The sequence below is a fragment of the Notolabrus celidotus genome, chromosome 14, assembly GCF_009762535.1.
Source record: "Notolabrus celidotus isolate fNotCel1 chromosome 14, fNotCel1.pri, whole genome shotgun sequence".
Lineage (NCBI taxonomy): Eukaryota > Metazoa > Chordata > Actinopteri > Labriformes > Labridae > Notolabrus > Notolabrus celidotus.
In genome coordinates this window covers 26,368,462-26,482,092 of record NC_048285.1, presented here as the reverse complement: position 1 = coordinate 26,482,092, position 113,631 = coordinate 26,368,462, and the positions used below count along the sequence as shown (strand labels likewise).

The following is a 113,631-nucleotide window of genomic DNA, read 5'->3' as shown; positions in this document are numbered from 1 at the left end:
ACCAGCTCGACCTGCTTCACATTACGAGGCCATCTGTTTGTGTTTCAGGCTTCACTCGGATTTGTAGGGTGGCCCTGAAGGGCAATACACAACAACATTTCAGAAAACACGACGACATTTCAGAAAAAAACAACCTCATTTCACAAAACACAACTTTTCAGTGAACACAACAACATGTCAGAAAATGGAAAGGGCAGGGACAACACTTCTTGTTTCTGATTGGACAGAACCCGACAGCTCGACATCATTTCCTGTTTCTATTAATACTACTCAGCTGAGTGTCCTCACAAATTTTATACTGAATTGGAAAGAATGAAAGAGGAGATGGAAATAGTTAAGGAATATTTCGACGAAGGATAAACATGTACTGTAGCCTTTTTTCTGTTGCTTAGCGCCGCTCGAGTGGCTGCTTGTTGCAGCAGCTCTCTCTTCGTTGTTCTTTTTTCCAACTATTTTTTCATATCTGTTTAGTTATCTTTGTATTTGGAGCCTGTCATGACTTTAATGACTCATTTGTTCGCCATGGACTCCAAACTGACTACGTTTGCAGTGGTGTTTCTGCTATTTTTGTTCCTGTGTGTGTCCGGAGATCTAGTGTGTAGCCTTGGTAACATTGTTTACATACCAGATCAGCTGTTAGCAGCCCGTAGCATGCCGATGCTAAACGATGCTAGGCCCCGATGTTCCCTGCGAGCTGAGGAGAAGGAGGCAAGGATGACGTGCTGGTACTGAGCATAGACTGTAAATAAAAATGGACAGCGTTGCTCCGCCTCTTCCCGTTGTACGGTTCTGAAGCCAAAAAATCCTGCTCCTGGGCGCCGCCATTGTGCAGCCAGAGCCTGTGAAGCCACTGTAACAAGCTCCGCCCTACAGCGTAGCGTCACAAGACGCTGTGTGTCCTTTGAAGTTTCCCTCAACGGCGGCTGTGAATCAAAGGAAACCCGGAAGTAAAACCCCGTTTTTTAAACTCTAATAACTAACGAAAAAGGAACTTTTCAGAAAAAAGAGGCCTTGAACACAAAATAGTCAAATACTAACTACAAATCACCACAGCATACGGATGTGAGAAACATTCGTACGACGTGTATTTTTTTTTTAAAGCTTGACTGCTCCCCCATTTTTTGACCTATACTGCAGCCAGCCACCAGGGGGCAGACACACTGCTGAAAGCCTCACCACCAGGGCCGTGTCCGGCACGCTTGAGGTGCAAGCTAAGAAAAGATGACATCGACCTGTCTTTCCCCCTACCATTATGAGGAATGTAAGATCTATCTAGGATAAGGTGGACAAGCTAACCCAGCATCAGAGTAGCATCATGCTAACAGAGCTAACACCGGTCACGAACGCCACATTTGAAGGATTTCACCTGCTGTGGGCGGACAGGATACAGGAGAGCAAGACTGAACTAACTGGTGAAGAAGGCCAGTTCAGTCCTGGACCCTGTGGAGGTGGTGGCTGAAAGGAGAATTATGGCCAAGCTGTCGTCCTTGATGAACATTTCTTTTCTATATATATTCTTGTTGAAATTCTTGTAAGGTACACCTTTTTGTTTGCTGTTGTAACTCCATGAATTTCCCCGTTGTGGGACAAATAAAGGAGTATCTTATCTTATCTTATCTTATCTTATCTTATCTTATCTTATCTTATCTTATCTTATCGTATCTTATCTTATACTCCTTTGGTGTAGCCTACACATTAGGACATCCTCAGATCTTGGAGTCAGGTGTCAGACCTCAGATGATTTTGTAATGTTGTTGTGCTTTCTGAAACCTTGTTGTGTTTTGCCCTCCAGAGCCACCGTAGATTTGATTTGTTTTGCCTTGCCTCTTTTTTACTTTCATCTTAATTCACCGTGATTACATTACTGCATTTAATTCATGCTTCACTGTTAATTCATTTTCAACAGGCATTGTTTGGTAGGCTCCCTGCAGAAGCATTTTGTGCATCGCAGCCCATGGCTTAATTCCACTCTGCCTTGATGATTTGTTGCAGTTATTGTGTGCAGCCGATTGTGGAGGAGACAGGCGATGACACAGGAATCCCATAAATTATGTATGAGGTGTTTCTTCTTTGACGACGCAGATATATTCTTCACTGTTCGTTGAGCAATTCATTTACAATTTAGGGTTGAAAAAGCTCGGATTTGTCTGCTTTTAAGTTGACTAACTGCTTTGCAATAACATGAAATTTCTGACCCATTTCTTTGAAGCGATTGTTGCAAAAACCAAAACATGATGACGCTGGATAGCATAATTCCCAGGTGCATTGTGATTGCCCTGTAATAAATGATCCAACCCATAATTTGTTTGACAGAAACACAATTAAGATGAGTTAAGCATAGTTTTACATATGTTATCCTTTTGATTGTTGAGAAGAATCTTTGTTTATGCCAAGTCAAGATTTCTTTTGTTCTGTGAAGAAGAGCTAACAAAACAACATGGGATCTTGTCTGAGAAATACTAATTTGAAATGGAGATGATGTAACTGCTTTCATGTTGTATTATTAAGGCTGACAACTAATCAGAGTTTATATGGCAACATGTTGTAATTATGCCAATTTAGACCAGAGATTCAGCAGTCTGTCAGTCTGATGAGCCAACACATTATGACATGAATAAAGTGGAGAGCTCTGTGGTTGTAGAGTATAATGACTCACAGAAGTGCGCTGCTGTGCTGATGACGAAGTGTTTCCCATCACTGATTCTAAATCGGAAATTTCGTGTAGAGACCTAGGAGAACCACGATGCCCACAGCTGATTCTATCAAAACAAAAGTCTGTTTTCCTGTTTCAGTATACTGAAAGTATACTCTATACAGCAGAGGAAACAAGCATAAATATTTCAGTGTACAGTATGACTGAAAACTATCCAAACTTGTATTCTTGTGGTGCATCTAAAATGTCTCAAAGCACATTGTCTTATGTGGTGCGTGACCACCATCCAAAACGATTCTGAAGATACTTTTATTGTTAGCCATGCAGTAACACTAGACACTCCTTCCAGTTTCAAAAGACTTCACCTCATGACTGATAACTCCTTACCTCACACTTCCTGCTTTCTAATAATATTAGGATGTATTTTGGTACCTTTATGGTGTCAAGTTCTTATATAAAGGTGAGCTACTCCATCACATGGATGATCCAGAGGGTAGTATCAATTTAACTGTAAAAAATGTGGTCATGGGCTTTCTTTAGATTCTTTAAATTCAAATTTCTGTGAAAGAGTTTGCATGTTGTGTTGATTCTGGTGACTCCTCTGGATAAAATTGTTAGTGTTATTCTGGGATGTAGACTGCGTTTCCCATAAGCACCATCACGACCGGCTCTTGCCACAGTGTGCATTTGTTGTGGAAGCAAATTAATGAAATACAGATCTTCTTTTTAATACTACATTTCTTTGTTCAAGACAACTTTTTGCAGAGTGACCAGGCAATGTATTAATTTGTAGCTCCAAAAAAATAACTAACATACAACATAGTAACGCTGAAACTTTGTGAACACTGCTTTATGAGGGTTTGTTAGCTTAACTGACCAGATGAATCAGTTTAATGTTAACCACCACAGCCTTGTTCTCGTGGTGTGTGCTCCAGTGTCTCAATACATGTCCCAAAACTGCAAATATACACACAGTTAAACTATTTTCGACCTCAAAGAGCTGTAAAACATTCATACGCTGGCATAAACATGAAATCCTCTTCATAGATATTTTGCTCTTTTACCGAGCAAAGCCCTGATTGTAGAGTTTCACCAACAAAAACAATACTTCAACAGGAAATGATCCTCTTTTAACTAATCCTGCTCCAGTCTCAGCCACGAGTACAAAACATTATGTAAAGAGAAAATTATATAAGACAGAATAAGCTTCTCTTGCTTGCTAACTTATTTCTCACTGCCAAATTTTACCAGCAGAGTTCTAAACAGAGACACTTCAGGTTGAGTGCAGAATATTCACTTACTATGTAGGTTCTGAAGAGACAACAGTTTGACTGTGAGACTGTGACACAGTTCCATAAAAACTGAATCCAGAGGGTTAAATCAATCAAATATCTGTTTATTTGTTTGTTTGTTTGTTTGTTTGTTTGTTTGTTTTTTGAGAAATCTACTTTGATTAAAAAGAAGATATTACTTTACTCTGTCATGATTAGAGAAAGAGTAGGATACATAGTAACGTCACATATTATGTAAAGCTTGAAACGAGCACAACCTAATCCTCTCCTGGTGGTCATAAGGACAGTCAAGTGTTGGTACAATATCTGACAAACAAAACCTGACTTGGTTAAGGTTTAGTGAAGTATGAAAAATACACGTTTCTGCCTTCTACATACTTGAATATCTAAGCTTAAGGCAAAACATCTCAAACTAAATAATAAAAGTTTTTTTTTTAATGAAATCTTTAGCCTCAGTTTAAAACAGCTCCAAGAGAAACTGCTGAATTGTTTTAATTGTTAAGTTTGAGAACTTACCATGTTGATTTTACCTTATTAATGACTGATTTTCTTTAGCTTGATATCTCTATGGGAATCTGGCTCAGTGTTAGGCAACACCATAAGGGGGAACAGATTGATTGACTGAATGCAAACAGAGTCCAGCTCCCGTCTTCTTCGTGAATCAGCATGCTGAGAAACAGGGGTAAGTATACCGCTGTTATAAGAACAGCCGCAGGCAGTTTAGAGAAAAACACTGATAATATATTGAAATCTTAAAGGTTTCTCCATATAACCATCAGCCAGCTATAGCTTCTCCTGTGGAGTATACAGGTGCTGAGGGAGAAACATGATGAAGTATCCAGAGTAAAAGTGGCCTCATAGTGGCACATAAACATACTTCCAAGACAGGTTTGGTCTGATAAACCAACACTAAAGTCCAAATGTTGTAACTGAGGAACTCAGCACTCAACACCTGCTTTAACAGATATCTCTGCCTTCCAGCATTATCCATCTAAGGGACATAAATCTGGGACTATGAAAACACGCGCTGACAGGCATAAGTAAGAAGACCAGAAGAAGGCATGAGTCATTTTCATCCCTCCTCTTATTAAACTATCATATATTAAACTGTACAAGTTTTACTTTGGAAAATATTACATTTACTCTGCCAGTAAGATTTATTCAGTACTGACAACAAAAACAAATGTTGAAATATTTTGTGCAAGCAAGCAATCATAAAGCATATGGAAATACCATCAGGATCCTGATCATGTGGGCAACAAACTGTGAACATCAAATGTTTTTCATCGGCTCAGGTTGACAAAAGTAAAGATCAGTTTAAACTCAGATAGTTGGAGCGTGTAACACTTATTTGATGTCCTTATCAACTATCATTTGCATCATCCCTTTACATATGTAGACACAGATTTCCACTGTTAGTCAGCTCAAACCTTCTTGTTTGATGGACTATAACTTGACAGCTCCGACAGTTATTTCCCAGAAGAGTGCAAACTTTCCACCATCTTGAAAATGACTTACAGTTATAATCCGCCTTTAAATCTTGTTGTATTGTGTATTCTCAGCTTAATATATAACCTGCCATTGTTGACTTATTCTTACATTTGTGACTGATGACCCTCCAAACAGACTGGGCGATATAGATAATAAAAACAAACAGAAATGGACTGGTGCCAGACAATAGGATTAGTAACTTCTATAAATGTATTTAAAAGGTTCAGATGTCTGGCACCATTGGCCAGCACAATGATGAACATTTTCCACTCAACCACCTGATTAAGAACATGGAGAAATATCTAATCCCTGATGCTAATTAACCTTCTGACTTCACAGTACTCCGAAGCCTTAAAGGCACTTCCAGGCAATTAAGATTTAAACCTGCTAGCACACTGATAAACAGATTTCAGGCTCTTCGTTTGGACCCATTGCCTTTTAGGGTCTAGTTTTCAGTAATTATGCTTGAGCCCGTCGTTGAAAGCATGGCATACGGTAGAGCACGGCTGTGTTTTTGTTTCTCTGAGCCTCAGGGATTCCAACATGGTCCCAGGAGACATGAGCAGGACTGTGATGTGAGGTCTCAAAAGTGGACGGACATGCTTAACCTCATCAGTCACAGCACACTTTCTCTCATTTGCATAGGATACTTGGCTGTGAAAAAGTGGGATGCAAAAATAAAGTTGCAGCCAACAGAGCTACAATAATTTATGATGATCCGAGATGATGTTTATATCAAATACATACTCTCTACCGCTTTGAGGATTTATTACAGCGCACACGATGAATCGAGAACATATGGAAGTGCTTAGCTGCCAAGTGTTTTTTTTTCTAAGGTTCACTATCCTCACAGCTCCTCATGAGCAGTGGTATGATCCCAATATTGAATGGGGATGTTAGCACAAAGGTGTGATTAAAGTGCTTTCCTCGACTAAAGCTCTTAAATTGCCCTTGGTGTCACTATCATTTTTATTCAGTTCACACAAAAATCCAGCTTCAATATTTTAGCTGAAAAAAATCCATTTCACTTTCCACATTGAAACTTTCTGCAGAATCCTGGAAGCCTTTTTTCAGCAGAAATAGTCTCAGTTGTTTTGCAGTAATTTCTTTTTCCTGCTGGTACTGTGATACAGGAGCTCTGTTGGTTTTTTCCTAATCAAGAACTGAATTACACCTGGGACACATGAGTGCTACTAATTAGAAACCCTCTGTTATACAGAACAGGTAGAACTTCAGACCCTGAGGATCAGCACTAAAACAATTAACCTGTGAACTCACTCATCTAACTCTATTTCACTCAAACTTTCATCCTACAACTGTAAAGTACATAACAAAAGCTTTTCTGTATGCTGTAACCACCAATGTCACTGTTTCAATTTACTTGCCTACTCTACTTTAGTACACTTTTTGAGTATCTGTGCTTATTTTTTGGGAAAGATGACGTGTCTCCATCCGTGGTCATATCTGAAGCCCATGTTGGAGCTTTTCAAATGAGAAATGACAACATTGTTCTAAAAATTCATCATTGCCTACAAAAATTTGTCCAACCTGGGAAAGCATGTTGAGGTATATTTGTAGCCAAACATTTGTTTCATTCCAGATTAACTATTTAAACGTTGTTGTCTGCGCTTGTACTAAGTTGTTGTTCTTTTTATTGTTCCTATTATTTAAGAGCTGCAAATCTGGAAATGTGTAGTGTGTGAGTTTAAAAAAGGTTAATAATGTTTTATAAATACATTTCAGTACGACAACTCACGTTTACTTAAGATAAAGTTTATTGCAGCATACAGTATTGTGTTTGGCGTATGGGCTCCGAACCTCATTACTCAGCATAGATTATTTAAATGCAGACATTTAGGAGCAATGAGATAGGACTAACCCCCCTCGGAGCCCGCAGGTGGATGCCGGGGAGGAGGTGGGTACAAAGTTTGCACACAGCACTGAGCAGGACAGCAGGAGCACTTGCAAAGCAGAGGCAGAGACAGAGACGGGGAGACTTGCAGCTTAAATAGACCACCAAGTGAAGATGTTGAGAACAGCTGATAGGGAGGATGATGACGTGTCAGTATGACTGAGCGCAGCTCGAGTTGTCTGCCTGAACTAGCTTGCAGGCGGCGCTCCATAAAGTTGCAGGATGTGTCATGAGTTGCTCTAGTTTGGTTTTGTATTTTCTTTGTATTGATATCTGTCTTTTGTTTCCTGTTTCTCTTTGCCGATTTATCTTGTGTTTCATGTCTTGTGTTGTATTCCTTGTGTGTGTATTTTCACTTATGTTTCTAGTCAGGTCTAATGGGTTTCCTGTTATATTTGGTAGTTCCTGGGCTGTTTCCGAAACCACCTACTATTGTTGTGATTACATTTTTTTTATTTTTATTTTGTATGTCTTATTCTTATGCCTTGTACAAAGAGAGCACAGTTTACCTAAGTCAAATTCCTTGTGTGTTCAAGCATACCTGGCCAATAAAGCTGATTCTGATTCTGATTCTGATTCTATACTAGCAGTACGTACTGATTTGGCCAGAATTCAGTATGTAGTAAGTAGTAAGTGAACAAGAGCAAAATCTGCAGTATGCCAAAACTCCCCTGATGTCTACTGATTCAGGAAAATTTCACAGTATGCATCGGACCAGTCTGCCTTGCGTACATTTTCGTACAATGCACTGCGCTCGTTCCGATTTTTTCTTTTTCCTTCTTTCTTGATGGGAGGAAATCCGTTTTTGGGTGCTATGGAAAGTTATCAAATTACATACAAACCACTTCCTAACTTTTTAAATCTTAGGTGATGCTAAAGAAGCAGTTTCTCTATCAGCTTCGCCGTTGTTTACTTCCGCTTTCCGAAACCGGAAATCCAGTGACGTCTGACTCAGCAACACAGATCGAACAGAACAGCCATACTACATACTAAATTCAAAAGCAGTATGTAGTAGGAAATACCTACTGCCTACTACATTAGTAAGTAGCATGTAGCAGGCCGTTTCAGAAACAGCCTTAGTTTTACTTCATGCTCTCATGTTTCCCACCAGTTTGATTGCACCCTCATAAGTTTCACCTGTGTCTCGTTGTCACACCTGTGTCTGTTTGTTGCTTAATACCTCGTGATTCCTGTGATTCCTCCCTTGTGTTGTCAGCTCATTGTGAGTCTTCTGTCTTTCCTGTGATCACCTGTGTTTCTGGTGTGGATTGTTTGTTCTGTTGGATTTTGATTTAAGCACGTTTTGTTGATCTCCTGTTTTGTGGTTTATTAAAGGTTTTTATTTTAGTCTGCATTTTGGGTCCTCTGTCTTTTGTTTGAAAAGTAATTTGAACACTTCAGGATCTCTAAAAGTAAGTACTCTAGTACTTTAACTTGAGTAATAATGTGGGTGAGCAACTATCACTTTTACTTTTTGAGTATCTGTACTTTGACTTTAGTTGTGAATTTGTGTACTTTGTCCACCACTGGTGATTAATAATGACTGAAAATTGGTTCTCTTTAACATCTCCCCTGTTGATGTAAAAACAAACGGCTCATGTCATTCCTTGCAGCTGGCCAGCCGTGCCTGTGGTGTACGATTAATTGGATTTTTTACAGTTGTGCTTTTCGCCTGCACATCTCCTTTTTTCTCCTCATTGTGATCACAATTAGCAGCCCTTCATAGAATTTCAGCTAACACGTTGGCCCTTGATGGCAGAAAAGCCTGATATATAAGTGATGTATGAAAACTGAATGTTTCCTGAACAGGTGAACGCTTTTATACAGCACTTTTAATGACAATCATATAGCATTTTGTCTGAGTTGTAACTTTGCATTAGGTTGTGAAAATAGCGCCGGGTGTTAGTTTACCATATGGGGACTTTGGGAAGTTTTTATGACCACCATGCTGCTGCTGCTTATTTGTCAGTGGTCTCACAAACCCCTTTTAAAAGCCACAGTCATTTAAATTTACAGGATGAATAAATTAACACCACTGAACAACATAACAGGAGGAAATATTGTCCTTGAAACTTGGTTACCTTCTTAAATCAGTGCTTTGACTTTATGATCAAGGAGAAGACATGTGAAGGTAGCCGCTGAGAATAAATCTTAAATTTGTCAGAAGCTGGTCTGAAAGCCTTTTAGAGCCTTCTCTGACCAAATTCTTTTATTTTTTCGCTGTAAACCATTTTTGTCACATCTTACCAGACATAGACTGCATTCCCTCTGCACATTCGTTTTGCGGTTGGGTAGGGAGCTATGATCTTTTCCTGATAGCTGTTTACATGTGGGTGTTGCAGAGCAGCGTGAAAGAGCCTCTACAGTTTCCATTATACAATCATGCACCGCAAGCTTCATGCCCTCCATTTGTCTGTGAGGAGCCTGCTGACTTTAAAACCCAAAGTATACTGTGCTGAGTGTGTGGAGGATTTCTGATAAATGTAAACTATTTCTTCCCTGTTACAAGCTCTGTAAACCAATGAAACATTCAGATGATACAAACGCCCCCTCTGATGGTATTCACAACATCATAAGTCGAATATTTCTGAAAGCCCATGTTATACATTTTAATTATAGTTTTATTATTAAATATATTTAGTGAAAATGTTGGCTACACTGCAGCCTGTAAAAATCTGTATTACAAAAACAAGTGTATTATTACAAGTGTCTTTGACCGGGAAACTCAGAAACTGTGTAAAGAATAGGTATAGCTGACCACACAGTGACCTTTATCAAGTTAAGGTATTTATTGTCATGTCTTTCAAGCTTCTTTTATTTTACACCTTCATGTCTTGTCTTTCCTGTTTTATTTTGAAATCACTAACCCTTATCTCTGTTTCAGTTTTCAGTTGTGTTCCCATCTGGTCACACCTGCTCCCTGATTGTTTCTCCCCACCTGTTTTCCCATCACCCTCATTACCTCTTGTATTTAACCTCATGTTTCTCACTGTCTCGTTGCCAGTTTGTTATACCTTACAGTCTTCGTCCCAGCATTCTATCTTCATCAATAGCCTACATGACATAGTCTAGCCGGTTCTGATCTCCTACCTCGGCCTGATCTGACTGCCTTCCTGTGAAGACTGTGGCTGTTTCCGAAATCGCCTACTATACTAGCAGTACGTACTGATATGTCCAAAATTCAGTATGTAGTAAGTAGTATGTGAACAAGAGCAAAATCTGCAGTATGCCAAAACTCCCCGGATGTCTACTGATTCGGGAAAATATCTCAGTGTGCATCGGACCAGTCTTCCTCGCGTACTGTTTCCCATAATGCACAGCGCTCGTTCTGCTTTTTCTTTTTCCTCATTTTTTTACGGGAGGAAATCCGTTTTTGGGTGCTGTGAAAGTTATCAAATTACATATAAACCACTTCCTAACTTTTTAAATCATAAATGGATGCTAAATAAGCTTTTTATTTATCGGCTTCGCCGTTGTTTACTTCCGCTTTCCGAAACCGGAAATCCAGCGAAGTCTGGCTCAGCATGCTGCATGACAGATCGGACAGAACAGTCATACTACATACTAAATTCAAATGCAGTATGTAGTAGGCAATACCTACTGCCTACTACATTAGTAAGTAGTATGTAGCAGGCCGTTTCGGAAACAGCCTCTGACTGGTTTTTGATTAAACCCTTTGCCTTTTGGAACTGTGGTCTGGTGTGTTGCATTTGTGTCCGCCTTTCTGTGCTTAGGTTCATGACAATTTATTTACTCTTATAGTTATAATCTGTGGGTGGTCCCTCAACAGTGTATCAAAAAAACTTGTCATATACAAACTTTACCATTTCCATTATCTGTCATGTCATTATCATTATCATTGCATTGCTTCTGAACTTATGAAATTGCCCAGCCATGATCAACCATGTTCCAGTCATAAATAAACCTTCAGGTAATTCAAGTCCCTGGAACTTGCTGGCATCAAATTTAAAATGAGTATATTTCACTTTCAGCATTTGATAAGTTGTCTTTGCACTATTTCAATGAAATATAGTGTTTAAATGATTTTCTAACCATCAAAATCTGTATTTATCAACATTCTACACAGCATCGCAACTCTTTTGGATTAGGGTTGTACTATTGTGCTGATTCCTGGATGCCATTCTTCATCTGCCCTGGGTTTGGCCAGTCCAGTAGGAGGACTTTAGCTGTAAATCAGAGCTCAACCCAACGACAGTGTGGTGAGAGCAGTGGAGCCAAGTAGTTTGAACTGACTCCTCCAGCCAAGCGTCTGGAACGAGCCCAGCTACTGAGAGAGCTCTGAACACAAGCGGCCTACTTCAAGTGGAAAGTATTTTAGCCTACAGACCCATCTGCTTTCACTTTGATTCCCCACCTAAATAGATAGTGTCCACAGCGTGTGCACGATTATGTGTTTTAGACTGCTATTCACTTCAAAAATATTGATGTTATGGAGATTTTCTCTCATCATCATCATAAGCTTTTCACTATGCAGGGTCTGCTTGGATCTTGGAGTTACACACTCAGCATCTCATAAAAGTTATGGCTCATAATTGCAAAAGTTTTTTACTGCTCACAGGAAACTATTAAGTTTGAAACCTTAAACTCAGACAAGAATTTCATTGATATTCCCAGATATGCCTGCTTGTTCCTTTGAGTCCCTTACTTTATAATAGACTTTAGTGTTACCAGAACAATAACCCACATGAGGACTGCAGTTTAATCTCACACATTATGCCTCCACATATGGACCACATTTAACAGTTTAATTTCTGCATTAGTGTGTCTGCTCTGTTGGCTGGTGTCATTAATGCTCTCTGCATCCATATATTCAACAGCTAATTCTAATCCATTACTTATATTATTGCTGATGTAGTGCCCTTACAGCAAGGATTCTCTTGTCTCCTCTTAACGGTTAAATCTAAGCAAAGTAATGGAGATTGAAAATGTTTCCCTGGGCCTCTGTGGCAATTACTTATCGGACAATGTTGGCTTCAGCTCAGTTGCAAAGAAAAAGAGGTAACAGTTTAATAGGTCTTGAGAAATATTATGTAAGGTTTTTACGTGGGGCTGGGGTGGTTAGCTCTATCTGAGCCACACCAAGCCAAGAAGTGATAACACTAGATTCACTACAGTTTCTCAGTACAGGCTGCCACATAGACCTGTCAATATCCTGCATGCAGAGTCACAGGGTCATAAACTCCTCTTCATCAGAGTTATGTTTACATAGCAGAGTAGGTTCAAGTGGTGTGTCATCACAGTCAACAGATGACTCAAGAAAGTGTTCTCGTATACAAAGGATGAGAGGAACGGGTAGTGGTACAGCATGGTAAGCAATGCCTTTAGTCACACCCCCACATTGTAACAACAGGCTTTTTCATACTAGTGTTTTTTTTTCCATATTCTTAAGAACAGGTGGAGGACCTTGCTCTAGGTCCTTGTATTCAAACTCCAAGACAATGACACAGGCACAGCTTTTATGTACTCTCATGTATTTTTTTTGAATTTCAGATTTCGAAGGTATACTTAGACAAGAGTCATCAGTAACTATGGGCACACATTAAAGTCAATTCATGCATCCCTGGGATCTGAAAAGCAATTTGTGTTAAACTGGTTGTGCAACCAAAACAGATGCGTGGATAACTTATGAAGAAGTCTGACACTGACCATGAACTGGGCCCAAAGAATCATGTTTTAGCGTTCATCCTTGTAGTTACAACCACTTTTTTATTACCTTGTCCTTTCACATGAGAATGAACACCGTCAACTTAACAAGCCATAAACCTTCAGGCGTATAGTCACCAAGCTTTCAACATTCAACTATTCAAAAAAATGCAAAGAATTGTGCTGTGCCACGTTCTTGCTTTGGCAGGCACTAGCAAAAACTCACTCTGGTATAACAAGCCTGTATTAAACTGCTTTTCAATCTTTTATATAAGTGTACTGCTGGAGCTTTTGATTACAGTGGGGGAAGGATTGCTAATCTGCTCATCTAAAAAAAATGAAGACGTAGCACCACATTTCAAACTATCAACACAAGCAACCTTAGCTTTACAGGTGGCCTGTCAGATTTTGTGTTTGAAGACCATGTGGAATAGCTTTTACCAACATACAGTATCTACGATGAGTCAAGTTTGATTGTCATGATGTCTATTTGGCAAGGCTAGAAAGACTAGAAAGGAGTTCAATACTTTGGCACTGTTCCACCCAAGACCCAGATGCTGACAGAGATGAAAGGCATATGTAAAACACAGTAACAGATACATAAATAATAGAATGAAATGTTGTGTTCATTAATCATAAAGCATTTGATGACTGTACTTGTTATCTTCTTTCTGGGTTATATTTAACAGCTTATTCTTTATAATTGATTGTCTTTTCCTTGCACTGTTTGGCTGTTTTCCAATCTCTTGCAGAACAAGCTCTTTCAGTTGGCACACTGAAGTGCAAGTACTGCAGGAATGCCATCATCCCATCAGCACTGTGATGCAGATTATTTATTTTCTCCTGCTTCTATTTTCCTCCTGTCTTCCTCTATTTTGTTTAGCTTTGTATCTCAACTTTTTTAATATGGAGGATGCTGAATTGGAAAATTCTCAACCCACCAGCCACTTCAATGAGTTTACTGAGATTTGAATTGTGGACAAAAAACGATTGCAGAAAAACTGTGCTTCCCTTAATAGCTGTGATGGCATGTTTCATTGAAGCAAAGAAGTAAATAATTGTGTCTGGAAAGTGAAGGTCATGCACACTCGGTCCAAACAGGGTTTTGAAACGGCAGAGTTGGAGTTGCACTTTCTAAAGCTGTTATGATCCTCAGTGAACCTCTTGAATTATGATGCAGAGAAAGCGGTCTGATTTGCAAGTCTAGTTTCAACTTCAAAGTGTGTCCTTTAGTATTCACCGAGTGGGAGGTGAATCATGGTCCTTCCCTTAAAGCCCATGGAAAAAATATTAATAGGCTAATTTTCCCCTCACCAAGGTTTTGACCATTCCCAAGGGTAGCTGCCTCTTTAGGACACCAATTCTATCTAATGCCTCATCTGAAACTTTTAATTGAATCTGAATAAACCACATGGCCCCTAATGCTTCCAAAGAGCATCAAAATGTACCCGGGAGACTCACTCTTTAGAAACTAACCGCAGTTGTCTCACTGACATTGTCAGTCAAGTTGAACAGATGTTTGGAAAAACTTTTGCAGAAATTTGGACGTAAAGCTGAATCCCTCAAAGATACCACAAGAGACAATCTGACAGTGTTTTCCTTCCAAATGTCATTTCTTTGAACATGATGCTGTCAGGTTTTTACTGTGTGAGTGTTCTCAGGCTTTATTGCTTACTATGCATGCTTACACATTTTTATGTCATATGAGCATCACATGAACTTAATGCCTCTTCCACAACAACACCAGGATTATAACTAGCTGGTGTGCTTCTGGGTAACTCAGTAGGAGCACTTTGGTGTTTGGTGAATTGCTTAAGGACAAACAGAGTCACTGCTGATGATCAATGGATGATCTCTTCCATGACTCATGCTTAAGACACAATAAAAACAAAACTTTTATAGAGATGAGTAATAAATATAAATATTGATGTAAGTATATGATGTTATTTGAAGCCAGAAACAGATTTTATGTTCATGCAAAAAGTGCTGTTTAGTTAGATGGCCAAACAAACATTAGGCATATTCAAGTGCCTGCAAATTAAGAAATAACACAGATGAATGTAACTTTAACACATCATTTCTCCTTATTCTACAGTTATTAGTATAAATGAGCACACAGACATTGAGTGTATTTTATTATGGAGCTATAATTAACTCATTTAACAAACACAATTTAGCAGTGATTAACCTACTTCACTTACTGTGCCAGAATCAGCTACTTTTTAAAAAAGTAGAATCTTTCTAAGTATATCAGGCTTTGAATTCCTGATTTCAAACAGATTTGGACTTGAAACGATTCAGCACACCACTCAGGATCTACTGTTAAAGTCATAAAAAACGCAGAGGCTTGGCAAAACTTGGACTTAAGCTGTTGGTGCAGTGCAGATATAGGACCTGCAGTGGGGCCATTAACCCACACAGGCACATCTGTGGAGCAGCTTGTACCTTAATGACCGACAGAGTTAGTATTTAGTGTGTAGGGCTTTGGAAAGGGTACCAGGTTGTAGGGACTCCGAGCTTGGAGCCAATGGTGTCAGAGGGTGAAAACAGATCTTAATCAACACACATCGCTCACCTCCTCATCTACTTTATCACAGCTGGCCTGTTGCAGTGATTTAGAGGGCAAAATGCCTGCAGGTGTTGTTCCACTCAGTGCATGCCAGAGGAATTATGTCCCATGTGATCAGGAAGTGAAAGAATAACAGAGGTCAAAAGTACTACTGTGCAGGACAAGCTTTGCAACCTGTGCCTATATGTGTGATATGTGCTGTAGAAATGTGTTAGAATAACTTCAATAAAACTTGAGCCGATAGCCTTTACAAAAGCATGATACGATCATGAAAACCACATGTTTTGTGAGTAAAAACTCTTGGTTCCTGTAAATTTACAATCAAAGCTCTGATGGTTCTGTCTGCATTTTTATGAGCCCTTTCAATCTGAAAGTGAGGAATGAGGAAGTCATGTATTTAAAGAGACACAAGGGGCTTTCAAGGTACGCTGCCCCCAGCAAACCTAAGTGCTATCTCTTTCACACACACCAAACACATCGTACTAGCTTCCCTGTCCACTGACTCTCTGTCACTTATTGGAATGAAGTGAAGAGCAGCAACTGAATGTTTTCATTGTCTCACATTTTCTGTAATCTTTAGGACTGTGATATTGGCCATGCTATTTTAAAACTAGACTTTATTCAAAACCTGAAATCTGTTATTTTTACACTTTGATATAAATTATTCTCACAACGTGCAACAAAGTGTTTGCAATTATCTTTCTCCTACCATGCATTCTACTACATCCCCTTTTGACTGAGCAGAGGAATCTGTCTGAGCTATCTGTACAGTGTTTTTCAAGTGGAGACGATGAAAGATTCTGTTTGATTTTGAGCTGTAAAAGAGAAAAGAGAGGCAGCTCTGCAAAGCAAAGGCATCAGTAATTTCATCTGACTCACAGGCAATAGGCCTGCTATTGGCCTCTTGTTTCAGATGGAGTATCTGTGCGTAAACACTGTGAAAAAAAATCCCCCTTGTTGTGTAAAACAACATCTTTTGAACTATGCTGAAATGGGAAGTATTGGAAAATGATTTGGATGATGCAGTTTTTAGTGTTTTATGATGCTTTGACTTTTGTGTAAATTCATCTTTTTAATGGCAGGGCTCCCTTCCCCACCTACAATACCCTATCAGGACAAGCTCACTCTGACACTAATGTTCCTGCATCCAGGCTTAGAACTGCCTTAGACAACTGTGATTAGTATACGGAAATACTCACAACTCCAAGCAGTTTAGCTCGGTGTGAAACTATAATGGGCTCAGCCAGACCTTGCAGTGTCACTGGCATAGTGCTAAAACACAGTGAGGAGATAATGTTACACGACCAGACTTATCTCTCTTTATACCCACATACTCTGTCTTTAGTTTTATGATCAAAACACAAGGACACATTTCTACTTTTCTTCACCTTTTCCCCAGAAGGAAAAATATCTCATAATAGAACTGTCCTTCCTGTACATTGTTATGCTGCCTTGTATCTACTGAAAACCACAACCTTGATATAGTACAATGCCGGATTAGCATTTTTTCATGTAATTTACCATTTAACACATAATGCTTATTGATTTATGTTTACAGCATATTACCATATAAGTTCATTGGATAGGAACTGTAGATTTTAACAGTCACCATGTTGAGATGCTTGCAAGAAACAAAGTTCCTCATTCATCCAACAATTTGTTTATGTTTATTTATGAATTGTAATGACTTCAAAACACTCAGTTTCCTCATGCTGCCATAGAGGGTTTTCTTTTGGCAGCAGACATTGCTGTTAACACTCAACTGTATGACTGGGGAACAATGGTATGCAGCAGTTTGAACAACACTGAAGAGAAGAGGAAGAGTTTGGTTGAAACCAAGTGTTTTGTCTCATAAGCTGCTGAGAAACTTTTGAATGATGGCTATGTCTCAGGAAATCATGGTTGAACAGTACTTCAAATCTGCTGAAATCTGGATGACTCTGTTTGTCAGTGAAGGCCACAGAAATCGTGGACATAGTTTTGCATTTGTTGGCTTTTGTAAATCAAGTTTGAGTTCTGTCAAGAAGTCGGTCATGGCTCAAAGTCAAGACTTCATTCACATAGTTTGATTTCAATAGATGCTTCCAGTCATCAAAACAAGTCAACATATCGACTTCTTAAAAAGGTTGATATGAGTGAGTTAAATCAAACTTCTGTTTAAAGTTTTATTTCAGACTGATTTCAGACCTCTTCATATGGTAGTCCTAATTCATGGTTTGAGAAGTTGCAGGAAACTATAATGAACGCGATTGCAAAATTGGAGACCTGCAAAACAGAAAATTGCATGACAAAGTGAGTAAACAGTACACAGAGACTAAACAGCTGCCCTTTCGTGCATTTCCTGACCACAGCCTCTGTGTGCCTACAAAAGGTAGCGTTCATGAAAACAAAATTAACAACTTTAACACATCAGTGAAAACGCCAACAAGCCCTTGTGGGATTTACGATTCTTAAATTGCCCCCTCGGTTTATTTGCGGCCTCTGACTTGTCGTGTCTCTGATTATGCAGGTGAAGTTAATTAGAAACATCACAGCAATCGTAAAGCCTGTGTATTCTGGGGCCACTGTTCTCACGCCACATAACCAAGGCGTTGTTGTTACTGCCACAGCGAAAACTTTGTAAAGAGAAAAAAGTCTGCTTTGAAAATGAAATAAATAACTTTGTTTTTGTGTTTCTTTTCATGTGTTAGGATATTACTTTCCACAGTTGTGCAGGACTTGATTTAAATATAAATATAATATTTCTAGACAGCTCTGTTTACTCTTAAAGGAGAGCCTTCAAAAATGGAACAAAGCAACACTTTGTCACCAGAGATTCATTTGAAGACACGTCTGTCAATCAAAACAATGTCTCATGTCATTAGGATTTTAATTTCTCCCTCTTGATCATTCTCTTCTCCACACAGAATCCCATCTACACTATCTCTGTTATTTAATCCCTTGTAGAATAAACTCATAATTGCTCTTATGAATATTTATTCTTCTTTATTGTTTGTTTTCTTCTCCAACTTTCTACTATTGACATGTACAACTTCTGAGGATCCATTATGATGATGAATGGCTGTTTCACTGAGAGTGCATTGATTGAACCACCAACTGGGAAAAAAAGGTTGACAGACTGTTTGAGCAGCCGGCACATTAAAGACACTATAACAATTACTTCCATATGCTCTCTAATGTAAAAACGGAGTGCTGTTTGTAATTCCCATGAAGTTAGGATGCAGGCAGCACTACTTCTTCTTCTTGTTTTTCTGGATCCCTCCATCTCACTCCTGTTCTCTTGTTTGCTGCTGCAGAGCACAAGGGACTGTGTGAGGATGAATTTCCCCTCCCAACATCTGGAAGCGTGCTTAATGATCATTAAAAACTCGATGAACTATTCACTAAAATGACAGGGGGAGTGTTACTATGTGGTTGAGGTCTCACGCTCCCCTCAAATGCATACGCTGGCTTTGTGACATGCAGCACAGTCTCAGAGGAGACCTCGCCTGAGACCTTTAAAATTTAATTTGGTCTTGTTCTAAATTTATAGGCGACACTAAATTTACATTCTCCTGTGTGAGAATTTCTTTAAATTTCTATCCAAGGGCGAGTGCAGGGAAGCTTGACAACTGGTGTAAACCCCTCGCAGCTGTGCTTGTTAAAACAAAAGGTTATGAAGCTAAATCTGTGATGTTTAACACATTAACAAGAGAGACTTAGTGATTAAACTTGTCTTTAATAAGCCTCAAGCACTTAATCGCAGCTTACAATCTCATACAGTTCTTCCAAGTAACTGCTGCATTATGTCTTATCTGACTCCCACTCCAAAATACAAAACAACTGTATTTAAAATTCAAACCTCAGTCAGAGCAGGCTGTTTTTGGCCCATGAATAATGTGGAGGTCAAAGGTACCGGGGCTAAAGGATGTTGAGTTAGTGACTCTCTTTAATTGGTAAGTCAAAACATACCCTTTTAATTATTCACTCACCAAACTGGAACTAAAGTGGCTGGAAGACCATGGAAATATGCAGCTTTGAGTTACACCTTTAAATTTTTGTGACCTCAGTACATACCCCCTGTCATAATGCATTAATAGGTTATAACAAATGAATAGAATATATGGTACCAACTGCATATTTGTTTATTTGCTTCATCTCTGTAGCTTGTGTGAGAGGTTGGAAACGTTATTATGCAAGGCTTTTTAACATTTTTGCAGATCAAAAAGGATTTACAAGAATGACTTGTGTCCCCTCCAAATATCTCACCATGAAAAAATGTGAGATAACTGAAAGGTACCTAGACTGTAGCCAACATCACCCAAAAATAGATTTTACTACACACAAATGTTGTCAACAGATGGACACATTCAGATCAGGTAAGCTCTAGCTCCATCAATTTATATGCAATCCATTGAGGTTAAAGTCCATGACAAATTACACTTTTGTTCCACTAATGTGTGCTCTGCCCACTAAAATAAAGCTCCCACAATGGGACACTTCATGCATGCATTTCTTTTACAGCCCACTGATGCATTTTCAGGTCACACTTTCATTTCGATGTTACAGATTATCAAGGTTTGCCAAATGGCTCAGTCACTACACTCTGTTTTAATTTCCACAAGGTATTTCATCATATGTAGATGTAGATAAGAAGATATATTGGGAATTAGAAGTCTGACAATGTTTGCTGACACCAAAACACATTCTAATATTTATTCATATGGTGCAACACCTTGTCCAAGGTAGTATTAAAGAATTTTGGCAGGGGGATCAAGAGCAAGCACATTTCTTGCCAGTCCAATAACCTTTGACATGTTGATTTGTGGATTAAGGAGGAAACATGATTAATATCTTAATTATTTTGTTGACTTTGATCTTTGGGATGCAGTAATAAAATCTAGTCATGTGCACAGGCTGAAAAGAGGAAGGAGAAGGATTATATGGAAGGTGAACTAAAAGGAGGTTTTCTCATCGTGAAGTTAAGGTGTTTGGAAAATATGTCAGTTGCGGGCAATCAGCAAATCAATGGAAAATGAATTAGTTTGCTTCAGGAACACATTGTGTGTGGATGTAAGGGCGGGTTCTCCTGTTCAAAGCGTGAGTAATTACTGAAACAATTTTTACATTTTGTGAACATGTGCGTTTTCTTGATTGAAACAAATGAGGCAAATAATTGGAGGAGTGGTGAGCACTTTACTAGGATGATATCTATCTCAAGGTGCATCACAGTACAAAACAAACGACTGCATACTTTCATTTCAAGAGCTGGCCTACTACAATTTTATGGGCAGGACACAGTAGCTTTCTTTCAATTGAATAATACTTCAAATGTGAGGAACAGGTCAGCAGGGGGCGTCGTAGTGGGGGGATAAGTGGGACTGAATACCTAGGGCCCAAGTGGGGAAGGGGGCCCTTCATGGGCCTGAAATAAAATGTGTTTTCTACCACGCTTTTCTTTTCTTTTGTCATAACTGTAGTAAGATAACTATAATTGTCTGTCTGAATAAATAAACAAACATTCAGGATTCCTTTCTGGAAAAAAGGGGAGTCTCTGTTTACGTTTGGACCGCAGCTGTCTGTCAGCAGCAGGCAGCTCCTGGGGTGCTGCGGAACAGACCGTGAGCCTTGATCAGTAAATGTGGATGCGGGATTAAAAAGTTTATAACGCATAGGCTATTAGTGTGATTTAAACAGCTGTCTATGCATAAAAATGCTTGTCATTGTCATTTTTTCATAGCATCCAGTGGGGCTGAATCTGATTGAAAGCAAACTGTAGGTTTTTAGAGTTTTATCATACTTCATGAGGTTAGATTATACCAAATTATGCCCCCTTGTTGTTATTCAGCAAGTCACTTGGCTTCAAAAAGTCTTGTTTATAGAGGTGGACAGTCTGAAGTTCAATATTGTGGAGACCTGCTTTTTATGAATGCTCCTGATCAGTTTTTAAAGAAATTAGATACTGTGTATCACTGTGCTTTGCGTTTTATTACCGGTTGCAGCTATCATCTACATCACTGTTCCTTATACGCTGTCGCACACTGTCCATCTTTGTCCGGTCGTAGACTCTCTCACTGGCTGATTTTTATTTATAAATCTATTCTCGGACTTCTCCCTACCTATTTATGTGTACACAAGTGTATAAACTGCAGCCGATATGGCCTGCGCTCTCAGGACATCATACAGTTCCAGGTCCCCAGAGTCAGAACTGAACTGGGCAAAAAGGCTTTTAAATTTTCAGCCCCGTTTACCTGGAATGATGTGCAGAAGGACTTGAAACTGACACATCTTGTAACTCTGGGGGAATTCAAGTCACTCATAAAAGACAGAGAAACATGCTCCATTGGATCTTGTGATTGCACTGTGTAATCATGTAACCATGTGAAAATGTGATCGTATTCTATATGTGTTGTTTTGTGTGCTTGTGTGTTGTAACCTATTTTGTGCGGCTGTCTTGGCCAGGTCACTCTTGAAAAAGAGGTTTTAAATCTCAATGAGTCTCTTACCTGGTTAAATAAAGAAAGAAAGAAGATTGTGCAGTTACATTTGGAGAAATTGTAAAAAAAAATAATAATAATATTGATATGTAGCTTAGATTTGAGTCAGTTAAAGGGGCTGTGAGGAACTTTTGTTTTGTATCGATTCTGGCGCCCCCTTGTGGACAAAGTGATACCTCTTATCTCTTGTCCTATACATGCAAAAGTAGTGTTTTCAACAAAAACCTCATCCTGTTGTCCTTTAACATTCAACTTTATCAGGGAATGAGATTATTTTCCATGAAAACAGTCAAATAAAGGCTTTTTCTGAAGCGAGTCCATCATCTGGTCTGACACCTACCCTCTCAGGGCAGTTTCAGGCACTCACAATGACAACAGAGAAGGTGTTAGTGTTGTTGCTGATGGTCTTGTTTGCTATTGAAGATCATAAAGAGGCATCAGTATCATTTCCAGTCTATTTCTCAGACAGTTCAAAACTCCTCACAGGGCCTTTAACCACGATAGTTTTAAGCACATATTTTTGTTTAATGCAAATAAACCAGTATTATATCAGTAATGTTACATTTTGTAAGGTTGGCTGTTGTGATGGGGCCCACTGAGATATCTTTTCAGGGGGGCCCAGAAGTCCTGGTGACGCCCCTGCAGGTCAGTGCCTCAGAGGAGAATTCAAAGAGGAGTTTTTGTTTTAGTGAAACTGTTGTTCAGCTTGTTTACTCACCAGCAGGCTATTACTGACATCTTCGGGATCAGGTTGGAACTACAGTGAAGGGATAACGCTACGTCAGCACTGCACGACGTGGAAGATGGAGAGGGGGAGGAGGTTTGACGGTGATGCTACGTTAGAGCAGTATCCTTCAAAATAAGAGCATACAGTCAAATTAAACACTTCCAGCCTTTCATTTTAGTAAGTAACACACTCAAAGAAGTGTTAACTCACTAATTTGTTGAGTGTGCTTTGCTTTTATAGTCGTATCATGTGAGTTAAAATATAATAAAAGTAATACAAACTTTTATTTTGAAGTGATACTACTAAACCTCTTCGCTTGCCTGGATCTTAGGCTGCTTGGATGCAGGGATTTTCTGGACCTTAAATGGAAGCAGACAGATAACGTGAGCTTTGTAGGGTAAATAATTATGGATGTTGCATTGAATGATAAGTGAAGACAGCCGTGCATTCCCATTGAACACATATTAAAGTCGGTTTCTGTGTAAACGACAGGGTTTTCTCCCTCGGACGACTGGACTTGGCTCCAATATCAAGTTGCTACAGTGTTGAGGAAGCTAGCTGTCAAGTAGTAGCCCAGCATCAGTGTAAGCAGGCTGTTATTTTTGCTCGTTTTTATTACACTGTATACATGAGCTCATCTTTAAGTGTCACTGTTTGGTGCTGTGTTGCAGAGATTTCATTATGGCTGACAATATCATGAGCAAGGCTGCAACCATGGAGATCCCCATTAACAGCAATGGAGACACAGGGACTCTACCAGAGGATGACAGCCTGGAGCAGGTATATCACATTTCATCTCATCTCACTCACGATTGAATCTGCTTTAGTGTTTTTGTGTTCAGTTTGAGGTTATCTTTTTTTTTTCTCACAAGACAGTGTAGTTTAGAGCTCAGGCTGCTCGTAAGGCCAATTGTTACCTAATCATGCACAGGCCTGCAGCTCTGTACAGTAGCTGTGTTCAGTGTGTGAAGAGCATGGAGAGGAGGGGATTCTAACTTTAATCTGGAGAGGATGCTTTCACTGTATGAGCTTTTTGCATGGCCAAAAGGGAAAAAACATCATACCTGATGCTGTCATTTTACATAAAGCAGCCTAACATGGTTGAGAAAGTTGCAGCATAAGCAGTCCTACATGAATGATATACTATTTCTGAGGAAGTTATCCTGAATAGTCATCATATTGAAAGATTGAAGTGGATATATTGGTTGTGTCTCTCTGCAGGTTAACTTGAATTGTTCAGTTTCAGTTGACATCATTATAAAACAACTGAGGGTTTCTTACTTTTGACAAAAATCCAATAGTGTTTAATAGTGCTCCTATTTTAATATATAACAAATTGTAAACCTATTCAAGTCAAAAAGTAGTGTCAGATTTGTATTCTTCAAGTATATTTTTATCCTGCCCCTTTATATTACACTGTTCTTTGTTTTTACGGATGACAAAACACATGGTAACATTTCGTGCTTGCAGATTTTTTATTTTACTAATATTGTTTTTGACCCATCAGGATCTGCAGCAGGTGATGGTGTCAGGACCCAACCTGAATGAAACCAGCATCGTGTCAGGAGGTTATGGAGGACCTGCAGGGGGCATCATTCCCACCAGCAGCATCAAAGGTACTGCCTAAAAAACTGGATACCAGCTTTTACAGGTTTTATTTATGTTGTTCAGACTCATTGCTGTCCAAAGATATAAATCTAAAGGTGCATTAAGTAAGAGTTACTGTTCAGTAGCTTTAAATTGTACTAATAACTGTCTATTAGTTAAACAGGGTTGTAGGACAAATCAGATGACCCTGCGTTTTCTGTGCCAACTGCTGACATCTCTGGGATCACACAGAACCCTGAAGCTTGTTCCATGCTTTTTTTGTTTTAGCAACCTCCTCCACACACAAAACAAACAAACACACACTTATAAAAACACAATTATTCTGTCTATTGTCAGTTGCAGGCTCCCATGACTTGTTATGGCATTATGTAAAAGTGGTGGATACTCAATGCCCTTTCAAGAGGTCAAACTGAGAACTCCTGGTTCATGTTACAAACATCCATATCCCATAGGGCCTGCAGTTCGCTTCAACCCTGAGTATCTGGACAGAAGACGAGCCCCTGCACCTGGACCAGGTGGCTGTGTAATCTGACAAGCCTCATTTTGTGTTCTGAGTTAACCTTTTATATGTTGTTCTGTTCCGGCCCCTTATAAGAGGTTTTTGGTGTTGCTTGACTGAGGGAGATGAAGAAAAACTTGCTTGTAACCTCCTCAGCTAACGGCTTAACAACTAGAAAGACTTTGGAAGCTTTTAAAACTAGTGATGCACTGAACTGATAATACGGGGCTGTCACTTGAAATGTTGTCCTCTAATAAGAATGTCTTATTTTCTACTGAAAAATGCACTTTGGATGACTATTTGTTGTTGCTTGGAACGCTCATCCCATGAAGTCCATTTTCATCTTTTTTATAAATCCTCTTTCCTGCATGGGAAACCTGCATGACAGATTGTTATCTTATTGCACATCCTCCACCTTGGACCCTAACACCTTTCTTCAACTTTACATCATCTACTGTTCGACTGCATATGTTGTCAAACGTTTTTCCCACATATTTCAGTTGTTGTCTTCATCTCATCCTCACTCCTCATCATCACCATGCTCATTTCAGACATTCGCATGAAATCCAGGGGTGTTAGTTTGCCTCACAGCCAGTCTGCAGCCACCCGGCTTACACAACAGACAGACCAGCGTCCAGGTATCACTATGCTCATTACCATGTTCATGTTGTCCTCAACCCATCATTATGAGCTGTGTCATTTCTGTAAACCTCTGCTTTGTTAACTTTTATGGGAAAACATGCATTAGAGTCTACATTTTTCTTATTTTTTCTGATAGGATCATCAAACCATAACGCAAGTAACTCCACTGAAGAAGTTTCTCGTGGTGTGGCAGTGGAGAAATTGGACAGTGTAAAGAAATGGGGCATAAACACATACAAGGTAATGTGTCGAGATTCTTTGATTACAACGTTTCTAAAAGCTGAAACTACTTAAAAGGCGGTTTTATTCATCCAACTGGGATTTGATTCATGGTTTACTTTGGGGTTGTTTTATTCTAATCTCTGTCAATTTCCATTCTATAGTGTACCAAGCAGATGTTCTCTGAAAAGTTTGGGCGAGGGTCTCGAACTGTAGACCTGGAGCTGGAGACTCAGATTGACTTGTTAAGAGATACCAAGAGCAAGTATGAAAACATCCTGAGACTGGCCACTGCACTCATCAGTCATTTTCAGAGTATGGTGCAGACTCAACAGGCTCTGGGAGACACCTTTACTGACCTCAGCCAGAAGTCCCCTGAACTGCAGGTACTGCTCTTTAAAAGTTTGTGGAAATGGGACATGACATGTAAATTAAGTTAGCAGTTAACTGTATCTGTGTCTTTGCAGGATGAGTTTGGATACAATGCAGAAACACAAAAGCTGTTGTGTAAGAACGGCGAGGCACTGCTGGGTGCTATCAGCTTTTTCGTGTCCAGTGTCGACACCTTGGTCAACAAAACAATGGAGGATACTCTGATGACCATAGCGCATTATGAAAACGCAAGGTGACAAACCCTCACACCCCCTTAGGAGTGCAGAGATAAACCAGTTTGGGTGATCAGAGCCAGTAATATCTTAACTGTGTGTGTGCCTACAGACTTGAGTTTGATGCCTATCGGTCTGATATGGAGGAGCTGAGTTTGGGCCCAAGGGATGCAGCTGCCATGGTCCGCATTGAGATGGCCCAGCATGACTATCAGATTCACAGAGACAAGTATGAAAGGCTGCGCAGTGATGTCACCATTAAAATCAAATTTCTGGAGGAAAACAAGGTTTGTATATATTTTTTAAAGCAGATTATTTGTGAATAGGTTCCCTTCAGGATCCTGTTGGGTATTGTTATGTGTCAACCACTGGTAAGGCTTCAAACTGCATATCATTGACTAAGATTACTATCATGATTAGTGTCATTTTAAGAACCTTCTCATGCCTGTTCCTAAAAAGCCTGTCTGACACAAAACATCTAAGTTACAGTGTGATGTGCAAGCTGCTTTGAAATCTCCTGCAGACACTTTATCTCCCTTTTTTCCCCTTTAGGTAAAGGTGATGCACAAGCAGCTGCTTCTCTTCCACAACGCTATCTCAGCTTACTTTGCTGGCAACCAGCAGCAGTTGGAACAAACTCTCATACAGTTTAACGTTAAGTTAAAGCCCCCAGGATCAGACAAGCCATCCTGGCTGGAGGAGCAGTGAAGATGTGCAGGGTTCAGCTGTTTGAGAGAAGCAGAGACATGCCGGTCAGTGACAAACTTGACATTGTGGTTTGATGGACAATAATTAAATACATAAAGGAGTATACTGTATGACAGTAGCTGCCAGCGATGAAGAAAAACACGAGTTATCTCTTTCAAAATGTTTTTCGTATCACTCATGACATACCGTAGATGGAACGACATTTTTAGTTGTTACAGAATTTATTGTAAAGTCACAAATGTACCTTTTTGTTATTTTCTTATTTAGGTTGCGCAATCATTTATATATCACTTCTTATTTATGTAAAGTACAGTCTTCTACTTCTGTAGAACCCCTTTGGCAGTTTTGCACATTCATTATTTTGTTGTGTTTTTTAATGTTGCCTAAAGTGTCATCTGTAGTATTTACTGAGTACATCACATGAGAGTAATTCTAAAAGATTAGATTATCAGATTATCAAGTTATAATAATGTCAAACATGTCATGAAATATCCTCAGAAATTTGATTAGTTTTTTTTTGAGTATGCATGACTGAACCAGTTCCTCTAAATGTAGTTTTACAGATTGAATCAAAGACATCCAGATTTATCATAGTTTTTAAAGTTATCTTGTTTCAAACTCAGCTGTGTGGAGCATCTGCCTGTATGACCAGGTTATGGTTTACAGACATCAAAGGGGAAAAGGTTTATAGTGAATTTGGGTTTTCTCTAAACTTGATTGCAATCCTAATCTTTGGGTACCTTTTAGATATGTTGATAATCCAGCACAGTCACAAGTGTGTGTCTTATTTACTTCAGAGTTTACACTTTGAAATAAGCCGCTAAAAGGAATATTACACTCACATTCATGTGTTGATCCATAGTATGGATGCTTTGGTGAAACATTCAATCATTTCTGAATAAAATCATAAATCAAAATGCAGCACATAGCCAGTGTTTACATGACTTTGTTTCTATATGAGGGGCAACTGAAAGAAGCCTGTGAGACTGATTCTTGAAGTCTCTTTTTACTAAACTCTGAAGTCAGATAAAAGTATGAACACATGCCATACCACTTGCAGTCTGTGTTATGGAAGTCGAAGTAACTCCTCGAGGACAGAATGTAAGAGTTATTTTTTTTCTGATTTTGTTTTATTTATTTACCAATCTGTGTCCATTTCTGATTAGTCAGCTGATTTGTCTTTGTCTTTTACATTTCCAATAAAGTCTGCTGGATGTTTGTTTCACCTGACTGTGCAGTGCCACAGATTTGATTTGATATTGAATGTCCTCCCGATTGTGTACAGAAAACTCACGATATATTGCAAATGTATGCCACAAGTAATTATGTACATGAAAATACAATGATATATCTCTAAAATGCTTCTCATGACTTATCTTGTTTGTAATAATAATGAATGTATCATTGAAAGTATATAAACTGTCAATGATGCATTCATTAGAAGTTCTGCAGATCGAAGAAAAGTTTAAACATTTCAGTTAGGACCCAGCATTAAGTTCTTATTTGCTCTGCATGGAGTTAAATTTGGTGTGATTGCTCTATTGTAGGGCCTCCCTGCAGGCCTGCAGTGAAAGGAGCAGCAGCCAAAACCCTACATAACAGAGCAAACATCAATGACAACAGAAAAACATGAAGGAGTCAGACAAAACATAAAAAGAAGGAGCTGGGGCAGAAGAGGAAAAGCTTGCAGAGGAAGTATGGGCAGATCTAGAGGTAGCAAATTTGATCGACCACCCCACTTTGATATTGATAGATTTCTTATTTTTTGTAAGAAGCCTACTTGGAAAATATAAAACACATTAAAATCAAATGTGCAGTTTTCAAGACTGGAAAGGGGTTAAAGGTTAAATTACCTCCCAAGTTATGGCTGAATTGATCGACCCAAGCAGTAACCTCTGGTCTTGAGAAATGAAGCCGTCTGTTCAGTTCACACCATAGACTGTATGTCTATGGTTCACACACCTTATGTCAGTACTGACTGAATGCTAGTTGTGCCAGCTTTCAGCAAAATCTGGGCCAAATGTCTGCTGTAATACAAGTTCAAGCACCTCTTGTTGGGTTGAAAGTTAAAATAATTTGACATATGTCTTTTATAGACTACTGGTGTCAGGATAAGGTATAAGAGACGCTGAGTAAGGCCCAACTAGTTGAGCCTGATGTTTTATTCACAGAGGCTTAAATAAACCGGACATGTTCTTTGTGTACAGTAGGTGTGTGCAGCTGGTAAAACGTAGCAACATGACAATACAACAGCATTAAAATAACATCAATAACATAATCATATGATGACTCCCTTTTCGGGCATACCTCCCAACAAACCAGACTCTGTGTAAACAGGACTCTCACATCCAAAGGAGAATGTCAGATTAAAACACACAAATTGATCCCGCAAACACAGACATTTTCTCTTCAATTGTTAACACCTGGGATTCAGACTTATCTTTGAATTACTCACAACTCATACAGGTCCAACTTTGTGTGACTATCTATAGAGGTGAATTCAGTCTTTACTGTCATACCTTGCAGTTCTATTTGTTTTCTGTAATCTCTGATTAAGATACAGTTACAGTAACTTTGAATATGTTTGCCTTGACGGCCTTATAAATAATGTTTGAGTCTTAAAATGTCTTCAAGTTTTTGAAGGATGACTCTTTTTTTACAACTTGCAGGGGAAAACAAATCTTCAAACTGTAAATCTTATCTTTTTAAATTTGTCAGCCTTGCAAAGGTTATTTACCATGCTAGCTGATTTTATTAAATAAAAGTCACACTGAGGTCATTTGATAGGAAAATCAGATTTACTCAGTAACAAGAGCTTTAGGCTTTTGTTTAATTGGGCACATTTTTCCTTTTGAAGGAGCAGTGAATCTTATTCCAAATCTGGAGTTCATCTTAGTCTTTGAAGTAGAAACAAGTGATTTGCATACAAATGCATTTAGCATATTAAATCTATCATCTTTGGAGCTTATCATATTAAAGGACAGAGCTGAGAGGCTGGCTGCTAATCGACTCTCAGGCCACTGACACCAACAGCTCAGCTTACACACTGTGTGAAAAGTTAACAAGCTTAATGTTTAACTAAAGTAATCTGTTGTCCAAAGTTTTATTCTCTTCAGATTATTTTATTGGAGCCAACCCAACAATACAACAAGTCTCCGGAACTCCATAAACTGACTGACCATTTTACGCACAGACTAACGCAAGCCTCTTATTTTTTGTAGATTTCTAAAGCTCATAATAAAAACAGAGCTTTTAAAAACAATCGATGATTTCCCTTTATCAGTCACGCTGGAGGCGTCTGGACATCCAGTGGACTGCTCTCATAAGTTCATGACAGCTGGACAGAAAACACAGCGAGACCACAAACTCCAGCCAACAGGTCCCACATAACTTCCCACAGATCATGCGACTCTGAAGGTGTGGACTTCATGGACAGAAGTCAGTTACCTGGGCGTGTCGTCGTGTTCATGCAGGGTGTTTCGACACTCTCTTCCTGTCTTATCCAGGTTGTTGTCAGTCTTTTCTTTGGATGGTGGAGTTACAACGAGACGACGGAGGGAAAAGTCATAGAACAAGGAAAAAGACGGATCATTTCTCAGTATTTGTGCGCAAAATAAAGGTATGTTGTCCTTCTTGTTTTCCTTTAAGATATTACTATTGGTACTTTTAAGTAAAGAGCATTGTAACATACGGAGTGTTTTATGGTTTAAAGATTGATGTGGAAGGAAAAAACCTTTGTCCAGCCTTGTTTGCGTCATTTTAGACCTTACTCTCCTACATAGTCATAAAATGACTCCCTAATTCACTAATTGATCCTGCCAAGTAGATAGTTTCATTTTCTAGAAACAATCAGTCATCTGGGCAGAGTTAAATATGCTCAATACTTTTTATACAGCTACCTCCTCATTTAGCTATAAATCCTATCACACATTTTAAATACTTTGATTAATTTAGATCCATTTGTATTCATTACACCAAAGTACAGTGGTTTACACTACAATAGTGATTAATGCAGGGTTCTGTGGGGGGAGTGAATGCTTCATCTTCTGTTAAACACTGTTGTTTACAGTCATAATGAACATGTGATTCATTTATCTCCACCCTGCTCTGTTTTTTTTTTTTAGTCTGAATAAATCATCCCAGCTGACAACACTGTGGACGGTCCCTCCATCACAACAACTGCAGCACTCTCCAACTAAAACAGAAGCATCCTCACTTCAATTCTTTGTGGGCTTTGGAGCAGCCTGTATGGCTGACTGAGACCATGACAACATCCCTAACCCACTGACAGCCTTTCCTTAGAAGATGCAACCAGAAGGTCCTCCTGCTCCACCACCGCCACCCCCTCCTCCACCACCGCCTCCACCACCGCCACCACCTCCACCTCCGCCACCTCCTCCTGGTATCCCTCCTCCTCCTCCTCCCCCAGGCGCCCCTCCATCCCTCCATGGCTCAAGCCTCTTTGGAAAGGGGGGGCATAGGAGCTCCAAGATGCGTAACTTTAACTGGGAGACCCTCCCCAAACACAGCGTGCTAGGAAAGCATAACATCTGGACAGCAGATAAGACCGATGGGGAATACGAGCTGGACACAGTTCGAATGGAGGAACTGTTCAGCCACAAGCAGGGCAAGCAACAAGTCAAAGCCTTGAACCGCCAGAGTCTGAAAGGCATGCCTAATGCTGGCTCAGGAGGGGAAATGGTGAGTACAACCAGCCTAAGGACACGGGTGCTCAATCAGAGTTCCACACTAGCCCTAAGGCTTTGTTGCAATCCTATGCTGACATAGTTGGTGTATTTTGTTGCGTAATGAGGAGCAGAGTCACGTTCTTTCAAACTGTATTGGTTCTGTTTTTCTTGTGATGCTATTGAGGCTCAAACAATGTCCCCTGTGACCAAAACAAAAAATGGGATGTATGATGAGGGGTTGGATGAGGATCTCTTTCAAATGGCTCATTCACCACACGCCATTCACCACAATCCATCCAGTTTTAGGGAAATGGGACTCTCTATTGAAGAAGCTGTCTTTTTGTGTAGCCTATCCCTGTAGGAGAAGAAAAACAGTCAATTTGTTTTTTCATTGTATAACAAAAATAGTAATTATAGGTATAACGTAATGTGTCTCTTAGAAACTCTGTGTTTTGATCAGTCATTCAATACAAGGGTGGAGTCTCTCTTCCTCTGATCTGTTTGCTCAAGGAAGGTGTAATTGTGTTCTCATGCAGCTCTATTTTGTATTGCAGCTTACTGTTCTTACTTCATAATCCAAAGTCAGCTCATTGTATGAATAACCTGCACTGTTGTCTTAGATTTAGAAGAAGGCCTTAACAGAAACAAGGACGTTCTTTTTCTGCATGTCTATTTACAACTATCACTGTTATTGTTGTTTCTGTGACATAAGTAGGTTAAAGTCTGTTACAAAACTTTTTATTTGACCTCTGTCCCGTTTTCCAAAAGAGACACTGAGAAAAAAAATATCACTGATGCAAAATAAGGTATCTTTTCCCTGATTGTTCAATACAATCAACTCAAGGAATTCTCAACCTTTGTTCTGTTTGGAGAGCTTTAACATGGCAGACTCTGTTCAGGCCAATAGTGAAATTATCTTAGAAGCTGACAAGCTGATTATATCCTGGTCTGTCTCTGTGTGCTCTCCCAGGTTTCCATCCTCAACTCCAAGAGGAGCATGAACATAGGAATTTTCCTGAAGCAATTCAAGCGGTGAGTCAGTGTCAGTATTCCTCTGGTGTGATTATTTTTTTTGCTCAATAATCTGGCTGTGCCCTGACGTAAAACAGCACAGGGTGATGCAGACAGATTAATGTGCACCATGACTGCCTCTTGCTCACAAAAATTGAACAGCCAACATGTCCCAGCAGGTCCGATGTACACTGTTCTACAGCTCCAACAGGTTACCTCACTGTGGCAACCAGATGAATATTTGTTGCGAGCTATTGTAAATGTGTTGCCTCAGGCTTTCTGGCATTTGTGACAGATCTAACAGGAAATAGAAGAAATACAGACAGCTGTTAAAGATGGCCTCCAACTGAGAAAATTTTCAAAACAATGTCTAATCAGTAGATATTCCATCATTCTGAAGTCCTTGTGCAGTGTTTTTCTGTTGATTGACAACAGAAATGCTGCCATTTCGCAACACTGTGTGAGCAGGTAGAGGCTTGTTTGTGTCGGCAGCCGAACTTTCCAAAGATGCAAAAGTGTTTTGTGAAAATTGACATATGGCAATTCTGGAAGAAAAAACATTTGAACAATTTAGATCTGAAACATATCTGTCTCTCCGCTTTCCTCCACAGGCCTGTGCAAGACATGATCGAAGACATTAAATCAGGAAGTAGTCTCAGTTTTGGATTTGGAAAGCTGAAGGAGCTGCGCAAGCTGCTGCCAGATGAAGGGGAGGTACTTTGACAGCTGCTTTTATACTGTTTAATGAATGCAATGTGTTCTGTTAATCTCACAGTATTGTTGCTTATACACCTCCCTTATAATTCTCTTTGAAAATCGCAGGTGAAGCAGCTGGTTGGTTTTAAAGGTGACACCTCAGCTCTCCCTGAAGCAGATCTGTTCATGCATATGCTAGTCAAGGTATCCAGGTGAGCTACCCCAATGTCATTCAATATATTGCAAGTGTTACATTTCAGTGGAAGTTGGCTTACAGTGGAAATCTTGTGTCTGTTAGTTATGAAGAGCGTCTTAGCAGCTTGGTGCTCAAAGAGGAACTTGTCCCTCTCATGAATGAAATGAAAGGGTTCATTAGCACTTTGACAGCTGCAGGAACAGGTATGGTTTATTTTCTCTTGATAAACAATACATACAGATTTTAACCATATAAGTGTTTTTGATCAATTCAAACTGTGATGTTTTTCCTCCATCAGAACTGTTGGAGTCTGATCATTTACATTCTGTGATTCGCCTGGTCCTGAAGACTGGAAATTATATGAATGCTGTGAGTATATACCACATTCGGTGATAGTGGACTCTTGAATGCATCTCCTTGTTTTTGCATGTCTCTTAGTCTCATTTGGTTTATTTCATCACAGGGTGGTTATGCAGGGAGTGCAATTGGCTTCCGGATGGCCTCTCTGTTGAAGTTGGCAGACACCAAGGCAAACAAACCTGGAATGAATCTTATGCATTATGTTGTGATGGCAAGTAGCTTTGATTACTCTGGTCTGATTGCAATGGATAGTTTTTCTGAATCTTAAGTTTTGTTTGTGAGCTCCATTTTTTTTACACAACCTTTCATCTTAACCACAGCAAGCTCAGAAGGCAGACATGTCCCTGCTTACATTTCCAGAACAACTCCAACACATTGAAGCTGCAGCAAGGTAAACTATCTCATTTTAAAGATACTCAGTACTTCTTAATTCCATTTTGTATTTGCTGTATCATCAGAATTTTCACTTTTTTTGTCTTTTAGGCTAAATAAAGGGGAAATTGATGCAGAGTTTAAGAAGCAGGTACAAAAAGTACAAAAAGCCAAAGCAGATGTAAAGAAGCAGAAAGATTTAAAAGCACAGATGGAAGATTTTCTAAAGGTAAGAAGTCTGTTGCTGGTACATTAAGCCCAGTTTATGTGAATTTCATGCGTGAGTATATGTTCTGATGTTTTGATTTGGGCTCCATTTAGGAGGCTGAGCTCTGCTTGGCAGAAATAGAGATTGATCTTCAGGAACTGCAGTCTGTGAGTGACTCTGTGGCCGAATACTTCTGTGAAGATCCGAACAAGTTCAAACTGGAGGAGTGCTGCTCAGTCTTCGATTCCTTTTGTGAGAAGTTTAGGCGAGCCATGCAGGTAAGCATTTGCACTGGCATGCTCTTTTTAGGCGAGGTTAAAAACCCTCTTTGATCCACTAATTGCATGATTTTTTGCAGGAAAACAAGGCTAAGGAGGCGGCAGAGGCGCAGCGGAGACACAGAGACAGACTGCAGTGTGCTGCCAAGCGCAGGTCCATAGCTACCTGCTCAAGTAGAGACAAAGAAATGGAGGGAGTTGCATTAGAGTCAATGCTACAGACTTTGTTAACCAAACGTGTCACTCGAAGGAGAAGTGGAAGGCCCTCATCAACTCATGGAAGCCCCTCAAGAGGCAGCCCCATCAACGGGAGCCTATCAGAAATCACCTCTCAGGCTAACCTTCCAACTGAAGGTCAAAAGAAAGGAGGATTTTTAAGAGTGCAGGAGATGGGCAGGAAGGAGTGGAATTCAGCTGTTGAACTCACAGCGAAAACACCAAAAACAGCTCAGCCTATTGCTGAGGACAACAAGGAGAAAAGTGACAAGCCTTCTGAAGAGGAGATGGAAACCCCCAGAAAGGAGGGATCTAAGGATTTATCACTCCCGGCTAATGGGACAACCAACATTTCATCCAGGCCCAGAACTTTCTCAGCAACAACTGATGACGATGAGGAAGATCTCCAGGACAATAATGAGGAGGAAGCCCAAAAGTTACGTGAAGCATCTAGAAAAGTTCTGCGCTTTCAGAAAAGCCGTAGCAGTGTCTCATCTGGGGAATTTTCCTTAGAAAATCAGAAGTCTCCTGGTTCAGCTCCCAAACTGGTTCGTCAGCGTACCTTTGACGAGGAGACACAGAGGTATCCCGGAGATCCGACTGACGAGGATTTGGTTAGGTTTTTACTGAATCCTCAACCATCTTCTAAACGTAACCTCGGACGTCGTCACACTCTGCCTTCCAAAGTCCCTAAAACTGAAGAAAATGAAGACGATCTGTTGACGCTGCCTCTAATCAGAACTCCTAAATCTGCAAAAAGAGACAAAGAGTCACATGGGGGTGAAAATAATCATTCAAAACAAGTATTTGACTTTGCTAACCTTTCTAATGACTTTGAAAAATCTTGTGATGTGGACCAGAGTCCTCCATCCACAGCAAAGAATAGCTTGACAAATGTTTCTGTAGCCCATGTTCCGGATGAAGAGCATGGGGAAAAATCCCCTCAGGAAAAATCGGTGGAGCCCAAAGACAGCAATGTGCAGAAAAACAGTGAAAATATTCCCCCCAAGAGTCCATGGAGTAAGACTGACAACTCTGGGTTCTTTTATAACTTTTTAAAACGCCTTGGAGATATGAGCAAACCGCAGAACAACAAGGAAACTGTCCAGAAAGGCACAGATTCTAGTGTGTAGGCTTTGAAAACATTCAAAGCACATGTATATTCAGATTTACCAAAGCTCTAATTTACTGTTTTATTTATATTGCTTTTGCGAATTGTTATAATGGTTGTGAAGAGATGATGGTAAGTGTAAGGAAAGTGTGTGGAGGAAGTTGTTTTTGAGAAAGGTCTATATTGCATGTTACCACTAGATGGCAGAACATGACAGAGACGTGGTGAACTGATGTTTAAAGAAAGGTGTTGTTTATTTCCAGGCAATCTTTACACTGTTTAGTAAACAACAAACTCACTGTGGCACATTTTTTCACTATTTTTTTATCCACGTGGTTTAAAATTCCCTCAACATTGACACTGATCTTATCATTTTGATTAACGGGTAACTACTAACAGTGTGTTCTTTGTCTGGATTTAAATATACAACCTTGCAGAATGTATTGAGAAAGAAAGTGAATGTTGAAGGTGAGCAGAAGCCAGCATAGAGAAATCAAACCTAATGCAATGCAAGTTATGGATTGATTTTTATTTTTGATACTTTGATAAATGACTATTTGAGCGTGATATGCCTGAATTCAATACTGATATCCTTCTGTTAAGTGATGGATTTCTGTATTTTTTATGTCTTTGTTTTTTTCTTCTTCCTTTGTTGATGTAACACAATCATGTTGTGGACGCTTTCAGCCTCTTACTCAATCCAGCCATTGTTTTGGGCTTAAATGGGTCAGTGTTACAAAGACAGCCGGTATGTGGGCAGAGCTGAACCATAGACTCAAAGTGGCAAAGTGAAGGTTATTAACTTGAGAATAGATTACTGTGGTGCAAAACCCAACATCTACTGGCTTATTTGATGGAAAGAACGAGCTTCCCCTAAGTGTACACCTATACACACAGTTTGTGAAAGTACCAGGCAGCAACCCTGAATATTCATCAAGCCCCACACGGGTCACTGAGGCCACAACTTGTGCCAAAGAAGGGGCTCAAAATGTAAACTGACCTACAGGCACCTCTTGGCTGTTAAGAAGAGTTAGTGATTAGTTTTTAGGACTTTGTCCAGCTGACTGACTGAAGTTGAGAAGTGAGGAAATAAAAATGACCTTCTGTTCAGTTTTGAGTTTTTCTTTGATCTGACACTCCTTTAATCCCTTTGTTAGAAATAGGTTGTATGATTGAGATGAATGGTCATGACATTACATTGAAATAAATAGTATTCTGTATTCTTGCTAATTATATTAATCAATAGGCTGACATACAAGCATATATAATAATAATTATGATAACTTTATTTATATAGCACTTTTCAGGACAAATTACAAAGCACTTTACAAACAATTTCAAAAGCAGTAGGCAGTAATAAGGAACATATCATTATCCAACAGTAGTAATAAAACAGGGATCAAAGCAATAAACCATGAAATCAATAAAAAGCATTTCTAAAATAGTGAGTTTTTAAAAGTGACTTAAAAGATGACAGTGCTTCCCTGATATCATCCTGCAGGTCATTCCACAGCTTGTGGGCCCGGACAGAAAATGCTTGATCACCTTTTGTTTTTCTGTTTGAGCCTGGAATAGTTAGTAAAGACCTACCGGAGGATCTGAGGTTACATGATGGCTCGTAGGGAGTCAAGAGGTCAGCAATGTAGTCTGGAGCTGACCCCCTATACGAGCTTTAAAAGTCAACATCATCATTTTGAAATCAATTGTAAAATGGACTGGGAGCCAGTGAAGTGACTTTAAAATGGGTGTGATATGTTCTCTATATATGAACTTAGAAATACAACACAAACTGAGGTCTACTGGTTGAGCTTTCCACTGCGATGGTTGTTAGGAAAGATTTTAAAGCATGCTTGAAAATAACTGTGTCATGGCCATTTATTAGTCTGCTGGAAAACTGTTAAAGTCTCTCTCTTGAGGTCATCTCATGTTCATCTATCATGATAGTTATTTTGAACTACATAACATTAATACAGCAGTGATCTTTCCCATTTGTACTCCCTGTAGAGTTAATGCTTTTGGTCCTGGCCCTGTTCTAAACTGAAAATGCAGCATTAAGGACTGACTATATAAAGCTTTTGACTCAATGTTGGATTAATTATGTTGTAAAATCTTTGTTTAAAACCAGATATGCCAACAATATGTGATTAAATATTCAGAAAACTGGATCCTTGCGTCATCAGTGGGTATTCGCCTCGGCTGTGAGGGCTACCATACAGTGTGTGCTGTGTGACCTGCTCGCTGCTGCTTCTGCCAGACTGCAGCAGCCATCTTGACTTAACTACGATGGAAGCAGTCGCCATGGCAACTCCACATTGCAGAATAAAAACCCAGAGATGACTGTGTTTGCCTCTCACCCAAAAGCCCCACCCCCCATAACAAACTCCCCACCGCCTGCAGCACCTCAGCAGCCTCACACAGTGCATCCACGTTATATTACAGAGGCTCCTTCTCTTCAATCATCCCTGTCTCTGTTTATTCTCTCTCTCATTAGACTTTACCTTGAGCATCTATCAGCCCATCCCCCACTCTCCTACAAATACACCCACTGATAGGAATAATCTGCTGTTTTCTTGAACCACCCAATTTCTGTAAATCATTTCTCTCCAAGCTCCTTACATCTTTTACAGCCTTGTATCTAATATCTCAGCTGACTCATCAAGTGCCCCAACATTAACCCCTGTCCCACCACCTGACTTCACCCAATTAACAAAATCAATCACAGCTGAGCAGGAAGGACTCATTCTCCTGGCTTTAAAAACCCAACATAGTAATTAAAAACCCTCCTGTTTTTAGTATAAATTGCTAAAACCCAGGCTGCATGATGCCTCATTTTAAAAAATGTTACTACAAACTTTGCTTTGAAACTGTAAGCTATACTCCAGTTGATTTTATGACTGCCCACCTCTTTTATTCAGCATTTTTTTCCTTTTGTTTTCTTAAAGTGCATGATTCTCTCTATTCCACTAATTCAAAGCTTTAAGGAAATGAGCTGCATCTTTTGTCCTTTTAAGGGAACTGGGCGGTATTAAAGGTAGTCAAACCCCTTTGCACCAGACAGACCGTTTCCCTCAGTCAGTTCCTGAGATTTCACCTCATTTGCATTTTCCCTGCCCCCCTCCATGAGCTATTGGGTTCTCTTACTCCTCCCACCAGGCATCCAACCAATGCTACTTGTAGGCCACTCCTCTAATCTCCTCCTTTCCCTTCTCCTCTTCCTTACTGTCCCTTCTTCTCGCAGACAGACCCTGCCCTTTCCTTTCTGTCGCCTGCTCTTTGGATTGTGTTGTGGAGGACTGGGTCTCTGACAATGGGAAGCTTTCTCTCTCTCGGCCTGCTATGCTGACACTCCTCTCCCTCCTGTTGGGAATTCATGTGAGTACAATCTGCTCTTTCACTTCTCTTTATGGTGTCGTATTTCTGCTTTCTCATCCTGTCTATGCCATTTTGGGGGAATCCTAAATAATACAATGACTGGAATGGGAATAGATGAATTATTGATCTCACCATCTCATCAAGCATCTGTGCATCAGAGGTACTGTACTTATTAACAATGATGCCTCTGTGTCTCTGAATATTCTATTTTTGTATTCATCAGCCATGAAAAACAAGAAGCAAATGATTCCAGCTTCATTTAAGAGCAACTGTTGCACTAAAACTGTGCTGTGATTCTTTTATGCTTCCTCAGCCAGCCCACACACTTCTCCATTTTAGCTCCTAGGCGGGCCTGGCTGCCGGCTCTGTGGCAGGTGGGCATCTGTGCTGCAGTCTGAGGGCTGGGCTCTGTAATCAAGCATACATGCTCTTTTGTTTAGAGGATTAGTGATCTCTCACTGGTTTTCTGATCTGAATTTCTAATGGCTGTTTTGCTAGGAGGCAATGTGAGCCACATGTGAATCAGCGTGTTGTTTGCCATGTCATTCTGGGAGTCTGTGTTGCATTGTACTGCAGCAACAGCAGCCAATGCATCATTTTCATACCTCAGGCCTGGTAGATGTGAGTAGATGTTTTAGTGGTTCCTTATTGATCGACCCTTTGTTCTGAGGGATGGCTTATCTTTGTGTGGAGCTATGTACAAGTTCAATCTTTGATGGAGATGTTGGGCTGGTTTTGCTCTGTCGACTGTCTGCTCTGGGTCACTGGGAGGCTGCAGACACTCCTGGATGCTGAGCCTGAGGGCAGATACTTAGCAGTGGTTGCATGTCTCACAGTATCAGTCAGCATGTGTACATGGGCTTGGTGTCTCAGTTAAGGGTCTCATAGAAAGCTATATTCTGTGCTGGTACATTCTGAATTCTCATTTTGAATCTTTAGATTGCATTTTAGCAGTGAATAGATACAACCTTTGATACAGATATGTTGCTGTAATGAAGATGTATCCAGTTTATCAATATACTGTGCACCCATAAATAAGAGCAGTCTCTCATAGTGCTGAATAGAATGATTGATAGGATGATTAATCACTGAAAGTGCAGGTTATATCACACTCCCTTAAATGAGAGCAATCACAGCAACATTCACTTTGAACATTTTCCTCCTAAATGCGCCAAATGGTAAAAGCCAAAATATCTGATTCAATATCACTTCAGATCATTCATTTGTCTTGTCTTTAAAATTTAAGATTTAAGTGAAACAACACTTTCTGAAGTAATCTAAGAAAGTACATCAGATTTGTTTTCTAAATCACCCCAATGATCAGTTACTTTAAACCAAAAAGTATTTGATGCTGTATGGCTTCTCTTTAGATCAGTAACCATCTCCCAATAATGATGATGAAGGTTGATCAATAAGCTCATTCTAATGTATAAGGTGTAGCTTTTGATCAAAGCCAATCATCAGGCTGTGAAACGGCCCTCTCTGTAAATGGATTTCCCTGGACCACATGTTTAGGGTAATCAATTTTCATTAAAATCAGCATTTTCACTGGATAAGGCCCTTTTCTTTAAGCTCTGATTGTGAGGCATCATAAGCAATGTGATCACATCAGAGATGATCTCGTACAGTCTTAAATTAATATTACATGAAACTCTATCAACAATATTTCTAATTTCAAGAAAAAAGGCTTCATTTTCACAAGAGAGAGATGTTTAGGGTTTATAATTTATTAGGTCTGTAAACTTCAGCCCCTGAACATGAATACCATTTTATTTTTATTGAAGAACGTACCTCAAACATCTCAGAGTACTTCACAGTATTTAAAGACAAAAAAGATGACACAGTTCTTCCCTAGAAATAAAGTAACAGCCACCTTAAGAGGTTAAGAGGCCCAAAGATATATGTATAAATCCATGTTGTTTAAATGTTACTGTTCCTATGTATGTTTTGGGATTTTCTTCCTTAATATGAGTCCATCAAGACCATTCACTACTGAAATATTTAATCATACTAAACATGCTTCTTGATTTCATGCCACATTCCCATCCAGCTCATCATAACTTCTGAATACCTTGTAGAAATTGTGACTATCAATTATTTATACTACACACTGATCATTTTACTAAAACAGGACAACATGTATAAGACCTCAAGTGAACGTCTGAATCATCATATGAGACGCTGCAGCCAGTGTGCAGCCCTGACTGCAGGTGAAGGAGGCTCTCTGGGGCCTGAGCTGGTGCACTGATCGACCTTTAATAAATCTGCAGTGCATGTTGTGTCTGCAGACACGCTGCCTGCATGCCGCATTGTCTCCTATACCAGCCTTTGTGAAAGTGGGCTCGCAGGGACAGACACAGATGTCCCCTGACTCGCTTTTTGTGTCAGTGTTGATTAAAAATTCTGCTGACTACTGTACTGTACACGATGTGGTCACTTTCTCCCCTCTCCTCTCATTAGCTGTCAGATCTTATCAGTCTGCAGACAGAGGCAGAAGAAAGGCAGCTGTAACAGTTGGTTAAAGTACATTATGCTTTTTGAAATATAGGGTGTTTTATAGTATGTTCACAGTTTCCTTGTGTTAGTTATGTGCATACTTGGTTGGCAAATTATGGTCAGGCAAGCATAACACATAAAACAAACTTAGAGCAGCGTTGTTGATCAGATGAGTTCCATAAAAACCACAGAATATGACATAGTGGGGGTTCATACATTCCTGTATGTATATGTCCTGTTGTAAATGGTTTCATACATTATATCCCCAGTTTTTCTTCAATTTTGTGAAACAATCCTCCCCTGCCATGACCGCTCTGACAGAAACTGATGCATTGAGACAGCTTCCTTCATGTGATGCAGCGAGGTGTAAGGGGAGCTTGTTAGTTTGAGGAGCACAGGATTATCATTTGTGTGAATAATGACTGATGAGTCACCCTTCTGTAGACAGGGGGCAGCCTCACTGGTCCCTACAACAGCAACTCAACACTTTCCAAACACAGAAATGCACTTTCAGTACATCAGCCTGGTTGTTTTAACAGGGCTCTGAAACAGTGCTCAGTTTGTTGGATGGATATAACTGAATCAAATTGGCCAATGAAATCAGTTGTTGGTGTGTGTGTCTGATTTAAGATTACATCAGGCCTGTAAACTGTTAATTGATTTACTACCAATAGGAAAGCACATTTCAGATTACTTGAATCTTTGAAAGTTTGTATCTCTGTTTCGCCCTCTATTTGAACTCAAACAATAATCCCTTCAATACAATCTACATGCTTCCTAAAAGTCCTGCTAAATCTGTCAGAAATGTTGGTTTCATCGAAACTGAGAACAATTTATTCTTTCTGCTCAGGCTGAGCGTACGCAGGAACAATTACTGATGACACATTCATGTGCAGGGACACAACAGATGTGGATGGAAACATAAACTACACTATATTTAGACACAATCTTGACAGAACATCATCGCGGGCCAACACTTCCTACTTCAGGTCACTGAGTCTTGGGCCACTGTTTACAAGTGCAGCAAGCAGCTGATGGCTCAGATCATCTTTTAGGGACTCTCTTTAGTCTGAAGTCTCTCTCACAGTCTGACTGATGTGATATACACTGCAGGTTGCCACAGTGAGGGACAGAAATACAAAGCACGTATTCCAGATAATGTTTGGAATAATTTAACACAGTCAGGTACAAAGAACAGTAAAAGGTGACTGTGAGAGACTTTCATGCAGTCTGTAGAAAATGAGTTTGTCTGTTAATCAAACAGGGAAAGAGGAGTGGAAGGGAAAATACTTTTTATGGCGCTTGGAGTGCAAACATCCTGGAATCCTGAGACGTGACAGCGAGCGAGGGAGTGATATTAACAATCTACAAATTACAGTTTGCTTAAAGAGCGCCGGACAGTTTTCCACTCAGGCAATCATTTCATTAGTCAGCTTCAGTGGAATCATATGACAGAGATTACACTTTGTTAATCATACAATAGACTTGTACATAGCAGTGGAATACAGTTCATTACTTCAACATGTTTTATGTATTTTTGCTGCATCAGTTCATGAGGAGTAAATGTCCTGAATAATGATTTCAAACCAAACCAAAATATTGAGGGAGGTTGTAGTTTTTCTTGAAGAGTTTTCAAGGTCTCAGCCTAACTTGTGCGGCTTAAAGCATCAAAAGATCTCATCTTTAGTATTGACAGTTCAGCCCTCAAAGAATGTATTTTAAAACACATAGTACATTTTCTCCAGGGAGCAACTATACTTGAAGCTTGAAAATCTACTTGAAAATGTTTTTTGCACATAAGAACTTCTAAAAGGACAACATTTCTGGGGTAGTCTGACTTACTGCAGAGGTCATAATTTGTAGGGTCATTCCACAGAGCGTTACGTAATAGCTCTCATAAATTATTAAAGACCTGTGGGTGAGAGAACTCGATCAGTCTGGCTTTTTGAGTTACTCTAAGTGGGACGTATTCTCTTCCACAAAAGATAACATCACTTATTCCATCCATTAGTCACGAAGCTAGAACATGTCTTTCTTTAGTTCATTCCACTTCACAAAGTAGTGAAATGTTCGATATGTGAACCCTGTCTTTCTGAGTACACAACAACAGCAACATCAACAAAAACAACAACAACAACATCTGAAACAATCAGCACTTTGTGGGAGAGTTAAAGACTGACTTATACCTGAACTCGTGATGAGTTCAGATCAATGTTTTCCCTCACTTTGAGGTCATACTGCTGAAATCCAGTTAAACCACTCAAACCAGAGAAGCCCATATTTAGCACATAAACAAGTCTGGAATTTGATCCTATGATCAAGTCCATAGACAAGCCTTTGCTCTCACAACTTTACATGAGGTAGTAGCTTTTGACCTGCAATAGTAAATAATAGGCAGAGTTGATATGCATTTATTTGGTGTAAGCTTCATCTCAGATTTTGTGAGACTGGGTGTGATGGTGTAATATTAGTCTGAGTCGCAGTGTCAGTAATCCAGATGGCAGACAGGGCCTGCAGGAGTGCCTTAAGCTACTTAAGTGTAATTCAGGGTGAGAGTGGAAAGAGATGCTTTGTGGGGTTTACGAACAACATTCACACCCGGTGGATTGTCCTCAGGTGACATGTTGCAGTGACACAGAGAGATACAGAACAGGAGGGAAAAAAACACAGATGAATGCTGACTTTGATAGCTGACCTCATCTGCATGAAGTGCTGATCATGCAGTTCCCGTGACAGAGCTTTGAAGAGGATCTCGTCACATGCTACTTCAAACATTACAGTGTGCTGCAGATCTAGGTCTTTGGTCTACACTCTGCTGTCACTGTAAGTGTATGTCTAATAATTCTATCAGAGCTATTTTTGTTACTTTACTCAACATACTTCTGCTTTTTTTAGCCTGAGGGTTTTGTTATTCACATATCTTGGAATATGTTGACTACAAAAGGCCCGCAAGCTGTATCTTTTAACAGTGTTTTTCATATTTGGGAGTGTAAGCAATCTGCAGAGACATGTACACTTCCATTCAGTATCCCCCAACCCCACATATCTTTGCTTGTAACAGGTAAAAAATACAAATGTGAATAGTACAGTATTTATCATTTAAATTAATGATGCTTAACAAGATGACATGAACTCCACAGTCTGTTATTAGTCACCCAGCTAGTCCCCTTCGATCAGTACATTCCTCAAGTGGGGAGAATATATAAAAGGTTTCCACATCTTTTTGTAAAAAATTCAGTTAACTTCAAAGTGTGTCTGTCATTTCTTTTCCAAATACATACTTAGAGATATTTCCAGGTCTTTCTGTTTTATCTCAGTAAAGCCCATGCAATTGTTTTGTTTGCAGAATGCACAAATTAATAGGGGAGAACGGGGTTCGTTGTCACACAGGTTGGTTGGCACATTTGTTATTTATCTCGCCACCAGAGGGCGCTGTCTCTCAAATTGGGGTATGGGCATTTCCAGAATTAGGATCAGAGCTCACCAACATAGTCTTCTCTGGAGTAAGATAGCTGAACTTAAGGTGAGAGGGCTTTTTGTGTTTTTCATGTCAAATTGTAAATATTCAGCTCCTTAGTATTTTTCTTCTAGCCTTTTAAACGATGGGTTTATAACAAAACAAGTGTTACCCTTACAAAGTGTGAGGGGAAAGCTATAGTTTAGATTTTTATTAGCTAGCTAGCTAGCTACTAGCAAGGTTGTTAGCCTTGATGCTAGCAAAGAAAATCCAGTTGGGGTTGGTCGTCACATTCTCTCTGGGGTTGGTTGTCACATGTAATGCCTAGTTGAGTCGGCCATTATTGTTCGGCCTATTTGTTTTGTTCTTTATGTTGTTATATAGGCTGGCCTAAGATGTGTTTCCTGTTCATGTTCCTTGCTCATTTTATGTTAAAATGCATTAAGCTATGTAGGCCTATCACTTGTCAGTGCAATTAAAACTTTCAAATTTAGTTCTGCCTTCTTGCCTCTTTTAAAATATTTTTCCCATTGAAATACCATTGTGACAACCAACCCCATAGTGTGTGACAACCAACCCTATAGTGTGTGACAACCAACCACATAGTGTGTGACAACCCTCTCCATGATGGGGTTGGTTGTCACAATGTGTCAGAGTGTCTGATAGTTAATTGCTTCTTTGTTATAATGAGTTTGAAAATGAGAGGGATACACATTTCAAGCCAACACCTTAAGCTTCAATTTAATGTAGGAATGACTATTGAAAGGTGTTTTCATCATGAGCAATCATCAAAACAGTAAAAAGTGTGACAACCAACCCAGTTCTCCCCTACATATCAATTCTTCCTTTATCCATGTGTAAGCTGTTTGTAGAGCATCTGCAGTGATTCAAGCCATTCAGCTGTTTTGGTCTTTTCTGTTTGTTTCTTAAATGTTTATTTTGCTCCTTTATTAAATAGCTTGTCACTAAGCACATGCACAACTACTTAGGGCTGCTGTCAGGCAGAGGCTGTTTTAAAAGAAAGATCCTCTGTCTGTGAGTGGGAGGAACTGAGTTGTTGGAGGCTGCTGGAGGAATGGACAGGCAGAGAGAGAGAGAGGGAAGGGAAGGGAAGGTGGGGGAGACTGTTGTAACCCTTAGCAGCCAGCCAGCCAGCCAGCCTAGAGGGGCGGAGCTTGAAGGTTTGGTTTCCTCAAGCTTCCTCCTGATGTCACCGTTCAGCTGCTGCTGTAAGACCCTGTGCAAAAAGGAAAACAGTCCAAGGAGGGGAGGGCTTTTATGAGGAGACAAGAGAGGAGGGGGAGGTAGAGAGGCTGGTTGTGCGGACAGTGAAAGGGCCCAGCAGAGCTCCTTAGTCAGTAGGCCTTGTAATCACTTGGCAAGAAGCAACAATGAGGCTTGCGTGCCTGAGAAAATCCCCATCTGCAGGACGTCTGTTTGTGTGATCAGGCCTGCTGATGGTGCTGTGAGTGCGTTTTTGTGGTTGAGAGAGAAAGAGAGAGCAGGAGAGGAGGAGGAGAGGGAAAAGAGAGGACAATAGAAAGAAGGAGAAGAGATGCAGGGAAAGGGTAGAGATGTGGGGCGGTGAGCTGTGAGCTGGAATGTCATTGTTAGCTCGCTACTCTGTGTTTCAGGGGGACAGCTGCCTCTGCTCGCTCATGTGAGACAAGCAACCCAGTTCACTGTGAGGTTCCCCCTTCTCCCCACACACACACAGACAGACAGACAGACAGACAGACAGACAGACAGACAGACAGACAGACAGACAGACAGACAGACAGACAGGTGGTGCCTGAACTCAGCCAGCTGGGAGTCAAGGGAAGGAACTAGGAGGAATTTGGGGAGTGGCGTTTTAAAGCTTCCTCTTCCTCTCCTTACTCTCAAAGAAAAGAGGCCCTCAGCTATATTTGTCAGGCACTGTTCAGAGCTGAAAGGCAGAGTGGGAAGCTTTAGCTCTCAGTGCTACATCATGTGCAGGCTGGATAGTTAGCGTCATCCCAGGACAGACTGAGAGAGCAAGTTCTGTTCATGCAACCTCAAAGGAGAAATTACAAACCCTGTTGTTGGAGCGGTGAATGAAAGATGAGGCGAGGCTGAAGAGTTGTACAGTCATGAGGCTGTGGCTGTGACGCACAAGGAGGAGATGGGTGAGTTCACAGTGCTTTCTGAGGAAACATCTGTGTGCTTTCTTAGGATTAAGAAGACTTAGATGATGAATCGGAAGGAGGGAATAGTAAGATTTGCAGATATGCAAATAGTGAGTCTTCTGAGTTGAATGGAGCTTTTTTATATAAACTCTGCTCTGGTCTTTTTTTTATTTCCTGTGTTCTTTTAGTGTATGACAAGTATGATACATATGCTATTCTTATATCCATATCTGTAGTTGTATACTTAAGATTTTGATTGCTTGAATTGTTGAAAGCCAGAGAAAAAAAGGTAGGGTATCATGAGTAACTGTACATGGATGTATTAGAGATTACAGTTGGTGACGCACAGCTGGTTAGTCTAAAGCCTCCCAGTAATTACATTAATGATCAGGGTTGTTTCAATTAGTGCAGACTAACAGACTGTTAAAGCTATATAGTAAGTTCTAACACCCAAATGTTTTAGTTCAACATAATACGAGATTGGCATGCCATGGTGAAGTAGCCATACTTTTAAGGTGATGCAAGCTGCTGGTTGACCCTAAAGTCAGATTTGCTGATGTTTAGAATAAGGCCTCTTCTCTAATACTCTATACATTCACCAGATCCAGTCTCCATATTAGATAGATGTGATTAGCCTGATCTGAATCAGGTGTTCAGGCACACTGTTTGCACAGGAGGGGTACCTGACACATCTGTCAGAGCTGTACGAGATGGGCTCACAGGTTTGTCTGTTTATTAGGCAAACTGTTTTAAGACCAAGAAAAACTCAGCTGTTCTTTTAGGTTTGTTTTATTACTTTATTCTTTGAATTTCAATTGAGTAAGTGATGATGGCTGTGATAATTACAGTTAAGACTCAAAACTAATGCATATCATGTCCTTGTGATCTTGGTCTTTCAATTTGAATATAAAAGGACATAGTTTTGATTGTATTTCCTAGTTTTTACATTCTTGATCCAGAAAGTGTTTTTTGATGTATACACTGTAAATAATCCTTTCCAAGTGTGTATGTTTGATACAATGGGCAGCAGATGACGATAGTTTGGCATTTGTGCAATGTATTAAATCAAACATATGTCACTCAGCCAACTGGACTTTCTCTGATCTTTGTTTGAATGAAGTTTCTGAGCATTTATGATTATTGATTTAATGTTTCTTTTGCAAACTCCTGAGCACAGAGCCAGGCAGGACTTTGCTTACTGCTGTTACAAATGTACAATGTAAGAAAAGGAGCAAAGGCGGAGGAAAATATTCACATCTTGCCCCAGTGGTATCTCAGTTTGCCAACTTTACAACCACTGTTTATACAGAGAAGTACATTGCAATTTTCAAAAGTCCAAATTTACATGAAGATTTTGTATTGCTTTAGTTTGAAACAATGAATGACCCTTTTTTTTTTGCTGATTTTTACTGTTATTCATCCACTCAAAGCTTTTCATGCCAGGAATGACTCAAAAATATCAGTCCATGCGTTTTTACTGTAGTAATGCTTAAAATTCAGATGTTATGAAATCCAGAAGTTGAACCTGACTTCAAAATGCAATGAGGTTTTCAGAGGGATGTGCGTGACACCCATTGTTTGTGACAACAGGAGCATCCTATTAGAGGAAATGAAAACTACAAAAACCAAGTGGCTCATGATGAGCTCTACTATTGTTGTGTTTCAGTTCCCTGATGATGGGTATCAGCAGATCACCAGAGAAAATAATTTCAAACACAGGCCAAAAATATACTGCTTCTATTTCTGCTGAATCAAACATAAATGCTAATGTTCAATTACAAACATGCTAATCACTACAGGAGACCCATGGCTGAAATATTCACAACAATAGATGAAACTCTGAGTCCATCTAATCCTTCATGTCATTATGTACAAGATGACAGATGTACATGTTGGTTGCAGACTGAGATAATCTGGGCATGACCCAGTGATACAATTTCAAATTATAGAAACCTGAACACAAAGAGATGCACATTAAAGCTGATGCATTAAAGCTTTTTTGTAGAAGGAATACTTGAATGTGTTTTTAAATAGTACACTTCAAACACGACTGTAAATACAGACATGTTGGCTCCCAGACTGCATATTTGTCACAGCTGAGAGTTCTGCCCTGAGGAGTAAATCCCTCTTCCACAGCGTTAACTCAATTAGGATTTTCACTCATAAAGTCAAACGACCTCTGGCAATAAGGATATTTACAAAAAAAAAGCAGCTCAACCTACTGACACAGTTTCATAAAGGAAGGAGAGCATAAAATGCTCAGACATAGGACTATGACGAGGTTTTATGATGTTAACAGCATTATATGACTCATTCGTTCCCTGCCCATGTGGAGGGATGTTGCTAAGGCACACCCTCCCCTCCCTGTCTGAATATTCCTCATGGCTTTCTTGACCTTCCCTCTTCTTCTTTCATCCCGTGTGTGCAGGTTAAGTGGTCCTCGTGCCCAATTTGAATGTCCATCACCATGGCCAAGCGTGAGACAGGCAGCACCAGCCCTGTGGTCAGGCAGATAGACAAACAGTTCCTGGTCTGCAGCATCTGTTTAGACCATTATCACAACCCCAAGGTCCTGCCCTGCCTGCACACCTTCTGTGAGAAGTAAGTGCCCCAGTGCATCTATTGAACTTTGTTTTTTGTACTTCTAATGGGGAAGTCCAAAAAGCTTTTCAAGAGGCTGACAAAAAATGTATGAAAAGGACAGTTAAAGGTAGGAAAACAATGTGAAACAGGAAAATACAAGACAAAATGATGAACAGTAAACAAAAATAAATGTCTTAACTATTTCAAAGCAAGAATTACAATAATAATGTTTATTTGAGAAACTAGGCATACAAGAGAGGACATGTAGTACATCATATTTTTCTGTGTTCGCTCTGCCTGCTGTGCGTTGGTTAACAGGGAGCCATCAAAGTGGTGCAATGGCCCAATTTTACACCACTTACTCAAGCTGTTCTCTCATCACTGTGGCTTCTGTATGATGTTAAGCACCAACCACTCAGAGTTTACCCACAAGAAAAAAAAACAGACAGAATTTTGTTTGGGACAGTGTTGTTTTCCACAGCTGTGATGCTCCTGCTTAAATAATTGTGTTTAAACTGTTTGATGCACTCTGTTGTGCCCAATTAAACCTTTAAGGAACAGAATCTTATCTCAAGTTTGAGAAATGTTTTGCATTTATTTACACACCTTTTGATGGTTTCTGAGTCTTCAACTGTCCTACTATTCATTCCTCTCATGTCTTGTCTTTGTACAGATGTCTTCAGAACTACATCCCTCCCCAGTCCTTAACACTGTCCTGCCCAGTTTGCAGACAGACCTCTATTTTGCCAGAGAAGGGCGTGGCAGCCCTGCAGAACAACTTCTTTATCACAAACCTGATGGAGGTGTTACAACGAGACCCAGAGTGTAGCCGACCTGAGGCCTGTAATGTTCTTGAGTCGGCCAGTGCAGCTACGGCCTGCCAGCCTCTTTCCTGCCCCAACCACGAGGGCAAGGTAAGCTCAAAGAAAGAATCAAAGCGGTTATTTAGCTGGTCATATATATACACAGTGTTCCAAATTATTATGCAAGTTGCATTTTTTGTGAATATTTTTAAAACTATGTTAACAGTTGTTTTCAAATTTGTCAAGAAGTCAGACAGTGAATATATTTCTTCAACTGTGTGGTTAAAATGATGCTTTTCAAAGTACGTTGGCTGTATTTTTAAATAAATGTGGAATCTTCAGAAATGAGCTTGCCAAATTATTATGCAAGTTGGTGATAAGAGCATATAACTTTTGAAAATTAAAAACTAGGCAACGGTCTATTGATTGAAAATAATAATATTTACTACAACTGTATTTAAACTTCAACAAAAACAACAGTTTTCTTTACATTTGTGTACAAAATAAAACTGTTAAAGTCTTTAAAACATTGTTGTGTTTCTTAAATGTCCAATATAATCTCCTTTTCTTTCATTTAGGGTCAGAGGTCACTGGTAAACTGATTTAGTGAGGTTTCTGATGACTTCTCTGCTGACACTATGTGCTGCACCTTGTATGGCTTTCCAAAGATGCTCTTTTGAGCTGTATTTTTTGCCATCACTTTAAATTATCTTCTTTATTATTGACCACAAGTTCTCAGTCGGGTTGAGAAAACAAATTTGAAAATGACTGTTAACATCATTTTTAAAATATTCACAAAAATGCAACTTGCATAACAATTTGAAACACGGTGTATATCAACCACAAAGTCCTGTCATCACATTGAACTTATAAGTAAAATGACCCACTATAAAATGAGGTTTACCTGTACTTTGTTCCACTGCACCACCTGCAGGTGATGGAGTTTTACTGCGAGTCATGTGAAACAGCCATGTGTCTGGAGTGTACAGAAGGAGAACACAGGGAACATGTGACAGTTCCTCTGAGGGACGTGCTGGAACAGCACAAGTCAGCTCTTAAAAATCAGCTGGATGCTGTTCGTAACAGGTACTATTTTCAGAGATTCAGTCTGTAATGAATTGTATGATTCTGAAGATCTCTGGAGTATTAGAAATGTAAAGTGATATTTTGTGTTCATCGTCTTATCTTTCCTCTTGCAGATTACCTCAGCTGACAGGTGCCATTGAGCTTGTGAATGAGATCTCCAAACAGCTTACGGAGCGTAAAAATGGGGCAGTGACTGAAATCAGTAATACTTTTGACGAGCTAGAGAAAGCCTTACACCAACGCAAGACTGCTCTGATTACTGAGGTGGAAAACATCTGCAGCACCAAACAGAAGGTCAGATGTCTTTTCATTTCATGGAGGGGAAAACAAACTGCTGTAATATTCAGGTTTTATAAGGCATCACTGACTTCTTTTGATATTCTTAGGTGCTTCAAGCCCAGCTGAGTGCTCTGCTTCAGGGCAAAGAGAACATTCAGAGCAGCTGTAACTTCACAGAGCAGGCCCTGAGCCATGGCAGTGCCACCGAGGTCCTGTTGGTGCAGAAGCAGATGGGGGAGCGGGTTAGTGCTTTGGCGCGACACACCTTCCCTGAGCATCCCCATGAAAATGGACACCTGGAGTGCCAGGTAGAGACGGATGGGCTGAGGCGCTCCATACAGAACCTTGGAGTTCTGATCACCACAGGGGCTGTGGGTCACACTAGTGTTGCTACAGGCGAAGGCTTGAGACATGCACTCGTTGGCCAGCACACTACTGTCACAGTCACTACTAAAGATAAAGATGGAGAACTAGTTAAGACTGGTAATGCTGCTCTGAGGGCAGAGATTGTCTCTGCAGATGGAGCACGCACTGAAGCCGAGGTGGCGGACAACAAGAACGGCACCTATGAGGTTGGATACACAATCCGCTCAGAGGGAGAGTTCACCTTCTCTCTGCTGCTGTATGAGCAGCCTGTGAGGGGGAGTCCTTTCCGTTTGCGTGCAGTCAAGCCATCAGATGTCCTGCAGTCACCAGACGACGTGAAGAGAAGAGTGAAGTCTCCGAGCGGAGGAGGAGGTCATGTTCGACAGAAGGCCGTGCGCAGGCCCTCCAGTATGTACAGCACCACCAAGAAGAAGGAAAACCCCATCGAGGATGAGCTGATCTACAGAGTGGGTGGGTGAATAAATGGCTATCTCTGTTGTTAAGTATGGAAACAGATGATTGGTATAATGTTTTTCTCTAGAGCAAAACACACAAGGAAAGTACAGCTGATCTGGTTGGTACAATGTCTTAACTTATGCAAAGTACTGAAGGAGACTTGTGTCTTCAAACAGGAACAAGGGGGCGAGATAAAGGAGAATTTACAAACCTACAAGGCATCTCAACCTCCAGTAACGGACGCATCGTGGTGGCAGACAGCAACAACCAGTGTATACAGGTCAGTGTCTCATTCACCTGAGCTGCCATACAAGTGCAACTGTTTTTGTTCACGTGTAAAATAGATACATTTTCTCTTTTTTTCAGGTCTTCTCAAATGATGGCCAATTTAAGATGAGGTTTGGGGTCAGAGGTCGTTCACCAGGGCAGCTGCAGCGCCCCACAGGGGTCACAGTGGACATGAACGGTGATATAATTGTAGCCGACTACGACAACAGATGGATCAGTATCTTCTCCTCGGATGGAAAGTTTAAGGTAAGCGGTCCCATCCTGATGCAAGACATGTTTTTACTGCAACAGTTACAAACGCTCTACTGAATGAATAAACGGTCTCTCTGTTTCAGAGCAAAATAGGTGCTGGGAGACTAATGGGACCCAAAGGTGTGGCTGTGGATAAGAATGGACACATCATCACGGTTGACAATAAGGCCTGCTGTGTATTTATTTTCCAATCAAATGGGAAGCTGGTGACAAAGTTTGGAGCTAGAGGGACATCAGACAGACACTTTGCAGGTACTGTGGAAAACTAAATACAAGTACCCACCCTCATTTGCTGATGAAATGATTGGAGAAAGATACGACGCACACTGAGCGTCACTCATGCTTCAAGGCATGTGGTTGGGCCAGATTTACAGATTTGATTATGTTTCATTCTTCACAGGAATGTTGAACTGTTATTTTTTCAAGTGATCTGCATGTTTCTAGTAGGGATGCACCAATCCCACTTTTTAGGTCCAGATACCGATATCAATACCTGGGCTTTGGTATCTGCCGATCCGATCCTGGTATTGATTTAACAATCTCTATTCCTTAATGTGAGGATAGAATCATGTTTTGGCAACTTCAGGCTTTTCTGACTTTGTAAACCAAAATAAAGTAAACATTTTTAAACTGACAGTATCATCATTCAAGAGATTATAAATGTGTACCAGGAGTTTGGTGAGTTAATCTTCATAACCAACAGATATTACAATTCAACTGTAAACCTCAGCAGTGGATAAGAGGAATTAAATATTCTGTATTAAAAAAACTGCTTCAAATGAGAAAATAAAAAATATGTCAACGTAGTGTTTCCCACAGAAGTACAGTGAACCTGTGGCTGGGATTAAAATCATTGAATACATTGTTACTCTACCAAGCTTTGCCCTTACTGTTTCCCATCTCCGCGTCTGATACTGTGACAACATTGATCAGCAGCACATTTTATAGAGACGCTGATGACGTAGGAGACGCACATGGCTATTGTAAACCAGTGGCGGTTCTAGACCAGTTTTACTGGGGGGGGGCCAGGCTGGAGCCAAGGGTGTTGTCAGTGGGACACATTCAATCCTGACAAAAGAGACTGAGAAGGGCGAGGACCGGCTGAGAACAAACTGGCAAAACATCAGTGCATCACTATATACTAGTCATTTATACTACTGTGTACTATATCAAAATGCAGACTGACAGCAGCTGTTTGGCTGTTTACACTCAACATGAGTCCCTTAGCGCTCTAAGGGACTGGAACCAGGTGCCACACGCATGTGTTCCGCCTGTAACATTGGCGCTATACAGAAGCTTTTTTTATTGTATAATATTATTTTGGTGTGGAGGGAGGGCCACAGGGTGGTCCAGGTTCAGTTTTACAGGGGCACTGACCCCTGTTGGCCCCTCCCCAGAACCGCCACTGTTGTAAACAGAGAAAAGCATAGAATTGAGATGAATAGATCTGCCATATGGATTGGCACTATATATTGACACTTTGTCACCTATAAGCGATCTAGCTTTTTGAGTCCGATCTAGCCGATACCAGGATCGGATCAGTGCATCCCTAGTTTCTAGACACCTTTTGTTTCAGGGTTCAACTATTATGAGCATGTGTATTTACTTTTTTAATGATTGTTATCAGTGCACAGGTAATGATTCTTCTCTGTTGTATTTTAAGTTTGCATTAAAAAAAATGCAGCTGATCAGAGTTGCAAAGAGGCCAATATTCATATTGCACATTAATGCATGAGAAATGATTGTCTTTTTTGCTTTGCCTTTTGCACACATTTTTCATGGAACAACTAATGACTGTTAATAGGATTTATCTGCATTAATGAAATCCTTATTGATGCAGTTTTTGTTGTTGCACAAAGAGAATCTCACACGTTCTTTCAGTTTCATTTCTCACTTGAACCTTTTTCTTTTCTTTTAGAAAAAAGTGGTGCAAACATTGCACTGGAACAAAAGCTTAGTAAATCTGGCCCTGCTTTCAGTAAGTAATGAATCCCATGTGAATGTGAACTAAGAAAATTCATCTTTGCTCTTTTTTTTACATGTTGCACTGTGTCTCATGTGTTGTCCCTGTCACCTTCTGAGTCTCTCAGTGACCACTGTGTGTTTTTGTTGAAAGTCCCAAAATAGTGTGGAACTTCCTCTGGTATGTTGTAAAACAGCAGATGACTCATCTTCTCTCTCTTCCGCTCTCTGTCTCCCCTGTTGCTTCCAGGTCCTCACTTTGTGGCTGTTAATAACAAAAATGAAATCGTGGTAACAGACTTTCATAACCATTCAGTCAAGGTATGGCTTTGCAAGTATCTGTGTATATTCTTCATGATAGTCAAGCTGCATTGCAAGTATTGTGAATAACTGGGTCCCAGGAAAAACATTTATTGTTTTTAACCCTTGAAACTTTCAGTTAATGCATTTTAAAATCACCCAGTTCAAACAAAAAAGGCAGAATCAACCCAAAATGTAAATGTGAAAATATGACTTTGAGTAATAACTAACACAAAGCAAAAATAAACACGTTTGGTGTCTAACTTGGTGTATTGTTTTAGATTTAGATTCTCAACATGATTATCTGATCTCTCTAAAAGCAATGTCATTCTCTCCCTCCTCTTCCTGTCAGGTGTACAATGCTGATGGGGAGTTCCTGTTTAAATTCGGCTCCCATGGAGAGGGAAACGGACAGTTCAATGCTCCAACAGGCGTGGCTGTGGATTCCAATGGAAATATCATTGTGGCTGATTGGGGCAACAGCCGGATCCAGGTTGGTCTGAGTAAAGTACGTCTCATTTAATGTGGAGAGAAAGTTTGCAAATAGTAACTCACTGTTTTCCTCTGTGCTGTGTAACCAACCAGGTGTTTGACAGCTCAGGGTCCTTCCTGTCCTACATCAACACATCAGCAGACCCCCTTTATGGCCCCCAGGGCTTGGCCCTCACCTCTGACGGTCATGTGGCGGTGGCGGACTCTGGGAACCATTGCTTTAAGGTGTACCGCTACCTGCAGTAAAGACCTAAGATGGCCATTTTCCACCACTGAAAGCACTGACAACGACACAACTAATGTATTCCACAGGGTGCAAAGACCTTTACAACACAGCCTTTTGATGTGCATATCAGCTGATCTCCTGGATATAAATAAGTGTCTGATCCTGAGTTTACTCCTTATGATGTGTATTTAAAGGTGTTTTTAAAGTTGGGCAATGTAGCATCCTTGGCAAATGTAATGAACATAACACTTTGGACTGGTTTAACATCCTAATGTTGGAACTATTAAAGGCCGGGCAGGGTAGGAGATAGATTAAAGTATTCAATGAGCCATAACTTGTCCAAATGCATGAAGTTTTGTTTTATCTTAATGCCTAGCCAACAACACAGTGTACACACCGGTTGCTTTTCTCATGAACTAGTTAATGCTTACAGTGAAATGAACAGTGCTACGCTTCTTCAGCAATGAAATGTAAGATTTCTTATTTACTGGTATCTCACATAGAAATGTCATCACCATCTGTGCATTGATTTGCTGTATGTATTGTATATACAACATAAATGTATATTGTGTATATTAGATCACTGTATGTATGTGCTATGATTTTGAAACACAAAGCCTAATGGCTGTTTAGAGAGCAGCGTCAAATCAAGGACTCCAGGATTTAAAAAACTGTGTGTATGGCAGCTGTTAAGAAGTGTGCTTTTTAAACATACACAGCACATGCTTAGAAGAAGAGTGTCATATTTATTGCTAATGTAATCAGCACAATTTTGTTTTTTGTTAATATCTGTTGTTTTAAAGGGAGAAAAAAAACAAAATGAAAAAAAAAAACGCTAATTTATTTTATTTTATACACTAGCTTTTACACTAGCCTTTACAAATTATTTTTCTAAATTTATGTTGTTTATTTTCTTTAGAGCTTTATATACTTTATCCCTTTACCTGTAAGAGAAACTTCACTTTAAAGCAGAATTCCTTTTGTTCCCCCAAATTTTTTCTATAATACAGATCAGTGTTTGTGCACATGAGCAGCTCTTTTCCAAATCATCAAACAAGTCTTTGTTTTAATTTTAGATATAGTCATAAGAGAATGTTTCCTGTTCAGAATTAATGGCTGAATATTAAAGCTCATGATACGATGGTTTTGCCTTGAACAGTCATAGAGCTTTATTCATCAAAGTGTGAACAGTTACAAACCAGAAGAAAATACACACATCTCAGGAAATACATCCAAATTTAACCACCACATCCGTGTAACAATGTTAATTTCTCTTTCTTTTGGATGGTATACATTTTTTTTTGGGGAGACCTAAGGAGCAAATTTGATTCCAGATCATAAATAATTGGGTGGAAATGAATTCTGTTTTATAGTGCTGTTTTTGTTTTTTGGCTTTTACATAAGGAACAGCGACAAATTCTGTGATAATTTATTAGATGACATTTTCTAACAAACTCATCCACACTTAGGAATACACTTGCCCATGATACCGTTGTAATGTATTGCTAAAAGACAAAAATCAAAGTTTCTGCCTGCACTACATGAAGCCATGAAAACCTAGAACAAACCTGTACATGTGGAGCTGTTTCTGCTCTTGCCCCTCCCCCTAGTGTTCATTCTGTGTAATATCATAAGAAAACCTGGTGCCACAGCAGAAGAGAGACCAGTTGCATGAAGAAAGCAACTTCCTGGTCTGGAAATGATCACCCTCAGCACTGTGTTAAACATCTGAAAACCAACATTCACTCTGAATGAGCTACAGGATATGACCCAGGTTCACCAGTTCTTTAACCAGGAAGCTGTTCCTTCTCATGCACTTGATCTCTTGTTGACTTGTTGCCAAACAGGAGCCCACTGACTTCTTTATAGAGTCAGAGGCTCACCTTTATGACGTGTCTGATACATTTAATTGTATGCTGTTTGTGTCACACCAATACAAACTATATTGTTTTCTCTATGAATATGCACTGGTAATAAAAGCACATGGTTTACTGAGTTGTTGCACATGATTTAGTCAGTAAATGGTCCTACAAGGAAATTATCAACTCAGTGGAACAGTGGGCAATGTTAAAACTTACAGTATTCATAAGTTTAGGTTTGAAGATTTTTTAAAGAGAAGAGTAACTTCAGAATATGTTTTAGAAGTGAGGTCCGAACAGGTAGTGGTTGCATTTAGACTAAATAGTCATGATTCATAAAAAAGTCCTCACCAAAACATTATCATAGTGAAAGTTAAAAACACAAACAAACATGGCTGCTGTTATTACTCACAACTGTCATTCTAGCATTATCCAGTTGTACCAGTGACACGATATCGGGAGAAAAATTATAACACATATAATACTGTAACAGCTCTACTGTTTGTTAAACGTGTTCAGTGTAGATGTTCTTAATTCCTACAGTGTTGACGGTTAGTGAAGGCATCAGGAGAGGTGTAGAGTGTGTGAGCAGGAGAGAGGAGAGACAAGAGAAGTTCTTCATTCATTCAAACATTGATTGTTGTTTTGTTGGTTGTCGTGATCACGGCCGACAGTGACCGGTTATTAAAGATCAACGTGTTCACGAATCGGCTCGTCATCCCTACAGCGTACGGACGGACGCTACAATACATATGCATTTTCTGTAGGACTTAGTAAATGTCATTCATTCTTCTGCTTGTCAGAGCCCCTGTGGTGAGAGCTTTATAGACTCTGATCCGGACTACAGTCCTGAGCAAAGCACCTCATCGGGTCAGAGGGGACAGGCTCGAGGTCAAGCGAGAGGGGCAGTCAGTACAGTCAGGGGAAGCAGAGGCAGGAGACGGGGACGGGGAGTGAACGCCGGGGAAATGTACGCGCAGGAGGCGGGCAGAACGGCAGGACGGGATTTGAATGGTTTGAAATTTTGGCACCCAAAAAAGGCTGATTGGTTGGTGTTTTCCCAGGTTTACTCCGGCTGTAGATAGCAGCTTTTCTTCCTTCTTCTTTAAGACTACATTATGTATTGATTGCCATCAGGACATAAAGATCATTTTAACCAGTATAACAAAAAGTGTATCTAAATCTGATTACCAACCCCAGCTTTCAATAAAGGTTAAATAAAAAATAAAAAAAATAAATAAAAGAACTGAAAATGTTTTTAAAAGACACTCTGGAACACTGTTAAAGACATGCTTCAGATACATTTAGCATCAAAAAGAAGATGTTTTCTTGAAAAATTATTTATTGGCAGACCACGCTGTGCTTCTGGTCAATGTTACAAATAATTACAGCACATACTTTATGCATTTTTTCAACAATAACCATTCCCAAAACATCCAAATGGTATATTTATATGTAATACATATGTATATACATACATACATGTGCATAAAAAAAGCTCAGAATGCACTCAAAGAATTAGAGTGGAATAAAACAACCACAGTACGATGATACAGTGTCAAACCTAGATTAGCAAGCAAATTGTGCATTGAATACAAAAATCACACTTGGGGTAAACATTTCATGAAGGTATGATAACACAGGTTGCATAGAATTGTTTTCAGTTTCAACATAAAATAGCAAATGAACCTTATATTTATAAAGTAGTGACTATGAATATAGTGTCTATGTTGATATAAATGAGTATGAGGTAATCAGATTTTTATGGCAATCCAGTGTCTGGATCTGGAAAACAGTAACATATTGAATTCCTGTACGATGCTCATATGTGCACAATGAAATCACAATGACAAACAAGTAACAGTTTGTACAGTAGATCTTAAGAATGATAGGTTTAACACAACAGTAAAAAGGAAATGCCATGATTTACCTCAGCACTACATAACAAGCATTGAAAAATAAATAAATACACTTAAAACTAATGAATCAGGGGGACAGCAGTTCTGACAGTAAAAACAATGATTGAGGGTAAAGCATTTCATTCCCTTTGAGTGAAATCTCCTCAAATGTATTAGACATGGTAATATTTCAGGGTGTAGAAACAATCAGTACTTAGCCCTGTTGTTGGAGGGATCTGGAGTCCCTGCTATCTATACGCTACATTAGTCACCTCTTTGAAATCCAGTAGTTGAGCCAAAAATTAAAAGTAGTTCTTGTTGGAAATAGAGAATATAGAACTGCTACTATACTACACTGTACATTGCAGACCAGCTGTCTTGAAAGTTTCTACAGTACCACAAACTCTACCAGATTCACTTCTCTTATTTGATTTAGTGCCTTATGTCACTTAAAAGGTCTTAAAATCATGACACAACTTACTTTTAAGGGGAAATTTGACAACTATAAGCTACTGATGAATACAGTTTATACGGGATATGATGGAAAATACATCAACTGGTGAAATACAACAGCAAAGATGCTTTGTCATGATTCCATTCTGATCAGTGATCAGATTTTTTTAAACAATTTGGAACAATCTTACGATACAAAAATATATGCATGCAAAAACATAAAACATGAAAATGTAAAAAATGTTTCACTGCTGCAAGGTAGCACAACATACATCACAGGACCTCAAGATGATGTGATTTCTTAGGCACGCACAGCATCTACTGATAAATCATTCAATTCTTGTCCCTATGATGGCTAACGGATGTATCCAGTGTAGTACAAACTATGGGCAGCAAATCAAACAAACAAAGCCGGATGTTAACACAGCAGTATGAAAAATATAAACCTCTCTTGACATACTCAGTAAACCAAATGCCATTCAAGTTAGGAGGCATCTTCTATAGCACCTTTGGAAAGTAACACCTTTTTTTGGATCAAGTGGCATCAAAAGCAAATGAAAAATGGAGTGCTGACAGTATGACAAGTGCCTTGAAACAGCTGCTGACAAAGTCTGTATCCAAGTGAGTGTCCCAATCACTCCCCGGCCGTGGAAGAGATGCAGTATTTCAAGTAGATTTCTGAATAGAATCAAAGCTCTTAAAGTTTGTCTTGCTTTACACAATCTTCGATTTTATCTAAATGTGAGGCACTTGCAAAAAAAAAAAAGTCAACTAAAACTCTGAACCATCAGTGTGTCTGTTAGACCTCGGAGCTGTCACTGTTCATGACAGCTTGTGTCATCATGGGCTCTCTGCTGCTGGAGCTCTTCGGTACGTCTTTCTTCTCTCGCTTGGACCGGATCAGTACCACCACCAGGATGATGATGAGCACCATGAGGAGCAGACCTACAAAGATCCCGATGATCAGCACTAGTCTGTCGTCACTGTTTTCCTTCTGGTTGAGCTCCCGGGGGATGATCCCTTTGGTGAAGATCTCTCTCTCTGGGCTCGTCCTCTGCTGGCTGCTGCGGTCCAGCGCGATGTGGAGGATGTTTGTGCCGCGGTTGTTGCTCAAACCGATCTCCTCTACTAAGTCTGGCACGTCATTGGTTGATCTTTTACTGCGATGTTGACCCTTTGGCAGCAGATTTGTGTGCTGACTCATGACATGGTACTCCAGGCTCCTCTTCCCTATGCCACGGTTAGCGTTGTCCCGAGAACGAACTGTGTAGATGGTGTGAATGAACCACTCTCTGCCTGCAGACACCTGAAGAGAAAGAGTCGTATTAAAAGACCAAGAGGCACAGACTCAGAAAGAGATCTGGACTCAATAAAAGGAGAGGAGTCTGAGTCATTCTGTCTTCACAGATCAGAAACTACACAACGGCCAGCCCACATGGTGACTGGATTGTTCAGGTCGGTGAGTCTTTTTTTCCCACTAAGCTTTTTAAGAAGAAACATCGAAGAGAACAGCTTTTAAGGTCACTTTCTGAGACTCCAAAGCAGCAAAGAATATTTTCATCTTGCTCTTCACAGTTGTCTGTTAAACAGCAGGATGCCACAAAGTAATACCAGCTCCCAGAAAAAGAACATAAATTCCAGTACAACCAGAGGAATGCATCTCAAATCGGTGAAATATGAGCACCAGAACTGTTCAAGGATGCATATGTTTCATGTACTGAACACTTAAAGGCCCTGAGTAGACATTCATCCATACAGTTCATCTACTCTTTATTCCTTTGACAAGTCATTTCCAGTTCTTTTTTTAAGATCTCAACTTCTTCATCTAGTTATCTAAGGGTAACTATCGGCTGGTTTCCTCATTACAACAGTTCAATTTGTCTATTGATCTGTTAATAACAAAGCTCCAAGATCTTGAGAATCATCATTTTTTGTAAAATGTATGGATGCATGCTTGCTCCAGTATATACTGACCTGGAAGAGAGCTGAAGAATCCAGTCTGAAACCATCTGATCCAGGTTGTCTCACAAGACCTAAAGCACCGGCATCATCCACTGCCAGGAAAGCGTTGAATGCCACATCTCCAAATGAGCGGGCCTGGGTCTCAGGCTGAGCCTTGTCCTGAAGTGAAAAAAGACACAGGAAGGAATGTTTAGTTTTCAATCAGCACAGAGCACGAGCAACATGATGAAAGTTAACCTTTGTGCCTTACAATGATCTTGAATCTGTAGAGCAGTGATGGGGCATCAGCCAAGCAGCCAAACTCAAAGTTGCTGGGGTTGTATTTGGGGACGTATCCATCAGCTCCAGTACACATGAACACTTTTTCAATGCTACACATAAAGGAGTCGCCCAAGTTTTGCACTGGATCCACCATCACCCTGCCGTAGATTGTATCACCTGAGGAAGAGGAAGACAAAAATATGTAACGCATGTCTTACAAAATCAGATTTTCTGATGATCTGATGATTTAACTGACAGTGCTAAGGTTTCATTTTATCCACCAATGTGATACTCCGAATCACGTAACTTAGCTTAGACTAGATATTAACAACACCATTAAAAGCTAAATCTGCTCTCACCGTATCAGTCTCACACTCACTTGAACAGCATCTTCAAAAACTTTTCAAGACTTCAACATCTTTCAAGATGAATAAAATTCAGGCTCTTGGGATTAGATTTAGGAAAGACATAAAATGCTTCATTTTCCTCTCTTTTTCTTTATTTTGGAGTCACCAAATAATGGAGGATGTTCATCCTATATGGTTATTTTAGAATATATGATAATTTTGCTGAATTGCAGAGATGTCATTAGAGCAAGGACATAACAACATTTTATACAATACACAGACTTTTAAGAGCAGTTGGCATTCAATGACTGCATATTACCCTGTGAGAACGCAGTGTCACTCTCCTGTCCAAAGCCCATGGAGCCGTCTGAGAGCCAGAGTGTCCGTTTGGAGAGTAAAATCATCTGTGTGTTCAGGCTGAACTCAGCAGCAACAGGATCACTCACCTAGAAACACAATGAAGGCAGATAAAAGCATATACAAATCACATTAACAAAGTCAGAACAGACCAAAGCTGACAATGAAAACAATCTTATTTTGATCCTTATTGATACATTACATCCCCAAAAATTGGTAACTGTAACTAAAAAAAGCCTCAGTGTAGCCTCAAAACCTTCCTTGCATGTTAAGTTCCTTTACTATCAGGCAAACCCATTTCATATTTGCTCATGTTGGTATATAGTTTAATTAATAATTCGTTACATTTTTTTTTGATTGGTCAGTCAAAGTACAACATTTTTAACATCTCTTCCTGTTTGGGTAAATCTTGAATGGGAAAGAGAAAGAGACCTATATCCTGGTTTTGCAGATTCTATTTCTCCCAACAAATTGATAACCTTCCTCATTTATTTTTCTGATCTAATTTCATACGGGGAGAAATCACCTGCTGAAAGCGAATGTCCATGTCAAAGGTAAGAGGCTCTCTGGGACTGCAGACAGGAGGGATGGTGTACTCCAAGCTTGGAGGGGACGTACAGGGGACCAGCTTCACTGTGTATGTGCCAGAGTAATCACGAACCTGACAGGGAGAAATTATTCATAGTTAGGTGTGAAAAGATAAAAATAACACGGAACAACTACATTTCTCATTGGTTAAGAAAATGTCTCCTCACAGCAAAATCAGAGACAAATGACCACTGCTGGATGGGCTGGTTGTAGGTTGGCTCATTCCTCACAAGACTGAGGTTAAAGGTCAAACCAGGGTGGTCCGGACACATGACCATGGAGGTGAGTCGTGAGGCTGATGGGACAATTTAACAATTAAAAGTTATTAACCAATTCTAGCTGCATGTTCAGTAACAACTTTAAGAGCTTTTATACAGAATAAAGACACTTCAGAGAAACAGAAAATATTGTATACTATATTTTAAAATGTTTTACTATGCTATAGAAATAAATCATACTACATAAAACATACTGTACCTGAATGTGAATTTACAAACAAGCCTCTAAATCGAGCTTCAGTGCGGAAGTTGACTACCAGGCGTCCCTGGCCGTTTATACGCATGCTGGTCGGGTACAGTGCTCCTGCAAAAACAGCCACAGATAGTTTTTATTTGGCTACTTCATTCATTTGCAATTTCTGACTTAAAGATCAAGGCACATTTTTCAATATTACTCCAGTTATACTTCAAAGGACTGTTCAAGTCTTACCTTGTAGTTCAGCCTCTGGTGGGCTACCTATTCCATCTCTCCACAGGATGGCAGTATCGTACACAAATGTGAGCCTCAGCTCTGACTGCAAGTCAAAGTGCTGCCAGCCTCCTGCTCCCACAGGGGAGTGAAACACGTAGGACACATGAAGGGGGACACGTAAGGTCACAAAGGACTGGACCAGATTCAGCACCTGCAGAGAAAACAGAACAATGTTGTGTCAGATCGACAGATGCAAGAAATATAAATGTAAAGATAAATAACAATATTCTACCATTATGGCTTTACTGTATATTGTCTCCATAGAATAGGTGAACTGAGGGCACATTTTCCAAAGATGTCAGCCTGTAATATCAACTTCATGTAGAAAACTAAAGTATTGTTTTTAGCTTTAATTGTCTCTAGCTATTACAAGGTGAAGTATAGCATTTTCATTTTCTTGATTAACTAACTTTCATAAAGTATTTCTAAAATAAGTTTTCATCAAAAGAAATAAGAGATATTCATGACAAAAAACACACAAACCACACTGTATCAATAGTTGACAGGTGTAGTGAACAGCTCCTAAATCTCCTCTTTTAAAAGAGCAGTCCCAAACTGGTCAAAGAAATGTGAGTGGTGAAAGTCCTGAGCGGTAGCGTTCTCTGGTATCTGCACTTTCCTCTGACCTGTGGGAGGTATCTGCCTGCACCGGCTCTGTGGTCGTGTGGAGACGTGTCTACGCCTCTGGGCGCTGAGAGCTCAGGCAAATGATTTGCAGAATGGCCTTCTGACACAACCTGCTGGGCTTTAATAGATTCCTGGGGTCCTGTTAAGCTGGGCTCTAAGCCCTACACGGTGACATGACACTGGCCTCGGCCTGCACAGAGTCGCCTGCGCTCAGCCTGCTTGCCCACTTAGAGGAGTACCCAGGGTCACAGGGCGCCCACAAACAAAGGAAGCCTCTTTTCCATTGATCCTGCCTAACAAACCCTGGAACTGAACCTCTGACGCCCCAGTCTATGCATTAACATACTGCCTTTTGGTCGGTTCAACAGTAACCATAGCAACAAAATCTACATACAGAGCTTACACGAGCTGAATGTATACCACTCTCCCCTTGATGGAAAGACAACAGGGACAAGAGGGTAGTTTGTATTGCTGATGCTTGTTCTGTATTTTGATACTGCTAAAGTAAGATGATCAAAATGATTCATCTCTGTCTTCACTTTGTGTTGCAGTCTTTTATAAATTATCGGATAATAAGTGATCAATATGGTCAGTGAAGTCAGAGTATAGACACTATACTCATATCTGACCCCAGTATAACACAACGGGCCAAGGTAACGTCGATATCACAGACAGCAGCCTACTGTCTTGCCAGGACATGTTTTTAAGAACCACATTCACCTTCACATCATGTGGCTACAGGCAACAAAGTTCCACTTGTTGAGAAAAGCTGTTATCACCTGAGTGATGCCTTTGTTATTGAATAAACCTGAAGCTATGTAAAATGAGAAACTCCCATTAAACCAATAAATACTCTTCTATACTTTCAGCAGCAAAATATCTTGAAAAGTGCTGCAGGGCTTTAATCACTAATCCTGCAGAGGAGGTTTTCACCATGATGTGCTCTGTGCACTCTTCCGGCCTTCTTTATCAACACTCTACCTTAATTAACTGCAAGTCAACCAACAGTATGTTTCCAAGGTGAATGCAAATGTTGAAAGCTGTGAGGCATGCGAGGGCTTTAGGATCTCTTCCTTACAGCTCCACATAAACCAGCTGCTGCTGCAAACAACACATTCTATCTCACAGCAAAACAGACAAATAGAGGTTTTATGCTCGACACTTTGTCAACTCAAATAACTTCTCTTTCCGGGGAGTTGAAGGAAGGTGTCAGGTTAGTCATTATAACAGAGGTTAACGCGAGACAGTAATGGATGACTTCCCAACTTGCTAGTATTTACTTAGGGATCTTTAAAGGAAAACCGAGAAGGCAAGCATGGTGTTAATGTGCATGTAAATGATTCATTGGTTCCAAAAACCCAGGAGTCTTTTTAAATAAAAACAGGAAAGACTAGTGGAAGGATTTAACAGAGCAGTAACTGTTGAGTCCACATTCCTATCCTGAAGGAGATTTTCTTCTTTATTGGACTAACTCTTGGCATCTGATGTCAGGAGATGACAAAAGGGGTTAAAGGTGAGCTGAAGCTCAAAGGTGGAGCTGCTTACCTGTCCATCAGTCCCGACGGTGCCTCCACAGTCGCTGAGTAGCTCAGACATGTCATAGTAGCTGCTAAATTCCCACAAACAAGCCTCCAAGTTGAGGTTTCTGTAGAACCGCAGTGTACTGGATCCCCTGAGGGAAGTGCTGTACTGGTAGGGGGCTGTATCACCGATTACTTCAGGATTTTTGGTGGCTTCAGTAAGGAAGCTGTAGCGAGTCTTGACCTCGGAGAAGTCCAGCAAATTGGAGCAGCGGTGGTTGCCGACACGGGTGCCGTCGGGGCTTAATGTGAGCTCAAAGTTAGAGAGCGGACGGGTCGATACCACAGGCAACATACCTGAGCGGTCAGAAAGTGGAAGTTTTTAAATGTTAGATCGACAATATTTAAAAATGTAATTGAAGTAGCTTCATGTCAAGAGAATGTGTTTAGTGAGTGACAAATGGAACCATAATTTCTGACACCCAGCTGAAGTCTTCATTAGTCTGAAAGCAACTTTTGTCTTATAGTGCTTTCACTGAAGAGAAGTATTTAGACAATGTAATGTGTAGCTCTTACCATCAATGTGAGGCATTGTGACAGTCAGTTTGATGAAGTTGGGGTGGTCTATGTCTTCTGTTCCAGTGTACCGCAGCTTCGCAGAGAATGGCTCTGCCCCGACTGTGCCTACAACACGAGGCTGGCACATTCCTGCAACCACACCATAAACAAACAAACATCAAACTTTTTGTTTTCCTAAAAAATCCTCCACAGAAAATTCTTTCATGTTGCAGTTTGCTGTCAGAGCAAGGACAGTTTGTACTGCAGTGGGGAGAGCCAGCAGCTGCTTATCACACTCAGCCATTTCCATGACAGACGCTAAACATTTCCATCTAGAAAATGAGCTGCACTCACCCTCGTCCCTGCTGATTGACACAATGGGGCTGCTGAGCTCCAGACCTTCATCCCCATTAGAGTTCACGGCCCTGGCGGCACACTGGACCCGAGAACCGGCCTGGAAGTAGACTGAGTCCAGAGTAATGAGCTTGGAGGACGTGAAAAAGGTATCAAAGTCAACCTCTCTCATAGGACTGGTGACGCCATCAGGGCCTGTGGGGGCGCTAACAAGCCAACGATAACGAGTGAGGGTGTTGTTGATGTTCTCGCTCACACAGATGGAGCCTGTTTTGTCATAGTCTGGGTACTTTGGGTTACAAGCCTGGAAAAGGGAAGAAGAAATACAGCCAGTGAGTGAAATGCATCTGAAAATCCCTGCAGCAGCCAAAGTCCTTTATCTATGCTCCCAATGCCCCCTCAAGGAAGCTATAATTGAGCAAAGTGAGCACATCTGCTAAATACTACCTAATTAGCAGTGTTAAGCTCTTTAAAATGTAACAGCATTAGCAGAGTAGATCACTGAAAAGAAAATCACTTGATATGTGCAATCACTTACAGTGACACAAATAACAGGGTATCCTGCGATGAGGGAAGGGTCTCTGGTTCTGTCAATGTCATCGTAATGCAGAAGAGAAACCACTCTGGGCACCGAGGGGAAAGTGACATCTGCCATGCTGTTGGTCTCCTCAATATAGATTATAGCTTTGCTCATCTGTTGATTGACAAGCAAGGGCAATTCAGTGTTAATGGAGAACAAATTGCTGCTGCCTTGTAATATGATAGCTGGGCAGCTTGTTCCACACTTGACGTTAAATTATATGCTAATTTGGCTTAATTTTCACCTTTGTCTCTGCCACCATGTTCTCATCTGGCTTCAGGTGAACCGTGAACGCCTCCCTCATTTCTCTGACACTGTCATATAAAATCTCCACCTCCACATAGTGCTCTGTGTCGCCTGCTTTGAATACAATTTCTGCAGAGAGAGGAGAGATATGAAAAACAACTTAATAGCATATGTCAAATAAAAGCTGTCTTATAATGTTATAAGTGCCTGGCAGGATTGTTTACCTTCTGAAATGGGATGGTAGTCCTCTCCAGAGGTAGCAGATCCATCCTTGGTGTGAACTCGGACAACAGACACCTTGGAAGTGTCTCCTACACGCAGCACTGGAATCCTCACCACAGACATCTGGCCACTTTCCTTCGGCTCATTCACACTGAATTTGGTCTCTGCAAATCTAATAATGGCCTCTGAGAAAGCAGGACATATAATTTCAATAATGCGAGTGAATTGTACTTCTGATATACTAGCACTTATTGAAGCCCCTGTAAATATTGAATTGCTGCCCTGATGGTAAAACTATGAAAGACACTACAGAATATCTAAAGTGATTCGGGTAAATAGGCTGAAAGCACACCAACAAAAACAATAAATTGTCAAATGCGGCCACAATTAAATATTTCCAACCAGGACCATTTAAAGCTCCTGTGAGTAGTTGGTTATGAAACAGACTGAAATTAACAGGGATGTCTCTTCATGGCCTACAAGACCATCAGCAACAAGATGGACATCTTCTATATAGTTATTTTAATGCCTGTGACTGCTGTGAGGGGGTAGGTGTCAGACAAGTTGACTGACTGCATTTTAAAGAAACAGCAATATTCACAGTGATTGATAACTTACTGTTAAAATTAAGTAGCAGGAGATTTTTTTTAATCTAAAAACACTTCTTATGCATGTAAAAGGACAAGATCAGCAAAGAGAAATCACTTTGTCCACAGAGGGCAACGAAATCAAAACACACAGAGTTTGTCACAGGAGTGTTAAAAGGTGAAAACTCTGCACAAGGTGACACAGACACATGTGTAAGAAAACACCGCTTTCTTACTGTCAGCATCGTCCTTGATCTTGATGTGAGTCTCATTCTGTGTTCCAATAGATGCCCCAAATGGAGATTCACTTTTGGGGTTTCCCAACACAAGACGCAGTTCTTCCTCCTCCTCATGTTCTGTGTCATCGACCAGCACCAGTACACAAGGCTTTTCAACCTCTCCTAAACAAAGTTGGACGAAAACATATTGAGTGACCACACAATGTTATTTCTTGTTGCTCATTTTGACATGAAAACACAGACCAAACAAAGTCTGCTGGGGTTTCCTACAGCACCTGGTAAGAAGGTGATGATGGAAGCGTCTGTGTTAGGTCTCTCATTGAAGTCCATCATAACCTGAGCTGTTCCCTGTCTGCTGTAGCAGCGCACCGTGGACTTGTAGCTGATATCACCACTTCGGTAAACAGTAGCTGAGATCTGCCCAGAATTCTCGTTGCCCACATAAACAGCATCACGAAACTGCACCTTTGGTACTAAGACATCAGAATGAAACGCAAAACTCAGTATCAGAAATAAAATGTTATTTAAAAATACAAATTATTTTGTATTGTTTGCATTTGTTTTCACTCACAGTCCGACACAGAGTCATTGATGAGGATGGTGGCCTTGCTCGGCTCCCCGAGGATCCCATTCATGGGCATCCGGAGAACCAGCTCAAACTTCTCTGGCCCCTCCAGCACAGGCTGGCCCAGGTCATCCAAGATGGTCACACGAAACGTCTGCATGGTGACTCCCGGTGCGAAGTCCAGATTCCGGCTGATCCCGACATAATCCACACCAGCTGCTCCACAACACAATATGGGTCAGACATGTTTCAGAGAACAGAGTGCTTATAGGATGAAGTGGAAATAGTGCAAATGGAGTAAAGTACTTGATCTTATTCAGACTGCAGCTCTCATGCTACTTCATAATTCATCTCTGAGAGTCAAGCAGTGAGCGAGATAAAAGAATTTGCCTTGCCTGATGACAAATGACACTTTCTATCTGGGGGTTGATAGCAACGAACAGTTGCAGAATTTGTTGCGTGATTAAAGGAAAGCTGAGAGAAACTACACATCTCCCCGAGCACAAACAGGTTATTCATTTGCCATTCTTTGAAGAGTCGGAGTATTGAGAGCTCACCCTTTGCCCGCAGGCTTATCTCATGTACTTATGACCCAGTTATGTGCATAAGTGTGGGCTTGCATCTCAACCATAGTGCATATGATTAGATGCTAGTTATTTTATAGTTAGAACACAGGCCAGAGCAGAGATGTTACGACTCAGTACAAGGCAGAGAAGACTGCCTGAGGGCAGGAGATAATAGAGGCTGCAGGGAAAGCTTGAGAAGACAGCAGCCAGTTTTAGAGTACAAAGCGCTTACCAATGTGCAGAACAATCAGTATGCATTCCTAAAGCTCCATCCTCACTCAAACAACCATTATCCTCACCACACTGTGTATATCCGATGCCTACGAGGCAAGAGTCCAACAGAAGAGCCCTGACTTGCCTCCCCCCTCTAACCCTACACAATGTTTACATTCCCCAGGTCATTCACCCCACATATTCAGCGTTAACATCTTCTTGGACTCTTGAGCACAGGAAAACAAAGAGTGACAGGGTGACGACTTAAGACTATTGTTCTCTGTGGTTTACGTTTCTCTGAGCAGTAACAGGCTAAAGCTTTCAGAAAAAAAGCGCCTTGCAGGTACGCATACCCTCAGCTGAGACAGGATCCGTCTTTCTGGAGCGCACAGTGACAGTTCCTACTCTGGAGAGATCAGTCCCGGTTCTCCACACCTGCACCTCCACGAAGCCATCGCTTTCATCCACGTGGTAGTCGGTGTTGCCAAAGTAGAAGACAGGAGCTGGGGAAAACAAGGGAGAAATGAGGAAAGGGGATGAGGAAAAGCCCACAAAAGGATGTAATCCGTAATCATCTTGTAGTTTCATAACCGGATACTGTGTGTCAGTTGTAATTGTGGAGTTGAATCTGTAATAGCTAGCATGCTTGGTAAGATTTCCCCTAATTACAGGAGAACTAGAGGAAATGTTTCCATCCAAACACGAGCAGGCAGGTAGGCAACACTGTAATTACAGCTTTTAAACAACACTTTCTTATTTCCTGGAATTATGTTTTGGGGGGATTTTTACATCTTCCAAAAAGAGCCACCTGAACTCAGAGCTGTATTTCCTGGTTTGGTTCTGGATGAGTCTGCTGGTGGATCTGACTTTAATAGTGACAGGTCTGAGAGGCAGACAGGAGGCCTGACAGGAGGTCTGGGGGATGTAGAGCTCAGTGTGCCAGCCCAGGCTTGCCTCACTGCAATCAGTGTTCTATGAGCTGAGATTCCACTGCAGCCAACTCACACACTTTTATTCTTTTTAACCCTTTCAGACCCTGTTTCCGCTCAACAATGTACAACATGTCACGCTGCTCATGCAACAATGGCTCAAGGGCTTGAACCTCTGTATCCGTGCCCTTCAGGTGGTGCAGTCAGTCACTGTAACAATGTAACAAGTGTCATCACAAAGAGACTATTTATGGACTCAAACAGCATGAGTCTGTCAGAGTCCATTAGAGCGATACAGAAATAATTAGGGCAGCCAAAAGCTATAACTTGCTTTGGAGTGTACTGGAGTTTTGACTGAGAAAATGCACAAATTCTGATGATCTATCTTGTTTTCATGGCCAATGAGAACAAGCAGAGCCGTAAAAATGTTGTGTTCTTGAGAGCAACTGTGACCAAAAATGAATACATTACGTGAATGACAATGGCCATGGGTAGTGGGTAGAGTTGTGGTTTCCATGACAATAGAACTCTGCACCTACAAAATGGTACTTCGTGTTTCTCATCACACAGTATGGGGGGGAAATAGGAGAGTGGGGATGTAGAAATGAGCAATAAAAGCATTGAACAAGAACAAATCCTTACTGTTATCACTACATGATAATAAGGTTTTCTCATGAAACCAAACTATAAGAAAAGGCAGGATGAAAAACAGATTAACTGTCAGTCAACAGCGCTGCCAGGCACAATTACCGATCAATAGCAGAAGTAATTATCATTTAGCTCTACATCATTGTTTTCAAAGTTACCTGAGTCTCAGATGATTGTGCATATTTTGATGCAGCCTGCTTTGGCAGAAACAGCTCCATACTGACAAGATAAGACAAGTTCTAAAGGGAAAAGTCTTTTGAGGAAAAGCCTTGGGATTTGTGGTTCTCAGAGGAGTCATCCTGGTGGCTGAAATAATATTTCTCCTAAGAGCAAGCAAAGGACAAAAAAAACTTTTATTGTTTAATCCTTCCCGCGAGCACAACCAGGACAAGGGACGTGTTTTAGGAGGCTTGCAGCTGCCAAAATTTCACCCCACAGAGAAAGCAAACAAAGATGGTTTTGGCTGCCTGCACTTGGTCCCCAACAGGAGGAGTAATCAGATCCACTAGCCTGAGGTTTGCAGCCAGGAACTTGGGCCTGTTGTACAAGCCCAGTAATCAGATAAGGTTTGCGAAGCAGACAAACAGCGAGCTTCAAAGAGCTACGGCCCATTAACTGAAAGGTAAACCGCTGGCTCCTGGGCTCCATCAGCAGCAGCCTTCGACGCCAAACAAAACATCTTAGGTTACCTGGATGTAAGTGGAGAGGATTCAGATTTAGACTTCCTCTTATGAAAAATGATGTGAGATACATACAATATAAGTATAACAAGAGTAGAATAAATGTATCTTTATGAATTCTTATCTATCTTTTAGTATATATTGATAGTACAGTTGTTTCCATTTCAGCGAATCAAAGTATAAAACAGGTCACATTGAGAAGCACTTTTTGTATTGCTGTCAATTTATCATGAAATATGAATCAATAGCAAAAAATCCAAACTGTTGCATGCAGTATGTGGGAACACAAAAACGAGTAAGGGGGCACAAGGAGAGACACAGGCATCCCTAAGGGGACTCTTACACTCCCACTGACTGCTTGATTTCACTTGAACTTTGCGTGACATTCCCACAGAGCTAAGTGGCTCTTCTAATGGTGAGATTCAATTGAGCTTCGGCAAATGCTCCTCTGCCCACTGTGTGCTCAAGAAATTTCTCTCCAACAGCGAAAGCATACTAAAGCAGCAGCTCCATATTCAAACAAAATAATCTACACTTCAACCATGACTGACTGTGAGAAACACGATTTACAAAGAGGGTGCAGGGGAGAGCATCTTAAGGATGTTGATTGAAGTCAGCACCTCTCTGCTTAAATACTCTGGACATCTGTTTATATCTGGATGAATGTGAATCCAGGTGAGACATAATGACAGGGTTGTTGAGTTCCCCTCTTGATTCATCACCATCCAGGAAACACTGCACACGCCCATCTTTTAAACAACTCATAATCACACCTTCAGAACCGGAGCAAAATTTACAGGCAACTGGCACAAGACTATAAATACACAAGTCCTGCTTGTACAAGCATTTTCATGTCATACAGCCCTAACCACCAAAAAAGTTCCAGGATGCAGAGTCAAAATCAAACAGCAATTACCTCTGCAAGAAAGGACACGTTTCTTGTAGCCCATCGCAGCTGAATTGAAACTGTAAGGATGCGGTTGTTTTTGTGCAGATGGTCTGCCACTGGGAAACAGCAAGTGTTTTGGGGGGGAAAGCAGCTGTTTGTTCACACTACTGCACAATGCATGGAGGCCTGTAAACTTTACACTCTCACATGCAGAGTGGCTGGAAGATTTACCGTCACAAAGAAGAGAAAAAGAAAACATAATTTATGTCCCTGCTGTAGAAATGAATCAACTGTCAACATCAGCCTTTAGCCTAGTAGAAAGGTTTGCACTGCTGCAGCTCTGTTGTATTCTTTATCTGTTTGTGATGATTTTTAGGTTCAGTGTAAGTGTGTGTGTGTGTGCATATGTGTGTAGTGATGAAAAGAAAGGCAGAAAAACATTGTGAATAACTATTAGACTGAGTTAAGATGTCTTTATTAGCAATAACAACAAGCTATAACCATTTTGAACACAGTTTCTGGCTAATTACCACAGTCCCATCTATGCTGTTATTAAACTTGACAATTATTCCTCCTTCAGAGCTGTGTTAGATATCATTAAGATTGTGTTTGCCCCTCCTTTTGTTCCATTACTTGTCTTTGTTTGGATGTTTCTCTGACTCTTACATCTAAAATCCTTCTCTCAGTTTTTTGTGTTCGGATGTTTATTTGTTTCTGGCTTTATCCACATTTACATTTAAGTGTCCACATTTACATTTACTTACTCTGAATGTATGAGTGGATTAACCTGGTAAGAGGCTCATATCTAAGTGACCTTTTGGTGCCTTATAAAACCCAATCCTCCTGCTCTCTGTGCACCATGTGTGGCTCCTATACGCTGAATAACCCAATTTCAAGACAGCAGCTGCAACTAATCATATTTATACAAATCAAATACAGTGAAGCAGAGAGTTTGGAGGATCTTGCTCTCCAGGCTTAGCAAACACAAGCTAATTATTTGCACCTTGATTTTTGCAGAGTTATGGTCGGAAACTACTAACACAGAAGGGTTAAGATAACCCCTCCAAAATCCAACCCCTGCTGAGCAGACAATCTGTACAACCAGCCCGGATCAAAAGTGCAGAGAACAGACCATGATCCTCACCACCTCTGTATCTGTGTCGACTGACAATCATGTTTGTAGAAGGGTCTGGAGAGGCTGATACTGCATGGATCTCTGGGACTAAAGGGAAATACTAAACTTTACACTACCTTCATGCCCACAGGCTACAGGTGTCAAAAACGTGTTTTTTTTGCTTAAACTTACAATGTAATGCATGCATAGCTAGTGCTTTTTCAGACGGAATACCATGAGATGACATCATTCTTCATAAGAAAATCAAATTAACCAATAATACACTGGAAAAAATGCCCATCCAAGAAGAAGAAAAAAATACGTAGGTACTTTTACCTTGAAATAAGCAGAAAAAATCTGCCAATAGAACTAGTGAAAATTTGCTTGGTAAGATTTCTTAAAATAAGACGTAATATTTAGAAAACTGTGATCTTAAAATTAGCAGGGAAAACTTATTTTAGCAATATTTTACCTGTATTTTAAAGCTTAGTGTCTCAGAATAAGACAGGAATGATAACAGTTAGCATTTTTACACTCAAAAAAAGATTTTTGCACTAATACATTTAATGTCAACTTCTTCATTTGAGATATATTCACCTTAATATGAGTTGTATAAAAGAAAAACTTCTCTAGGTTTAAGACCATCTTGTACTTAGATAAGATTACAAAGTTTAATTTGAGCATTCTGAGATATAATGTCTTCTCATAGTGAGCTGGATATACTAATATTCAGTCATATTGTTTTTTAAGATAAGCCAGCTATTCTCAAAAGTAGGTGTTTCATTGTGTGCAAGTAGTTTGAGGATGTATATTTTTATCTGATTTAAAGGAAACAGTGCCTGAAAACTGTAACCCACCCTTAAAAACAACAACTTTTCTTTCTTTATTTTATCAATGGAGCTGTTTTCTGATAGATTCTCTAATAAAATGCATTTACTTAAAACAAGTAAAGGGTTTGTCTTAAATCAAGATTATCTGTCTTCTACAAATAAGATCTCAGCTTGAAAAATATATGAAATGTTAAATAAACCTTGTTTCTTTTAAATTAAAACTCAAAACAAGATCATTTCAAGATTGCTTGACTTAACAAGATATTTAAGATGTCTTAAAACAAGTCCCTCTATCTTGATCAAATGTTACCTGTTAAGTAAATATATCTTAAATCAAGTAGGAGAAGACATTTTGACTAAAAATGAGACAATTTCACTTGGTAAGATTTTGAGTTTTTGCAGTGTACCAAGATAACTATAGCTTTAATATCTCATTTTCTATTTAATTATGGCTTTGAGAATTAAAAATAAGTAAAACATCATATTTAACTAATGTATAAATGGGTCAAACCTATTTCAATCAGGGATTCAAATGTTTTGGTCCAAGTATGATGATGTATCATTTTGATTACATATGGCTGAAATAGAAATTTCCACTAACAATCAACCACACAAAATAACAACTGCAATTCTATGGGATCGTTTTTCACAGCTCCCATTCACTGTTTTATGACTGCACTTTCAAGTACAGTATTAGGAAAAGACAATAACAAAGAATAGATTAGAATTAAAAAAAATGTGAAAAATCTAAACTTCATATGTGTTATACATTTTCTGAATTCATGTCCTTCAGATCAAAATGGGAAGAGTCCAGAGACTGCCCAGGTGGGTTTTGGTTAAGTTTGGTTGCACTTCAATGATACCCATCTGAAAGTATTTGCAGACAAAGTTCCCTGCGAGGCAGAGTACCGATTCTTGTGCCATGAAAGAGTCTGGTTGTTTTCATTCCAAACAAAGCAGATTTTAATTACTCCCTCTCTGCGGGTGAAGGTGAGCTAATTAGTGAAATTAATGTTTTGGTTGGAGGGGAAACATACCTTCTCCTCCTCAACACAAGTCTACAGCACTGCTTATTAGTGCAGCACATTGCAACTAATTCATTTGTAAAAACTATAAACACTTTTTTAAGAATCCCACAAATCATCCGATTAAAATCAGAGCCTTGGCAGACAATGAGAGCCCCACCTTCTTCTGCACTTGTGTGGTTTCTGTCTTAGTAGGTGGCCGAGACTGTATTTGCATGTAGCAGGGAGCATACGCATCGGTGCCCTTTAGCTCTCATTTTCATTATAGTGTTCTACGGTCACATGCATTTTCGCTGATGTCGGTGGTGTGTGAACTATCCGAGCCCACAACTGTGTGAAGCCGCTCAGAGGCCTCCTGGGGAGACCTGGCACAGACCTCTCACAGGCAGGGACAGGTGTTCGGCCAGGCACCGATTCTTTCCCCTCATGTACAACCCCTCTGGACAGCTCTGCTAAGAGGGATGACAAAGAAGGATGTGATGCCCCAGTTTGCCTCCCCTCCATATATACCTGAGTGGAGTCAGGAAAAGAACCTGGATTATGTTCTTTAAACTAAAACCATGCAAGGGTAGCTGAACTTGAAGAGGGATGAATCTGCTAGTGCTTTTCTGATCTTCCAGACAGGATATTGGTCTTGTTCTGCTTGCCTCAGAGCTATTTACCATTTACTTCAACATCAGTTCTCCAGCCATTTCATTATCACCTCCTTTAGGGAGATACAAAGTTTTGACACCATCTTATTTCTTCCCTACTCCTCATGTTCAATATATTCAGTGAGTGCCGGCAACCTAAACACCTCCAGCGCCTAATCCGAATTAGACTTGGGAGGTGTTGCTGAGCCAACTTTATGCTTATTGTGTGTGCGAGTGCGTGTGAGTGTGCATGTCTTATTGTGTGTTCAGGCAGTCGATCTGATGTCAGGTATTTGTGTCGTTTTAATAAGGAGCCAAGTTGTACAGTTGGACAATGGCTCTAGGCGTTGTTTCTCTCCTCGTCTCGGTGAACGTCTTGACAACGGTTAGAATCACAGTTTGAGAATAACAATAAAATCCACACAAAAGCAGACTGGAAAAAAAGCCGGCTGTGGTCTACCCTGCTGTATGGGGCACCTTTTGTGAGTTTGGTGCTGTCTGAAAAATGATATGCATTAAAAGATCTTGATAATCACTGACAAAGGCAGAAGCAAAGAAAACATGATTACAGATCAGGCAAGAAAAAAACCAGAGTGCAGACTGTTAAAGCTGGTTGTCAGCCTGAGTCATTTTAATCCTATAATGCACAAAGCCCTCTATTCTCCTGTTTCTGTGTGATAATACGCTGTGGACCTCTAATGAAGGCAAAGGCATGCCAGGAAATCTCAAATTTGTGGGGTGAGAACATTTCCTAGTGTAATAAATATTTAATGGCTTTTGAATACAACGCAAATTGGACTAAACAGGCAAGTCACTTTTTGATCAGACAGCTCACGACTCTCTATAAACCTGTAAAAAAAGAAACACATGAACATGAATATGCTATTTATCAGTAACAAGGAACTGTCAGACTAAAAGAGTAGTTCCTTTGACTATTAACCCTCTGCCTTTGTTCCCCTGAGACCACTTCCAAAGCAAACATCCAGCTGGCTTATCTTATCCATTAAAGCACTTGCTCAGATCCATGTACTTCATTTGTCAGCCTCCCTGGATGAAAACGGCAGGATTTTTTATGGGGCTAAGTTAGGAAAGTTATGGTAAGAGATCAATCAATAATGTCTCCAATCAATAAGCTCTCTGGCGGTTGTAAAGACAAGCAATACTCTCGCTGTTAGAGACATCCATAAAAACTGCGACACCGTCTGGAAATGTAATATCTTCATTGGCAAAGCACGTCTTTCTGAAACAGCCTGAGTGCCGTAAGGACCGACTGTTGTAAAGCCTATTAAAAACCTGTGTGTCTCAGCAGCTGTCTCTGCAGTCTTGAGTCAATACCCAGGAGCAGTGGAGGTCAAAAGGCCCTATACTCATTCTCAGGTTACACCGGACGAAATCGCGTAACCCCTCTCTCCTCCTTCGAACGGAGCAAACAAATCCACTTGCAGTGTGTCTGCTTTGAGTTCCCCAGGGAACAGAAGAAGAAAAAAACCTGTTAGACAGTCTGAGAACTGCTGCTGCAAGAGGCTTGAAGACAAGGTCTCTTCAGCGCAGGTTCATGGACAGGTGAGTTACATCATTAGTACTGATTTGGGCTCAGATCTCAAACCTACTCTAAAATGTTGACATACATTTCTTGAGAGGGAAAATAGAGGAAACTTTTGCTTCTTCTTAAGTGTTGGATGTTCTCATAAATTTAAGATAACATTGACAAAAGTTGTAATGCTTGGCGCAAAGGTGCAAAAGAGAAAGAGATGGCCCAGATAAAAAATATGGTTATGGGTCAAACCGTCAAGCTGTGCTAAAATGGGGATCTTTTTACAGGTCAAACATTAAGTATGTGATGTTTTTATTCTACTAAGAAATAAAGGGATCTCCTACCACTGGAAGACTCTAATGTGGAGTAATAGGAGCAGTTGGGGAAGATTAAAATATCAATGCAAGTAATATGCTTCAACCACATACAAAAAAACTGACTCATTTCCCAAAGGTCATGATTTTCTGACTCCTTAAACCAGGCAATTAGATCTTGTGCTGAATTGAATATTGCATCATCGCTCTAATTATCCGGCTTTTATTCAGTTTTGATTTGAGCAAAAAAAAAAAAACTTCTGCAGTCATCCTGGTTTTTCAGCTTCAGTGTTGCCTGCATGCAATCACAGAGTCTTGACTACACAGCGGTGCTTCCTGAGATAGTCGGAGTGATAGGGACCTGAGGAATGGCCGTCAGGTGTTGGGGAACAAAGGCGTCAGGAAGATATGGGAGACTATCAGCCCTCCAGTCTGAGCCTGCAGATATGAGATAAAGGCTTTGCCTCCAGAAAGGAGGCTCGCACACTCAAACACCCTCTCCCTGAGATATTGTCAGACAAGCACAAACATAACTAGAAAAAAATTCCAGACAGTTTTCACCTGCAGACCAACATATTTATTATCTGTATGCCCACCTGCTTTGAATGCCTCTCTTTGGATCAACTCTTTGGAGTACTTATACTCTTAAGTTATGCAACATTTCTAAATGTATTCCAGCCACTGTTTGTTCATTACATACAAACAATTAAGACTGAATCAAAGAACTGGTAATCCAGCTAAGAAATACAATCTGACTGCTTTTTTTGAGAATTGAAAAACCTTAACATCACAAAGCAAAGCACAAAAACTCTGTGCCAAAAAAGTTTCAATAATCACCGCCTTTTGACTTTGTGTACCTGCAGTCTACTTCAGGCTGCATTATATTCATTTTCACACATAATCTGTTGTTTGTCATCTTACCGTCTTCCATATCGGCCATGATTGTGATTCTAGCTGTGGGGAACTCTGAGCCCAGACGGCCCCCCATGGGCATGCTGAGGGTGACATTGAAGGTTTCCTCGTCTTCATACAGGGAGTCATCGATGATAACAACCCGGCAGGTTTTCTCCTCCTCTCCCTTGTCGAAGCGCACAATGCTGTGATGGTCCTCAGGCCTGGAGATGTAATCAGAGTAGGATAGCACTGCAGTCGGGATGGTGCCTGTGGCTGAAACTGAGTGGGTGATAAACAGAAGAACAGAAAGCAAAGTTAATGATGTAAATACAGTTTCACATAAAATTCAATACACAAGTAATTCTCCATTTTCCCTGAAACAATTTTTCATGCTAAATGTTAACATGCATTGCTGAAATGCCATCTAAGGGTGATACAGAGAACAAGGCTGTTTTAAAGGACCTGGGAGGAGTTTTGAAATGGCTGAGAAACAGACTGAAAATGATACTGATGCCTCTTTATAACCTTCAATAGCAAACAAGTCCATCAGCAGCAACACTGGCACCTTCACTGTTGTAATTTTTAATGCCTGAAACCGCCCTGGGGGGGTAGGTGTGATGGACATCTCACTTCAGAAACAGCCTTTATTTGACTGTTTTCATGGAAAATAATCACATTGCCTGATAAAGTTGACTGTTGAACACAGCAGGATGAGGCTTTAGTTGAAAACACTACTTTTGCATGTATAGGACAAGAGATACGAGGTATCACTTTGTTCACAAGGGGGGCGCCAGAATCGATACAAAACAAAAGTTCCTCACAGCAGCTTTATCAACAAAAAAAGAAGAATCTCGGCTGCATTTTACCATGAACAGAAACTTTTTGATCAGGCGTGGACGGTCACCAGCTCATGTTTTTGTACTCCTCCCAATTTTAAAGATTACAAAATGTAAAAATGCTGCTAACAGGTTATTCCTTTAAGGGCAATATGCTTCTGCATGGGTTTCTTTTCCAATAGTACATTTATTGAATGTCACAAAAGGCAAGTACCAAACAAAAGTTGCAAGAGTAATTCATCACCATGAGAGTTTTTGTCAATATAGCAACCTTTACCATCTGCTGCTCAACACTTGATATCCTTTACAAATGCTTGTTGTAATCCAGTCTTCGTCTTCATCTAGTTTCAAGTGCAAGGAATGATAACAAGCATTGTGCTGCAGCTGATGGACAGAAGGAGAAGACAAACCCACAGTTATGGTGTTACCTTGTTGTGTGAAGCAGATGACCATGAGCTCCTGACTCACGTCTCCACTCCTGTGCACAGGGATGAGCAGCTCACCAATGTCCTCCTCTATGTTGTATGTAGCCGAGGGAATGAACACTGTAGACTCTGTATGAGGAAAAATCAAAAGCAAACATTCATTCAGTTCCAAGGTTTTTTTCAGTGAACACCTTGACGTTAAATGGTATTCGACTGTCGTGATGAAGAAATCTCCTGTGTCAAATCTTTTCCTTGGGAAATGGAATGTCAGCTAAATTGAACTAAATGATCGGAGATGAAGAAAAAGGAGAAACCTTTCAACTTTAAATCACACGAGACGGTATTTCAATCAAAACCTTTCATTATGCAAGCTAACAGCTTACACACTGGGGCCGATGACTGCTCTCATTACAGCACCACTGATGCTTCCATCATGTTTAATTAAAACCCTCCATCTACTGTTGATTTATCTGCAGTAAATATTCTAACCTAGAGGCTGCTTACACTGATAATACAGAGAGACAGCTCTGGTAATTGACCCAGTTAGTGATACAGCCGGATGTGGATAATGTCTATAAAAATACTGATTAAAAAAGTACCTAGGCATCCTTGAGAGAATGAAAAAACAACTTAATTTCACACACATTTATTTTCATTTAAGAAGTCAATTGTTAGTTGCTCATCTAAATTGGCTGGAAGAAAAAAGTGTTTTCATTTCAAAATAAAACCATTGTTGTTTTTTTTAACTCTGCAGTTTTACTGGCAGCTCTCCGTCTCTTTGTCTCCCTCCTTCTATGAGCTGCATATGACAATCGGAGTTAATGAGCTTGTAATGTTTCAACCGTGAAACCGACAGAGCTCAGACTGAAGCTTCGCTTTTCACCAACACTAACAAGGTGTTGGTGAGTCAACAGAGCTTGACCTTTTCTTTCCTGTCCTGAGAGCATGCAAACAATCGTTAGGACAATGTAGTCATTCTTCACTACTTGTTATTTAACACTCTCACTCTTTTCAATCTGAGCCACTCAAGCTTGTCTGGTTTAAAACAATATATTTGTCACGGCAGCTGCCTTTAGGCCATCCCATTTTCTACTTTCATGAAAAAGAGACACAAATATACATTTTTATTAGCCTTCAAAGTGTTTGACCTTGAGAGGCAAAAATATTGTGAAAGATAGGAACTATAAACAGTACAATGAAATGATAAAAGGCAAAGTGTAGGGAGAAAATGTCTGTTTAAGGCTCGAAGAGACACATAAAAAGGACAAAAAGAAAAAAAAAGGAAATAGAATTTCCAGCTTGCAGAGAGATAGCTGCCAGTTTGGTTGATTGGGCTCCTGAGAACGAAGTTCTGTGAAGAGAAGTGCCTTCTACAAATGTTAATGAGTTTAAATGGTTGACAGTAAATTCTTCTTTTCTCATACAATGAAGCACCATGGCATAAGGACAAGCATAATCAATATTTATGTTATGCAGTCTTCTAACGCAGTCCAGCTGTTTTTAGTTCATCTCTTCTTTCAGCGCTCATTTCACATGTAGAGGGAGTCAGCATGTTTATCTTCATATCCTTTTGACCTTGCTTATCTACACTTGTGGAAGGAAAATACTGCACATGCATGCTCAATTTACAGCTAGCTTCATAATCTGTGCAGGTTCAGGATGTTAATATTTTTCTCTCAGCTTTAGAGGTTCATGCAAATACATTTTGCATTCAGTATCAATTCAGTATTATATGCTCTGGTGAACTCAGACAGATGGATAGAAGAATCCCCCGCCTCTGATAAAGATATGAATATAGTATAGCTCAGGTAAAGGGAATACTTCAGCCTAAAGATCTGTGCTGCTTAAATAATGTAACATTAAGTTACATAATACACTGATAGTAAAATTAAGAGAAAAAAAAAACATACTTAATTTAAGCAATTACATTTTCATTCAGATTTATACGAAATTGAAATTAAAACCATCACTGACCATCATCAGGGTCCAGGATCTCCACAGTAGCAATCTCTGGGTATTCAAGGGCAGCCATCACCGGCTCAGACAGAACAATCTGGAAGTTTTCTGACACTTCATACTCATTATCTGACAAGATCCGGACCTTCCAGGTGGCTGTGGTCTGGCCAGGGTTGAATTGCACCTGTTTCTGTGACTTTCCCCGGAAATCTTTGTCCTTGATTGCAGTGCCGTCCTTTGTGCCAATGCCTTTGGAAACACATGGAAAAACTGGGTTATTATCTTTATCAGGTAAGGTATGCAAAATCTGTGTAAATAGCATACATCATTCATATCAGGGGATGTCATCAGCCTTGCTCAGGTTTTGGTTCAAGCATCCTGTAACACATTCTTTGTGATGTACCTTTCAGTTAACAGATACATTAGATGTATGTGTGTTATGTTCATCCTAATATCTGTGTTGCACCATCCATTTTCCTCTGCTCCTGCTGTGGTTGCTAAAGACTGAGCAGATTGAGCGAGTTACCCCCAGATGTCTGCCCCACCTCCTCAACTGGCTCCCTTTTAATTCTAATGACTCTCCCTCTGGATGTCTGAGCCTCTTACCCTATCTCCAGAGCTGAGCCCAGCCACCCCCCACAGAGCTGCCCGAGGGGAAGCGATAAGGCCTTCTCCAAGTCCACAAGACAAATGCATACCGGATGACAAAGCTCCAATGCAGCTTCCATCCAGCAGCCCTGGGAGCATGAAGAGCTGGTCCACATTTCCACAGCCAGTTTGGAATTAGAATTTTGTAACCCCCCCATAACTATGACTACTAGGTTCAAAAGGACTGGAAAAAGTCACACCCCAGTTTGTCTGAGATGATAATATCTTCCTAAATGGTTGTTCTATGTTGTCATTCCTCCATTGCTTTGGATGGCCCTGATGGGAATAAAGCCAATTACCCCAATGTCATCCTGCTCTCAGTTAGAGATTTTCTTGCGTTTTCTGACCTTCAGCATGTGAGCAGTTCGATGAGGCCTATAGTCCCTATAGTTGTGACACTGACAGGGCTCCTGTTGAGCAGGGGCACAGAAGCCGATGAAATGCCCACAGCCTCTTCATTGTCTTTGCTAAATGGCCACAAAAAATGAGCAGGGGTCTGGCAGTAAAAGGAAAGACGAGTGCTGCACATTCCTGTTGGCTCCCAAAAAAGCAGAACATAAATAATTACTGGATAAATGGAGCACTAAAGTGACAGGATTTTTTTAAATGCAGTTTGTTCACAACTTCTTCAACACTGGACGAAGAAAGGGAAGAGAAAACTGAAAAATCCCATCAGTACTAAACTTGAGATCTTCAAAAGACCACAGATTGAGAAATGCATGAGATAGGATTTTTTAGGGGAAATTACCAATCTGTTCTCTGATGGAAATAAAGAGTGGGCTTTGATATGCAAGTGCAGACAGAGGGAAAAGGCCCCTGCACATACGTGCTGAGATAAAATGGCCAAGCTCAATGGAGCTTGAAAAATCAGCCGTCTTCAAAGAGTAGTCAGAAAAGGAGCGAGTATGATGTATTCTGACTCTATCTCCTGCACAATGCCGGACTGGATTAGCCCTGATTTCAGCAGTCACTCTGAGGCTGCGGGGCAGGGGGGGCTCGCTGTAGCCTCCAAACCTGTGCCACCTGCACTGTGCATGCTGACCAATGAAGCGCTAGCCCTCCGGTGGGCTTCTCTGATCAGTGATCACTCAGGCAGTGCTCGGCAAGAGGAGATATCCTCAGTCTTGATGAGAGGGCACTGGCCTGGGATCAGTCACTATCTCATTGCAACACGGAGGCAGATGGATGGCTTGAATTGTCAGGCTGCTCTGGTCCTCTGTTCATGCAGATGAATTAAAACTATTTACAACTTTTGCTCTCCCATCTTCATAACAGAGGAGGAAAGCTATAGTCAAATGGCCATTGTGAGAAAATGATAAATACACAGGATATAGGTTGATTGTAGGGGGAATACTGAAAAGACAGCTTTAAAGAATGTATGTTCAATTTCCGCAAACTAATTATAGGGCATGCCATGCTGTTGTGTTGCTTTCTAAGGACTTAAAAACTCCTAACGTAATGTAAACAAGGTACAAAGGAGCAAAATGTTGGCACAATGCAACTGGTTGCAAATACTGGGATGGTAAGCACAACAAAATGTGTGTCTTTCAGAATCTGTTTAATCTGCAAGAGCTTTCTTCTTCTTGGCTTAAAAGTCAAAACAAATATTTCCAAAGCAATTTGAGAAGACTGACAAAGGCTGTATGCAGGATGTAAACATGTACCTCACTTACTGTTAGGAGAAAAGGAAAGTTTAAAATGTTTTTACCACTTGTATGTGGAAAGAGAGTTTTTATTTTCACCATACAAGTGGTAAACTGTTCTGGATAAAAATACAGCGTCTTTTGTGTACTTGACATCACAACAGAGATGTGCAGTATCCTCCCTCATCCATAACCATTCCCCCCTTCATCTTGCCTCAATCATAGGAAAATTGCACTGTGAAAAGCTGTGGTTAGGACTTAAAAGCACAGAACAGACATTTTGGACATTATGAAAATGCTGGGCATTTTTTTCTCCAGGCAACGAAAACCAAGTGCATCCAAAGTTCAAAGAGGGGCTTCTTTAATTTATAATGTAACCATAAATAAAACAGCAGCGATGCTTCAGAAAAGCCAAACAAGGGTCATTATTTGTTTGTTTGCCCTGGCTCCCTACACATGATGTGGCATTTTGTTGTTTATTATTCATTTGGAAAGAGATCACTGTGCGGTCATCACACAGGCTTTACAGTTCATTTACAATTAGCATTTATTTTGTTCTTGTGCAGTATCAATAAACTAAATATGTTTTTAATTCATACTTAACTTCTGTCTGTGAATAAATAAAGTACATCTGGAGTTTATGAGACTTAAAATGTCCATTCTTCTACTGCACTGAGTTAATGAGGTAGAGTAGATATACTGTGTAGTGTGAGGCATAAAAAGGTCAGCAGAATTTGCATATTACCTCAGAGATATTTCATTAGTCTGACACCCTGAGGCATACAGAGATATAGACGACGGAACAGCAAATGATCCTACTGGGTTTTGACCTTTAACACCAGGTCATTTTAATCACACCTCGTTTTTATAGACAGAATAAATGGCCACACTAAAAAGGCCAATGGTGCCAGCAGTTAGAATTCCTGCCACTCATAAATCCCAGCAGCAGTCAGGATTTGTGAGAGGCAGGGTACAGTTATTGTTCATTTAGTTCCAGTTGGTAGTTTGCCTGGACTAACATTTGGAGTGGCGCCTCTCCCTGGCCACTAACTTTGAGTGACCTTTCTAGTGTGTGCCTGCAGTCACTGAGAGATTGTTCCCTGCTTTTGAGTTTACTGCGGTGTACATACTGACCAGAGGTGACAGGTTAAAGGTCATGAACTGTGTAACTCCTAAGGGTGTCTAGACCAACCTTGTATATGTGTGTGTGTTTGTGTGTTTGCTGCATGGTTGTGTCCTCTTGCACTCTGCCTCGAGCAGGTGTTGAAAAAAGTTAAAGAAGACTGAATTAAATGTTCTTAAAAGGAATCCCCAATATAGAACTACTTTTTTTCCCCTTTCATGTTTGTTTCAATCTTTGCTTGTTCAAATGTTAGTTACAGGGATTCCTGCAAAGAGCCAGCTGATTTGATGCAGTTTGGTGGTAAGTAGGTACTTTGGCAAAGCAACATGGGAGCAGTTTGTGGTGCTTCATGAGTTTATCAAGAGCACTTGTAAAACTGCACATTCATGATGGGACCATTACTTCTCACCTGTAATGTAAAACACACTGGGGCACAATGGTTTGCCACTATGCCTGCATGAGAGGTAGTATCAGGGACGAAACAGCATCACTGTAAAAGTCTTTCTTTGATAAAGCATTAAGTTTATTTTTTATTTTGTTTTATTTTTTAACCAGAACCAAAAAATTCAACCACATCTCTCCGGTTTTAGCTTCCTTGCACTGGCTCCCTGTATGTTTTAGAATTGATTTTAAGTCTTGCTCCGAGCTACATAGCAGACCTTTTAATACCCTATGAGCCGACAGGTACATTGAGATCCTCGGGCAGAGGTTTACCATGCATTCCAAATACTAAAATGAAAACAAAAGGGGACAGGGCGTTCGCAGTGAGGGGTCCAACACTCTGGAACCATCTCAGATCAGGTCTGCTGAGTCAGTGAGCTCTTTTAAATCCCTTCTTAAAACATACTTTTATCGCAGAGCCTTCCCGGATTTTATCTGGATTTTATTTGACTTTATTTTATTTTAACCGTCTTAAGAAATACATTTTAAAAGAATTGTATTCCTTTAGAGTTATTTTAGGGGAATTTTATGTATTTAAAATATGTTTTATTTCTTTATCTTGACTTCTGTGTTTTTATGATCTGCCTGTTTTATTTTGCTGCCCATGTAAAGCACTTTGTAACCTGGTTTTGAAAGGTGCTCTACAAATAAAATTATTATTATTATCTTTTTTTATTAAAACCTATATATTTCTGTAGCAATCTTAGATGTACATGCAGATCCTGACCCATCACACAATACCAATCACATTTTACCTTAAAACATTATTAGTTAATATGGTGCATACCATCAGTGCTTTCCAGGAACCTTGTGAAATAATCTATATTTTCTGTGACCTTTTCAATTTTTCATTACAGGTGAATTCATGAAATCAGAGACAGTGTCTGCTTACTAATGAAGGAGGTCTCCCCCAGGTAGCCTCGACGTTTCAGCACCACCTCCAGGAACTTGACCTGTTCATCCACCACATAGTGTTCCTTCTCCAAAGAGATCCAGGCCCAGTTCAGACGGAACTGCTGGTTCTTAAGTGTGTTGCCTCCTGCAAACAAATACATACAGTTTTGTTAATGTAAGTTAAAATAGCTCATCACACAGCAATGTAAAAACAAAACACAGGATAGAATTCCAATAGCACAACAGGAACTTAATAAACCTAAACAAATTAAACATTTAGCATAGCTATTTGTTTTGGGGGTAGAACAGGGCTTTTCAATACCACTTATTAAAAAACCTCCTAGAATACCTTCAGGACTCGACTAAGAGACTCTTAACAAGCACTCAGTAGGTGGTATAAAGGGAGAATAGCACTTCTGCAAAAGGGGGAGAGTTTTTGCAGTCTTATTGCTTCATTTCTAATTAAGATAAAAGGTGTCTGTTTCCTGTCTGAACTTGGCTTCTCTATCCACGGCTTTTGAAGTTGAATTCAAAGGCCAAGGCTACAGTCCTGGAGGGTATCACTGCTACCTTTTGACCGAAAAGACTCAAAACAGAAACCACAGAACCTCACATCAAACACACACACACACACACCCACACACAGACACACGAACTGAAGAAACATGCAAAGACAAACACATACAGACTCGTACAGAAGCCACATCAGACTCTAGTGTTGCCATACAGCTCTTAATGGAAGTCAAAGTGATAATGTAACACTTCTGCTTGCATCCAGCAGGTTTTCAGAGCAACTGCCTTCTGCTAAACTGGGCAGGGATAGTGAGCTACAGCTGACTGAGACACCAAACATCTGGCACTTCTTTAAGGGGCAGAATAAAAGACAAACTGACAGGAGCGTGCAGGGACGTTCTTCAGAGGTTTAAGTGTGTTGCCGTTGTTTGTGTTTTGGACGACTGAGAGTCTTTACCCCACCCTTCCCCGCTGTTCTGGTCTGTAAATTTGTAACATCGAGTTGACTGCTCCACTGTGTTAATTTCCTTCCTCAACAGACATGGTGAGACCTACACACATTCACCCCAGGTGTTTTATTATGTGTGAGGGTGCATACATTTAAGAGTTTGTGTGTTTGAGTGTGTGTGCGTGCATGAAATGTTCTCTGCACCTGTTCAGAGCTTCTTTTTTTTTTTCAGTCTAATAGTGTACGCAATTTCTCACAAAGATTAAAAAAAGGTGTTAATGCTCTTGACATTGTTTTTCTTTTTAACATTTCAGAGTCTTCACAGGCAAACAACAAGTCAATGTGATGCACGAGGGTGAGTAGAGTTTATTTTCCTACAATGAACATCTCAGGGTACGAAGTTTAAAAGAATAAAACATGACTTTGGTTATCCACAGTAACGGGCTTTTGCAAAAATGTTGGGAACAACAGAACACAGACGACAGATGCTGTCGTCCCTGGAAGTTATAGTTGCAGTTCAGAGTGAACACCAGAAAGAGACTGTGATGTCTACACTGAGCTGTAATTGGGATAAAAGACTGTGGATGCTTTGAAGCTTGAGTGAAATAACCATGGAACTGTTCTGTTTCCTCTGTCTTGCAAAATTCACCAAATGCTTGAATCATTTAGTTGTGTATATTTCCTGAAATTCTCCCACACAAGAACGGCTTCATCCCTTTCTAAATAGGTGTTATAAAGTCAGAGACACGTTTTCCACACAGTTGAATGTTTAGAGTACAACGCTGTTAATGAGTCCCTGACCTTATTATGGTTAAGACCTTTGTTTCGGTCACACTTCATACTATGAGAGGAATTTGCCTCAGCATTTCCTTCAAGGTTGCATGCCATTGACTTATTTTTAATTAAGTGAAATCTCTATCTTCAAACAAAAAGTATATTTAGTAGACTGAGGAATTATTCCCAGAATATCAAAGCTTTAAGAGGTTGTCATGTTGTTTGTCTTCAAAGTCACATTTAGAACTTAAAACTCTCCTTTGTGAGATGCTTACACTGCTAATGGTAATCTTCTTCATGTGTTCGTGTTTTCATGTTTTAAATCACATCACCCACTGAATTGAGGATATGTATGCAAGTCCAAATTAAAAGCTTCTTTGAAGAGACACTTTGGAATCAAGTTTAATTTAGTGAATTTACAAACAAATATGATTTCTGTTACTGTTTTTTGGAAAATTATCCTGAACCTCAAATTATTTTGGAAAGTTTTCTTGTAGGCGAGGGTATATAAATGTAGATGTATATGACAACTACCCTATTTGTTTACCAATCCTAGCAAACTACCTTTATTCACAATGGCATTGCTAAGCTTTTAATTTTCTTTTACAAAATATATATCCAGTCTGTTCTGTGCACCTCCATCACTGTCTGGTTTGGATCTGCAACCAAACTAGACAAACACAGACTGCAACGGACTATAAGGACTGCAGAAAAAATCATCGGTATCGACCTGCCCCCCATCCAGGACTTGTACCGGTCCCAGGCCAGGAAACGGGCAGGTAGCATCACCACTGACCCTTCACACCCTGGACACAAATTCTTTAAACTCCTCCCCTCCGGCAGGCGCTACAGATCACTGTGCGCCAAAACAACCCGCCATAAGAACAGTTTCTTCCCCCAGGCTGTCACTCTGATGAACACTAAACCATAACAGTGTCATACCTGTCAGATAAATACTCTCTGTAAATATACATGTAAATATACAATGCAACAATTCTCCAAGCAGAATTCCATATTTCTATTTTTTGTATTATTTAACTTCTATTTTTTTTAATGTAAAAACTACCTCTGCTACTCACCACTTATTTTAGCCTGTACATATTAGTCATGCCTATTTGTTGTTCTTTTGTATTTATAGCTGATGTTATTTATTTTGTAGGTCTTATTCTTATGGCCTTGTACAAAGAGAGCACAGTTTACCTAAGTAAAATTCCTTGTGTGTTCAAGCATACCTGGTCAATAAAGCTGATTCTGATTCTGATTCTGATATCTATTTCTCTTACCACTATTATCACCTCATTTTATAAGAATGGTTAGAGAAATGTCTTATACCTGTTTTATGTACCTCTTTACTTTCTGAAAAAAAATGCTTTGTTACTTTGACGAGCTGCAAAACATGTTTCAAATTGTACTGAATAAAAACTTTAATAAAAAATATATATATATATTCTGGAAAGAAAACAACTGTTTTACTGCCCAGTGTCTTATTTCATGTATCTGAGACTTGCAAACATGTTTTTTTTTTTAAGTAAATGTCTCAGGTGATACATTCTTGTGGTTTACCAGTGCTGGGTTTATGCTTCCTGTGTGTTCCACATCCTTCTTGTGGAGACAGGCGACCTGTGTCTGACAGGACCTCCCTACTCCACTTGGATTACATCCAGCAGCATGGCTCGCATGCCACCAATAAACACTACATGTGTGATCTCTGAGACGTGAAGGAGCCATCCTCCACTGAAGTAATGGAAACAGTGGAGGTCTATTTATCCCACTTCACACGTTGGCACATGCTTTGTGATACCTTTAACACAGCTGACACTCTAGATCTAAAGCATAATTCTAAAATATGGAGAATAGAAATGATTTGCATCATGAATGTAATCAAACCCATTTCAAACCATTTATCCGTGGATTTATCCCAAGTAGCTCATACATTTCAAAAACAGCATTAAGTGTCAGCTTGTTTTGCATAATTATTTACACGATACTTAAAAAACAGCCTACACATCAGGCTGAACCTCAAAGAGGCAGCTCTTGAATCACATTAAACACCTGTTTGCCTTCAACAGTTTTCATAAACACAAAGTGGCTGTATCAATTATTCATTTTTCATATCCAGCAAGGTCTGAGGAGGATACTTCCCAAACAGTATTTCCAGTTTTTACTGCAATACAATACCACTGTGACACAAGAAAATATTGAGTTTAAGAGGTCTTAACATTGTGGTAAAGCTTCAGTATGGCCTTCTGGGGGGCTGGGGAGTGAAGGTGCTCATTTTCAGAGGACCACTTCACTCCTCCAGATTTCTTTCTAATTAAGATAAGTAGGGACTGGAATAAGTCCACTTCAAAGAGGCCCTAAGGAAAACACCAGAGTTAATCTTTAACCCGCACTCAAGGCACTGAGACATATTTTAGGGAACAATATCAGTGTCTCTTATATTCAAATCTCTGCAATGCAGTACAGTCTGGTGTAGAACATCATCCGCAGTGAATTCATGTGCTTAATATGCTCCTAACAGGTACTGAAGCTCATATTCGACTGAATTTCTACATATAAATATTCTCCTCAAATTCATGATAGTGATTATGAACTTCCTTGAATGCCTCCATTTTGGTCATTCCTAGTAAGATTTTCGTAAATAAAAGGGTAACAAACTGCACCTACTATTTTAACAAGTTCATAAAAACCAGGCTTGTGCACAAACCTCATCAAAACCTTTGTATAAATCATGTAGCTGCACTTCTCTACACAAGATCTGTGCTGCTGGATGTGTGATGAGGGACAGAAGCCTTTTGAAAGAGGCCAAAGAATGTGAGAGACTGGACTGTGCCAACTTGGTGCCCCTGTCTCCTCCCTGCATACATGTAGCAGACAGCCCTTATTTGGTCACCGTCAAGCATCGCAGGGCATCGATGCCCCATGGACCCCCGTCTGTTCATTCAGCTGGAGAGACAGACAGGCGGCACTTTGCCCACAAAGCCAGCAACACACTGATTAGGCAGGATAAATTGGGACTATCCTGTAAATTCTTATTCGACAGACAATGCATCTAAAAATACTAAATGATCATATGCTCCAAATGGACTGTCTGCTAACAGTCTCCATGACATGACAGGCAATAACTGTGAACTATTAAAGCATTAAAATGTCTCGATTAATGCCGTAGATAATAACTTGCTGAAGCCAGCTGCTCACAGGCTTTCAGTTAAGTTTTAGGTGACTGATTCTTGAAGCATCATTTCAGATGTAATTCAGAAAAACTACAATGGAACAAAACGACAACGTCTGGATCGCTTGACCTGAAAATAGTTTTGCCACAAGAACAGTACAACATTTTGTTGCTAGAGTGTAACAACAGAGACTGTCATAAGAAAACCCACCCTGTTTTGCAAGTAAGTTATTATTAGCAATACAGGTGATAAATTAAGCAACTGAGCATTCTGCTACAGCAAACTGTAGTGGAGTGAATGCTCACTAACTAGCCAAGCCAACCTCAACCTAAACCCATCGACTGTATGAAATGGGGACATAGTCTCTGCGACGTCACCTTTTTGTTTCTGAATAGTGGTTTGGAAGCCTAACAATGGCAGACGCCATACTGCAATTACTGACTCAATCTGACTTTCAATCAACCTAAAAACAGGTGAGGAGGAGAAGTTGAGGCCGGCTTTTAGTAAGAGGATTGGCCATGCAGTAGCCACCCTGAAATCCTAAATCATGATTGGCTAGCTGACTTGTCAGAAACAGCACTTAGATTGAAATCAGATATTTGGTTGTGTTTCAACAAGCTGCTACTAGCTTCTTTGTGAAACATTTTCTTTGTTGGCACTTTAAATGGTGACTTTGGACAAACATCTTTTGAATCCTTTAAGAAGTGAGTCCATCAGGTTCACCTCTATGATGAGTTACACTCCAAAGTTAAAAATTAAACACAAGAAGATAACATTTTTGGATTTTTTTATATTGGAAGTTAAAGAAGATGTGATTGGTGGATATAAATTTCCTAGGTTTGGGGTAAACCCCTAATGTTTCCATGCCTGGCCATGTCTGGTGCCCCAGTTTGGTCACCCCAGTCTAAAAAGTCTAGCTCCGTAACTGGCTTTGGCCTCCTGACTAACAGCCACAACACGGCCACCTGTCTGTTAACAACTCAGCTCTGCCCCTAATTTTGCAAATGAACGTTTAACTCTTAGCCTTGATAAAATCAAAACAGATGTGTTACAGAAAACGTCCTGTACAGTGTGTCCAAATAATAAATGAGCTAAATACCTTGCAAATCAGGTAGCTGTACCAGCCTGTAAAACATGTTTAATTTTGGGATCTAACAGGGATTCACTTCCATTTGCAGCCAGCCTCAAGTGGACACTCCAGGACTTCCGCAGTGAGTTCATTTTTTACAAGAGGTTCCCACTTGCCTTAACCAAAGATATTTAGATCCTCTGCAAGACATTACACATTACACACAATTCTAGCCAGGCTGCTATAAGGCTGATTAGTAGGATGATAATTTGGTTCCCCGCAAGACTACAATATCCCTGACCTATCATTCAGGTTAAAATGTAATGTTGATTCAGTCTCAAGCCAAAGGCAAGGTACTGAATGTTTAAGACTAATGCGCAGATCTCTGTGAAATTGTCTGTGGACCTTCTTAATCTCCAGAGGAAAACAATTTGACCGTGACATTTCCTGCAATACCAAGTACACCAAGTTTATACTTTACAAACCTTTAGAGCAGTAAGGCTTGTCACAATATTCTTCAATCTAAGAATACAGTGTTTGTTCACATTGTTGTGTACATAGCCGTCTCCATGCCATTAGCTGGTCTTTACAATTTTAATCTGGTTAGTTTTAAATTCTTCTTAAAGACTGTATTCAACTTTTGAAGCTAATGCTGTGTTCAGAATAAGAAACAAAAAACAAAAAGGTGAGCTGACTCTAAATTCAAGTTAGAAAATGACCAATAGTACGCAGTGTTCTCAAGAAAATCCATGATTGTCAGTTTTAAAGTGTTCCAGACCATACCAGTATACTTTTCATCTCTCCAATTAAGGGAAAAGGGATATGATAATCCTGTTGAGGGAAAGAAAGCATATGGCAGAAGGGAGAAAAAGAGGGAGAGAGAGAGCAAGAGAGGGAGGGAGATATGGTCTAATCACCCTAAGCCTGGTATCAGCAGTAACGAGTTGGCCGTAGCTTGAAAGACTTTGAATTGTTATGATTTCACAGGCCCTAAACCCTTTTCTATCAGCACAGCCTTTCAGGGAACAGCTCTGCCATAAATATGGCTGCTCTGCAGGGTCCATTCCGGCTGCTGTCGCCTCTGCGTCCACTCTGACACAGTGGTCACTCTGAGACGACATTTCAAGGGTCTGAAACAAGGGCCAAAGGCAGTTCTGAACAAAAGCACTGGGTCAGAGAGCCATGCCAGGCTTAAAGCAAGCAAGGCTTTGCTCTCAGCAGGGAAAGTTCTTTGGGAGCTTTGATTCAAAACTTAGTGCTCCAGTTCAAATTTGGATTCTAATGGCTGGATTACATTTTTTGTCTTTGTAACTGATCATATCATGAATAAAAATTGCCCAAAATGTACAGAAGGTAAAGGTAGAAGGTATAGAAGTGCAAAAACAAAGAGATGTAGCTCTATTTGAAAATCTGCTTGATTTATGCTCAAAGTTAGCTTATTATGTTTGCTGTTTGCTGACCCTCTGGATTACATCTACTATTTTATGGTTGAAGTATCTCATATAAACTATTATAATAAACCATTACATTCCTCTATTCTCTCATCTTTATGCACCACACCACACAAAAGGATTGGACAACTAACTTAGAGTCAATATTCAGAGGTGAAATGGATGAGGGCAGAAACTAAATAAATCTTTAGAACAAGAGCAAACTTTTAAAAATACTATCACTACCCAAGACTGCTAGAAGTACTTCAAATTAAAGTTACACAAAACTCATAAATTCATGATTTAAATGTACCAGGATAAGAAGGAATGCTTCAGTTTTCTTTTAAATGTTAAACCTTCCTCCTGTGGTGGACTTTTAGAAACTGTGTTAACAAAGCTCCACCTTTCATCCTGTTCCCACACTGTCTGTGTCTAATTCCAAATAGCAGCAGACAGAAGTTGTGGAAACTGCTCTGTGACTTTCTTCCTGGGTCACGCAGCAGTGGCACCCTCGCCTGTGTGGAGAGGCAGTGAGCATTTCCCAGAACTCTTATTTCAGTTGGGACTCCTTTATTTGTGGCCAAGAAGAGAAACGTGCAAGAGGAAATATTGCACAGAGTGATTGTAGGGGGAGGTCACTCTTGTCAGTAGAGTCCACTTCACACTCTAGTGTCCTCACAGTGACATCATTAGTCATTCATTACACAAAACATTCACATAAAACCACACATTGGCTGGAGAGACAATCTTAAAGTAATCAAAAGATGTTTTTCCAGTTTTTTTTGTTAAAAACATACATCAACGTGTAAATGTTTAAAACAAGAGAAAACAGAAGAGGGAAAATTCCCAAAGAGTGCTCTTTGGATGTTTGCACGGGTCACTACTTCTCTGTGACTTGAAATTACTGGCATCGCATACATGCAAACACTCTGGGTTTTTCAAGTTTAATCCTATTAGCCTCGCCTGGAAATATTAGTTGAAACAGAATCTTTCCAAACACCTTAAGGCTTAGCAAGTTTCAAACTGGATGCACAACTCTGCAGAAAATCTGCTCTGTTGTGGGTTGCTGATTTCCAAACAGGGGCACAGGGTGTCCTGCCAAACACCCACGGTCAGGACTCATCCCTGATCATGGCAACATCATTAGGGCTGAAAACAGGCGGCTCAGTCACAAGTTATTCCAGTACACTGTGCACCAAGCCCTAAGTATTTTCTTCTTTTCACGCAAGTCACTATCACCAAGTCTTTTTTGACTAAAACTCTGTTGGACAGCAGTAGAAAAAAACCTGACACCCCCTATTAAATACAATTGGTGCATCTGAATAATTTAAAGTATAATAAAACTGACATTCAGACTCTTTAATCCATTCTTTCTTTGTCTGGTCTTGTTCAGCAGGGTTGTGACTATTTCATGAAAAACGGAAAAGATAAAATGTGTAATTCTCCTGTATCTTGGCATAGGTGAGCAAATTAATCATTTAGAGGATATTGTGTTTCAGGCCCTGTCCAAAAGAGGTAATAAAGTCTCAGCTGAGGGCTTTGTTCGATTGTGTAGGTGAGGTTTGACAAAGTACTCCTTGATTGCCCTTGAATGGCATTCCTGTCCGTCAGAGAGGATGCTGCCTCGAGTGTCTTAATTAACAGTCAGCCACACAGTTTAGAGAGCAAAAGCCTGAACTCTCAGCGGCAGGGGAAATAACAACAAAAGGCTGAATTAGCAGCTGCAGGCCTTTCTTCTGCATGTAAAGGTCATTGAGGATTTAAAATCAAGAGTTTCTCGCTCATTATCAGACAATTGTGTACAGTATGAAAGCCCTGTTAGCCACAAGGCTAAAGTTACTCCAGTAGCTTTAGCTAATTCTTGACTCCTTGAAAAATATAAGTCAGATGAATAAGGGAAAACACTGAAAAATATGTATGGACCCACTCAAGCACTGGATACTGGCACCATATAGGACCACAAAGAATATATGTAAGTCTTAGGAAGGAATAAATCCTTCACTTTTATCTAGGTAAACAAACATCAATTTCTTCCTGCCTTAAAAGACGAGCTGAGGGAAACAAAAATCAGTGTAACCCCGGAGCTGAAAGGCTTGCATTGTTGAAAGTGCACACTTTCAATGTACCCCGACTCTTCAGTGCTGCTGGTGACGGAATAGAAAAGAACAGAAGATGTGAAATAACAAGCAGATACAAGGGGAAGTGTGAAAATGTGTGAAAAAACAAAAGCAACATAAGGATGCGGGATGAAGGGACTCGACAAAGAGAGGGGGACGTGCTTTTTCTTGACCCTTGAAAGCGCAGTGTTTGTTCTCTTGTCAGACCGAATAATGGTGGACTGTTTGCTGAAAGCAGCAGTGTGAGGCCATAGAATATAAAACCAAACCCAGTCCCACAGACTCATGCGCTCCATACTAATAGAGCCAACTGTTTGTCGAGGCTGTTCTCAGGGCCGGCCTCAATTGCTTTCATTTATAACAACATGTTTCAGCTGAATTTCACAGTTGTTGCTTGCAAATCCTCACATGTAGAAAGGCTTTTGCCTAAGAGGAAAATACTCCATGAAAAGCTCAAATGGTAATTCCTAAAGAACTGTTAAATGACTCTAGGTTTTTTGTTTACAACTGGTGAAAAGGAGCCTTCAAGTAGAACTGTGCAAACCTGCATGTAAAAGATAAGCAAGCTGGTCTGCATTCTTAAAGAGAGGGAAGGAAACGTGTGAGGATTTAGTGTTGTTATTGTCTCCTTCTTGTAATATTGGACTAAAGATAAGTCTGTCCCGTAAAGACCCAGAGTTCAAAGATATTTACATGCATGTTAAAAGAAGATTACCAATAGAAAGCCTCAAAACACTTCATTTTGACACTCAAGCTGCTTTTTATTTTTTAACTGAATTCAAATAATTGTAAAAACAACCTTTGCTGTTCTTAGTTGTAGAATTTGAATTCTAATTTGAAAATACATGAAAGAACTCTTTGTAGAAAGTCATATATTCATAAATAAATAGACTGTCAAAATTGGATTTAAACATTTAATTCAGGACCTGGGGATCAGTGCAACATTATCATTTTAAAGACAATTGTATTAACTTTTATGAAAATCGCTTATAGAAGTACCTCCTACTAATTTAGACCTGCTGTCAAAATAAGTGACTTTATCAGTGAGCTAGATTAGCTTTATAGTGTTATTACTGAAGGCTAGAGTGACACGGGTCTACTTCTCCACCTAATGTTGTTTTAACTGATGTGTTTTAAATGATGCATGCCTAACTGATGTACCTGTCTGCAAATCAATTCCACCTCTGGGCACAACAAAGAGAATAACTTTGAAGATAAAAGGTTGAGTTTAGCTTTAATGATGTGACTAAAAACGTTGCATACAGTATGAGCTCTAATATGCTCAAATAATTTACACATTGTCTACTACTTAGAGTAGAATCTATTTTACGCAACAAATGTATGTATTATGGCAAAGGCAACATTGTTAAGAAAGCTCTTTTTTTTCTCAAGTTGAAGCTAAATGTTTGAGACAGACAAAACGATTATAGATCCTAGACAACCCTGAAACTTCAAATGAACCACTGAACAGAAGAAAAATGTGTCAAAAAGTTTTCAACAAAATAAAAATATAACCAAAAAATCTACCCTCTTTGTCTGACGGTTATTCAGAGACCCTGAGTGTTCAAAGTTAACATAAAGATGCACGGCCTGCTGTATGGAGCACAAACATCTGGATCCCCAGAGAACTGTATTAAGTGGTGAGTTGTGATGAGTTCTTTTTCAGAGGCACAAAAGTCAAAGTCAAAAGGGATAACCATGAGAGGCATACAGATGTTGCTTTGCCTCCCACTACTCTGTCTTTGACAGTTGAACTCAAACACACTCAATGCCCTTTAAAAAAGGGTCAACTCTCTCTTGAAGGTAAACAAATTATATCTTTTAGCTGACTACCCAAAGTTTTCAAAAAGGCCCCAATGGCACTTAGAGTGTCAATTGTGAACTGAATGTGTTAAAAAAAAATCAGAAGACTGATGACCACTGATAACCTTTTAAGTGTGAGAGGAAAATTGTGTGCTAATAGTAAAAGCTTCAACCAATTACTTGGGGGATTAAATGAGTTAAATGTAACCACTATCAGATTACCTAGTTGTCTAGACCTGCGCCCTGTGGCCTGTCTTTGTTTCCAGTTTGCCAGTTAACATGTAACTCCAAGCCCATGGACTGGAAAATCAAGATAAGCCCAAGCATGGACTAGTTGATTTTAGAGAGCAAGACATTCCGCAGTATTCTTCATTTAGGGGAAGGGTAGATATGAGCTCTAGAAATTCTTTCACACATATTTCTTTTAATGTTCATAAAATATATAAATATATGAGGCAAAAATAAAAAAAGGGAATATGTTGCTATGTTGGAGTTATACCAAATCTCCAGCTTAATTGACCTGCCACCTTAAAACCTCTTAGAACTTGTCAACACAGGCGGTGTTTGGAGAGTGATCTGCACATCAGCACATTCATGTCTTTGCTGTAGGCGACAGGAAGCAGCTTGATGCCTTGCCCCCACCGAAACTGGGACCAACAGAGCACTTCTGGCTTTCATCTCCTCTGACTGCTCTTCCCTCCCATTTCTCAGCTAGATGCCTTCTCATATCCTGCCTATCAGGCTCCACTTATGGAGGAAAGCAGGTGGTGGACGTGGCGGTGAGAGGAAGCTGCCTGATCCACACACACAATCCCTGAAGGGTTTCATCCACACCTTTTATGAGATGAGAGCCCTGCTACTCTCAAGACACCCTCCTGACATGGAGTGTATCAAATGCAAACCTTCTCCAGAGATTTCCTTTCAAACTGTGAAATATTTTCAATTTCCCTCCACTCTACGTATATTCTTGGCACGCTGAAATGCTGATATCAAAATGAAAGTAGCTGCTGTTTTCCTGGTCCACATCATAGTACTGTAATCAAATGAGACAGCAGCTTGAAATCAAAGACAAAGCAGATATCAATTGAACTGTATTTGATGGCTAGCATCTTGATGCAACATTTCAGCACTGCCAGCATCATTTCTGATTGTGGGATCATGCAGCTGGCCACACGACGGAGAGATGGTGGATGCTCTGTGTGCACAACTGTGTATGTGTTTGCAAATGATTGTGCAATAAAAATTCTGTGCAAAGAAAATGAAGCCTGCATCAAGCTACAGCCCTAAAACTCGGGCTCAGCTGGAGAGAGCTGTGACACCGCAGCCTTAGCCCAGCTGTCACAGGCTTATCATGCAGCCGGGCTGAGAAGAGCAGCCCTGGCCCACTGCTGGGATTCAGGGGCCAAAAACACATTATCCAGAGTGATTTTGCTACTCTGAACAAAAGCCCTGCTACTGTGAAAAGAGAGATGTCACACCAGCCAATAAATCATCCCTTACCCTCAGAGCTTCATGCTGTTTTCTGGGAATATCAGATTTTTCAAAACAGTCTCATTAAATCTCTTGATATTTTTTGGTCAAAAATCAAACAACACCAATTAGAGCACTCACATCAGAGACAGAGCGTTTTGCATCCTTTCCAGTAAAGATGTGACAAACACTTAAAAAGATATCAGTTTGCTGAAAATTCCAGTTTTCCTTTGTATTTTACAGTTATTTTTTTGTCTTCTTGTCTTCTTTGAGTGGACAAGGCTCCTGTCAAAGCTCAACACTGGTAACACAAACTTCAGTCTGCAAGCTTTTTTCAGAAACAAGGATTTTCTATAAACCCAGTGCTTGAACAACCCTAGTTCTGCTAGACTGATATCCTAAGGCAGGAATGACGACACATATCATCATCCGGTGAACAAGCCTGGGCCTGGAATTTCTACACTTTTGGGAATTTGTCTTTGCTTTGTTAACCTTGGCTGCAGACTCTTACTTTGGAAGCAATTAAGACAAAGGAGGGAGATCATCGGGCAGGGCATTTCTTATGCTATACCAAGAGGGAAATGAGGGCACATCACTGTGAAAGGGTCTCAGAAGCTTTCAATATCAAATTGTATGAGATATACAATTACTACCAAAATGAATAATACATAATAAACTGTCACAGCTCTTCTTAATCATATTCCTTAAATAATTCCATAATATTCTTCACTCTAGAGAAAAGGAAAAACAATGGACAAAAAAGAAGTGTCAATCTTAGACTTGTGCTGATGATAATCCAACTTGAGCGAGCAAGGAATCCCCAGGAAAAAAAATAGCATTTATTGGCACATCAAATAATTCATAACCTCACAATGAAAACTGTCGTCAACAGCCCTGTGGAATAAGCAGATCTTGAATAATGGCTTCTTAATCATTCTTTGAGCAGAATAACGTTACTTCATGTCTGTCAGATCATACTGAATATTTTATCCCATCACTGCCGAGCACAGGTTTGTCACTTGTTTGATAAGTCGCTGCAGCACTAACAAGATACGCTTTCACATCTCTGCTCTTCACACACATATAAAAGAGGACAAAAACTAAATATTGCAAATATTACTGCATTGCAGGCCTTTGAAAAAAATATGACTCAAAGTTTGGAACTAAGGACATAGGGGACCAGAGAGCCACGTAAATATCTCTCCATCTCAAACAATTATCCTCAATTCTTTCTGTAATTCAGTTTTTCATCCTTAAAACAAAGCAGCTGTTACCCAGGGGTAGCTCCTCTAATCGGGTCCCAGATGTTTCCTCACAAAATATTTTTGCCGGTAACAATGAAATGACTACCTGGTATTTTATTAGCTACAGCACAGATGGACTGTGAGGAAAATCTAACATCCTAAAATCTCCCTTTAAAACAAAACAACTGGGACACCTATGTAATTTGCCGAAGCCTTCGTACTGCATATGATTCATACTACAGGTCCCAAGGACAGAGGAATGTTGTAACCTCCAAGAAAAGTATAAGGGAGACAATTTCATTAATAATGGGGTAGAAACACAAACAAACTGCAGAGTCATCCCCCGCAGTGAGATGGGGATATTATAGCATACACAAAGTCTGTATTAACCTTACAACTGCATGTGTGTGCATGTTCTGCCTTATTTTATGTGCTCTTGCATGCTATGGGGAGAAAGATAATCCCTCCAAACCTGGGATTAGCCAGGAGGGGAGACAAGGGAGATGGATTCAGGTATGCACTCAGTGTCACAAGCGATTACAAGCTGATAACATGGAAGATGTAGAAGATCTACACGGCAGATGTGACCGCAGGCTGCAACGCTTCAGTGGAATTATTAAACCCAGGTACTCACGGCGACCTGAATTTATTTTGTAACAAGAGGCAGGAATCACAAACAAAAGTTGCTTGTTAAAGTGGGAGCTGCAGATTTGAAATGAAAACTGAAGAGGAGAAAAAAAAGCCTCTGTGTTTCTTTGTGAGAAAAAGTGTTTCACGCTGCAAATCTGAATTATTGATTTTCATACTCTGTACACTTTACATGCTAAACATGTCTCACTGTCCCTCAGAAGTAAACTCTTGAAAACTATGAACTGAACAAATCAATGATCTTTTGCTGCCTCTTTGTATCTCAGTGAAAGAAAAAATGAGAGGGCAGTGAGTGCCTGCAGAGAGAAACAAAAGCTACATCAGTGTGTCTGTCAGGGTGAACGTTCCTGATGCTGACTGACTGGCTGGAGGCAGACAGGGATTCAGCTCCACAAACAACAGCTTGGGAATGCCAGGGCTTGTGTGTGCTCAGGTAAGCTCACCTGAATGCACCTGAATCTTCAGGAGACAGAGAGAGGGCTGGAGAACTCCGACACACAGCAATTAACTGACTAGAATGACATCCCCCTCCCTCCTTCCCTCCCTCCCAAAGACACACACAACTTAATTACACGCACTCACAGATACACACATGTCCAGATACCAATCTTTTTCCAAACAAAACACTTTCCAAGTAATTAAAGACGTTTCTGGCACACGCCTCTGTTTGTCTTTGCCATCCAGGTGTGATGTTACTCAAAACAGTAAACAGACACAAAGAAATTAATGTGTGTAATTTCAGTCCCCTGCGATTATTCATTTAAAGCTTTGACAGGCTAGACAAATAACAAGTCACACAAGCTGCTCCCAGAAAATAAGCTCTGCTATCTCCTTTGTGGCACAGGAAACTTAAATAAAGAAAAGGCACATGGTGGCAGCTTTTTCAAATGAAAGAAACTGGAGACAGAACAGAAAATGACAGATTATCTATTATTACAAAGTTAGAGACCATTACAAAGCCAATTCTGTATGATCTATAAAGACGTTCGTATCATTCTGAAGCCTGTTCTTCTGCAGTGGAGAAAAGTTTACTTTGCCTTCGTCACACTGTGAATCCTTCTTTTATTTGTACATATGCTGATTAAAAATAATCAGCATTTTGGGATGTGGCCTGATTGCCATGCTGTTATTTGTGGCAAAAAGCCCAGCTGGTGTCTTTATGTAAGTCAAATAAGTGAAGGAGTTTTTCTTATTCATGTCTTGATAACAAAATCATACTTTTGTCGGGCTGAACAAAAAACACTTTACTATCCTTTTGTGCAGTTTTTATAAAATTAAGCATAGCTTAAGTCATAGGTCATTATTGTGGCCAAATTAAAATAGGACTGTGTCAATGATAGAGGACCACAGGTCAATTCAAGCTTTAGATGACACATTAAGCTGCATTACTGCCACAAGGATCTCAGAGAGCGAGGGAGAGCCAAGACTGAGCCTGTACCAAGACAATCCATCTGTCAGAGAAAACTTTGAGCTTTAACAGCTAAAACAACCTTGTGGTCAGATGTCAAGCTGCCACGAGTATCCGGATTTAGTGTAATGAATGGCTTGGCACTTTCTATTCATTGTCCCATTGCAGTAAAACATGCCAGGGGTAAATTAGTGCCCCACCCTGGGATGACTAGAGGCTGTAAGTCACTTTATTTTCACACTGACAAAAGAGCCTGCAAAAGATCCTGTAACAATCACTCGTGCTGGGCTCTAATCCTGAACTCATTTTTATGCAGGGGCAAAGCAGCAAGAGATAATGTCAAGTGCTGCTTGGATGCTGAAATGAGAAGTCACTCAATCTACCAGTCAACCACCAGAAAAAGACAGACATTCAAATAAGCTATGTGCATTTCTGTCATTTACCGTCTAAATGTCCAAGCAGTAAAAAAGCAAAACAATCCTTAGCTGCGGTCCTGGTGCAAATCATGTTAATTTGAACACAGGACCACCCCCCAAAACTACATTCACAAATTCAGTGGTATAATCAGTTCATCACAGCTGCAAGCAACAACTCCTAGAACCCCAGTGAGCAGCTGCAACATTAGAAGTAACTTTCCCCCCTGAAAAAAATAGCCTCGTGCAGTTGGTAAATATCCCAATGAACTTACAGAAAGGAGGAGAGTGTTTTCAACTGCTGAACATGACAGAGTGCAGCTGTGTGCCAGTGTACACCATCAGCTCCTCCCGAGTTCGACTGTTCAAAGAGCTGGAGGCTCTGTCTGGGGATTTAGGGCAGCCACAGGCACAGCTTAAATCTTATTAAAAAATGTTCACTGACTGCCTCACAAGCTGCAGTGCAGTAGGTGTCGAGTCCTCACAGACTGGTCATCCAACAAAACTCTTCATCAATTTGTCAAGGCATTTATGTGCCACTATACAGCACAGTTTCTTGAGATATGTGAAGTGTCTGACCATTCTAATTTCATGTTTCCAGTTTCCTTGCATTTGAGCAAGTAACTATGAGTGCAAGCATTACAAGACATGTAGCGGTGAAACTTTGTACCAAGGCTAAAAGTAACGTGAGAGATCGTACAACCTCTACCAAGAGTGTCATCCTGCATCAAGCAAGCTACGGAGAGACAGATAGTGACAAAGAGAGATGCACAAAGAGATCCATGACAAATAACTCAATTGAAACAATAATGAATGGACCAGCTGAACCTCATTGAACAAATAAAAGCTCTGCCTGGACTCACTTGCCAGCAGCTCAGGTAGCACTCTTCACTCAGTACTCCTGATAAGAAGCTGTCCTCTGAATTTAAGTCATCAGTCATTAGCACCCCATCCTCCTATTGGCATTGATGTTAACCTGTCTATTATTCAACTGAAGCCACAGATAGTCCTGAGTCGAGAGATGAGAAAATGTGCACGGGGCCCCTCTGAGGTGCTTGTGGGAAAAGAGGGCCCCTATTAGAGAAGTCCTTTGTGCTCACTCATCACAGCTGAAGGGGAGCAAAAAGGACACACTGTCAGGCACGCTGCTTCTGCTAATCGGCAACACCGGCGTGATTGCCTCAAACCAGTGCCTGAGCCTGTGCCTGATTACATATCTGCAGTGGAAGGAGGGTCTTTACAAATTGTTCTACTAATTACTTACTCGCTAAAACAATCATTACCTTCTAAATCAGGAGGCCCTTGCACACATGATCATGGGTGAGCCTGAGCTACAAACTGCACAGTAGGACTTATTGGCTTTTCAGACCCAAAGGTTAATAAGTGTGGAAACCCTGACATTCAGTTTTTTTGGCTGAGATACTAGCTGACTGGGAATCAACAGAGCATGACATAAACAAAAGTTATCCACCAACACTTTTTCTGTACAATTCTCTCTTGTTTCTCACACTGGAAAAAAACACTGAAAACTATTGCACTTGCAATCTCTCACATCCACAGACCCATAATGCCCCCTCTGACAGAAATCCAAGTTTGTTAAAGATAAACTTGAGATAGTGTCACAAACTGCAGCCTTAAAATATAGCATGACAAGAACCCACATCCACATCAATGACATGCTCACCATTTAGTGTTATTTTAAATAGAGTAACTCACCACTGTCCTCAATGGAGAAGTAGAAGATGTCATTTGTTGCATTGGTGCCATCCCTCAGAACATAGCATACGTTCATATCGTCGATTTCAGCTGAAAAAAAAGACACATTTGTCCATAAATGTCCATAATCAAGCTTGTATATCTAATATTGTCTTGAACAAAAAATAGATGGACATTAGAGTTGTTCTGGCTCTATCACAGAAAACTGTTCACCATCCTCATCGCATGTTACCAGACAGGCCTGGCTCTGAAAGTTTTTGAGGTTTACAGCCCTTGCTGTCTTCAATATTTGATGTCAAAACATATCCCTTCAAATAGACCAATACATTAAAATGCATAGCCAGTATTTTCAAATGCCCAGGAGATAGTGTATTCATTTACTGTCTGTTTACTCTAGTGAGAACTATTGAAATATTGAACAGGCCCCAAGAGGCAAGCATCTCACAGTGACTCAGTAAATATAAGCTGTGAATACATGAACATTTTTAGTACAGGGCTTTTGCTACCCAGTTGTCTGGCATTTACTGTGATTTTTCCTGTGCAGCTTGAAATTCTCATGTTGGCAAAGACCGTGGTCTGCTAGGAGACAGACCCCTGGCTTCCCCCTTTGACATGTTAGTATGATATATCATTATTTCTGTAATCCTGATGTCTTCTGCAAGAAAATATGACGGGTAATGTGCAAATCACCGTCAGCTCTCTCCCAAATGCACTGTTTGAAAAATGCTCTCCTCTAGTGAGAGTTGGTCAGCCTGCAGTGCTGGTGTACTTCATCTCTGTAAATAAGCAGTCTCTTGAGTCAAAACAAAAACCTTTAAATTTAAACTCAGCATTTTTAAAACATGAGAGAGGGTTATGTTTAGCAGAGTGAGTAAATGTTAAATTTGTTTTAGATTGGGCTCTAGAGAATTAAAATCAGACTTCAATGAGTTTCTGCAGTATATTGCATATCTAACAGACCATAACAGGATTACAAAGCTGTTTGAAAAGCTGCTCTCTTACCTTGTGTGAAGGTTGTGATTGTAGCATTTCCTCTGCCCAGGTTGATCAGGTAGCCATGTTCTGGGGCAACAGTTAGTCGAAAGGTCACAGAATTCTGAATGCTGTCTCGGTCCTCTGCTTTAAGGGTCTTACTGGTGATCACAAACCCCAAGTGACCAGTCTCAAGGACCCTCAATGTTGGGGCTCCCTTGTTGACCACAATCTGTGGTACTCCATTATCCACTGAGAGGACAGTGATCTTCATCACTTGGGGTTTTCGAGTCTCAAACACAGTATCAGGGAAGATGAAGAAGTCTGTGTGAGTGCCATCAGTGACAGTGAAGGAGAAGCTGTCCTCTGCACTCTCTGTGCCATCATGCTTGTAGCTGATCATGTTCTCATTCAGGTCCTGCTTTGTGAAGGAGGTGACGGGCAGGGTGTTGTTAAAGAGCAGGCGACCATGAACTGGGATTTGAGTGACTGTGAACTTCAAGAGGCGGTCAGCGGTGTCTCTGTCTTCCACTGTGAGCTCAAAAGGCGTGATGAGTTTGTTCTCCCCCTCAGTCACCACAAGGCCATGAATTGTCACCACAGGCTTTTTATTGTCCACATCAGTGATGGAAATACGGAAAGTGCGGAACACAGGGTTGTAGCCGTCAGTCACTTCAAACTCAAAGCTATCCATTTTCATCTCATCATCAGCGGTGTGGATGTAGTAGACTTTGTTTCCAGCCAGCTGGAGCTGTGTGAAAGAAGAGATGGGCATCCCTGGCGTGTCTGTGCACTCCAGGTGTCCTCTCATGGGGGCTCTTGTGATTGTGAAAACTAAGTGTTCATCTGGGCTGTTCAGGTCGCTTGTGCTGAGCAGGTCTGTTGTCAGGGTAACCCTGCCACCTTCTTTGAGGGATACACCTTTACTGATCACGTCTGGGAAAACCATGTCAATGCCTCCCACTGTGACATAGAAATATCTGTCAATTAGAGGGTTAATGCCATCTGTCACGTCAAATTTGATAAGGTCACGGATCCCCTCTTGCCCGTTATGGACGTATATAATCAAACCCAGATCTATTTCATTCTGTGTAAAGTTCATTCCAACTGTGATGTTCTGCAATGTTCCAGAAGGTGTGGTCCTCTGTAAATTCCCCTGACCAGGTCCATAACGGATGATGAAAGTTAGAGTGGAGTCCTCAGAGTCCAGGTCAGTAGCTTTTAAAACGTTGTTTGTTATGTCTTTGACATCACCAATCTCAATTTCAAGGCCGTCATTGATTGCCATTCTCGGGGTCTCGTCGTCCACAGGGATAATCATTACTATTACTGTTTTCTCTATAGTGAACTTTCCATCAGTGAGAACAACGTCAAAGCTGTCCTCTGTGGTTTCTGAGTCATCATGCTCATACACAATGCTGGAGGCCTCCCTGATCTGATCCAAGGTGAAGTTAGTGACCAGTACCGTGCCAGTAGTGAGCTGATTGAGAATGAATCCATGCTTGGGGGGTTTGGAGATAACAAATGTGAGCTGATCAGGGGGGAGATCTGCATCAGCACCATTCAGAATGGGAGTGTCAATGACTATGTTCATGCCCTCCATAACTACAAACTCTCTCATGTAAATCTCCGGCTTTTCATCATTAGAGGGGATTATGGAGATAGGGAAAAAGTGCCTTTCAGAGAAATTGATGCCATCAGAGCATCTGAACGTAAACCTGTCCTCTACTGGCTCCACTCCTTTGTGAATGCTTTGAACATAGAAAATGTGATTCTGTCTGATGTCCTTGATGGTGAAAGCACTTATAGCAGTCCCGGACCTGGATTTCTCTGAGCCTGGGGCTGGGGAAATATTTTCCACATACCCTGAAGTTGGCTGTACAATGATTGTACAAAGAAGGTCATCATCGGGGGTGTCCACATCATCAGCACTTATATGAAGAATCTGAATTGAGTTCTTCTCTCCCTCAACAACGGTGAATAGTGGCCCCACAAAGACCTCTGGAGCCTGACTGTCCAGGGGAAGAATAGTTACATGCACTCTGACACCTGTGATCTTATTTCCTCCAACAGTCCACTCATCAGACATGTCTGTTAGTGTGAGATTGAAAAAGTCCTCCTTTGTAGTAAAGCCTATTTCCCCACTAGTATGAGCATAGACCACAAAGCCATTTATGATATCAGCTTGAGTGAAAGTGCCAGACGGGACACCTCTGACTAGAATTTCCCCCAGTGTTGGAGGGTCCTCCACAATAAAAGTCAGACGGAGGTCATCAGTGTCTTCATCTCGCCCCTGAATGACATTACTTGTGATTTCTGTTGCTCCATTTTCCAGTACATCTATATAGGAACCTATTGTACCAGCTGGGAGACTAAGAGTTGGAGTCTCGTCATCAATTGGCTTCACATTAATCCTTATAGTAATTGGGACAACATGGACCCCATCGCTGACATCAATCTGTATTGAATCCACTACTGATTCATCTCCATTATGAATGTATGAAATTCTGCTATTTCCAATATCCTCCAGGCTGAATGTGTCTCCTTTAGTCATGTCAGTGAATGTAAACTGGATGAAGCCATGCAGTGGAGCCTGGGTAACAGTGAAAGATATCTGTTTGCTGTCTGTGTCTGTGTCTGAGGTGTCCAGCTCAGCGCTTGTTATAACATGTGTACCACGTTCAAGCACAGTAAACCCAGAGTTTGTTATTTGAGGCGGCGTGTTGTCCACAGGCTGCAAAAATATTGTGAAAACTCCTTCAACAATATTTCCAGAAACATCCTCCACAGTATACCTGAACTGCAAAACACGGGAGGTGATCCCAAGCTCAAGATCAGGTGGTTTGTACGCTATTTTATGGTGGTTAATTTGCGCCTGGGTAAAAGTCGTGACCTCAGTGTTTGGCATTTCAGTTAACACCAGAGCTCCCAGTACAATAGGGCTGTTTTCATCTGTATCCGTTGGTGGCTGGATGATTGTGTATTTCAGATCTCGGTCCTCTGAGTCCAGGTCAGTGTAACGAAGGAATTTTTTTCTGAAGTAAGTAAGCTGGTACTCATGCACTGTTATTTGTAGAGTAGTTCCAGGGTAGAGTTCAGGTGGGAGGTCGTCAATGGGGAGAATTTTGATAACAAATGAGCTCTCACCTGATTGGTTTGGTGGGTCATTGTCATCTTGCACTCTAAACACAAACTGATCCATGACAGTGCTGGTGCTGTGAGGCCCAATATGCTTGTAAAACAGTTTGCCATCTGTAATATCCTGCTGCAGCCATTCAGTCACTACTTTCTCATAGACTTCATCCTCTGTATTAAACTTCCAGGTTGACGGGTCTTCTGGGGCTTCAGACTGACGCAGCAGTACCTGCCCGATTGCAGAAAAAGGAGTCTCTATTGTGAATTTTATAGAAGAATCCTCTGAGTCGATGTCTGCTGCACTAAGCATAAGTGAAGAGATTGGCATCATTTGGTTTTTAAATAAAACCAAACCAGTGTTGGCATTGATTATGGGAGGCTCATCATCTGTTGGCACGACAGTGATGGGAAACAGAAACTCCACCTCATTGCTGCCATCGGTCATTCTGAAAATAATATTATCACTATAAGTGTCACTGCCGTCATGTTGATAAATTACAACTCCAGAGTCGAGGTCAGCAGGGGTGAAAAATTTTCTCCTTGAGCCCAGAACAGTCAAGTCCCCATGCCTCAGCCCATCAATAACAGTGATTTTGACTTTGTCTAAATTGTCCTCATCGCTGATTTCCAGATTCTGTGAGCTGGACAGGGGCCTGGACTGACCCTCATACAGTAACTGTCCTGTGTTTCTGGTTACCACAGGAGCTAATGTGTTCATTGGCTTGACAACAATCATGAAAGCAAAAGGGTCTGACACAGCCCCCTCTGAGTCCACAACCTCAAACTCAATCTGGAAAATCCGCTCAGTTTCTGAATCCACCGCAGGGGGCTTGTAGGCAATTTTCAAGTCTTTCAGGTCTCCTTGGTAAAAAGAGGTTATTGGTAAATTCCTATCATCTGTGCTCACTATGTAGCCCTCTTCAAAGGACAGGGTCGATGTGATGTTAAAAATTAATTCATCAGGATTAGATTCAACATCCTCTGCAGCCAGCATGTCCATGGTTATTGCTGTCATTACAAACTGGTCTACTTCCATCATCATCATGGCAACAAAGCTGGGTTTCGGAGCTGTGTTCTCCTCTCCATCTTTAATCCTCACCAAAATTTGGAAAAATTCCTGCTTGAGCAAATTCCCTTCCTTATCGTTTAACTCCACAAGCATGGGAATGTAATCTCTGTTTGGGGACTTCAAAGCAAAAGTGTGCTGATACCGAATATTCATCTTAATGAATTCATCACAGTCCACCATTGTTCCTAGGCTGTTCTGATCCACAAGTTCCCCATACCTGGGCAGCACGCTGCCACTGGACAGAGAGGCTATTTTGCATTGCTGTGCACTTCTGTCATAGGTGAATTCTAAAATCCTCCTGTCGATGGGGTTACTTGTGCCAAGTAGTTTCTCTACAGTGAGTGGCATGTTTTTGGTAAGAACTTCCAGCTGCGTGAAAACAACTTCCACCTCCATCATAAAAGGAATAATAATTGTATCCGTTTGAGTGTCATACCTGAGCTGTAGTCTCACTCTGTCCCTCGGAGGACTTCTGGAGCCAAAGTGAGAATACTTCACGTCGTTGGGGCCAAATTCACATGGAAACTTTTTCGGGGACAGGTGTCCAGGTCTTTGGGACATGGGGTCATTGTCCAGGACTGTTATGCTGCATCTATCACCAGGCTGAACTTGAATGACCAAATCGTTGATGGGATCAATGAAGACGGATCTCCCGAAAGGCACGCGGATCCCATTATTGGCAACCAATATTGTGTCCTCTGAAAGCTCGGACCTCAAGGCGTAAGACAACCCATAGCTGTCAAAAACCTGCGCGACAGCATCACCTGTCAGAATCACAGCAAGCAGGAGAAAAGCAGCGCCAGTCCTGTGCAGATGCGGGAGGATAATCCAAGCCATTTGGAGCCTAGTATTAAACCGCGGAGAAGACACTCTGAACTTTGCGCATACACCCTGCACAACTATGTAGGGCGGTTAAAGTTGCAAAAATATAAAATCAGAGTTGGATAAAATAACGCACCTATATTGACTCTAAGGTGCACCATTCTCTCGCAGCAGCTGCACACTGATAACCTAAACTTCATGCTCCTGCTATGCTGGAGTAAGGAGAGTCACGCCCTCCCCTCAGCCCATTGGTTCATGTCTCCGCTGGAATTCGTTCGTCAGGTTTTAAATGGACATTGCTCGTGCCATTCTGTGCAGACAAAACGGTGCCGCGTGGGGCTGAACCTGTGCACAATAAAAAAAAAGGTAAGAAAAAAAAACTGAATAAGGTGATATTAGTGTTAAAAAGCAAGATGGAAAGCCAACAATACAGG

At 40.4% G+C, this 113,631-nt stretch overlaps 4 protein-coding genes across 8 annotated transcripts; 3 read left to right on the top strand and 1 right to left on the bottom strand.

The window, feature by feature from the left end:
• The first annotated feature begins 23,059 nt into the window (after nt 1-23,059).
• Nucleotides 23,060-28,424, top strand: LOC117824842 (arfaptin-2-like). 4 transcript variants are annotated; one of them, XM_034700315.1, is made up of 11 exons: nt 23,060-23,167; nt 23,277-23,368; nt 23,456-23,564; nt 24,292-24,400; nt 24,845-24,907; nt 25,443-25,529; nt 25,670-25,773; nt 25,917-26,138; nt 26,220-26,377; nt 26,470-26,644; nt 26,910-28,424. In XM_034700315.1, the coding sequence occupies exons 3-11, from the start codon at nt 23,466-23,468 to the stop codon at nt 27,063-27,065; spliced, it is 1,173 nt and encodes a 390-aa protein (XP_034556206.1). In that variant the 5' UTR covers nt 23,060-23,167; nt 23,277-23,368; nt 23,456-23,465; the 3' UTR covers nt 27,066-28,424. The 4 variants fall into 4 exon arrangements, with proteins under 4 accessions (XP_034556206.1, XP_034556209.1, XP_034556208.1 ...); XM_034700318.1 differs by lacking the exon at nt 24,845-24,907; XM_034700317.1 differs by lacking the exon at nt 24,845-24,907 and having other exon boundaries at nt 23,107-23,181.
• Nucleotides 28,425-30,294: 1,870 nt separating this feature from the next.
• Nucleotides 30,295-37,311, top strand: fhdc4 (FH2 domain containing 4). The gene is made up of 12 exons (XM_034701853.1): nt 30,295-30,684; nt 31,190-31,766; nt 32,724-32,785; nt 33,376-33,478; nt 33,587-33,672; nt 33,759-33,859; nt 33,955-34,025; nt 34,120-34,227; nt 34,337-34,407; nt 34,500-34,617; nt 34,710-34,874; nt 34,955-37,311. The coding sequence occupies exons 2-12, from the start codon at nt 31,371-31,373 to the stop codon at nt 36,221-36,223; spliced, it is 2,550 nt and encodes an 849-aa protein (XP_034557744.1). The 5' UTR covers nt 30,295-30,684; nt 31,190-31,370; the 3' UTR covers nt 36,224-37,311.
• Nucleotides 37,312-39,024: 1,713 nt separating this feature from the next.
• Nucleotides 39,025-58,761, top strand: LOC117825282 (tripartite motif-containing protein 3-like). Of its 2 annotated transcripts, XM_034701034.1 has the most exons (14): nt 39,025-39,067; nt 39,440-39,573; nt 50,102-50,274; nt 50,930-51,170; nt 51,994-52,145; nt 52,259-52,439; nt 52,532-53,261; nt 53,423-53,526; nt 53,613-53,780; nt 53,870-54,038; nt 55,705-55,764; nt 55,999-56,069; nt 56,401-56,541; nt 56,634-58,761. In XM_034701034.1, the coding sequence occupies exons 3-14, from the start codon at nt 50,129-50,131 to the stop codon at nt 56,784-56,786; spliced, it is 2,316 nt and encodes a 771-aa protein (XP_034556925.1). In that variant the 5' UTR covers nt 39,025-39,067; nt 39,440-39,573; nt 50,102-50,128; the 3' UTR covers nt 56,787-58,761. The 2 variants fall into 2 exon arrangements, with proteins under 2 accessions (XP_034556925.1, XP_034556924.1); XM_034701033.1 differs by lacking the exon at nt 39,025-39,067 and having other exon boundaries at nt 39,422-39,573.
• Nucleotides 58,762-59,955: 1,194 nt separating this feature from the next.
• Nucleotides 59,956-113,380, bottom strand: frem2b (FRAS1 related extracellular matrix 2b). Its single transcript, XM_034700309.1, has 24 exons — nt 108,202-113,380; nt 107,200-107,289; nt 88,972-89,118; nt 84,243-84,473; nt 82,272-82,397; nt 81,035-81,286; nt 71,872-72,021; nt 70,746-70,955; nt 70,450-70,647; nt 70,172-70,336; nt 69,351-69,533; nt 69,125-69,255; nt 68,839-68,994; nt 68,301-68,604; nt 67,965-68,096; nt 67,414-67,745; nt 65,200-65,392; nt 64,969-65,073; nt 64,659-64,786; nt 64,430-64,564; nt 63,866-63,992; nt 63,189-63,376; nt 62,951-63,097; nt 59,956-62,282 (listed from the first exon to the last, which is right to left on the bottom strand). Exons 1-24 carry the CDS (start codon nt 113,210-113,212, stop codon nt 61,776-61,778), a joined length of 9,348 nt encoding a protein of 3,115 aa, XP_034556200.1. The 5' UTR covers nt 113,213-113,380; the 3' UTR covers nt 59,956-61,775.
• Nucleotides 113,381-113,631: the final 251 nt, after the last annotated feature.

Bases quoted from the DNA above. Each gene is read 5' to 3' on its own strand.
- LOC117824842 (XM_034700315.1), top strand. From the start codon at position 23,466: ATGGCTGACAATATCATGAGCAAGGCTGCAACCATGGAGATCCCCATT. The intron at 23,565-24,291 runs GTATATCACATT...TTGACCCATCAG, and splicing joins AGGATGACAGCCTGGAGCAG to GATCTGCAGCAGGTGATGGT. The intron at 26,378-26,469 runs GTGACAAACCCT...GTGTGCCTACAG, and splicing joins GCGCATTATGAAAACGCAAG to ACTTGAGTTTGATGCCTATC.
- fhdc4 (XM_034701853.1), top strand. From the start codon at position 31,371: ATGCAACCAGAAGGTCCTCCTGCTCCACCACCGCCACCCCCTCCTCCA. The intron at 33,479-33,586 runs GTACTTTGACAG...TGAAAATCGCAG, and splicing joins TGCTGCCAGATGAAGGGGAG to GTGAAGCAGCTGGTTGGTTT. The intron at 34,618-34,709 runs GTAAGAAGTCTG...GGCTCCATTTAG, and splicing joins AGATGGAAGATTTTCTAAAG to GAGGCTGAGCTCTGCTTGGC.
- LOC117825282 (XM_034701034.1), top strand. From the start codon at position 50,129: ATGTCCATCACCATGGCCAAGCGTGAGACAGGCAGCACCAGCCCTGTG. The intron at 52,146-52,258 runs GTACTATTTTCA...TTCCTCTTGCAG, and splicing joins CTGGATGCTGTTCGTAACAG to ATTACCTCAGCTGACAGGTG. The intron at 55,765-55,998 runs GTAAGTAATGAA...TGTTGCTTCCAG, and splicing joins TAAATCTGGCCCTGCTTTCA to GTCCTCACTTTGTGGCTGTT.
- frem2b (XM_034700309.1), bottom strand. From the start codon at position 113,212: ATGGCTTGGATTATCCTCCCGCATCTGCACAGGACTGGCGCTGCTTTT. The intron at 107,290-108,201 runs GTAAGAGAGCAG...CTTTTTTTTCAG, and splicing joins AATCACAACCTTCACACAAG to CTGAAATCGACGATATGAAC. The intron at 68,097-68,300 runs GTGAGTGCAGCT...GTGTGGTTGCAG, and splicing joins GTCAATCAGCAGGGACGAGG to GAATGTGCCAGCCTCGTGTT.